This window comes from Colossoma macropomum, unplaced genomic scaffold, assembly GCF_904425465.1.
Source record: "Colossoma macropomum unplaced genomic scaffold, Colossoma_macropomum, whole genome shotgun sequence".
In the NCBI taxonomy this organism is placed as follows: Eukaryota; Metazoa; Chordata; class Actinopteri; order Characiformes; family Serrasalmidae; genus Colossoma; species Colossoma macropomum.
Window position 1 is genome coordinate 266,389 of NW_023495530.1, and position 144,179 is coordinate 410,567.

General features: G+C 39.8%; 1 protein-coding gene across 3 annotated transcripts; it reads right to left on the reverse strand.

Annotated features, from left to right (window-relative positions):
* Nucleotides 1-7,117: 7,117 nt before the first annotated feature.
* On the reverse strand, nucleotides 7,118-106,837 carry nrp2a (neuropilin 2a). 3 transcript variants are annotated; one of them, XM_036562835.1, is made up of 17 exons: nucleotides 106,198-106,837; nucleotides 97,998-98,175; nucleotides 77,410-77,591; nucleotides 63,154-63,384; nucleotides 57,143-57,298; nucleotides 56,534-56,703; nucleotides 54,804-54,959; nucleotides 44,870-45,014; nucleotides 43,354-43,703; nucleotides 42,421-42,565; nucleotides 28,739-28,822; nucleotides 26,718-26,879; nucleotides 22,815-23,074; nucleotides 21,848-21,944; nucleotides 18,927-18,959; nucleotides 10,853-10,912; nucleotides 7,118-8,355 (listed from the first exon to the last, which is right to left on the reverse strand). In XM_036562835.1, the coding sequence occupies exons 1-17, from the start codon at nucleotides 106,268-106,270 to the stop codon at nucleotides 8,051-8,053; spliced, it is 2,787 nt and encodes a 928-aa protein (XP_036418728.1). In that variant the 5' UTR covers nucleotides 106,271-106,837; the 3' UTR covers nucleotides 7,118-8,050. The 3 variants fall into 3 exon arrangements, with proteins under 3 accessions (XP_036418728.1, XP_036418730.1, XP_036418731.1); XM_036562837.1 differs by lacking the exon at nucleotides 18,927-18,959; XM_036562838.1 differs by lacking the exons at nucleotides 7,118-8,355; nucleotides 10,853-10,912 and adding an exon at nucleotides 15,747-16,149.
* Between the last annotated feature and the right edge of the window lie 37,342 nt (nucleotides 106,838-144,179).

Consider the following 144,179-nt stretch of genomic DNA (forward strand, 5'->3'; position numbering starts at 1 on the left):
CCTGTATTTCAGGGATCCTCCCCAGAGGCTCCAGACATTCAGAAGTAATTTTAACTCTACATGCCCATAGGCAGTCTTGCCACCTTGTCTTTGTCATATACAGTAGCTACAGTACTTGCACCTCAGAAAATGTGCACTGCGGCATGGCTGCATTGTGCTTACTGGGACCAGTACAGTTCAGGACATGTGGACATAGTGTGGGCACTTTTCTGTCTTAGGTTAATGAAATTAATTTGCAGGTTTTGCACACAGTTTTTCAAATAAACCTATAGATGTTGCATTATGTTACAAATCTGAGTATACACTCATCTCCATAAGTATTGGCACCTTTGGTATAGATGGGAATAAATGTTATGAGGAAAAGTTTTAGTTGCCCAATCTCATTGAAGTACATGAAGTCTTCATTGAAATTTTATTATTATACATGATTTTTTTCTAAAATAACATTTTAGATCAATGTGCTGCTGGAAGATCCAACCATGACATGACTCACTTTTAGCTTTTTAGCAGAGACCAACAGAATTTCATTTAAAATCTCCTGGTACTTGATGGAGTTCATGATGTCATGTATCCTAACAAGGTTCCCAGCCCTTGGAGTAAAACAGCCCCAAAACAGATCTTCCACCATACTTAACAGTAGCGATGGGGGGCTTTTCTATATAACCTTCCTTCGTTTTGTGCCAAACTCACTGGGAATGTTGCCAAAAAGCTCTATTTTTTTGTTTCATTTGACCATAGAAGCTGGTTCCAGTCAAAGTTCCAGTAGCATCTAATGAACTCCAGGTGTTTATGCTTGTAGTTCGTTAAAAGAAATGGTGATCTTCTGGCATAATATCCAAATACTTTGTTGGCATGGAAGTGCTGTATAAATGTTGTTTTGGAGACTTGGTTACCCCCAAATGCTACCACCTTCTGCAACTTGTCAACTGTCATCTTGGAGACTCCTTGGAAGTTAAAGTTTGCTTCTTACTTGCCATCGTCTTGTACAAATTTTCCATTCCTCATTAAATGGTGCTGAAGATAAAAAAAATCTCAAAAAAGAAGTTGCAAAACTTCAGTCTTGAATGCATAACTAAAATATACTGTGCAAACATCACAGGAAATTTTGTATACAACCAGTTCACTTAAATAAATGCATCCTTTATCAGGAAATACCTTTAGAATATTTTATTATGAATGCACCTCAAATTTCATCTGGAAATTTTCATTAGCCAGCTAATGAGCGGCAAAGCAAACTTATAATCTGCCATTGGACCTGCTAGATTATTGAAATCATCAACAATCTAGAAACCACTTTGGTTAATATGCTTAAATATGCAAAACTTTTGTTCAGAACATTCTAACAAAAACTGTCTTTGCTGGATCAGTTATGACTTTGTTACCTGGTCCCGCTTTAAATTAAGTGTCTCTAATAACCGTGTAGTTACATGTTAACAATACATGCAACAACAATGTAACAACTGGTGATTCACTGTAACAGATGGATTATAGTAGTACATCTTATATAATTACACATATATCAACTCATGTAATGAGACAACTGTTACACTTCCTGTTACAATCAGAAAAGTCTTGCTGGAAAAGCGGTTCACACATGGGTAATTACATAAGAAAAATATGCCATTACAACTATCAAGATACACTTGTGTAACTACATGAATAAAAGCTGAAGTTGATACATATGTATTTACCTAAGCCTGTGTGACTGTATTCCATCTTTAACAGTGACTACATCACCAGTAGTTACATTGTTGTTGAACAAATTATTATTGTGTAACTACACAGTTATTAGAGACTCTTAATATAAAGCAGAACAAAGTTGCCTATCAAAATGGAGGCCATATGAATGCATGACGTTATCAGAGTACTCTGAATAATAAGTCACTGGCAAATCGGTTGGGATTAGAAAAAGAGATTTAAAAATTTAATATGAAAAGGAAGCAAAGAAGTAACTCAAGCCCACTACAGCCAAGCCCAACAGCCCCCATGTCCATAAGGAAACACTTAAGTCATACCAAACAAGCCTTAAAGGGAGATCAAGCGCTACACTCAACGACCCACACAAGGCACAGGAGACCTGGGTTTGTACACTTTCGCATCCCCCGGCTGGTCGCCATCTCTTCTCCATTACTCCATCCCAAAGATGAATTAGTGTGTGTTTTGTGCATTTCCTGGTCTGTCCCTCCTCCAAACACTAGTCACCCTATCAGCTTTCAGAAAGCATGGCCAAGCTTTGATGGTGAGCCCTGCTTACCGAGAGAGAGAGCTAGCTCTCTGATCTTCGGCAGGGTGGGCCCCGGTGGAGAATTAGATTTCAATCTGACAGCGAGGGAAAACAACATTCACGAAACAAAAAAGTTTCAAATAATTTGGATGGAAAAACAGAGCCCGGCGGCCCGGCTCCTCAGAGCAATTTCCTGGTTCTCCATGGTTCAGACGTCGATCAAGGCAACTAGCCCTACTCCTCGGCACTGAGGCTGCGTTCAGGCCTTTTTGAATCCCTAATCTACAGTCCTGTGAAAAGTCTTTTCTCATGGGTTTTTAATGGTGCTTTATTTTTTTAGAAGGCTAGAGTTATCTTTACTGCATTTTTGTTACACTGTTAAAATGTAATTACATACTTGCATAATTAATTACACTGTTAGCAGCAAGTTACATTTCTATTTCTACTCTTTATAGTCAGGTTCACGTTTGCATGTCCGACTTTTGGTTTGTTTTGATATGAGATAAACAGAATAACATGGCAAAAAATAATAAATTAAATAGAAAATTATTTTTTTATTTCTGCAAAACAAGACTATTCACAATAACTTTTAATCAAATTCAAACCATAATAAACCATCCTTTTCTACCTATAGAGCATGATGCAAATTGAAAGTGTAGATTGTACATTTTTTTCTAAATTTTGTTGCTTGATTAATTAAGCTACGAGTGAGAGATTAAATCATATTATAAGGTAATCATAATAAGGTAACAATCACATGACAAATGACAAGCATAAAAGCTTATTTCAATAGCAGTGATCTGCCAAAAAGGCTGTTGTCGGCTCAGATATTGATTTTTTTTCTAATATTGGGATGTTTTATGACACTTTGTGGTGAGACAACATTATAACAACTGACCTGATATGAACTTAAATTCAAACAAAATAAATGACATAAATGCAATATTTGTAGTTTTCTTTATACCATGTGACTCTCAAAATATGTGGAAGTGAACTATAAAAGCTTTTAGTAATTATGTCAGCGGTGTAGTGGTGTTATTGTCCTAGTAGTGATGTTGTTATTCACACACACACACACACACACCCACACACACACACACACACACACACACATCATCTTAAACGCTCATCCTTCTGGGTCGCAGTGGGGTGCTGGAGTCTATCCCAGCTGTCATTGGGCGGAAGGCAGGATACACCCTGGACAGGTCGCCAGTCCATCGCAGGGCATGTTGTTGTTCAATATAACATTAACGTTGTAATGTTTTACATTTGAATTACATATCAATACTCGTACCCTGTTTGCCACTGCAATGGTAGATTGACCTAATACGTTGGTTGGAGCTAGCAGATTTTAACAATTGTCAGTGGTGTTACAGTCAGTGGTGTTACAGTCAGTGGTGTTACAACTTTACTGATGTAATTCAATAAAACATTACATTTTACACTTCAATTGCATATTAACATTCATACCCTGTTTGTCACTGCAGTGGAAGACTGACCATCATACTTGGGGCAGATTTTACAGATAGTAACTTTGTCAGTGATGTTACAGTCAGTGCTGTTAGAAGGACTGTAATTTTTTGGGTAGATTCAGCTTTAAGGCTCAAATTCATGTCTTCTTTGGTATGAAAAGCAGGTTTTGCCTAAATAATAATGACCGTTTTATTTTCTAAACTATTCTTAAAAGCACATATGAATCTCTTGGTAACACTTTACTGTTGATCACGCTCATTCGGCTACATGACACCTATATAAGCTCATCATGACAACTTATATAAACCTAGATAAGCATTAATAAAGGCACCGTCTGTCATAAAGGCTACTTTTGTCAACTTTGAGTCAGTTGACTTAACACCATCGTCAGATTACATTGATGTTTTCTGACACTGGGTTGTCATGAGACTTTTTTTTAAGGAAATGACGTTATAACGACTGACCTTGTACCTTAGTGTATATCATGGTGACATAATTCTGATGATGTGACATAGCTTAAAACTTTTAAATAACAAAATAAAACTTACTTTATCGAAAGGCCACAGAAAACGCTAACTAGTGACCTACATTCATTCATATGTTCAGATACAGTTAGTTCTGTCAACATGATATCAAAGTTGATATTAAGTACCCTGTATTACAGCTATTATTACAACCTATATGTCAAACAATGCCTATAAGAAGAAGTGTGTATAAATGTTTATGTGGGTTTCATTCAGTTGTCGTGAAGGACTTAAGTAGGTGTCATGAACACTGACCTGCAGTGAAGTCAATGAACTACACATTAATGTCTTGATAAATCGCTGAGGACAGCACTGTATTCTTTTATGTGCCTGATTTGCGCTGCATTGTCCTCTGAGACTTCTTTAGATCTCACTCAAGGCCGTGGTGCATTATATCTGTCGGTAAGGTACAAGAGCTATTGATCTTATTAGCATTCGACGAAGAACCTCTGTTCTCCTGAGGAAATGGCTTTGGTGGTTGAAGAAAGTGGCATTTCAGGTTACAGGGGAGGAATGACTGTAGAGAAACAGTTAACAGAGGGAGGCTGGGTGGCTGGGTGAGATGGAGGGATGAAGGAGACTTTGGGGGGTGGAACAGTAAGGCACTTCAAAGCTTTGATGTTGTGAGCTTCTAAATGAAGGCGACTGAAGGTCCTGGCTAATAGGAGCCCATGGGGAGATGAGAGAGTCTACAGCCGACACAGTTGTGTGGGAGCAAGCGTGTGTGTGTGTGTGTGTGTGTGGTTAAACAGTGTGTATTGATCTTTTATGGATTTGTTTTTATAGGTATCTGCCAGTTCTTCTCTTTGTAGCCGGTTGAAACCCACACTTGAGGCAACATTGCTACAAAAACATACTAGCGCAAGTGTGTATGTTAAGAAGCGGTAAATGAAAGTGTGTGTGCAGACAAGCAAAACAAAACATTTAACACCGTCAAAGCATATCAGGCCACACGTTTAACAACCCCACAACCTCCTGCCCTTATAACCCTGAAAACCCTAAAGCTGCTGTAGAAGGTGAACGTAATTGCTGTCACGAGTACTATTTGTATTTGTTTTCTATACAATTCCTTTTACATGGGGAGCTGAGGTATTTTACCAAATTTTAACCAATTTTACCACAGGACATCTGTAATGTAAGTCTCCATGGCAACACATTGTAAACACATACCGTGTTTGGAATGTTTATCAGTGATAAAAGTGGTGCTTCACTCGGTGCCATTCATTTGAATATCTAGTCTTCTCAATGTAATTGATGCTTTTGGCGATTCATGCGTTTTTGGTTGAAAATTGAAAAAAGTGAGCTCATTTTATTATTAATGACTGATACTGAGCTAACTTGACTGCTATGTTAGCTAGGTAGCTAAACATAAACTTTCTGATGTAAGCTCACCTAAGGTAAAAGAAACTGGACACTGGACATTGTTGATATACTAGATCACATCATGAAAGAGAAAGTTTAGTAATTTGGTTGCAATGGTGGTTGTATTGAGGAGCATTTGACGTTTTGCTGGATCTTTGTCTCCTCTGAAAAGCTTGGTTGGATTCATGCGTGTTGTGTTGCTAGTTAATGGTAGTTTCAATGAAAGTGCCATTCAATTTTAAGAGATGCTTTTTATGTGGTGCTGTTTTTTGGAAAATGTCTCTACTGCTTAGTTTACAAACTAATTCAATTATGTTTTTAAACATTTAAGTTTTTTCTGCTCTCCACAGGCATTTTCCTGCTCTTTATAGAAATGGTATCATCTGCATTTGAGAAAAATAAGTATGTTCAAAGGATTGAAGTGTAAGTTTTGTGTATGGGTGAATTCTGGTGTTTAATGATAAGCTCTATGATGAAAATGCTTATGGTGGATAGAAACCTTTTCCTGAGGATTTGATTTGATATTTTTGACAGACTTTTCTATTTGCTTGGGGTTATTTTGTGGGTCATTTTAGAGAAGATAAAAGAATTTTTCCTTATGTGGGAGAATGTGGAGAATGTCATCACATGGCAGATTCCTTCACCATTCACTGAAAAACAAGTTAAGCCAATCCTGTCCAAATATTTATATGGAATGCTCATCAAAGAACTAGTCCCATTCCTGATATTTATCAATCCTTTATTAAATAATCATAACAATAATCATCATCATAAAAAGCACATTTTTTTTCTGTACAAAGCCTCCAGAGATTCACTGGAAGTCCAACCAGTGCTGTGATTCTTGAGTCTTTTTCGAGTGTTTTCAGACAGAAGAAAGCTCCAGAACAGTCTTTTTTTAGCGCCAGAGCACAGGCTGGAGCAAAACTGCTCCAAGGCACTTGGAAAAGTCCCCCGGTCCAGTGGCAGTCTTTTAGAGGAGTGTATTTGTGCAGGGAAGCACAAGGGGTCCATTTCCCCCTGAGCAGTACAAGCCATCACACTAACACTTGCCTATCAGTGCCTCAAGAATGCAGGTTTCCATAATTTCTCTTGGTGAGAGCTCCCATAATCCCACTCAGTGCTCTCCCGTGTCTTGCCGTTGCAGAGGTGATGTATTTCCATGTCAGCAGTGTGTGTTTGAGCATATGCGTATATGTGTTGCCGTGCTTGTCAAAAGATGAGATCCATCTAAGGGGTCTGTGAAAAGATGTACTATGTCTGATTTGGTCTTTTTTTTATTTCAATGAAAACAGAAAGAAGGCTGACATGAGATCCAACCTGATTTATCACTGGGCCTGTCTCCTGTTAACCTTCAGCCTCGCTGCACGATAAAAAGGAAACAAGTTTAAAAGAGGAAAAAATGGAGCGAGACAGGGGAAAGAATAAACAGACGATGTGCGCTTGATCTTAGTCATTCAAAGTCTAAGTGGTTCTCTCTGGTGGTGTTCCTTATGGCTCTATGTTAGGGCCATCATGGATTTAAAAACTAAGCTGATTTTTCTGGTGTACATCTCTGGACATCTGTGGGCCAATTTAGAATGGTCACCATTTCTGTCTCTCGCAACAATAAATGATGAAAAGCCTTTAGTTCATTGCTTCCCATTTACAGCAATCCATAGGTTGCACTGACAAAATTCCCTGTTGTTTTACACAAGAACAATGTGGTCCCCAATTTTCCTAACACACAACCATAGTCACAAGGCCTCAATCTAAACCTACCAAACTCTGCTTGGCTTATCTTAATCAGAACAGGTTTCTTGCCATCCTATTCCATCATTTAAACTCAAAGCGAAACACGAAACAATATCACGGAACTAAACAAGCAAAGGGTTGTGAAGATCCAGTAAGAATAAAATGTAAGATCAATCTAGGCCAATGATGGCCACAAAGAAGAAAAGCATTGACCAGCATTAAGGCATCACATGTCAGGGCCTTTGAAAAAAAAAAAAAATCTCACCAAAGAGTGACCACAAAATCAGCCACATGCCATAAGTTCTGCAATTTTGGAAGATGAGAGCACTTTAAAGTCCAGCCACTCAAATCTACCATAGATCTCCCATTTAAAAATCTAAGCTTTATCTAGATATACATTTTTTGGAAATATGCAGAACACTGATATGTATCGATATCTGTTTTTGAGGCAAAGCTGGGAAGAGTTTCACTAGAGATCCCTCTTAGCAGCCTCTGATATTCAATCTTTGATGCAAACCAACCAGAAAATGGTATCCAGGCGAGCGCTATCTGAGCTGAGCAAGAAACGCCAGTTGGAAAGTAGGGGCTCCAACAGCCGCATCATCAAGCAGCAAGTTGTTCCAATGCCAAAAGGGACATGCATACCAAGAGATGAAGCTTGTTTCTCTGCAAAGAGTCCAACATGGCCATTCCAGGGTCAAATTTGATATGTCCGATGAACATCAACCGGTGGCCTTCAAGCTTCTGTGCAGCAGCGCTGTTGATTGAGCTTGACTTTGTGCTTGATGCCATCGTAGAGCTCAAAGTTGTAGTTCTCCAGGGTGGTGGAGGAGCGCGAGGTCAGGCCTCCATATGAGCAGGTGCAGTACAAAAGCAGGCCAGCACACACGGCCCCCAGGAGGACACCCAGTGAGCTCATCACAATGATGGTCAACAGAATGGGGTCCAGCGTGTAGAGCCAGGAGCTCTCTTTGTCGGGCACCCGTGTCACTGGAGGCTCTGAGGAGGGCTCCACAGTACTCCATTCAGGGTACTGTAAACCTGGAACCAAAGGAAAGCAAAGATTGCATTAAAAGAAGATTCTGTAGGGCAGTGTGACAACTGACAACTACATGTCAACTGGCATAAACCTTTATAAATTCTTATAATCAGGTATGTTGGGGCAGGGAATAGGTGTCTTCAGGACTCTTAACCATTACTTTTCTATGGTGCAAGCAACATCTCAGCCACAAAGCGGCAGACCACTTAAACTTACAGAGCAAACTTACTCACTGCAGAGTTCCAAACTACCTGTGGAAGCAGCGTCAGCACAAGAAGTGTTTTTCAGGAACCTCATGAAGCTCTACACAAGCCAAAGATCACTATGCGCAATGCCAAGCATCGGCTGGAGCGGTTTAAAGCACACTTCCACACAACTCTGGAGCAGTGGAAACATGTTCTCTGGCGTGATGAATCACACTTCTCTATCTGGCAGTCTGACGGACGAATCTGACACTGGCAAAAGCCAGGAGAATGGTATCTACATGCATGCATAGTGCCAACAGTAGTTTGAGGGAGGAGGCTCATATGGGTGTGATGGGTCAAGTGTCCACATACTTTTGGCCATATTATATATATAATTAGGCTGCTTTTTGAGTGAGTTAATGCTTGCCAAAACTCGCTCCACTGATTATCTGTTGTAATTTTTTTTAGCACGCTTGTTTTTACCCACTTAGCGACAACAAATGAGTCTCAGGTGATTGACATCAGGGGGAGGGTGTGAGGACCAGGGACAGACTTAATTATGTTTCATTAGGGTAAGGAAAAAACACAAGAGGGAGGGAGAGATGGGAGACGTCGATAGAGAGAAAAAGGGAAGAGGCGAGAAGGAGATATAGAGGGGGAGGGGACTGACAATATATATAGATGAAGAGATTCTGGGCCGGTAATTAACTTGTCCCTGTCTTTACGTTTTTTTAAAGACGCGAAACAAAGACGTCTTTATGAACAAGATGGATGCCAACTGTGTGATAGGAGGACGGACAGGGAGCGTGAGGCTGATAAGAGAGACATCTGTGTTCTAGTGAAGGCCTACATGGGGGTGAGGACAATGAACACTCACACACAGAGTACACTGCGCATTGTGATTATGCCTCCATGCTTAGACTGTAAAGGTAAAAGCACCGCATTTCTTTGCTGGTGGTCAGCAGAAAAAAGCTTATCAGTCTGCACTGACAAAAGAAATATATTATTATTACGCACATAATTTCCACATGAATATAGTCATAGGTGCCCCTCGACAAATGACGTTTTGTGGATTTCCAAATTAGAGTAAGTCATCATATCCTCTACAGAGAACACACTGAATTTAACATATTGGGCAAAAAATAAATCATAAAATGTGGCCTGTGCAAAAGTATTGTTATTTCTTTTAAAAATCTATTTTTTCCAATATTTTAAACTAACATATACATAAAAATTGTGCAGTAAAACTTGCAGAAAAATGTCACATTTAATCGTGTTCTCTGTAGAGGGTGTGCTAACTTATCTTCAACTAGAAAACCAACAAAACATGTCATTAGACCAGAAGTGTTCAGACATTTGCATGAGACTACCTGTATTGGCTCAATCAATGTTTCAATACGTTAAATCAGGTGTTCTGGTGATGGAACTTAACAAAACAGATGGCTGGGGCAACAATTTACTATACATACACACATACATACATATATGTACATTATACACTGTACATATATATGTATATATACGAAAATGGTAAAAAATGGTAATTTCACAGGAGACTCTTAACTTTGAATGGAAGTTAATAGAACAAGTGGTTTTTTTTATATCATTTTGGAATTTTGGAGCATTTCAATTTGTCCATTCATCGTGAAATTTTAACACATTGCAAAGGGTATCTGGCATTTTCAAATTCTGTAGAAAAATGTAAAACAACATAAATGAAGATCCAAGGTTTGGAGAAGAAGTTTATATAAACTGAACACAGCAGCTGGGTGGCTGTGTGTGAAACATAAATGGACCAATGGAAATGCTCCAAAATGACTTATCTTTGCATTAACTTACAATAAAAGTGAAGAACATATTTGCCTTCACCTGTGTCACCATTTTGGAGATACTTGCGATACACAGTGATGTGTATTAACATATCGGTAAATTGTAAAAAAAGTGGAAAGCTCTAGTTCCCCCTCTACTGTAACAAGAATCCACAAGCTGTATAAACAAAAGTGAAAGCCTATAATCATCACTGTTGTTCTTACTAGATATTGTAGATGAAAACTTGAAACTGTATGGAAATTATGTGACATTCATGTTCAGGTTCATGTGAAGGCAACTCCACTCACACAGTTCCAGTGCAATGCACTGCTTTTTAAATGGAAACAATCTTTCTTTAGGGTCAAATTTGAGCAACCAAGACAAATGCTGTATGAATGATGTAATGTGTTCTATTCATGTGGAAATTATGTATATTCATGAATCAAGTAAATTAAACGCTTCACATTTTTCAATATGTGTTGTACAAAATGAAGAAATAACTTACCTGCATCTATTTGGTCCCTGCTGTTGAGAAGACGACTACCTCTAGGGTCCATTCTTTTAACTGCAGAGGGAGAAATGACTCGTTGAAATAAAGAACTATTATGTGTGCTGAGTTATGATTCTGAAAATAGGAATTGCTATGGAAACCTTAATATCATTAAGGTAATGACTGATTACTCATACTGAGCCTGTGTTCTCTCTCTCACACTCACAAGCAAACACATACACATATAAATGAAGGCTAAATATGAATATCATAATCTGTTATCAGACTTGCATTTAGAAAAATAACATTTTATTATGATGTTTTAAAAGCACATTTCCAGTTCATCAAGCAAAAATATTCTGTTCACATTTGCTTTTTAAACAGCGCTTTAGTTTTTAAGATTGAGGTATAGCGTGGCCACAGTTATTAGGTACATTCATACAAGGAAGGTGCATCCTGATTATTATCATCATCGTCATCAACAACAACAACATCTTTAACATGAGCACAGTCTAAATACATCACCATCGGAGCCACCTTCATCAGTTGTGAGGTGTGATAAAAAGGCCCAAAATGTCAACCATTGGTTTTTGGATTTTAATGCACAATGCTGCCTTTGTTCAGAAAGCGTTTGAACCGGAGCCTGCTGAGTCCAAATCAAATAAGGCAGAGAAATCGATGCGAAAGCCTGTGTACCGCGGGTGTGAAGGTGTAGGCTGACTGGCTCTATTGTGAGTGATCTGTTCTACATGGCCGAGATAAAAACTCGACGCCTCCAAGGAAGCACCCGCTTCGCCTGTTCTACAAGCCCTGAGATGCCTGTGTCCAAAAGAACAACATGACTCATTTTGCACCACGGAAACAACTGCAGGCATTTGATCTAGAGCTTGATCGATATATCGTAGGACCAATGTAACTGGCCAAAGAAGTAATGTCAGTAATTTTGTACCACAGAAAGAACTGCAGGGATCTGATCTGGGGCTCAGCTGATATATCATGAGTATCGATATATCGACTGATATATGAATGAGTCATTTGGCACCACAAAAACCGCAATGATTTGATTTAGGGTGTGATTGATATATTGTTTGACCAATATAATCAGACAAACAAAAAAACATCAGTTATTTTGTACTACAGAAATTGCAGAGATTTGATCTAGGACATATCATTTTGCTGGTATAATCAACTTTGACAACTGGCAGTCAGTCAGTAAAGCACTTTTAGCTAAAACGATTGATGTTTGACAGCTTAAACTTATATCAGTCAAGAATATTTAACTTAAAATTGGTGCCAATTTTCTCATCAGTTATGCCGTAGTAACAATCTGGACTGTTAAAGTAGGGGAGGGTGAAAAAACATGTCCTGACAAGGATATCTGGGTGCAAGAAAACTCCATTTGGCACTGAGCCTCCTTAGGGCTCATTCAGTATATAGGCTGGCCAAAGAAATAACATCATTCTGCACCAAGTACACAGCAGAGATCACTTCATATTAGTCGGTCACTGTCCATCTAAAACAATTGGATTCTAATTTATTTTTGACCAAATTAACTTCACTATTTTACAGCTTAACATCAGAATGGGTGCTAATTTTCACATCAGTTGAAACTTTATTTTATAATACAGCCTTTAGTTAAACTCTTAGCATAAAATCTTCAAAGGGGAAGGGTGAAAAAAGGGGGGAATATTTCCTGGTGAGGGTTTCTGGGGGCAAGAAAAGCCCATTTGCCATTCAGCTTCCTTAGGGCCTATATTGGTATAGGCTGGCCAATTTAATGACTTGATCAATATACGATCAGGCCAATGTAATCATCTTTACTGGCAATCATATCAGGAAAACAATTAGGTTCTGATTTATGTTCGACCGCATAAACTTGAATTGGTCAATATAATTGGCTAATGTCATCACATTCGATACTTGGCAGGTATGTCAGTCAGTAAAGCACTTTTTAATTTCTGATCACATCAGTTATGAGAATTTTTAGCTCTTTAAAATCGAAAATTGTACATCAATATCAGTTGAGCCCTAGTTTGATCATCTAAGGGAAAAAGTGACGCTTTTTGAAACTATTCCCCAGTGAGTTCATCTGGGGAGAATAAAAGATGGCCCGTTTGGCATCGAGCCTCTCTGGGCGATAAGTAGCCACATGTCTCTGGAGAAAGCTTTCGCTCATTAATGTGGTCTCCAGGGATGAGCGAGAGCGAGGGGGTGGGGGAGAACACTTCCAGCAGCTTTAATAAATGCTATCTGGTCCATTAACTAATTAAAAATATTAAGAGCTTGGAAAGAATGTGTGGTGAGAGGAAGGGGTACTGGGGAGAGAGAAAGATTGGTTGGCTGATTTAAAAGCACATTGCAAGCCAGTGCCAAAACATCTCTTACCGCCTCTCTGTCTACTGGAAATGGCACTAAAAAGCCCACAAAGAGCCAAAGGTCTCTCTTTCTCTCTCGCGCTCTCTTTCTTTCCCCCCCCTCCTATGTTGGAAAATTCCTCCATTTTCCCCCTTACGACAACCTGTTTCTATAGCAACACCACACAGGTGATGATTAAAGGTTTAGGCTTGGTTTGGGGTCTAAACTCTCTGATAGTGGATTAGCTATACCCATGTGTCTACATTCTGTCCGCGTAATGTACGGCACCATATGAACTAACACTGGATCAGCTCCGTCTACATAAAGTACAATGAGATTTTCTTCATAATCTTAAAGAAAGCTTATGCTTAAATGCTTGTACTTTGCTCCTAAACACATTGGTGTGGTAGATGCCTCTCAACAGGTAGTTTTCAGCGGTGCTCAAGACTGCGCAAAATCTAATGCTGCATTGGTCTCAGAAGTGGGAAGTCTGAACTCTGAACTTTTGAACTCTGCACATTCAGGCTACAAAGGTGGGGGGAAATGGACACCTTCATGAAAGTAAGCAATCTAACATTTGTGATATGAGTAATAACTTTAACATTCATGATGAATTTACCTTCTCATAACAGTGAATTTGGTCAACGTTATGGATTAAACCAACTACTGTGTTGACTGATCAAAAGCAAACTTAAAGGTAGACAAGTGGTGCTTTATTACTATTGATGGTGTTAGCAGCCATGTTGATTCGACATCATATGTTGAACTTGAGTGGAGACCACTGTACCAATAAATATTTCTGAGAAGAAATGAGCAGTTCTGATTTTTCCTTGTTGGGGGGAAATTTATATTAAATCTATATCTTTTTATAAATATAAATATAAAATAGCTTTATTACTCATCTAAAATGTAGAAAACTAAGTAAAATAAGCTAGGTGTGGCCAAACCTTTGTATTGTATTTATATCCTGTGACCATTATGTCCAAAAACTAGTGGTGGCCATACCTTGATACACATACCAGCAAAAGAAACACAGTACACAGAGTACAGGGCAATGGTTATTGCACATTTTGTCGTATTTTCAAAATCAAGTCATACTAATGCAAATGTAATTTGATAAATTACTTGCAATGTGTCCGAGAATAATCAAGCATATGGAAACGCTGGATGCTATTTGCTGCTCTGGAAGACCTGGAAACCCTACGGCATGGGAAAATGGCTACCAGCTGTCAGGAGCCCACAGACCTTGCTCCTGCGCCGTCGCTCTCCGTCCTCATTAGGACGAGGTGGTTAAGGGAAGCAGCTGTCTTTGTTTATATGGCTTGTTTTCAGGGCCTGAACGCCGACAGCCGTTTGGTAGGAATAACGCACTCCTACGCACTTCTGGCTCGCAGTGGAGCAGGCCTACGCAGTTTTCGGGGGGATTTCTGTGGCAACAAATGTGAAGAATGGGAGGAACAAAGGCAGCACCCTGGTGATATCATGAGAGAAAGCATGCAGGAGATTTTCTCTTCTTGTTTTTTAGGCATAATTTTGAGCCTCCATCTATTTTGTCCAAGTTTGATGGAAACTTTGTTGTGACAAAGAAATATTATTATTTGTTTGGTTTTCTGGGAGGTTGATATTTAATGTACTCTCTTTCTGATCGATTCAAATTCAGCTTTTGCTGGACTCGTGTGGAAATCTAATTTTGAGCTACTTTCTTACATCGAACCTGTTAATGCATGTCCACAGGGCTTGATGAATTTCCATACTTTTCAATTGCACAGCCAACCAAGCCACACCCACCACTCAAAATGTTCTGTCATCTTTTGTTACCTCCTCACACATCAGTGCAGTTTTTACAGTGGTCCGTTTCCTACTTTAGCTGAATAATAAAGAGGGAAATTTTAATTAACATCAGGATCCCTTCAAAGTGCACCCATCAGTTAAATCACACTGGTTGAAAAGATTTATACAGCGCTATTTAGATCAATGACAGTATGAAGACAGTCCTGATCTCTTGATCCTTCTCATCATGCTCTGGGAATCTAGCCCTGATTTGCGACTGGTCAAGGAGGTGACTGTCCTTCCGAAGCACGGCTGAGGATTAGCAAAGCATCGAAGTCAGTTCAGTCCTGGATTGGTGATTAAGGTCATTGGGTTGCGTGTCATCTTCACTGAGCTCCTGGTGGTTCTGCAGCTGAGGAGCTTTCACCATGGCATTCATTACGAGGATGGGCTTATGCCCACAGTGAGAGTAGCCATGCAGGAACTCTTCCAGAGAGCCAGTGAGCATGAGCTGGCACCTGCCACCGCTTCCTGGCTGGACACTCTGCAGTAAACAAGCCGTATACTCCAACCACTTCCTGGCTGGACACCCACAGTGTCTTGCTGCGTCCATCAAGTGATGGAGCACAGAAAAAAAGACAAAAGAAAATCAGCTTAGAGCAGAACATCGAGATGCTGGTTCCATTCTGTTCTTACTTGGGTAGTTCCGTATGCATGACCAGTTGGTAGTGAGAAGGTCTTAAAAAAGGTTTGAACAGTTCTTGCTTAAGCTTTCCTTCCACTAAGCCAACTCTTAAAGTCTTTCCTGCTCTCCAGTCTTGGTGACTGGGCTTGTCAAGAAGTCTGCAACATAGTCTTCTATGTATTTCAGTCACTTTCAGTCCAAGTCCCTTCCCCTCACCAGTAGGAGTTTCCATCACCCTTTTCCACCCAAACAGTTAACTTATGACCAGCCCCTGACCTGGGCGTGGCACCATTTGGATAGTGAGCATTGTGGGGGCTGTAGTAGGCCATGGTGGGTCGGCTCCTCTTGGCTGTCAGGCGGCGGCAGCCAATGGCCATGACAATGGCAATAACCAGGAACAAGATGGCGCCTCCGCCAGCCATGAAGTAATACCAGTTGGGGGAAATAGGTGGCACTGACAGCGTATCTACTGTTGGCTCACTTCTGCCTGGAAGGGCTCCCCCTGGTGGAGAGATATATACAAAATGTGATAACACCCCACATTACTGCTGAGGCTCACTGTGCAAACATACTAGAGAAGAAAGCACTCTGTCACTGTAGTTACTGTATTGAAAATTCTTTTAGCAGTACATAACAGAGGAGGTAGGATTGTTATTCTTTTAGCTGCTTTTCAGCTACGTTATCGCCTTTAACCTTCATTTCAAAGCAGTACATACAGTGAAAGAAAGGATCAGAACATACAGCAGAGTAATGTAAAGTGATATCAAAAAGCTAAAGATCTAGGAAGCCAAGCACATCCTATACCAAGAGTGCCCCGTCATTCTAGTCCTGAGGAGCATGTATGGATGTAATCCAGGGGTGTACAGTTTTATCCACAAAGGGCCGGTGTGACTGCAGGTTTTACTCCAACAAAGCAGGAGATCACCTGATGAAATGTTTGAAGACTAAGACCAACTGATTAAACAAGTGGAGTCAGGTGTGCTCCAGCTTATTTGGAGTGAAAACCTGCAGCCACACCGGCCCTTTGCGGATAAGACTGGATACCCCTGATGTAATCTTTTTATAAATAATCACAATCTAGCTACTTGCAAGGAAGTTCCTCTCAGCTGAATGTAAATGAGGCTATGATGTTGCCCTTGTTGTAATAATGCACTTTGGTTTTGACTGTTTGCAAGTTTTTGTAAGACGCTCAACAGAGCCTATCAAGTAAACGAGAATGATAACCAGACTGACAACTTGGCTGGAAATTATACTTTACTAACAATTAGCTCTCCAGGACTACTCAAAGGGCAGCTTAGCTATATGGTCTATGGGAGGGTTTTAATTCTCATCATTCAGGGGTATTTTAGGGCTGCATTCAAAACAAGGGTCCAGAAAGCCAAGCAGAGGCACATGCATTTGGGTTCTTTTCAGTCAAGCTTGAAATGCTTGCACGATGCAAACAAAAACTGAGGTCATTGGCTCTAATGGCTGAGGTTACCTCTCTGTTAATTGACTGGTAGCACTGTTAGACATTACATTATGTAGCTATTTCAAGTTGCATGTCGCTGACCCCCATTAATAGATACCAAACAGATTAAGCTGAATTAGCCTTCTAGTGTACCAGTGTAGCCAGTACTAGGTGATTTCTCTTTTTCTTGAATCATCTTGGCTATGAAAAAAAGACTGTTGAATCACAGAATCCACCTAATCATTAGGTCAACATAGTCCCAAAGTAGTCAGACACATCACCTTTGCCTGAAACTGAATATTTCCGGTATGTTCAAGAAAGCCTCAATAACTCCTAGTGCATAAAATATCCATCATACAGGAACAGTCAAAGATGTGCTTGTTTTTTTTCCTGTCAGATCTGCCTTGTCTGCTAAAAAAGAGCACTCAGTACAGGGAAGAAATCCAAAAAGGAACATAGAAGGCAAGCGCTGTGTCTCTGACGCAATCCTTCCGAGCAGAACAGTGCACAGGGAGACATCTTGTGATGCTATATTCAGTCACGAAGAATGACTGTCACTCATTAAAGAGATGGTGCCTGCTAGTAGACAGCGGAAACTAGCTGTGCTAGGCTGGAAGCAGTGCTTTGCATGTCTAGGGTGATGCAGAAAGGTTACCGAAAATGTGCCGACTCCTTAAAAAGGAAACATAGACTCGGTAATCCATTTTGCTTGGATAAAAATAACCAGTCTCTGGAAGTCATAGGTCCCAGAGAATGGTTAAGAAGTGGGACAACTGACTGAAGGTTTACCAACTCCATGCAATATACACTGAGTTGCCTGTTTTTAGGTACATCTACCTTGGCCATTTAATCAGAAGGTTGACTGTGGTCCATTTGTCGCTGCAGAACTTATCAGCCCCTCTCTACCCCATGCATCAATGGAAAGGGACCACCATAAGACCACCACTCACCAGATATTTTAGTGGTAGACCACTACCACCACAGCAGTGGCACAGACACTTTATTAGATGAAGACAGACTATAGTCAGTAAGAAATGTGCACCTACAGGACTGTGCAGAAGTCTTGTCAGTCACATCCTTTTAGACTGGATGGGCATCACAACCTGAGGATTTTGTTCAGATCTGAAGCTAAAGTGGAGATTGATTGTCCCCTATCTCTCAAAAATGGAAGTTTTAAGTACTGTTTATCTGGTGATGACACTTTTGGTGGTCTACCAGGTCTTGCCTGGTTTTTAGGAGTCCCATTTCTCTATATCTTTGAACTCCAGTTTTGGAAACTTCTGACTTATATCAGTTCATTCTTATATCTAATCTCTTCAGAAATATCTCCTGAAAAATTATTAACTTGTATAATTAATATAATTAATGGCTGTTTCGACTGAAAATTAAACAAATGAAGGGTGGTCTCCAACAATAGAAAGGTACTGTAGATGGCAGGTGTTTCTGATGAACTGGCCAACAGGTGCTAATATAACGTATGCTTTCCCAAATATCTGTCAACTCAGTGTATATATGAACCAATGTTTAGAAATCAAGGATACTGCTTTCAAGCCATTTGTCAACTGTGCAAGATTCACTCAACATCATCCACTCACACTGGCTTAAGCTAATATTTGCAACTCTACAGCATGTAGTCAGTCCCTCGAAAAGGGAGGGGTTATTTCAAGTAGCAGACCCAGGATCAGGCTTCCTTACCTGAAACAGGGTGTTGCATGACATTAAAACTGATCCTGGATCTGCTTTACAATAACTGGAGTGCAGAAAGCAGGAAGCACAAACATTCAATTGAAAAGCAGGAACTAGGAAAGGTAAGAGCAGGTTAAACTCACCAGTCATATCTGGAGGGAAGGGAGGGAAAGGTTCTGCAAGAGGGAAGAAAAGAGAGAGAGAAAGAAAAAAAAGTATTCATTTCACAGCAAAGATTATGGAACATGTTCTCTGTTCTGCCATGTTCCAGTGATGAAGCAAGTTTTAGCATGCAATTAGCATGAATACAGTATGAGGGGGGATATAAAGGATGAATAATCAATATCAGAGAGCTCGGAAGAAATCAAAGGCGCATCTAAAATTTACAACCGTATGTAAAAATCCATCAGGGTTTTCTGACTAATTGGACCAACCACTTTACCTCAAGCAGCTCAAGGACCTAAGCAATGGTTGCAGTTCACATTGTATAAACCATTTGTTTACTCCAAATTGCATCACTTCCTCCATTTCGTTCTCCAAGACACCGAGTAATTGTGCCTTTGTGAGTGCTTTGATTCTCAAGACTGTTGATGAAGTGGCATGACACATGGCTTTGTAAGTTTGCGAGGTTGCACTGAGGGGAAGGAACAGAGCATTCAGGAGACTAAAGATTTGGATGGCTTGAAACGCAACAATTAGTAAGGAGACAAAGTAGAAAGCATGAATGTTGCTCAGGGAGTTCTTTTTTTGGCAAGCATGGCACTGCTCGGTGTGCGCGTCCAACTGCAGCAGTTGATAAGAGCACTCCCAGCGTGCTTTGGGAGGGAGGTGTGGAAGGATCACAGCAAGAGTACGGTGATGCATGGGCTCAGGAGGTTTCCAACTTTTTGGACGTGAACTTAGTCACCAAGGCCAACCAGCTGCAGCTGCCGCAAGCTAAAATGGTTAATTCAGCTAGGTTTGATGACACTCAAAAGTTTGGAATCACTTGACATTTTCATGTTTTTGTAAATGTATTTAATAATGTTTCTATAATGCAAGTTATCTGCCTTAAGATATGCTCAGCACTTGTAAAATATATGGCACTTTGGATGTTAATTATATAACTTTATTGTCTTTGTTATACATCTATCTACAGCTCTGTTTAATATTCTGGACACTGAGTCAGATGCTATGTAGAGCCTGCATCTTACTTGTTGGTCAGAGTTTATCTTTTTAGTCCAAAGAGGAAGAGCATAGAAAGACTACTGCAGCTATCTAAAGGATACCACACCAATAAACATCAACAAGTTCGAGTTCTTATTACATTCTACACACATAGTTATTTTACATTTATTTTTTAAAATTAAGGACAGATGCAAGTCATAGAATGTACAATTAAAGTTTTCTTTTCTTCAAAGGACAATCCTCCCAACCAAATGCCCACCCCCTACCCCCCTTCCTTGGAAGTCCATAAAGAAAAGGTACAAGCAAAATGACAATAAGTGAGGAAAAGAAATGCTAGCATAAGGGTTGCTAAAAACTTGACAGCCTATATTATGTACAATGTGTTTTAATATATGTTTGATTAAAATACAGTAAAATCTTATATTTCAGTGTCCAAGTGTATGGGGTATCAATCTAAAATTAAGCCTTATCACAGGCAGCTGCTCATTTGTCAAATAGGGGTTGCCATGTTTTCAGGAAGATATTATCTCTATTAAACTTATAGTGAAGTCTCTTCATATGCAGCACACTCCCTAGATTCCTAAGCCACTGCTGGAATAGTGGGCTAGCTTCTGACTTCCACTTCTGTAAGATTTGGCATTTGGCCAACAGTTTACAGAGGGAAATGGCTTGGTCTTTATAGTTATTAATGGAAGAATTTACTATCACTGATCCAAAAATTGCAAGTAATGGATCTGGTGTGATAGCTTTATTAAAGGCCTTTGAATAGTGAGTCAAATATGAGTCTAAAAGGAATTTAGTTCAGGGCAGGACCAGAACTGATGGGTAATTCTGGTTTCTTGTTTACACTTATCACGCAAAAGAGAGATGTTGAGGGATATGACGTGAAGCTTGAACTTCATGATGACATGGTAGAGAGCTGTCATATTAGAATCACTGTGTACATCTGTGTGTGCAACAATATTGTTCTACACCGTAACAAGCCATAGGCCTGCCAAAGTTTTATTACACACTTCTATAACCTAAGAATAGCTCCATTAGTTTGCATTGAAGTCCTTGTAGTTACATAATAATAAGCCTTTGTATGAAATAAGCCTGGAATGTTAAGGGGTTAAACAGTGATTCCAAAGTTTTAAATGACAGCAACCGGCTCAAAATCTGAGCAGCTGTAAGCACACAGGGCTGGGGCTGATCTCTTTAAGGCCCTAACCCACAAAGCCCTGAACCTATACAGAACCACTGGGGCCATCGAGTAAATTTGGTTTCGGAGAACGCTGTTTACAAATACAGAAAGAGAGGCAAGGAGAGAATAATGAAATATAGATTAGCATCTGAGCCCGCAGGGCTTTGTGGCCTAGTTTTTCTATATTTTGTGTTTGATCGCAAGTAATATGTCACTCATTTTTTCTCCCTCCTCCTCTTTTATGCCTTAATTTTATTTTGAGAAGCTCAGGAAGATTGTTGCTGTGACTGGTAAGATGGAAGTACAAAGCATCCCAGGCACAAAACACTGACAAAGAAAGCAAAAGACGCTAGAACTGGAACATCGAGTCAATAGAGAGGGAAGGAGATGTTGAGCATCAGCAGACATGTGGCAGATACACAATAGCAAGGAAATATAAGGACAGATATAAAGAAATACAAGTTATGAGATTTAGAATGCAGTGGCAAACTGAAAGTCAGATTTTTCATTAGTATACTCTGATCCTGGAGGGCCACAACATTGCCTTTGCTACTGTCATCCCACAACAAATCAGTTTCTTCTCAATCATCAAGCTCTTCCTGAGCTTAATCAGATATGCTAAAGAGCATGGGAGGCAGATACGGTGGGAAGATGTGCTCAAGATTAGGTGCAAAAAAGGGAGGAAAGGAACAGTAAAGATGTGCCAGCACTTACGGGTACATTCCTCCAGCGGCGTGCTTGAGCTCATATGGATATTATCAATCCAGATGTGGCCCGTGGTGGCCTTCTCAAAAACGGCTTCAATGACCACCTGCCAGAAAGCGACAAACTCAAGTGAACTTAGAGCATCCAGATATCATGCATTCCAGAAATTCCGTTAGAACCCTTAGAAATCAATAACACAATTATTAGTCCCTTCAAAAACAGCTGTTCTTGACATGATGCTTCAAAGTGAAGGGAATTTTGCTAATAATGACTGAAAGCTAGTAGAGGAAGGATAGCTGATCATGACAAGGGTGCACTGTTAGCCACATTGTCTTTTTTTTGTATTTTCCCCCAATTTTCTCCCCAATTTAGTCGTATCCAATTCCACCCACTAGTTAGGACTCCCCCAGTGACACGATACCACCAGCGCTAGGAGGGCGAAGGCTAGCACAGGCTTCCTCCTGTCCTGTGAAACGGCATCACATCTTTTCAAACTGACACTCACGCAACATCATTGTACAGCCGAACGCGTACGGAGGAAAGCGCCAACCGCCAGATCTGTTATGTCAGCTAACAGACTGAGCTGACTAGCATCGTGCTGAGTGATGGGGGAGACAGAGGGCCATCCTACCCACCCAGAGAGAGCAAGGCTAACTGTGCTCTCTTGGACTCCCGGCCATGAATGGCTGTAGCATCACCAGGGATCAAATTTGCAATCTCCTGATGATAGAGCCAACGCTTTGACGGTTGAGCCCACATCATCTTTGAGTGAGGCATTCCTCTTTACAGCTAAAATTTTATTAGCATCATTAATTGAAGACAATTTTCAGTATCTCTAGGTCAAAAGAACTAAATTTTGTTAATAATGATTGCAAGCTGGTGAGGGAAACAGTCTGGTCCTGTTTACTGGTCCTCATGTGGATACACTTTTACCCACATTAGCATTTCTGAATGAACATTAGCCGGATTAATGTACCTGAAATTCTTTGGGGGATCGAGGTATGATGGTGCGTCCCTCCTTCCAGATGGGTTCCTGATTGCCATGGAGGGCCCAGAGAAGGGTTTCTTCCTGGAGCGGGTTGCGAAGCAGGATGCGCAGTGTTCCCTCGTCCTCAAGTTGATAGGAGAACTTCAGGCACAGAGGCCCAGTGTCAGGGCCTACCTCAGGACTGAAGAGCCTTGCTTTCTTCCCTTGCGTCTTAGGGCTAGCCTCGATGTACAGATAGTTTCCCAAACCTGTGGGCAACAGACATATCAGTACTATGTAAGAAAAAATCAGCACTATGTAAGTAACAAGGCATACACTCAGTAAGGTTTAACACCTACAAGTAAATAACTATAAGAACATGTCAATATCAAATCACATACAAGTTCTTAATCTTATTGTACCAGACAGTACACAAAAATGTACTAGGCAAAAGCTTGTAAATGGCAACCATGAGACTTAAATAAAATTTGGTTTTGGACAGTAGGTGTTTTTACATTTCCTTCATGGTAAAGCCACTAAAAACCCTAAAATCCCTTCCACAAAAGCCTTCCACTCACTAAGCAAGGTTTGTTAAATGTGGCATCTCGTGTGAACAAGGAGGGTAAAACATCCCTGAGTTCAACTACAAAATGTCAGAAGATGCAATGGATAGCTCAGAATTGTCTGAAATTTACTGCAGAACAAGCAACCACTTTATTTACCTCACAACTTCATTTAATTGGCTCTCGAATCTCAATAGTGTAGCATGCAATCCAATGGTAGTACTTCGCTGAAAGCCCAAGGAAGGAACCCCTGCTTTGCAGGTGACATTTTAACTGTCTGCTCCATGTCAGCCTTTGTGCATGCAACATGCATTCAAACCAGCATGAAGGTGATGTGGCCAACTGGGCCTGTGACAGTGTGTCCTCAAGCCTTGTAGCCGTGTATGTACGCAACATGAATCTCCTGCCGGTGCTTTCTGAACAAACCACCATGCTGCGTTTGTTGGAAAAGTCAAGTGTGTCACTGAAGAAAAGCCAAGCTTCTTGTCATTAGTATTAATGCTTTGCATGAGCAGTGGCATCCCACAAGGCTCTGCTCTAGGGCCCCTCAAGTGATTTGAGTGTCTATTTGCTATGCCTAATGCCCCCCTAATGTTTTGTGCTTTGCTAAGCAGACAGCTTGTAACTGTATGATTCCTACATGCATTTGCCATTGCGGTACTAATCTGCTCCTTCAGCATAAAGCAAAAATAAGCAGGAGAAAGCAAGAGATGCTAAAGAGAAGGCAAACTTGTCATCATGAGACATAATCCTCACCCTCTACGGTGACGAAAGAGTGGTGAGACAGGTGTGAATTCTTTCATCTGTCCTTATTTTGATTCTCAGCCCTCCCTGACACATCAATGTCAAGTGGTTCTGAGACAAAGTAAACCACATTTAGATGGAGATTCATGACCTCCAACTTTCTTGGGCCAGATGCTCGCATGCCTCCGCTAACCACTGAGGCTCGTCTGTAATGCCTCCGGCTGTCACCACGGCTAGTTAAATGTTTCAGAGAGCACGGTGGAAATATCTAAACGGATTAATTTTAAACAGGGTTAAGATAACAATCCCCTTAACTTCAGTGTACAAGCAGAAAGGAAAGGAGAAGCAAGACAGGGCAAAAAATACAGAGCAAAAGGAGCAATATCTTTTATTAATACGGCAAAAGTGCTGCTTTTGGATCCTGGGTATGTATAAAGGGAAATGAAGAGTTATTTCTTCAAGGAGGCTTTAAGAACATAGATGTCTACTTAGAGATGCAGCCATGTGCCTGCGAGGTAGTTGAAGGGTTGGAAGGCACAGTCAGGAATTCGGTTTTCCACAGGAATACACCACTTTGAAGTCAATTATAGATCCTGGGCCTTAACCCTTTCTTCCACAGAGCAGGGGAGCAGCTACACTGAGCACATAATATGAGAATGGAGCCTTTTTCTGTACATAGTACAGCATTAGAAATTCACTTTCTATTAAGTATAGAAAGATCTTGCCATTAAGATCTTGCTGCTTTTATTTGTAAGCAATGCAAGACTGAAAGAATCCCAGACAATTTATCCCCTTGTGGTGATGTCCGTGGTCATCAGTGCTCAAACCTTTTAGACGCTGAAACCAAACCTTTGAGCCAAAAGATTTTCAGTAAATGTTTTACAGGAATGTTTTAAAGCAAAGCAAACAACTTTTTATTCCTCCCAAATATAGTCAATCAGGCAATACATGATTGCCATCCAAAGTTTACTGCTTTAGCGCTGGAGCTACAAAGCTAACCTTCCTAACAATCACTAGATGTCAATAGTTACCCAAATATTTTCTCTAAATCCATTCCCAAAACCTCTCTCAACCAGCTTAAACCACATCAAGAGCTTACTGATGTGTTGTAGGACATAGGATGCCCTACTGTGCACTATACAAATGCATACAACCTCACCATGTAGCTAATGTATTGGGCAGCCACTTTAGACAACAGCTGTTGTGCTGAATTCCGACAGAATCCAGCTCCCCTTCACCTGCATGCATGTCATGCAGCAATGTGGATGCTAAATTACAATTACATTCACAATTTCTGCAATTCTTATTTATAAACATATCACTTCAAATATTCAAGATTAACAGTTGTTTGTAAATAGAAACAACAGAAATTAATGTTCCTATGCTTGTGCAACATGTGCATGTGAACGTGGGGTGGGGTGGGGGTCAAAAATTGGCACAATATCTGCTGTCTACAATATCTTCCTGCAGCATTCAGCTACGTCATAAAGTTTTATAAATTTTTTGCGTTCGCAGTTAGTCATATTGTGTATTAAACCACATCGACGACTCTGTGAAACCTTAATGGAGACCTGTAAGCAGCTGAGCAAGCTGAGAGATATTTTGGGGATGTTGTTACAAAAAAAGCTATTATGTATTATCTTATGTAATTATACATGTATAAAGGGTGAACTGTTCTTTTTCCAACAGGACTTTTCTGCTTGTAACAGGAGTGTTATTACCCATATATTATTATACACTACTGTAATCCATCTGTAACTGCAACTACATCACCAGTCGTTACACTGCTTTTGCATGAGTTGTTAATGTGTAACAACATTGTAATTAGAGATACTTACATAAAGTGAGACCATTTTGTCTTATTTAACTGAAAAGTGACCATGAAAATTAAAAATTTCTTGTGGAAAAAAAAAGCAAGGCATGCATAAGCTTTTCACATGCATCGTATTTAAACAAAAAGTGATATATTGCATTATATTCAGCTGTTTGGAGGCAAACTTTTAACTCTCATTGGTTTTTTGATTCCCATCTGCAGGGAGGATCTTTGTTCTTCGCGTACGCTCCTGCTTTGCGACATGTCATGCGGTAGGAAGCGAGAGAACGTGACGGACTGTCAGAGGGGGAAGAGAGAAAGTATGCCAAGCATCTCCCCCCCCCCGCCGCCCCCTTTCCTTTCCCAAATTCCAGAGCAGTCCCCGACATGTGGTGTGCAGACTGTAGGACGTTGGAGTTTGAGTGCAGGTGCAGCACTGCAGATCTGAGATCAGTCAAACTTTCCATTCTGGTTGATACAGTCAAATGTTGAATGGGGCGAAAGCTGATTCCAGGTCTGAATGAGACAATGTAGCTCTTCGGAGTGGGTTACAACAATGCAACACCAGTGCGGTGGAATCGAACGCGTAGCGGAAGGTGCCTCGAGAAACTCGACTCATTAATTTTATATTAGTGAGTGTTTGTGCATGAGATTGTTTTCATAAAACGCGCTTGAGTACATGTGTGTATAAATATGCAAATGCCAGCCCACGGGCGCGCTAATTTATGAGCTTGTTCGTGTGTAGGCGTGTGCGTGGGCATATTTGTGTGTGGTTTTTGTGTGAAAACTCACTGTTGGAGCCTATGGAGAGGTCTTGACTTTGGCCCAGGGCTGTGCTTCTGCTGGAGCTGTGTAGAGCCCAGCTGAGGTCAGCATCCGGGTCATCGGTCCAACCACACAAACCCTGCTCAAAATCACACAGCACCGCTGGAGAGGGGGGAGAGGTGCTGGAGCCTGCAGGGCGAGAGAGATAGGAAAAGGGTGAGCGAGAGAGAGAATCGATGTTCCATATAAAAATCAGTGGGAAAGATCTGGACGACCTCATGTCACTCATATATTACATTCACATCAATATTTATCAGCTGCGTAGGTGAACAGTCAAAAACTAGCTAGCAGCACTGCAAGCTAACAGCAGAGCTAGCCTTCGCTAACCTTTGATTTCATCCTCCGGACTAAGAAGAGGCAGGGTGAAGGCAGAAGAACAAACTCTTCACAACATAACTCAGTTCACTAAGAGTCGAGGTCCAGATCGATTAAAGACTAAAGCATCCATAGCATTTACTTCAAGATAGAGGCTAAGCTATATAATTCATGAGAATCAGTAGGCCTAGAACTTTGATTCACACAGCGTATCAGTTCAGATTTCAGTTTCAGTCCAGATTTTTATTAGATATAGAATAAAAACACTTTAAGTGTTCATAGTCGGTTGTGGGTGGTGGACCTTCGTACAAACATTCAAATATTCTGTTGAGTTTAAGTGCTCATGGAAGGTATAGTTAATTATTCAAAGCCAATTATTTGTCAGCTGTTCTAACTACATTTCATATGCAATAACGAACAGCATTTCCTAACTGCCCAAGTCATCTGCTAAGCATCGTTGTTTGAGTTGGGATGCAGGTTTGGTTCTGGAGTTTAAGGTAGTTGTAGTCCATCGGGTAATTCAAACAGCGGAGAACACACCAAAAGTTTGCAATCATTCAGGAGATGTACAATTTGTTATCGATTATTTTTTAGAAGCATTTTATGCAGATTTTATCTAAGCGATAAATAATCTTAAGTTATGCTCTAATGTACGACTTTTAGGGTACCAGTGCTGCATGCTCAAAAATTTATGTACAGTCCTGATTAGTGATTTAGGCCCTAGAAGTCACAGTTACTATTAGCAATAATAAAAGCATAGAGAAATTTTGGCTTGAGAAAGAATGCAACTTCATTTGAAGGCTTCCTACTTAGGGACTTTGTAACACATATATAAGCATTAAATGAAATATTTTTAAAGAAATAGTAGAGTATTTATTAACAGCTTATGTCACTAATCACAGTGTGGCATTAAGTATGACAAGGGGTTTTAAAATGACAGAGATTTGTTCATTTATAACACTGTTATGAAGCATCATGGAACGTCCAAGAAGCAAGCATGGAACTTATGATGTAGAGGTCTAGTTAAGAACATTATATACTAGTTCTATATATTTTTACTTGAGTTAAAGTACAAGAGTACCAGTTGTTTTAACTGTGACCTTTAGTTTAGATGCCATTTCTGTCCAAAAACATCCGAGTATTGGTTTATAAATCTGTTATTCAATGTTTATGCATGTGTTAGGAAGTCCCTATGTATGCAGTCTTCAAATAAAGTGTTACTATAATTATTTTTTATTGTCATTGTTAGTCTTGTTTTATGAAAAAAAACTACCCTTTATAGCTTTGTCATTTTTATTTTTTTTTGTCATTTCTTGACATTAAAGGTACTGAAAAAGGTCAGATGGGCAGATCCATAAATGCTTCATGAATTATGTTATAAGTATGTAATAAATTATATGTTCATGTAATTACACTTACATAGTATGGCAAAACAGCACTAATAACCCTAGACTTCTAAGGGTTAATTAACACAAGATGATTAGATAGACATTGTGTCTAGGAAATTCAACAGATGCTACTCACTGGTTGCTATAGTTCCAGATGATGCAATAACACAACATCATACTAGGCTCAGAAATATGTCATTTGGCTTGACAAAGAATGCAAATAACTCCCAAGTGATGCTATAAACCAGAAAGTGATTGATTGCTATTAAGTGCTAGACTCCTCACCAGAGCTGAGCTTGTGGGCAGTGCTGCTTTCTCCAAGCGGAGATCGAGTGAACGAGGACGTCTCAGTGGCAAGTGTAGACGTTTCTGTAGAACAAAGGCAGGGATATGCTTTGCATTAGGGAGTCTGCTCCTAACAAAGGCAAGTCACACATGTTAGCAATTACACTCAAAAAATACATCACTGTATGAATTTAATTACACCACCTGTTTACATTCAATTAAACAGAGCAGAGTCAGCACAAACAGACTTTGTTACCTCAACATTAAATGTGATTGCAATTGATGTTGATATATTTTATCTTGGCTCTTATTTTACTGATGAAAATTCATTATAATAATGAACAGTCAAAAGACATTATTCATTTTCTTGGAAAATATAGTTTATATTAGTTGAATGCAAATGAAGATGACTATAGCGCCATAAATGTCTAAACTCTCTACAATAATGCTAATTCCTGCTGGCGACAGTATGGAATTCTAGTGGTATATTAGCACTAAGCTAATGGTGATTAAACATTTTTTGGCTGATCTAGATTAACTAAACAGTCTTGGCATAGATGATAGCTGATGCTGTTTTCAATTTCTAACAACTAACCGTAAGCTGGTTAGAGTACAGCCCATGTTTACATTCAGTGATTTTTCTCCCAGAATTGGTTCTACCCAGTAGTGGGTGGTAAACCAGTTTGAATTCTTCCTCAGTGATGAGCTTTTTCATAACTGTTATACTGGTATGCCACAAATTAGTGCAGAAAACATGATGTACAAGCAGTACAAACCATGCTAACATTACCCTGTGTGGCTAATCGGCTGAGCCAAGAGTGTTTCCATCTCATTTGAAATGAAAATGAATTTCCCATTCCCATTCCCATTCCCATTCCATCTTAAATGGTGCAACAGTGATATTCCAGTGCCTGTACCTGCTACTTCATTAAGGTGGAATGGAAAACTCAAACAAAAAGCTGGTGAATAAGGAGCACATGTATTTTGGTGCCATTTTTGCCAGACACTTTTGTTTTTTACTGTTTCGTAGAATAGAAATATTTCAGATGTACATTGGCTAATAAAAAGAGATGGGACACCATAGAAAATGAGTCGCTGTCACCCTACAAAAAAAGGGTTTACTTAAGCATCTAAAATGGTTGTTTGTGGAAAAAGAAAAACTCATAGATTGAGAAGAGGTGGTACAGTGCCGTGAATGTCTTGTTCGATGTGCGGAAAATGGGTCGCAAGGCAGATGTTAATGATTGGCAAAAAGGAGTAACTGCATTTGGCTGAGTCAAATGCCATAGTGTGAAGGAAGTAACTGAATTTGCAGGTGTATAGAAGTGTATGGTCATTCGAGTCTACCAGCAGTGGCAAAAATCCCAGCCCACAGGAAATTCTCGTCACATACCACAGGAAAAGATTCTGACGGGACAAATTTCTATTGGCCATTTCAAGAATTTAACCTGTTGTTTAAAACTTAACAATGAAATGAAAATAGAAATAAAATGCGTGGTTGCTGCCTTTTTGTTCTGTTGCACTGTTATCGTTATAAGGTCACCCAAACTCCAAAAACGACACAATTCACAAACTGAGGCAAAACATTAATGAATCAAACATGCATCAATAACAACTGAATACACTTCATTCCCTTTGCTTTCTACTATTTGGCCACATGAGCAGTAAAACAACACCATAACAAGAACCGATACAGCACTTTGTGTCATGGTCACCAGTGTGATAGGTACTGTGGCCTCAAGATGGCAAACCAGACTATCTTCGAGATCCTCAAATGAAAAAAACTGAACACACACATACATAAATAGCCAGAGGACCCTCAACACCCCCTGCCATCCCCCAACCACCAAACTGACACAAATCACTTTTACACACTGCAGGAACTCTGGAGCCATAACTCACACAGCGAGAGAGAGGGAGATGGTGGAGGTGAAGTAGGTCTCATTAAATTCTAGGTATGACATTGGTTGCAACCAGGCTACAAAACATTAGGATAACAATCCTATACTCTGCAATCACTACAGGATATAATGCAATAGTACAGAAAACTAATAGCAAAGGACCAAAAAGCTTTGCATTCTGAAAACTAGATTCACATTTCACTATAGTGCACTATATTGGGAGTCCATTTCTAATGGTGTCTGAAAATGCTATAGTGAGTATTTAGGGCACTCTTACAATCCACCAATGCACTGCAATAGGTAGCATACAAATTCCATGTAAACCATGATAGAAAATGCCCATAATGCAATACATAATGTATTTGATGGAATGTGGCTACTCTCAAACTGTGATTAAGTGAGCTAGATAGTAATGAAGAGAGAATGAGGGCCGTTTCTGTTCCCTAAAATAGAGTTCTATATAGTAAGGAATAGTGATTGAGGGCCATTTCTGTTCCCTACAATAGAGTTCTATATAGTAGGGAATAGTGATTGAGGGCCATTTCTGTTCCCTATAATAGAGTTCTATATAGTGGGGAATGGTGATTGAGGGCCATTTCTGTTCCCTATAATAGAGTTCTATATAGTAAGGAATCGTGATTGGGAGTCATTTCTGTTCCCTATAATAGAGTTCTACATAGTAAGGAATAGTGATTGGGAGCCATTTCTGTTCTCTATAATAGAGTTGTACATAGTGGGGAATGGTGATTGAGGGCCATTTCTGTCCCCCTAAATAGAGTTCTATATTGTAGGGAATAGTGATTGGGAGCCATTCCTGTTCCTTATAATAGAGTTGTATATAGTGGGGAATAGTGATTGACGGCCATTTCTGTTCCCTATAATAGAGTTCTATATAGTAGGGAATAGTGATTAAGGGCCATTTCTGTTCCCTAAAATAGAGTTCTATATAGTAGGGAACAGTGATTGGGAGCCATTTCTGTTCCCTATAATAGAGTTCTATATAGTGGGGAATAGTGATTGGGAGCCATTTCTGTTTCCTATAATACAGTTCTATATAGTGGGGAATAGTGATTGAGGGCCATTTCTGTTCCCTAAAATAGAGTTCTAGATAGAAGAGAATAGTGAATGGGAGCCATTTCTGTTCCCTATAATAGAGTTCTATATAATGGGGAATAGTGATTAGGGGACTATTTCAAACAGTGTTGGTCTTGGTTGCTGCATGAAATAATGAACACGTGAGTAAAACCCCTGCCATGGAAATCAATCGCAGCACAAAGTCGGTAGTTCTGACAGTCATGAAAAGCAGTCCACAGCTGGAACTGCTCATCACCACAACACCATGGCCTTTTCGGAGGCAATTAGCCAGCTAATGTCACTTCCTCCACTCTCTAACTACCTCCACTGTCTCTCTGTGTCTTTCTCTTCTTGTTTGTTCTAGTTGGCCTTACAGCTCTTAGTGCTTACCATATCTTTGTAATTGCTTTGTCTATGTTCAATTCTGCTGGGAAAGGAGGCAAAAGTTTAAGTAATAGTTTGGCAAAAAAGAAATCTAATGCTGCACTTAGAAGTGGGAAGTTGCAGCTCAAAATTGCATCATTTTTGTCTGGTTTGAGCTATAAAGTGGGAAAAACATGCCTCCAAGAAAGTGAGTATTGCTAGCAAAAAGCTAGCCAGCTAACGTTAGTGATACAAGTTATAACTTTAATGATGCACTGAGGTATTTGTCACATTTCCAAGTGATGCGCTTTCATCAAACATAGCATTATTTTCACCTTTTTGCATCTTCCACCAAACAAACTTGATCTTAGTTCCTTAAGTTTTGCAGGTTGACCCACAATAGAAGCTAAAAACAAGCAGTTCAGCATGTGTGGTAGTTACTCAACAACCACTAAATAGTAACTAGTACTCTCAAACTCTAATTGGATTATTTTACTTATAACCCCCTGGCAAGAGTGTCATGATTTAGGCAGCATTTTGCACAATGTTAATCAGTGCACATAAGCTTCCATTTCCTGTTAGCTATACTAGTCAAGTAGCTTCTGTGCAAAGCTAAAGAAGCAAATTTTGGGGCAAATCATCATTGGAACAAAACCTCATATCTCCAGTACTGTAATTTTACACAAGAAGGAAAAAAACATCTTAACTTGTAATGGTAACTTGTAACTACATTAACCTGTAAGTTAACAGAACAAGATTTTTTCCAGGTATTTTTGGACCATTTCTGTTGGTCCATTCATCATGAAATTTTAACAGTGCAAAGGGGAATGTACATTTTCAAATGATCTAAAAACATAAAAATGGACAAAAGGACAAAAGGAAACAAAAGTGGAGAAAAAAGAAAAACAGCAACGAAATATTGGGTCTAACTTTATTTGGATAGTCCACTATAGTCCCCTATAGGTCATCTATAGATGTTTAATTATTAACAAACTATCTGGTGAAACTTCATTGATTTTAAACAGTGGTGGGGTTAGGGTTAGGATTTGGACCAGGGTTAGGGTTGGGTATAGGTTTTGGGTTGAGGTTGAGGTTCGGATTAGGTTTTAGAGTTTAGAGTTTAAGAAAATCATGGTTCATTTAGTAGATATTTAGTTGAATGTGCTTGAACTTGAAAGTAAATTAAGTATCTAGAAAGCATCTAAATAAATCCAAATAAAGTGTTACAAAATATTGGCACACAAGTGTAGCAAAGTGCACTAGTAAGTTCAAACACACATACAGGGACACACACATGTGCACTACTGCATTAAGATGCTCTGTCAGTGTGTAAAGGTCAGCTTATCTCCCAGAGTAATGACTTTGACCTTTTTGGGATGTGGCAGCAACGTAAGCACTACAAGACAAGGCAAAGGCCGAGGATGGCGCCACTTTTAACCGGCCCCTCGCGAGTGAACGTGTGTGTGTGTTTTCATCTAATGCACTAGACATTCCCTGCAAAAACACAAGCATTGATTTTAGACTAGAATAGATACTACTATTGCAGCATTAAAGGAATACTGCAGTGTTTTTCAACCTAATCTCTCTGTGATGCATCTGTGATCTGTATGGTACCATCGATTCTCATGGACAGCAAATGTAATGCATTATTCTGTAACAGAAATCCTGTCTACTCAAAACACATTTACAACAGAAGCTAAAGTTTGAACTCTCCCAGTCAAAGGACATTGATTTTCTGAGTGTAAATAAGTTAAAACATCCTCTACAGAGAAAACACTTAAATATGGTATTTTTCTGCAACTTTTAGTACATGATTTCTGTGTATTTGCTGAGTTTAACATATTGGAAAAAGTGAAACATACAACATAAAATGTGCCATAACTTTTGCACAGGCATTGTTTTATGTTTATTTGCTCAATTGTGTTAAATTAAACAATTAAACATTAAATGGACATTTAAATGTGCAGAATTTTGTAAATCAATGAACAAAGACAAGAATAGCAACCACCTGGGTAAGTAGGGGATCCAAACAATATTTATGGTTTCTATCATTAATTAATATACATTCACATTTATTTATAGCAGGCATATAAGCTATAACTCCACAACAAACAAACATAAGAATAGCAACCACCTGGGAAGGTAGGGGTCCAAACACTATTTTGTGGTTTCCATCATTAAAAATACTTATACTCACATTTATTTACAACAGACATATAAGCTACAACTTCACAACCAACAAAGACAAGAATAGCAACCACCTGGGAAAGTAGGAGTAACAAACTACACACTTGAAAACACTGATAATGATAAGGTGGGGTTACATGGGAGGTGTCAGGTGAGTGTGGAGCCAGGAACAGAACCCTGTGACATCACTTAAAGATTAGAGGTTGCAAATATAACTTTATATAAAGTTATTTGTAAATCAAAATCATGTAGTGGTTTATTTGTGTCTTAAAAAGTTATGTTATGGTATTAACCCCTTACCAAGCCCAGCCAAGGGCCTGCCGGCAGGCTCAAAGTTTTATTACACAATTCCATAACCTAAGAATAGCTCCATTAGTTTGCACTGAAGTGCCTGTAGTTACTGAATAATAGGCCTTAGTATGTAATAAGCCTGGGTTAATTCATGATTAATAGCTTTAAATACCTTATTAGTTCATGTGTACTTAATTATGAAGTCATGGCTAATAGATGTTAACCTTTCTGACTGTAACATGTGTGTGAATACCTACTTTATAGGAAAAACAGTTTTTTTGTTTGTTTTTTTGCTGGAAAAACAGTTACACATGTGTAATTACATAAGAGAAAATGTGCTTTTACATCTAGGATGATAGACCTGTGTAATTATATGAGTAAAAATGGGTGGATATATGTGTATTTATCTAAGCTGTACTACTGTAATCTATCTAACAGTGCCTACATCAGCAGTAGTTACATTGTTGTTGCATGCATTGTTAATAATTACACAGTTATTAGAGACACAATATAAAGAGAGACTAATGTAGGCAAGCCACTGACTACAGAAAGACAACGCAATTTCAGATGTCTAGAATTCTACTCATCCAATCAGATTATGCCTATGCCACTGTTATGACTAAACAATGTACAAAACATAAGTGTTTCATATACATGTCTAGCTTCTATAACTGAGCTTTAAGTCAACAGGTTTTCTGTTCTTTTGTAAGTACAACATTATCACTGGTGGTAATCAACCACATGCTATGCATGTGGCAGATAGAGATTAGGTTGAAAAACACTGGAGTACTCCTTCAAAATGTAGTTTTAGTTGGTATCCAACTGCATTCAGTGTAAAAAAGCCAGTGTGGATGTCTACTTGCATGGGCATTAGTGCCACCACAGCTCGATTTAACCTACAAGTCAAGTCCCACTGAACACTGCAGTCTTTTCCTCCATTCTTTCCTCTCTCTCCTCCACTCCCTCGACCCCTCACTCCCTCACTCCCTCGTTCACCTCGCTCCTGTCATCCCTCCATCTGTCTCAGAGACGGCTGCCACATCTTTCTCCTGATCCCCTGACTCAGCAAGAAAAGGCAGCGGAAACCCAGAGCTTCAATTATGGAGAAAGCTTTTCTGCCTGCCAGCCAGTGCCTGGGACTGCCGCAGGGAGCGGCAAGGCATGCTGGGAAAAAACGAAGCCCAGAATGCACCTGGGGATGACATCATTGTTACACAAGTCGTACTTTAAATTTAAACGTGTGACAGTGGCGATGGTGTAGGCAGAGATGAAATGGTCAGATATATGTGCGGACACGCTCCCCATTTATTTGACTGGTGATCAGATAAGGACTCTCGCAGCGAGACGCGTGAAGACAGCGCTCTCGGGAGAGCTGAGCTAACCTGTTTTTTTTCTTAACTAAAAGAAAACGGCAATTACAAGCGCCGATTGCTATCTGCATATGAAACGGAGGATGTTCTTATGCGAAGCTTTTGTGTCCCTGCTTTTCTCTGACATGAAAAGACGTTTTTTTCTACCAGGCACCGTTAAGAAAGATGTAAGAAATAAAAGGAGAAAAGCAGATAATGAATGCACGAATATATGCTCAGGGGTCACTTTACTGGAGCAGCCAAGATGCTGCCAAGCCACTGTAATCTGCACACTTTAGGTGCCATGGTAACAGCAAGAGGAGAGATTAGCTTATTATTAATGACATGGCTTATCATAATTGTGCTGAAATGTTGACCTCTGGGCTCATTTATCCCCAAAAGTCTAGAGTTGTTGTCTTTTTGCTGCACCATTCAAATGTAACTGTGTAATTACACCATTACTGACAGTTAATTACACAAAAAATTACAATCACATTCTGTAAAAGTTTAAGATAAAAAGTTTTTTTTTTCTTTCCATAAAACAAGGCTGTACATACAAGAATAATAAGGAAAAAACAAAGATAATGAATATGGCCACTTGACTGGCAATGCCAACTCAACAGTTGGACCTTTCTAGTCATTGTACGATTGTAAAAATTCTATTTTTACTCCAGGGTAACAGCAAAAGGAGAGATAAAACTAAACTCATGCTCACACTCAAAATGGAATACAGATGGCATAGAAATGAGAAAGTCCACAGAGGGTGCAGTTAAGAGCTTATAAGGCTTGCTTTTGCAATCTCTCCAATTATAATTAACAATTATGTGTTCTTGAGTGGCAGGTAATCTGTGCATTGGGGTCACCAGGTGGGCAGCCTGCTTCTTTGGTTTCAGAACGAAACCTTGTATCTCCAAAATCATAACTTTACAAGAGAAGGAGACACATTTTTAAGTTGTAGTAGAAGTTAATGTAAAACGCCTTTTTTCTGAAGTAACTTTGGACAATTTCTTTTGATAAAAATGTATATTTTATTATGATCATGAATGAAAAGTTATCATTGTAAGTCCAATCTTGTTATTTGGTTAAAAAAAAGTCAAAAGTTCAGAAATCAATATATTAATACAAAATATAACACCTTGTCCTAACAGCAAGCGTCACAAATGAGCAACAATAACAAATGCAACAAAGCTCCCAATACAATCAAATCAGAACGTGATGCAATCAATGCCATTTTCCCCTTTTTGATGCCCATTGAACTGAAGTTCCACCTCAATGAACAAATATACTGTAGCTCGACCCAGCTGGCTTTCGTCAAAACATGCTTAAACAAAAATGGATGAGAGCTAGTCTATGAGTTGGGTAAAAGAGAGTAGTCTGACCCTTCCCCAAATTTTTATAAGAATAGTAACTAAAATTATTGGGAAATTGCTAGAGTGCTGGAAGCTTCAGGTAGTTATTCTTTGTTTCTGTTTTTTGTGCTACAAAAATGTAAACTGTGTAGAAAAAAGTGTATTTTATTGAACATAAGGCCCTCCCAATTGAAGTTTTGAGCAATTGGCTATAGTTTGTTTATATTTTGACTTGATATGCAAACTGGACGTTTTCAATGTAGACATCCTGAACGCTTTGCTATGCAATGCCACAGTAAGCCTGAATGGTGGCTGTTAGAATAAGGTTTAAATTGAATGTAAATGTAAGTCAATATATAACTATGTGATTAATTATGTAATTACATTTAAATAGTACAGCAAAAGAACAGTAATAAATTTAGACTTGTAAGGGTTAAGATAATGAATATCTGTGTGGAAATCTGAGCTTGTTTATGATGCGTAATGAAAACAGTAAAATGCTGACAGACTCGGATCAACCAGATGTAACAAAGTGTATATGTGTGTGTGTGTGTCTGGGAAAGAGTGTGGAGAGGTCTCTGATGACAAACAGAGAGCGAGGGAGAGGCGAGGAGAGAGAGAAGAACAAAAACATTTACACAGCCAAAAGCACTCCCCTCAGAGGGAGAGAGAGAGAGAGAAGAGAAAGAGAGAGAGAGAGAGAGAGAGAGAGAGAGAGAGAGAGAGAGAGAGAGAGAGAGAGAGAGAGAGAGAGAGAGAGAAAGAGATAGAGAGGGAGAATACATCCATGTGTGGGAGTGTGTATTCTTTCAGGGGGGGATCGGAAATATGGAACAGGAGTTCACATGAGAGATCAGCAATTTACACACTCACGCAAACTCAAAAACACACAAACAGTCTTGTTTTGGTGAATTGCGGGGTCATTACATAGACTTCCAAAGACTTGCTCAAACCTTAACCGGAACTACTACCAGCCTAACCCTAACCTTTACCCTTAACCTTAAGCTTAAGCTTAGAATTGATTGATTTACGTTGTGGGCACCAGCTTGTGGTCCCCATAAAGAAGAAAATTCCGCAAAAATGTGAGTGTATGAACAGGTTTTGGTCCCCACAATGTGGCATAAACCTGTTCCACACACACTCATACACACACATACACATACAAATGCTTTCTTTGTTACACTGACAGTTATTTGAATTGCTGTGCTCACAAACTCTTACAAGTCTGGAGATCATTTGGCTACACGATCGCTAAGTAACTGGGGGAGACTTTATTTTGTCAATGTGTCACCTTAGATTCTCCAAAGACACTTACCTTGTCTTTAACTAAAATTGAGCTCAATATCTTTTGAAATGCAACAGAGCATCAAGTTGAAAATAACAGATTCTGTTAAATATAAGCCTAAATCAACCCTAACCCTAATCTTAAACCTGAATATAACCCTAAACCTACACCAAACCTTAACCCTAAGCCTAATCTTCAACTTAAATTTAACCCCAAACCTACACCCAACTTTAACTTTAACCCTAGCCCTAAACTTAAACCTAAATATAACCCTAAGTGTCCACCTAACTCTAACGTCCACCCTTAGACTAATCTTAACTTTAACCCAAAATCTAAATCTAATCCCTAATCCTAAACCGCTACCACTTTATTTGGACAGTGAAAAAGATTAAATTCCAGTGTTCAAATTGTTAAACTGTCTGGTGAAACTCTCAACAGTGGTAAGGTTAGGATTTGGACCAGGGTTAGGTTTGGGGTTGAGGTCAAGTTTAGAGTTCAGTTTAGGGTTAGCCAAAATTAAGGTGAGTTAAGAGCTGAATGCAAAAATATCTAGAAAGCATCTCTCCAAATAACCTTCAAGGCAAAACCTAGACTTTATGCTAAAGTGTTTCAGGAGATTATTTATTAACTAATTTTTAAAAACAACAACAAAAAAAAAATATATGGAATGCTTACAATGAAATGTGACAAAATTATGTAATTATATAATTACTAACATGTAATTACTAATGAATTACACTTATATGTGATTTTTGTTCTGTATTGACAGAACGAAACATGGAAAACATGAATCCACAAAAGAAGATATTATCCAGACACACACATAGATGTGCACAAACACACAAAAGAGTGAAGAATATTCACTTTTCTACAGAATATTTTTGTATATTTGAACACTAATGAACTAACACTACTGGTATTACTCCGCAGGGGGCGCTGACTGGCACGATTCCATTGGCATAGGTACAAAGAGAAGACTCCAGCAATGAACATGGGAGTATAGCGTGCACTTCCACACACACACACACACACACACACACACACACACACACACAAACTCATACACGCACATGCTCAAGCCATTACCTCAGTAATAAATAATAGAACACAGTGGATTATTGGCACACCATCAAGCTCTCTGTTGCTCACCACTCACTGATGTGTGTGTGTGTGTGTGTGTGTAACTCATGAAGCTTATGTGTGTGTGTGTGTCCTTCACTCTATAGTAATGTGGTTCAGCACAAGCAGATGTTCAAATACACATCACTGTAAATTAATAGATTACACAAATATACACTGACAACATGGCACAGGTTATGTAGTGGACACCGGGGAGGCTGTAGCACTTCTTTTCTCAGCCTCTATAACATGGTGGTTGTTTATGATATACCTTTCGCTCTGGGTTGAGCCTGTTGGGTCATTTTGTCAGGTCACTTCCACAATGTTGGGGAGTTTTTGGGCCCAGCTGCCAAATTAGTGACTGTATTACAATAATAACCCAGCCAAAAGGCTTTGTTTTCAAATCATAATCAGCTGAGTAGAACTGGTAAGTAAACCTCCATATAATGTCTTTTTACTACTTACTATTATTATAGATAGCTTTTATTTCAAGATATCTATATCATAAACTGTATATTTCTGGTTGTGTTGCAAGACGGACAGGATTATTTTTGCTATAATGCTTGTTTCCACTCTCTTACTGAAGGGTAACTAATACTTGCAGCCTATTATATGACATTTGTTGACATTTGTATCTGAACAGTAGGTATTTTAGGCAGACTTTAACATTATTTGTATAATCATTTATTATAGTTGGCTAACGATGGCCTACCAGCTGACTACACTGCTAACTTAGCATTAGTTAATAGATAGAAGCATACTACCAAAAGTACACCAAAAGTATACTTGAATTACACAAAGTACCCAAAACATACACAAAGAATCCTTCCTTTTTATGTGATGTAGTTTATGGAAATACATGTAAAGTATACTTTTCCATATTTAACAAAAAAAGTTCATTTTGAAAGCCTTTGAATGGCCCTGCATGCTATAAAAATAACACATTTTAAAATATATTTAATTGAGCTGTAAGGAAACACAGCTGAATACATGTTTTTAAAAATACTTATATATTATTATTTAAAAGTGTATTCGTCATCAAATTAAGTGTACTATTTAGAAGTATTTTCTATAGCAGTGACTTTTAAAGTGTGCTTCTATACATTTTAGTTGCTAGCTAACTAGCAATGAAATAAAGATAATAATACACTCAAAGCATTTACACATTCACACATATCACAGTTAACAATTGATCAACTTAATTGCCTAGTTAGAATTCAAAAGCTCTTGTAAATAGAAGATCTATTACTTAAATACAATTTTCTGATACATGAATTATGTTTAGTTGTTCCTAATAATATGTCTTAGAAAAGTACACTCAAATACATACTTTACTTCTTGAATGCATTTAAGTGTATTTAGTAGTACTGAAATCTAATTGAAAAAGGAATTAAAGTGCATTTTATTTCCAGGAGAACTCAATAAGTAGCACTTAAGCGTACTAGCACATCTGGTAGTATATTTGTATTCTATGTGTAACAGTATTGTAATAATGTCTACAAATTACACACTTAAATCTACTTAAGTGCAGCTTAAGTTGCCCAATAAAGCCCTCTAAAGCACAACTGAATGTGTTTAATATATTTAGTCATAGCTTAATTACAACTGAAATAAGTTGTTCGAAAGTAATACATTTCTTGTATGTGTGCAATAATACTTTAATGATTATACATTGATTTTATTGAGCAAAAGGAAATTATTTATAATATAAAAATTAAAATTAAAAGCAAATCTCACAAAACATATATTCAGGTGACTCTTATGACCTGGTTTGTTGGGTCTAACCTGGTGATTCTGGGTCAGTGTGTTTTGTTCTATAGTGACCCAGAGCTGGGTCATCAACATGAACCACACTGTGTTGCTTTTAACCCAGTATTTTTTCATTAATGTATAAAATACCTATATTTGTCAGTTATAAATAAAGGTAACTGAAGGGCAGCATTGTAAGGTAACATGGCACCAACATAAGCCTTTCATGACCAGTGACGCAAAAACCGACATGAACTTTTAAAAGGGCTTATTCCATCAGGTTTTTGGTCCATTTTGATGTCATTTCTGTACAGCAAGTGTAATGACAACTGGTGGAATAGGTCACTAGAAGCATCTATATAGGTTTGTGTCATTTGTCACGTGACATTGTTTTATAACTTGACATAAGCTGTCATGAAGATGCATGACTTCATATGACATCTGATATGTTTGTGGCATGGTTATGTCAAGGTTATGTAGCAGGGTTTAAGTAAAGTGCTACCCAGAACTCTTTGTATTTGACACACACTTGATTCTGAGTAGCTTTAGCAAAGCTAAAGCACTTTTAAGTTCTTGGTTTACTTGCATGCACATTCTCTGTTCTATTTTTTTCCCCCACAGTAGAAATCCTCCAGTTACCACAGCCAAACTGAAGGAACACTGAGTACTATGACCTTTGCAGTTGTAATGCCAATCCAAGTATTTGGTGAATTGATAGCCATCAACAGATATTAACATCTTAAATTCAAATAGACTTGTTCTCCTAGCTTGTCAAGAAGTTGTCAAGATGAAGCTGAAGATGCTAAATTGTTTGCATGAGCTTCCTCGTACAAAACTAAAGAACCAAACCTCGGACACCAAATATGTCTTGTGTGATCAACTATATTTGGGGTAAGGGGAACATTTTCTGCATGTAAATTTTCACTCTTCCTTTACTGGAATGAAACTGGCAGGAATAGCATGACTTAATGCCAGAGAAACTTCATCTACATTAGTGAATGTGTTTAGGTCCTACCTGGCAAGCTGCAGCCCAGCACCTCCATCCTCATGCCGATGCCGGCGGGGGACCAGCGCTCGGGGTAGATTCTGATGAACTGGGCTGGGATTTCCTCAAAGCGCCTCAGCTCTGGAGTGTCATAGTGCGAGTTCCCCTCAAAGATCTACAACACAGAGAAAAACAGGACAGATTCTACAATTACTTTCCCAGAGGACAGGGAAAAACAACACTGATAATTATAGCATTATTACTGGAGTCTAAGCTGAGCAACATGGCAACAACTATCAACATATTTCAGTTTGGCTTCTTTTCTCTGGCTCACAGGGTAAAAACAATAACCATTTAGTACTGAATAACGACAGAATTGCTGCTTTCTTTGTAATTTTATTCACAATTGAGTTATACTATTGCTATCTTGCTTGTATTTATTGACCAATAGGTCAGTGGCTAGGCTAGCAGTCAGGGTTGGTTCACACCACAGGGATTCTCAAGGGTTTTATGATGTATTTGTGTAGTGCACGCTGGGTATTGTAGTGAGAGAAATTCATGAATGAAAAGGTGAAAATGATAAAAAGTTTTGAATAATAGTGAATTCTGTCAAAGTGATGTTGCTAAGGGATATAAAGCTGTGTTATATAATATTTAGCATGTTTAATGGCATGCATGGCAGCTGTAAAGTCTATTTAAATATTTGGTGAATTGATAGCCATCCACAGACACTGATATCATAAATTAAAACAGACTTCTAGTCAAAACATCCCAAGAAGCTGAGGTCTGCGTTCGATAGTTTTGATTGCAACTCCATTCGTCCATTTATTATAAATCACACTTTACCACATAGTGCCAAACCACACAAGCAAGTCTATTTGAGGTCACTTAATAAGCCCCAGCATTGACTTGTTTGCTACATAAACTAGCAAAGAAACTGAAGAAGCATGGTCAGATACAAACCTTGGGCATACTGGTCTTGCTGTCCATCACAAAGTTCCAGTCTTTTCCGTTGAGGCTGTGGGCCAGGCGGTACTTGCGGACGAAGGCCCGATTGTCCGAGCTGCTTCCCACCTCTCCACTGCGCGCCCCCTGGGTGATGACCCCACGCACCATCTTGATAGTGGCCAAGTCTACCTGGAGCCACTCTTCTCCAGCCAGGGGCTGCGCTGGAGCAGGAAACCAGCCTGATCTGCTGGCCACAAGCCTGGCGGCTCCAGGGGCCCAGTGCAGGTCCCTCACTGAAGAAGCCGTGATCTGAGAATCCGGCAGCAGACCTGAGAGCATTCCCTGGAGCTCTGAACATGGAGCGTCTGAGGAGAATGAAAGAAGGAGATCCCCAAAGGGAGAGTTATTGATCCTCAAAGGTAAATTTAACTGCCATAGCTGTGCTCTGCCCACAAATATGCTCTTTCGTAGTTACGTAGTTTTCATAGTTCTACAGAATGATGACAATTCCATTCCATTTTATTTATTAACTACGTTTAGAACAGTATTCAGAGTTGCTGCAAAATGTAAACTAAATTGCTATGCATTGCCGTCCAGTAGGTGGTTGGTCACTGGTGGACCAAACCAAGCAACGGCAGGCAGCAAGTTAAACTGAAATATCATCCTTGCTCCATTTTTAAAGGAAGAGGAACCAATATACACTAGCAATTAGCCTAGGTAGTGGTGTAAACAAAGTGAGAGTAAGATAGTTTTGTCTCCTGTAGTGAATGAATGTAGCCTACGCAGGCTAAAGTAGGCTATTCTACACATGTTTCGTTATCAATGCATGGACCAAATGTGACCCAATTTAACAGCAAGTGTGCTGGTGATTTAACAACTTCAAGTGTGCCGAAAACTTTCAAGTTCTTGATCCTGCAAAGGAAATTTACCATTTTGCTGTGCCTATTCTATGTATTTTGCTCACTGTGCCTAGTCTGGGAGCAATGCCAACTGGGACAACAGGGAGTTAAGTGCCCTGCCCAAGGGCACAACTAAGTATACCCCAGTCAGTCCTGGGATTTGAACCCAATACCTTCTGATTGCAGGCTCACTTCTCCTACGACTAGGCTACTGTCCATAGTAGCATATATTTGCATTTAGCTCAACTAATTGCCTTGCTGCTTTTATCACCAATGGTGTGCAAATGGGTACAGGGTGTGCACAGGGTAAGAAGATTAGAAACATGGATCAATGGTTCAGAATTTAAGATCCAAGAAATGTACTCGTAGAGAACTAGCAAGGACACTACATGCTGAATAAATCAAAATGATGACATGCTACAGCACTAAACTCTGACTACAGAGCATGAACAAAATCAGATTTCTGTCATATGATGGATGTGTTTCTAGTGGATAAAAAGTAAGGTAACATAATTTCATAGGTCTTGAGTGAAACTACTGGAAGATAAAGGCTTTTAAAAGATTGTGAACCTCTGATAAGATGACATCACTGTGTAATATACGAGGGCAAGAGGAAAGGTCAGTCCACACACCTGTGATCTGACATCCATAAAGCTCGAAACGCAGGGCGATGCCATTCTTCCAGGCCTGGGGTCTAATGCGGACGAAACGGGCCAGAACAGGCTGAGGAACTCGGTTCAGCACCACTTCGGATGGGTCTGTGTTAGCATGGAATATCTGTGAAATAGATAACATGCATAATTAGTTCTGCTAGGTTTACATGTTGGTATTGAAAAACATGTTGTTCCACTAAAGATCTGATTTGCCGTTGTCCATCTATCATCACAAGAAGGATAACTAGTTATTAATTATGAATAGTAAAAGCAATAAAAAAATGTGTCACAATTTTACATCATTTCTCACTAATAATTGAAACAAGCAGATAAATTCAGTGGAAATTACTGGATTTAATTCCAAAACTAAGTTTGTTTTATGATTTGAATTTGTTGAAAAGATGTTATTGTTGTTGCTTTAGTATCATTTAGTACAAACAGTGACCATACTTCACAATTTTAACATGTTTTTGATACAAACACATGAAAAAAGTTCAGAAGTGTATCTGCATATACAGAATTTAAAGCAGATATAAATCTTATCCATTAGTAACTATGTAATAAACAATATAATCATGTAATTACATTGAAATAGTGTAGATAACTAACAGAAATATTCCTAGATGTGTTGAGTTTTAACCGGTCAATCTTATTTAACTATTTAGTAGACCACATGATGAGTAATATTATTGTTTAAGGTCATAACATCTGCTTTGCTTCCTCACAAAAAAAAAAAAACCCTTGTTCAACCAACTGGACACTTTTGGCATCCCCTTCATACCTCAATTTGTGTAAAAGCACTTGAGAGGAATAGTCACCAGCTCTCTTCCTGGAGTTCTATGAGAAGGGTTCAAGTTATGAAGGCAGCTCTTCAAAAGAAGGAAGCCAATGACTGTTGGAAGGATGAGGAACTTCACCCCAGGAAGATCCCACCGCTCATGAAGGTATGAGTAAACGAGGGTGTATTGGACGCATTTCCGGCATCAGCCTTTCTCGATGAACCATATCCTGCTATGATTTAAATATAATTCCACTGCTTCGTCATACATTCTTTTCGTGAAATAGTAAACAGCTTTTCAATGGTAACTGAGCCATCTTTAGCCAAGCAGATTGACTTAACATTTGGTAGGCTGGTTCTGGCCAAAGCCATTGATCTCTGGAACCTACTATTGATTCTAAATGTTTTTGCTTTCAATATGTAAGAAATCAAATACAGAAGAGAACCAGTAGGAGCAGTAGAGGACATGTTTTCCAGTAACTGGGAAAACAGGTAGGACAAACTGTTCTCCAAAAAAGTTTTGTCTGAAAAGCAATTGAGCATCTCCAGGTATGAGAACAAAGACCTAACACCAATTACTCTGCTCCACTTTTGTGTGAAATTACTGTGAAAGTTGTCCACAAAAACCTCATCAAAAAGTAACAGGTTTGTTACATTCTGCTTTCTGCAGTGAAACATCTCTCTATGTTTCTGCAAGCCACAGAAAAACAGACCTCAGGACTCCTCTGTGGAAATGATAAGACCTAGATAAGACTAGTGGGAAACAAGGGCTGATAAGGCAAGAACTCCCCATGCAGAACCCAATGACTGGCAGCTGAACTCAGTACCCACCCAGGGGACTCCATGACTCCCCTGAATGAGGATAACAGAAGGGTGGATGTGAGGGAGCTTGGGTTTTGGGTTACATAATAGCTTTACATGATGCCTTGTCAAGCTATAGGATACACCTGAAAAGTACATTGTTTGAAGATAGAGTTGTGAAACAATAACTTTAAATGGTTTCTACATGACATAGACTGAAAACAACAGCAGCAAAAGTAAGAATAGCTATGTTTGTATAGCACATTTTATAAACAGTGCAGTTCAGAATGGGGTTATGAAAGTAAAAAAAAAACGTATTAAATAATAAAATGAGTAAAACGTATATAAAAAGAATATAAAGAAAAGTAATTCATAATTTTGAAATTAATAGTGAAGTAGTAGAGTCGTACTAACTATTCCAACAAGGCTCCATTGCTGTAGCATCTGCTGAGGCGAAATGACCTCAGAATGGACAAAAGCAGCCTTTATGACAACTGAAGCTTGTTGAAATAAGCCTTTATGAAAGTTTATGTAGGTTTATTATAATTGTCATGAAAGGCTAAAGTAGGTGACATATAGCTTTACAAATATCTTCAGTGAAAAGTTACCGACCTTAGTTACAGTGACCACAGTTGTCACAATGACCTGTTTATTGTTTTTAGAAAGGGAGGTATGAGGAAGCAGTACAATTATATTTATAAGCTATGGCAGGATATGCTTCATTGAGGAAGGCTGATGCAATCCATGGTTGTGTTTGTGGCCAGAGGTTCAGTTCTCACTGGAAAGGAAGGACATCAGGGTGCACCTCCTGATTTTCAATGACGTAAAGGATAAGTCATCCACTGTGTTCATATAAGCTGCCTTTAACCATGCTGAGACTTCCACAATGCCATGTTCACTGGAAAAGTGTTTGTTATTTATCACTGCCCCAAGTTGGAGGCGCTGGAAATTATGCACATAATATGCTTTGGTGGAATCCATGAGGGTTGGATAAACACTCCAACAAAGCCACCATAGATGTGATTCCATTCTTCTGTGGGAGGTTTGTGGAATTCAATAAGATGGAAACTCCACAATTTCACCACGATTCAATCTAATTAGATTATTTTCAGAATGGAATACAGACAATAAAAACATTAGACCAAGCTTTTGTTTCTTTCAATTAAAAAGTAGCCAGAGAATTGTATTTTGGCCAGAAATTAGGCTCATATTCTCCAAATTATTAACATAATTGATTATAATTGATTCTAACATTCAATGCAGTTGAACCACAACCTTAAGAACAACACAACACGATGCACTGAGGTATGTGTACACCATGTACTAGTCATATCAGGTGTTACCAGTAGACCCAGTGAACCTGTGTCACCAGTAGACTGTACGTTAAACATGAGATGTGAACAAAGATATGCTTCACTTGATATGCTGCATGCATTTTTATTTTCGTTCTATTTCCTTGCTCTTCTCTTTCTACCTTTCCTCCATTTCTCCATTTCCATCTTCCGCTGTCCTCTCATTTTTACCTTTCTTTTTTTAAATCCAGTAGCCACTAGCGATGTCCCTTAGAGAGATAAGGTTTAGCTAGTGTTTTATAGGGCAGAAGAATCCATATGGAAGACTGCCCCATCTTACCCCTGCTTGCCCCTTTTCATGTATGCTCAAGGCTACACAATCTTCAGTATGTGTGTGTGCATGTGTGTGCGTGTGTGTGTGTGTGTGTGTGTGTGTGTGTGCGTGTGTGTGTGTGTGTGTGTGTGTGTGTGTGTGTGTGTGTGTGTGCATGCATGCTGTATCCACAGGGACCGATACACTCATAATGGTTCAGCAGGGCAGTGAAAACAGGAATGAGGGAGGGCCGAGCATTTAGACTTGAGGTACTCCCATTAAACGGTGAACACGAATGTGTTGTGGCTGGAAGAACCAGACAGACAGACGAACAAACAAGACAGACTTGCTCCAGATGCCCAGATGGTGACATGCAGTCAAGTGTCAACAATTTGCCCAAACACAAAACCGAGTCATAGAGTCACTGAAAGTCATTGACAATTCTATTGACAAAATAAAAGTTTTTATTTTTAGTAAGAGGAAAGTGTCAAGCAAAGAGTTTTGAGATATGGAAAACTCTTGCATTCATGAGACATTGAGGTAGAAATTCCAGAGGAATCACTGTCAGAGAAAAGGACAGATTTTATGGTCGTTATATTCTGTCATGCCATCAGGGCATAATAAAGAGTAGAATCAGGTCCTGAGTCACCATTAAAAATGAAGGTTTAGGAGCCAAATAAATAGGAAAGGGAATCTGATATATTTGAAGATTCACATTGCTTAAAATCATTGTGTTTAAGATTCAACTAGAAGAATAATCAAATGGCTAAAAGACGTGTCAAATCAAAAATTCAAACCGCTAAAACCTCTTGTGTCTACAATTCAAACTGTAGAAGACATTACCAAATCATTTTTTTAAGATTCAAACAGGAGAAGATTCAAACTCCAGAAAGCCATCATGTTGAGGTTTTCCATGGCTTAAGCTCAAAGATTCCAGCAATAGCTTCACCATGCTCTTTGTCCTGCACCAACAGGCCTAATTACTGAAGTCAAAGGTTAATTAGTCAACAAGGTCTAGGCAACATGGGATTTTGGACAGAGTCATCTTAAGGGCAGGCCTTTAATACTTTTAAGATTGAAATCGACGGAGGAATGAGATGAGTACATATGGCCATATGTGTGTGTTTGGGTGATGGTAAGGATTATACTTAATCCACCAGACTGCATCCATAAATTCCATGATTGCTTTTTGGTTAGACTGTAAACCGTTGAAAATCCAACCAAAATCTTATTTACATTACACTGATTGTCCCGGCAGTTGCCTGAGAAACTGTAATTATGGGAGCATACTTACAGCAACATTGCAGTGTGCCTGCCAAGAAATGGACCAATATGGATACGGACTACACTTTAATTACATGGGGAAAAATGGGCAGCTATCCAACACCATCCCCCAATATTTCCAATATGTGTCGAGATAAGCTGTTTTTGTGTTAAGCTATTACTTTACCTATTAGCTCAGCTTCGTCAACGAGGTCAAAATCTGCCTGACGACGACATGGACGGCGTCATGACGTAGCAAGCTGCCACCCGTCCATTTGAACGGAAAAAGCTGGCTGGAGTAAATTGAATAATTTAGGCAGCTATGTTATGTCTCAACTACTGACGGGTCATGAAATTATAACGACCACATCCTGCGTCCCTCTCGCATGCCCTTGTGAGTGTGCATATGTATGTATGTGTGTGTGTGCGGTGTCTCGAGCTTTGTTTCAGTCAGACGTCCCAGGCAGACTGTTAAGGGACGGGAGGTCTCTAAGTCTTTAACTATTGATGACCTCTGCAAAGGCTTGGGTCAGTCTAGAATGAAAGACGAGCATGAGGAGAAGAGAGGCAGAGAATGAACGAAAGGCTGCGAAAAAGAAAGAAGGTTGACAGACAGGGGTTGTGGTCACCACCCACCGATCCCTTCTGGTAGAGTTCCATGAAATTAATGCTGCTAAAGAGAAATGCAGGACAAACAGGTTTAGTCAAGATCTTTGTTATTGGGACACAGATAGTACTGTCTAAACCTAAACAAAGCCTTGTTGATGTCCAAAATATTCCCACAGTTCTAAACAAACTGTCCAGCTAACCAGATCCAAATCCAAGTTCATTAATCTCCAAAATATTCCCATAGTTCTACATCAACGGTCCCGCTAACCAGACCTAAACACATCTTTATTAATCTCCATAATAATCCCATAGTATTATATCAACTGTCCTGCTGACCAGACCCCATACCACAGCCTTATTACATCCAAAATAATGACATAGTTATGTACCAAACATCCTATTAACCAGATCTAAAAACAGTTTTGTTAATCTTCAAATGAATCCCATAGTACTATACCAGTGGTTCCCAAACTGTGGTGCCCAATGACATTCGGGGTACATAAAAAAATCTGAGATTAATTTACTGTCAATTCATTAGCCAGTCATCCAATTACACAAGTACTTTCCCAACAGGGGCAGCAGCCACAGACTCTCTCTCACACATATGCACCCTCGTACTGACATACCGATGCCTTTGTGATTATAAATTTAAAGTTTACTAAATTAAAGTCTGGAAGTGGGAGGGGTAGAGGACTGCAAAATGTTTGGGGACCACTGTTCTATACCAGCAGAATTAAAAAAAAATCTTTTCAGCCTGCCAAGTAGCACATTATGTATTGCACTGATTAGCAGAAAACTCCCTCAGCACATTCGAATGGCTCTTGTTTGACCAAATTGATTAACAGTGGCAAACTAGAAGGGGAAAGTTCATGAACAAACTAAGTTGGCTTGATAAAGCCATTGAATTCCCAAGTGGTTGCTAAAGTTGCTAAAGTGGGCTGTGGCTATGGCGTCCTAGGTGCTTGCTAGGATGTTGCTAGGCCATGGCTATGGTAGTCCGGGTGGTTGGTAAGGGTGTTGCTAGGCATTTGCTATGGGATCCCAGGTGGTTGCTAGTATTTATGTATACGTGCGCCAGTATGTATGTGAGTCTGCATGTAACGTCTATAAGAGGCAATGTAAGAGATCATTGGTGGCAGTTAGATTTTAATCTTCTCAATATTCCGCCATTCATTTTCTTATGAAAAAAAAAAAAACGTGTTTGAATGAACGCTGTGTGAAAATCATATACGTTAACAGTCTCAAAAGCTCAAGCAAACTATTCTGGTGTAGGCTCCACAATCCTGCCAAGTTTTGTTGTTCTAGCTTGGAAATTGCGAGCCGTGAAAACAACAACAAGCAGGCCGGCGCTTCTGTATTGCGAAAAAACAAACAAACAAATAAATTACGTCCAGCTCAAGACACTGCTTCCAAGATATTGCTTCTTCTCAGCCCCTCTCTCTCCTCCATGTCTTCCACCTCTGCTCAGATGAAGACGTTGACAATAGGAGCTGGTTCCAGCTGGCCGCCCGCCAGCTTCAAGCAGATGAGAAGGCGCACGGAAACTATGTGCATGTGTATGCACTCTCATAAACCGTATATTGAAGCATTTACTTCTGAACAGTGCTTTTTACTATCCCCCATCCCCAAAAGAGCTTTCTGTCAGTGAGTGTAAAAAATGACAAGACCCCTCTCCATTACCCCCCCTTCCACCCGTGCCTCCCCTCCCGTCTCTGGCACAGGGACCAAGGAGAGAAACCAAATTGCTTTGTATGCTGTTTCTTTTTGCAGCCGCCAAGCTTGTGTGACAGATATATTGCTTGCCGTGTGAGATGGATTTATAGGAATTTCAATCATAAACAGGATGTGTAGCAGTTTTTTGGGGGCCTGTGGGATTTCCCACCCTATGTATGCGTGCAAAAATGTTTATGTATATGCTCCGGCTGTTATGGGTTACGTTTGACCCTTTGTGTGTGTCGGCCATAAATGAGGGATGGGAGTGTATGCATGTGTATAGTGTGAGAGAGTGAGAGAGGCTTAAGGTCCAGACAATTAATTGGCTCAAGCAAGTTTCATCAACAACCCTGGCTGTAAACGGAAACCATCCAAAATAGCATCCCTGCACTGTCTGTCTCAGTCTTAACAATTTCCTATTTAGGCCAAACTTGTGCACATACAGAATGGAGGCTACCCCTCCCCCTACTGAAGAGGGTCTTTTCAGCTTCTTTAGACCCCACAAAGTGAATACCAAATGAACCAATTTAAAGGACAAGGCTTGGACAAAGAGTTAAACTGCTTATCCGTCGTTCTAAGGTTATGAACAAAATATATCCTGCTAATAGCAGGGTTCTAGGAAAACCTCTACTGGACCTTTGCATGATGTGAAAGTTCTTCGAACTTTCTAAAAGATTTTTCATACTTTGTACTTATTTACAGAAGTGTCTAAAGAACACTTTTTTGGTTCCATTTAGTACTTTCATTTTTTAAGTGGCACTTAAAAGGCCAAAACAAAACATGTAATCACTGCTACATCTGTTATAAACGTTTACTTGCATCCTACAGTGGTACCACAGGGGACTCTGGTTGAAAGGTTTTTTGATAATATCTTGAAGGTGGGAGGAACTTTTGAAAAACTACAAGCACTTACTTCAGGGTAAGTTGTTTGAAATGTAATATTTTTTTTTCCCTGCTGGTTGGCTAAAAAAGAAAGATGCCAGATAGCTAATGATATCGCTGAAGCTGAACATTGCCATGGCGGGTTCCCAAGGGCTGTACAATGTATTTGTGTAATGCATGCTGGGTATTGTAGTTGTGACTGCTGCTACAATGCTGGATTACAGATTATTACTTAACGTGAACAATAACAGGCAAGTTTTGCTATCAGCAAAGCAAACATATCCCCTAAAAAAAATGACCTTTCGCCCCGGGCATCTGTTGTTCTCCCATTCTCCTTGGCTAAAAGCATTAAAAGGGTTTCCCCCCTAATTAGACACATTTGAAAACCACAGCATGTCCCTCAGAGGACAACAGCAACCCAGAGTGTGCATATTATGATGCATAGGCTTACTTACACTTTAATGGAAACCTCTATGGCACAAATAGATTTGGGCCCAGGACTAAGCCCATTATAAATCCTGGTTCAGCCTGGAGGTCAGGACCAGCAATCTAGCATTAATGCTCAACCCTCTTCCAGACAGCAAGATTAATCTTTTAATCAAAAGCTAACCCACTTAAAAAAGACAAGTGCGAGGTTAATCCCAGCACACTTATTACAGGGTCTACCCCCCAGTGTGAAGAAGGGGTTAAAACACTTAAGCATCTTTTCTGAGGTTATGATTAAACTCTGTCTGGCGCTAATATTGTGGGATTAGCGGTCACGAGACTTGGTGACCCTCAGAGGGGAATGAAAAGCAAATGGAAACTAAAAAGTAAATGAAACAAGATATTCCTGCAAATTTAGCATCTGAAGTCTAAATTTACACTGGGGAGGAGGATAGCAGAGATTAGCAGTTATGCTAATCCTAGCCTAATGGCACAGCTTCTGTCAGTCAGGCACCTGGGGCCTATCTCACGAAGCACATTCCAGACTAAATTTCAGCTTCACAAAACCCAAAACTTGTGGGTGCACCGCATAAGTAGCCATGGTAATCTATCAAGGTATAAAGTGATCTACCATTGTAAGAAAGAAAATCCAGGGTTTGATCGAACTAAGCGTAAAGTTACTGGGCTTAGCAAGAAATCCTGCTTCAGGAGACAGGCCTCTGGTGCCTACATCAGTTGTTTCTGCTCAGTAGCCACAAAATCACTTCCAAAGTTATATGTCTTTCTAAAGTAATGGCTAATTTAAGCAACTAGAAGTCTAAATCTAAGCTGTATGATTAGACTGATGCAGTAGTTTCTGTGGTAATCTGCCAAAAACTAGCCACCAGGGAAGATAAATTAAGCTAAAATACTATCCAAAAACAACTTTTCCTTGAAAAGAAGTATGGGCAATGCAACCATAAGGAAAAATTATCTGTCACACATCCCTTATTTTCAAATGAGATATAGCAATAAATAACTTGACAAGATCACAAAGCTACCATGGATTCCGATAGTACACTTCCGCAGCAAACACAAACACCCAGATTATCCTCTCCCATGGTTAGGGTCTGTACAAGCCCAGGTGTGGGGGTGTGTGACCGGTCATGCAGGTGTGTTTACAGCAGCTAGTGCATAGGCATGACGAATGGCCTTTAGAGATAAGGGCACACAAAGGCCTCTATTGTTCCCAGGTTGCCAGATAACCATCCCTCAAACTGTTCCCATGTCACTTTCTCTGTCCACAGATCAATGAGGGGGTCACCTGGGACCGAGGTCACCACTCCCAACAGTCATTATAACTCCCCCCACCAGTGGCCCATGGCAATTAAGTCCAGTGGCTTTACTTCCTCCAGGGCATTTCTAGCCTCTTATCTCAATTCATTATTGCAGTCTTTGTACGCAAATATGGGTAAATTTCACTGAAAACTATTATGTGTCGGTAATTCAGGGACATTCTGGAAAAACACTGTGTTTCAAAGGAAAACCAAACCAAACACCATCAAAATGAGGCAAATCTCAGCTACAAAAAATCATTATAAAATTGTCCTCACAGTATATTCACAATTCTGTAAACATCTGTCAAGAAAGATTATTTGTTTCATAATGAAACCCCAAAGAATCTTCTCTGCATCATCCTCCGCAATTCTCAGGTTTTGATGAGAGGTTCCTCAAAGCCTGTGGCTTTGATTTTCTTTGGCTTTCATGATTTTTACTGTGATGCTAAGAGGTTCTTCAGGTTCCACAAAGCCATATAGCTCCTGGAAGGAAGACAACCAAGTTCTTTGTTTTCCCTACCTTGTGGTTCTTGCCATGGCGGTAGATCATCCAGTCTTCTCCATTGGTGCTGACCTCCAGCTTGAAAGTGGTGACATAGTAAGACTTCTGCGTCTCTTTTGATATGGCTCCCTGAGTGGCAATACCGGTCAGAACCTTGAGGAAGTGCAGGTCCACCTATGAAAGAGAAGAAAATAAGGGAGTGATAGAAAAAAAACAGTATGATTTCATTTGGGCTGGAGAACAGAGATCAAAATAGGATGTTTCTTAATATAAGGAGCTTGTTGCTCTGAAGGAAGATAAGAAAGTATCAGATAACAAAGTTAATATAAAAAAATTCACTTCAGGGTTCTCTATGTATGCTACCTATCAAAACAAGAAAATTACATAATTCACTTTGTTTGGAGCTATTTTTGTCCACACAGAGAATCTGATCTTCAAGCTCATGCCAGCAAACCCACTACAGCTTTCATTATAAAGTTTCATTGATGATTTATTGTCAGGGTGTCTTGAAGGAGAATAACCTTAGCACAAGGTGATTCAGCCTCTGATCCATCAAAAAACACAAGACAAGTGTTTCCAGGCCTGAACGTAATCGCCATTCTGGAGACGATGGTGAAAGAAAGCACGAGGGTAGCAGGGGATCTAAAATCGATGGCACAGGAGAAGATTGCTAACCATGGATTTCTGAGGAGTGCCCTCATCCATCACGAGGCGGTTACCATCATACTAGGCCCTGCACGCATCATCACTCCCCGCCGAGACAACAAACACAGCGTTCATGGAGCGTGGTGTCTACCAAGGGGCGAGATTGAGTACTCCTACGCGGGTTTATTGTGTGCGCAGGAGAGTATGTGCAATGGTTCTTGGGTCGCAACCCAAAAAAGTGTCAAGAGCAGCTACAGAGAGGGTCATAGGTCTTCTTATTCTCTACCAAAAAGTCAAAGAACTTTTCTTTTCCAAACTGTGCTCTCATTTTGAAAGGCAATGGCTCCATCTTGTTTAAAACTTGTGAATGAGACCTGTCATTGAAAGCCGAATGATAAAAATTGGCATGTAGATCAAAAATTTAAAATTAAGTGAGCTTAACAGAAAAACATCAGGCACGTAAACAGAAAGCAGTCTGTCACAGCAGTCTGGTTGTTTTTGTCAGCAAAACCTTAAAACAAAAATATGATACTAACTACATTGTTTACAACAAAACTGCCAAAGAGGTTTCTTTGTATTTATGCCATAGGGAACAACTTTTGTTCTTCTAAAGAACCTTTCAGTGGAACCTTTTTTGAAACATAATATAATGCAACGTACATCAGTGGAAGTTTTTGCCTACAACCATAATTCCAAGCCGTTTTGCCACATTAACAAATGCTATTCAATTCTAACTAACACATGTAGATTGAATTGATATAAACTGAATTGATAGTTTATCATTTTATTATTATCATCTGCAGCTCCATCATTAAAATGTCTTAATTTGTACAGCTTCCTATAAATTATTTGAAAGCTGTAGACTATTAGCAACATATTAGACTCAATTTATAAGTAACTGCATTATATTCTTCAAAAAAGTGATCCCAAGCTTTTATACAGTGAAACACAGTGTTTTCCATGGTGAAGTATCAGTAAACAAAAGTACGAAGCCTTCTAAGCTTCCATTTAGAAAGAAAGCAATGTTTTGGGCTTAGAATGATAAAGCACCAATGTGGGTCCTGATTCAAGACCTGCTGATAACCACTGGGATAGAACCCTACCTGAATGTACTCTTTGTTGCTGTCTTCTGCGGGCGTCCAGGCATTGTCCTCGTTGTTGAGGCGGGCCAGCCGAGGCTGCCAGCGGCCGTCGTAGAAGGAAGAGGATGCCGTGATCTGCTCATCAGAAATCTTCCCCGACTCCATGCCAAAGGCGGTACTGCAGTGGAATGCTGGGGGAGATGAAGCGAGAGCAAGAGGGTAACGGGAGACTTTTCAAAATACCTTGCTCAATCTGTAACAACAAAAGCAGTGACTAAAGAAACATAGCTTACTCAGAGCTTCCTAACAACTGAATGGAAGGGTGAGGAAGAGATTGAGTTACAATTGAATGATGAGAAACAATGTAAACAGACACACAAGAGAGGGAGGAAGGGGAAAGTTTGCTTGCGGATCCACTGAGTGAAAGATTAGAAAATGGGAACGAGATGTAGATAAAGCAAGACAGACAGATAAAGGCTTATAAATGACGTATAAATGAAGAGATAGAGAGGACAGAGCTACTCAGCCTCTCTCAGATTACATTTAACTTGCCTTGCTGGCAGCTCTAATAAGACAGTCCATTAATAAACAATAAATGACTCTGGAAATGAAAATCTTTATCATGCTTACTGTCGCTAACTTCCTTGCGGGTCATGTTGTAGCGGGCAGAAAAGCCATCTTTGGCCACAGCCATGTCGGTGTGGAAGGACAGAGAGAGGAGCCCAGTTGAGGACACAATCTCTGGAGGGATCTTTGTGCCACAGTATCGTCCAATCAGTGGTGCCACTGTCGGAAAAAGTCAAGCAAAAACACTGAGATCAGAATCATGAGGAACATCAAGCATCTGCTGATATCCTTCTGCTTACAATGGCGATGCTCTAGAGCAGTGGTTCTCAAACTGGCCCTCAGGGGTTCCCAGGTGTTCCATATTTTGCTCCATATGTGTTGGAGCAAAGATGTGGCTGGAGGACCAGTTTGAGAACCCCTAGCCCTAACCTTAAACGCTCAAAATGTTTCAAAACTCTCTATCTTCTTGCTCCTGTGAATTCCAATGAGTCTGCTTTCATGAGTTTCTAGGGGGGCTTGAAAAATCCTCAACTGTTAATCCCTGATTATTGGCCTGTCGAGGGAAGAAAGGAGCAGTTCAGCACTCAGTAATTCATGGCTTTAAATGGAACACTTAAGACTCTACAGTGAACTTGTAAAAGCTACCTTCCACATAAAAGACTGAAAAATCAAAGAGTTAAACACCAGGTTAATACAGTAACAGATGACTTATTGATTTGGACATAAAGTCTGACTGTATTAGTCCGCCTGGTGTTCATAAAGCACTGCACAGCGAGAGCACTGTTTAAAGATCTGCTTAAAATCACCAAACTTACTATGGACTGATTCAGCACTCCATCTCTGAGCCTACATATGAGGCTTAATCAACTTATTCATTCATTTGGTAGAACCAAATAATACACTGTAAGGAAGCAATGTTTTGTAAGCACATTATGGAAGTGAACAGTTGACAAGGTAACAAGACCCGTTAATGCAGTAGCAGCACCAGGACTGGCGTTTTGGCTGAGCAAGTCAAACTAATGGGTGGGCTGAATTTGAATTTTACTCCTGTGGGCAGGGGGATAGGCTAGAGGGAAGTGGTGGGTTCAAACAATCGGGGGTTGGAGGGCACATGTCTAAAATATCTAAAGTCAAGTAATGTAGCATATCAGTGTGATATATCAATGTAACACTAACCACACGAAACTTGATATATCAATGTAACATTATCAATGTGAAATAAAAGAAATTTTATACTAATTTTTATACAAGATATAACATACTGCTTTATTAACTTTGGATATCTTACTGGTTCACATTTCAGAATATGAACATTCAGTACAGCTAGTGCACATGCTGCCCCGAACACTCAAGTGAAAGTGTTAATTTTACATAAGCATCTCTTGAGTCAGTACATGAAGAGCTCCCTGGGCAACCTGGTGTGTAAATCTTAAATATGGATGGAGCTGAAATAACATAAATACACCTCTTAGGTGATATTGCATAACATCCAAATCTGAAAGGGAATGGAAAGGGAGATGGCAGTTCTACAAAGAGGATGATTTTGTCTTTTTTTCAGCCTCAAATCGAGCCCTGAGTATCTTTGTAACTGAGACGGTTGCTAAGGGTCGTTAAACACTGTAGCAGGGAAAAACCGCAGTAGGGGACAACCGCTTACCACTCCTGATTTAAATACAGGAGCAATAATGACCAACATGACTTTTATATGCTGGTAATTTATGGCATGTATGTCTTTGTGTTGATAAACTGTTTGCAGATTGTATCATGTTCAGATTTAGATCTCTGTGATGGGCTTGGCTACTTGTGCTTATTAATATGCTTCCTATTCACCTAACAGTCCTCCCCATGCTTATCTAGCATCACTGCTAATGCAGAACTTGACAAACTTACTATCATAAATTCACAAGCGCATAAGAAATGCATAGATTCAGCACTGAAAGCTGGGTGTCTTAGAGAGTGTTGTTGGTTCAGGATGGAGCAAAGCTTAGCAAGCCCTCACAGTTATGGCTATTGGTTGAATTGGGATTTTGTCAAAAATGAAATATTGAAAATGTCTATGATTTTTAGGCAGTGATTTTTGCTTCAGTTTATTTGTTCACATGTTTTTTTTTAATGAAATGAAATCTGAGCAGAGCAGTGATTTTAAGAGAACTGAGGCCTACTAGACCCTAGTTATAGCACTGCCACTGTCTTAACATGTTTGCCTCACTGTTTATGCAAATTTGATTTAAAATCATTGCCCCCTACTAGTTTGGCTAGCAAGAGCAGTCCTTTTGATAGCCACAAGGCATAGAAGAGCTATAGTGTGTGCTAGCCCCCACCACTTCCATTCCAAGGTTTTCTGGTCCCACATCTTCTGTGCCGACGCTACAGTACAGTGTCCTTGACAGCCTTGAGGCTGAAGCTTTAGCATGAGCTATTTTACATGAGCTATTACAATAACTTGTTAATGATAAAATGAGCACTACAGGCTCATTAAAAAATGCTCAACTGAAAATGTCTGGCTAATACTGATGGTAGACACATTCAAAATGCAATGTCAAATCACACTAATAAATGATAGGTTATCAAAGACAACATGAGTTAATGATGCCCAGCAGACAAGGACAAGGTTGATGTTGATTTGCCCACTGTAAAAATATCATGGCTAAGAAGCTTCTGCTGACTCCAGAACAGATTGAAAGCCGTTAGTCACGACAGAGACTGGATATTCCCCACTCTTGAGAACGGCTGACGAGACATAGTGTGATCCTCTGTCCTCAATCCAACCCAGCATCCTGGATTAGGGGGGATCTTCTGTGATTTCTTTCACAAGTTCTGACTGCTAGAGCTTTTGATTTCTAGCTCCTATACCTCACAGGCTTATCGTTTGTGTGTTTGTTTGTTTGCTATTTTGAGGAGGTCAGGTAAAGGGTCCTACAATAAGGAAAACTGTGCCTATTTTGCCCAATTTGAGCCACTGAGTAAATGAAGTTTAAGTTTTGAGATGAAGAAAACCTAGGTAGTGCATGTAGACTCCTAAAAATAATGGGTTCTTGGGAGTGAAGCCATATCAGAACCACTTTTGATTACCTATAAAACCAATTCTTTAATAGTTCTTTAAAGCAGTGGTTCTCAAATTAGTCCTCAGGACCCCTCACACAGTCCACATTTTTGCTCAATCACTTTGTCGGGAGGTGGGTAGAGCAAAAATATGGGCTGCCTGAAAAAAAACCTTAGGACTAGTTTGAAAATCACTGCTTTAAAGAACTATTTTGTAAATGAGATGTATGGGTGTGAAGAACCATTTTAAAGCTTTAAAAATCACTACACTACACTAATTAAAAGTTTTCAGACTAAACCAAGTACCATGTCGAAACCTTTTTAAACGATTATTATTCTAAATGATTTACACATAGATGTTTAAGGTTGCTATACTATTTAAATGTAATCAAGTAATTGCATACTTTACTTACAAATCAGTATAGTTGGTCAGATTCAAGCCTGTGCTTCCAATTGTTTTCCATTTCCATTGATTTTATGTTACATTTTGCAACATTTTGTCATATCTTGCTATCAAAACAAGAAGTCAGAAATGCAGACTGTAGGATGTAAATATAATGCAATTATACTTTATTGTGAAACCATGTCACTTATGAAATTACATGATTCTACTAAAATTAGGTCTGTCAAATGTGTCAATGTGTTACATTATAATATAAAAAATTGTCAATACATTCATAGTAGTGCAGGCTATAGCCCAGCTGTAGCAGGCTGTATTTTGTTAGAATAGAATCTGTGATTGTAACTCTCTTGTCTAAAAAGGATGTTAATATCTCCAATTTCCCTCCATGCAACAATAAATTATGAGCTGTATGAACCAGAGCAAGAGGCTACAGTCATGGAGCAGCTGGCAGGTAGAGTTCTCCAAGCATCATAAGCTGTCCAATGACATTGATTTGAAAAGATTCTTCACATGTCTTAGAGGAAGCACAAGCTAACCTTCATCTTCCCAACTTGGTAGAACTGACTCATAGGTGGGGGACCTAGCAAGTGGGTGGAAACCGGTCACAACTTCACTGAGGGAAAAAACTGGGGGATGCTTTTGTCATCATTGACAATCACTGTGACTTCTAAAGTCAAGTTCGCCTCACACAAGCATTTCGGCAAACTGTTTGTCAGTTAGAATGACTCACTCATCAATGTTGATATAAAATGCAACCGTTCCTGTGATCTCCATCTTTATACATCTATGACATCCCATAAATAAAACCAACACCTGCAAAAGGCCCAAATGTTCTAACTGCTGGAACGCCCACATGCTTGCCTCAGCTGACACTAATTTCAGCACAAACATCTTCCCCTCCTTATCTTCTGCCTTCCACAGGAGAGATAAAACAATCACTCCTCATCTCTTCTCAAAAAGGAAGGAAGAGACTTCTCAGATAAGGATGGTCTGAAGAGGGAGCGAGAAAGGGCTTGAAAGGGGATCGCGACAGACGATGAGGTGGAGAAAACAGGAAATAAGTCATGGCGGAAGCCTCCGGCCTCTTCGAAGGTGTCAACACGTACTCTTGAGAAGGAGGAAGAGCTCAATAGCAGGCTGGCATGCTCAAGACCTTGAGTTAAAAGGAGCACTTCACACCCACTCAGAAGACTGCTGATGATGCACTACATATGAGAGCGAGATAAAATTCAGTTGGAAAAACAGCTTCATATTTCAAGCAAAAAAAAATATGTTACCATTTCTCAGCTTTTGGCAACTGTACAGAAATCAGCTTAATAGTGGGAGAAGTTTCTTAATCCTTACAAAGCTTAGACTGACAAATCGCATGCTGTAATTTGATAGCGTTTCTACACGTGGCTCAAATGGAGAGAGTTGAAAGTGTGCATTTGAAATTACATTCACAGGTAGAATAAGGGACATTTTTGATGGAAAGTTAGTGTTGTGCATACAGTCTTGTTTTTTTTATGTTTTGTTTTGTATTTTGTAATTTCTTGCTATGGAAACAAATTAGAAAAAAGAAAAGTCAGATATGTAGACCTGAATCTGTTGATACAGAATGTAAAACTAATATGAATATAATTTATTATGGAACTGTATTTATGAAACTGTGTACTTGTACTTAAATTAGGGCTCCCAAATTGTCAATTGGACTGTGTTAAATTATTAACACCACAAATCGTTCAAGCATTTTCCTAGTTTGACCATCCTTGGTAGTGCAGGCCGAAGCCCAGCTGCAGTGCACTGTATGTTGTTATGATAGAATTCATGCTGCTCTCTTGTTCAATACAGGTTTTAAGTGGATTTTAGAACAATATCTTCACACCTTCAAATGAATGTAATACTTCTTAACCCCTTAAAATCCCAGACTTATTACATGCAAAGGGCTATTTTTAAATAACTGCACTTTTAAAAATGACGGTTCTTTAAGGGTTTTTTAGTAAAGAAAAAATTCTATATAGAACAATAAACACTTAAAGAACCCTTTGCATTATTGAAGGATTCTCTGTATCGCTAAATGGTTCTTCAGGTTGATGGCGAATGTGCTGTGAATGTTCTATATGGAACCTTTTTGAAAAGCACCAAAAAGCATTGTTCCATTGTTATAACACTTTTAGCCTGAAAGAATAGAAGAACTCTTTTTGTTGCTATATAGAATCTTTTTTTAAAAAGGTTCTATATGGAACCATATAAAACACTATAAATTTCCCCATCAATCTGAAGAGCGCTTTCACGATGCAAAGAACCTTTTTATCATGCAAAGGGTTCCTTGAGTGTTCATGGTTCTATATATATAGAACCACGTTCTTTACTAAATAACCCTTAAAGAACCATAATTTTTAAGTGTGTACAGGAAGTTCAGTGCAAATTGGTTGAGCTATTCTTAGGTTATAGAAGTGTATAATAAAACTTTGGGCCTGCCGGTGGGCCCAGACTGGTGGGCTCTGGCTGGTGGGCTCTGGCCATATCTCTTCAAACCAACTAGGAACACCTTTCCCCCCTTTGAACCAAAGTAACCACATGTTCAGCACCATCTGCCCCACCTAATCCATCATCACTTATACAGCGCTAGTTATCTAGAAGCACTCACCCTGGGGCAGGCCGTCCCACACTTCCAGCCAATCGTATTTGCAATCACCCTCGGCCATCAGCAAGGGGTCATTCTCCAGGTCGAAGGTTTTGAAGGTGAGGGTGACCTCAGTCTGAGGAGGGGTGATGATGATGTAGGAGCATTCCAGGTTGTGAGGGTACTTGTCAGGGAAGTCGGGCGACTCGATCACGCCGGTCGGAGCGGTGAAGTTCCGGAAACAGTGCTCCGAACCTGCAGTGCACAAAATAAAGACAAAAAGATGAGAAAATATGAATAAAATTATGAAAATGCTAATGTTGCAAACCTTTGGAGAGCACATGCAAGTAAAATGAAATGATCTTTCATGTTTTTTTCACAGTTCATTTAAAAGAACATACATTACAGACAAAAGGTTGGAAGCAACATCATGAGTTAAAAGTGAAAATGTTACTTTTTCTAGAGATAATGAACAGTAATATGACTAAACATGGATTCAAAAGTGTGTTGCTGAGGTGAGTAAATGGTATGCTTGCAAGGGAAAACTTAAGGAAATGAAGTCAAAAAAAAAATATATATATATATAATATTTCTCATTAAGAGATGTTGTAAGAATACTGTAACATTTTTAACCTATTTCTAGATGTTCTTTTCTAGTTTTATGTAATTTTATGTAATTAATGTGTCTCATTCCACTGAAACAACCACGCAACCACACCAACAGAGTAAGACAATTTCACTAAATAAAATGACTTAAAACAATTGAAAAAATGTCTAAAAATAAGTAATATTAATATTAAGTAAGTAACATAATATTAAATTTGTAATATCTCAAAATGAGAAATATTACATATTTAGACTGGAACAGATACACTAATATTTCTCACTTCACATGAGTGAAGTATAAAATCCATAGAGACCCAGTCAAATCCAACATTCCCACTTTCTATACCATTTTAAACTATATAAAATCATAGTTTACCAAAAGGTGACGATCATGTTAGTGTGATAGTTGCAGAGCAGCTCCTGAGCTATACTAAAGCCATGTAAAGGCAACTCTTCTCAGACATAGCAGCAAAAACTGCTGTATCTGTTTCTGCTGTCAATTTTTACACCCACTATCTGTTTAATTAAAAAGATATTCCCTCCGAAGCAGGTATGTGATGGAGGCAGTTTAAAATGGATGAACGGTCACTTTACTTAGACTAAGCTTATGTGATGGTAATGTTTCACTTTTTAATGTGAATTTAGGGTAACTGCAGAAATATTGTCCATCGAATTGATTCCTAAATGTTCTCCCATTCAGATGGTTTCATCAGCTGATTCAGGTGTTACATTACCAGTGTGTCAAGAACCAAAAACTGCTCAATGTATGGAACTGTTATCAACAAAGAAAGTGAAGATGTTCCCATTTAACATACTACAGTAAGCCGTCTTCATTGCAATGAAAAATTTCTTTAGGTTGAATTGGATGTCAATAAATATGCTGGACTGGTTTCTGGTAAACTTATTTAAATGTAGTCTATTTTATGATTATGATTATATACTGTTGTATGCAACAATTTAAATACTTCTGGTCAAATTCCATGTTTTATAGGTTTGTGAAAATAAGTTAACATCCTTTACAGGGAACACAGCTAAATATGGTATTTCTCAGCAAAATGTTCTGGAATTCTATGTATATGCTGAATGTAACATATTGGGAAAAAATAGAAGATAAAATATAAAATGTGCCATAACGTTTGTACAGGCCTCCCTGTATGCACATGCTACATTTTAAAGTTACTTTCTATGCAGTAAAAAATTGCAGTGTGTTCTCTGAAGATAAGCACTTTGAAAATCAACAAAACATAGAGCAGGGGCACCCAAACATTTGCAAACGACTTCAAAAAGCCACTCCTTACTTCCATACTTCAGTCTGTTGCACATTTCTTTATACCAAAATGTGAAACATGTGCTAGACAGAATGTCTTCTGAACCTTTCAGCCATATGTTGAATATTTAAAAGCTTTACAATACTCTGTAGCCTAAACAAGCTCTCACAACTCTTCATAAACATTTCAACAACTTTTTTCGGCAAACATCTGGGGTGTATTTTTCGATACGGTTTACTATTCTTTGCATGTGTTTCACAGGTGCTCTGGGGGGAACAGGAAAAGTCATGCAAGAGGAGCAGCCTGAGAAAGCCTGCGAGTGCTTGGACCCGTATTGCCACCAGATAGCTTTACTGTGGCATGCCTGCCGAATGCAGAATGAAACGGGGAGAGAGGGAAAACAACTGAACTTAATGGGCGAGAGAGAGAGGCGGGAGCGAGAGGAGGAAACAGGCGAGCTTAATGAGAGAGAACGAGAGATCAAGAGGGAGAGATAAACAACAAAACAAACAAGTCTAAGTGGGAGGCGGCGGGAGCCCGTGGCTCATCTGCTATGCAGATTTATGCTTGCCGAGTTGCTCACCTTGAGCTCTGGCAGCTGCACGGGCCGCCGAAAACTTCCCATCGTGCTTTGCTCTCACCTGGAGACGTGGCATAGGTCCTGAGTCATTGTGGAGACATTTATGGACGTGCACATCAATGAGTGAGCGGCATGGCGCTCCATGACCAAGCAGAGTCAGCTCTCTCTCTCTCTCTCTCTCTCTCTCTATCTGTTGCTCTTTCTTTCCTTTTTTTGATTTAAATTGTCACACAAGAACATTTTCCTATTTATTTGAACTTTTTTGCCCATGTTACTGATGCCCACGCATGCATAAGAATCACTCACGCCTATTAAACAGTTGCATAAATGTAGCCTGCAAAGCTTTTATGGACCATTCTGCCCATTTTATGGACCAAATTAGTTTCCACCACACAGGAAAAACAAACAAACGAAAATGATTTACAAAAGACAATTAAGTATTCAGACCTTAGATATTTACAAGGATTGTCATAATCTAACTACTAACAGAGACATTACCAAATAGAAATATACAAAATCATCATTTATAGAGAACTTTCTATAATTGCATTTTGTTTTTTTTTTAATATCTTTTTGATTTCATTTGAAGTGAAGTTGAAATGTTTCATCATGAGGTTAATTTTCAAATAAAAATATTGTAAAAGTGCTGTCTCACGTTTACGTCCCCTGCAATTTAGAGCAGGAAGTGAGGCTGCATCCCTGTCCCTCATGACCACATGGTGAGCAGTTAGATCCCATTGTTTTAAAGTAAAAGTCCCAAAGTCTGAAAATCATTGCGGAACGTTAAGAATTGTCAATACCGAAACATGTTTTGCATTTTAATAAAACATGTTATGATTGTATGTGTGTACAGCTGTTCAAAGCTGTGTTTGCTAGTCATGTACTGACTAGCGATTTTGAGTTCTGCTCAAAATGAGCTAAAATTGTCACTGTAGAAACAGTCACTACTGCAACTTTGGTAAAGTTTTGAAAGTGTTATGATTGTTTCATAATGACAAAATTGAATGTTCAATCATTTGTTTTAATACCAAAACATTGTAACTCAGGTGTCACTCAAAGCTTAAAGATTTTAGTCTAAAGTCTAAGATCAGTGAAAAGTGTTTTGACATCCATATCAGACCAATTCACATTAATTTTGCACTGGAGCTGTGATGTTAATGTAGCTAACAAGTAATGGAAGCTTATAGAGTATCAATTAGCATCATGCAAACATGTCTTACACAATGTCTGACACTATATGACCTACTGTTACCTTGGAAAGAGGCAATTTTTAAAAAAAAACAACAAAAAGGTGTCATAAAGGGTTCTCTGAAGAACCATAGAAGAACCCCTTTTGGTTCCCTATAGAACAATATACATTTACCTTTTAAGGGTTGGAAGACATTTAAAGACATATATAAACATTCTTTACCAATTCAAGGGTTCTTCCTAGAATCTTTACAATGTGTGGTTGTCCTCTGAACTTTACAAAGGTTCTTCTCTCAGACCTCACATTTACAAAATGGTTCTCTAAAGAACCATTCACTGAAATGTTCTATAGGAAATCATGGTTCAATGGATGGATCTTTAGAGAACGACTTTTGTAAATGAGATGTAAGAAACTTTCTAATGTTTAAAGAACCTCCATGTAATGTAAAGGTTCTTTACCAATTTGACGGTTCTTCCTAAAAGCTGTACACTATGTAGTGGTCTCTTTAAACTGTAAAAAGGTTCTTCACACTCACAAATCTCATTTACTCTCTAAAGAACCAAGCATTGAAAGGTTCTTTAGGTTCTTCCCTCCTATCCTGTATGACTAAATTTGTGATGTTTCTAAGTGCCAGCACTGGTGGTCTAGGTCTCCCTACATAGCATTTTTCATTTTTTCTCTGAAGGAGAGTGAGTAGAACGAATGAGTACGGCATTCTGGTTCTTTCCGAAAGCTATCCACGCACAGAGGTCACTTTCTATATGCTTTTAGCAGTGACCAGGTCACATATACCCGACCTACATACCATACTGATGGTAAAGAACCACTCAAAGCTTCCACACTGCACATATGCAGGAATAAGAGCACTAGATTCATCTCTAAAAAGGACGTTAGCAGAGCTGCACTATCCATACCCCACTCACCCACACATACTTATCTACACACAGAACCATGAGCCCACTCTCTCCTTATTTAACATTATTCTCCATGTTCTCTTTCTGCACCCACAAACAGTGATATTAATAGCACAGCACAAGCGTGTGTGGAGGCAGGTATCAGCAGCAGCTCTACGGCACGATCCGTGCTGGAGGAATGCATAACAATCTTCCAGCTGCTAAACATCAGCAAGAAACCCTCCACATGACTCACGCAGCACAGTGTGAGGGCATCGCTGTTTTCCCTTAGCATGTATACAGTAACTATGAGACAGAGGGCTTAAAGCAGCGTGAGTAAGAGTGTGCATGTCTGCACATATTCTTGTTTTTGTACATTTTCAGGAGAAAAAAATTCTTGACCTTGTAGGAAAATGAGAGAAACAAAGAATGAGCATACAATGTCAGGATCAACAAAAAGATAAATATACATATACACTGATCAGGCATAACATTATGACCACCTCCTTGTTTCTACGCTCATTGTCCATTTTATCAGCTCCACTTACTATATAGGTGCACTTTGTAGTTCTACAGTTACAGACTGTAGTCCATCTGTTTCTCTGCATACTTTGTTAGCCCCCTTTTACCCTGTTCTTCAGTGGTCAGGACCCCCATGGACCCTCACAGAGCAGGTACTATTTGGGTGGTGGATCATTCTCAGCACTGCAGTAACACTGACGTGTTGGTGGTGTGTTAGTGTGTGTTGCGCTGGTCTGAGTGGATCACACACAGCAGTGCTGCTGGAGTTTTTAAACACCTCAGTGTCACTGCTGGACTGAGAATAGTGGTTATTCAAGGGTTATTTAGTAAAAAATATGGTTCTATATAAGAACCCTTTGCATGATGACATGGTTCTTTGCATAATGAAAATACGTTACTTATGGTTCTATATATAACCTTTCTGGAAATGGTTCTGTATAGCACCAAAAAGGGTTCTTCATTGATGTTGAAGGTTCTATTGTTACGATGTCAAGCTTGTAACAATTACCTTTTTGGTGCTCCTCAAAAAGGTTCTGTATAGAATCATTTACAGCACATTCTACAATAACAATGACAATAACATCACCACCAAAACCAAAGACTAAGAACCATCTTTTTCAAGTGTGTATATTATACAAATGGGACATTATTACATTATTATTACATATATGTACTGGGACATATATTGTTACATATCTGTATATATTACATCCTGACATTGTAACTGTGTGTATGTGTGGATGCATGACTGTCACCGGGACTTCTCCCTTATTTCTTTATTTTTTACTGGGTCAGACCCGTATGCCTGACCGTGATCCCCTCCAGAAGTGGGCCGTCCTGTCAGAGCCTTCTTCCATTACCCCATTTCCCCCTTCGCCTCCCACTCTTTGACCTTGCCATGCGTGCCGCCGCCGTGAGACAGACACACACACACGGCAGGGGGGCCCTATGCATGAGTGCCTCGTAACCGCTTATTAGTTCGCGTTTGTGAACACACTAAAAACAGTTTCCTTTCCCTCCTTGGGCTTCCCTTCCTTTCCCCGTCACCACGAGCGACAGTTCGGCACACGGGGGGCGTGGCGATGGAAGGGTTTGTTACTGGGTAGAAACGTGTTATGCGGCCTTGTGTAAGCGAGTGCTGTATGTCAACCTCTTCTTTAACGGTGCAGGAAATCAATAAAAGCCACTTGCATCGTTCTAGACACTAACAGTTTAGACCACAATAGAGTACAGTCTTTAAAAAAGGTGCCAGAATGGGTTCTTTGAGCAGTGTCGTAGAAGAACCACTTATGGGTTCCTAAAGAACAATGGGCCTCATTCACCAATCGTTCTTAAAAAGCAATTTCTTCTTAAAACCCAGTTACACAGTTTTCATTAAGACTCTGACATTTGCCAGTGTTTTCTTATTTGGGATTTGTTCTTAGGTAAGAACAGAATCTACACACACTCAAGAGCACAACGGTGAGAACAATTCTGTGGTTTAAGAACAAGGTCATTAATCTGACGTAGACTTTTTCTTAGGATGTTTCTCAAGAACAAATTTAAGAAAAAAAACAGGAAGATATTGGTTAATAAGGCCTTAGAGATTTGTGAGTGTGAAGAACCTTTTAGGGGTTCAGAGAACCTATATATAATGCAAAAGTTCTTTACCAATTTAAAGGTTCTTCCTAGCGCCTGTGTATATTGTGGATGTTCTTTGAACTTTACGAAGGTTCTTCAAGCAAAGAAACCTTATTTCACTTTTACGAGAGTATCTAATGCATCTCAGTAACCCTCAATGTCAACACTTTTTTCATAATCTACACCTTCGTTGACTAACTGTTACATCCCTAGTGTAGCATATCCCCCCAGCCTTGTTTCCTCTCCTCTATTACCTTTGCTTTGTCTTTCAGTGGGACAGAAAAAGTCTGCTGAGTTTTTCACCTCTAGTTTCTAGACTGCCCTGCCGCCTTGGCCAGGACTTTTCCACAGCTGTTGGGCCTCAACGACAATAACAACACCACCACCAAAGACAAAGAACAACACTTCAATCCCTCCAAATAATATGGACTTTGTTGTAGTGCAGCATGCTTAATAAATTAATGTAGAGAACACTGTTTCACTCTGCAGGAACTGGGAAGTTTTCAGCCTAGCGACTGCTTTAGCTCAAGCGTATGATGGATGGCACAATGACCCATCCCTAAATTAATCGACACAATGACGAGAGCTACTTATTTGATTCTAATATCAAGGTCTGCAAGGTTAATTGAATGTCATTAAAACAGTTAGCAGTGTGTACATCTTAATTTAGTAGAGACTAAGTAATAAAAGTTCTGAGACCCACTCACAACTTCTGCCAAGTGAATAGCTGGAAAGCACACGCTCCCAGTATGGGTGCCTGACCCAGAAGAGTGCGTGACACATATAGCAGAGTAGAACATGGCACACTTCTGACATCCCTAGAGTATGTGATCATGCCTGCAAGTGAGCAACAAGATCTTGTGGAGGAAAGGCTGCTGATGCAAACTTAAACTGTGATAGTTCAAATTGTCAGATGTCAGATTTTCCCATTATTTCAAATACAGTCAATCAGCCAAACATGTTTGTTGTCTGTCATTTGTTTCTTTAGTTTCACAAACCACATACGCAAGTCTAGGTGAGATTACTTAAAGGAATTTAGAGTAGTCGATCAGCTGGAGCTACGAAAACTTCTCTCAACTTGCTCAAACAATGTTGATGTGTTGTGGGACACAGTATAGCTTACTATGAACCATAAATGGACAAAATAACACCGTGTAACTGAACTTAAGGCACCAGGTGTGGTGTGGAATTGCGATTCCTCTTCATGTATATCCAGGCACATGGACGAAACAGATTACGTTCACATTTTCCATTGTTTCTATAAAATTTCCACTGTTATTTTTTAATAAAAATCAATGTTGAATATTTGAACTGATAAAATATGTTTAAAAATACAAACAACAGAAGCTTGAGTGATGTGCATGCACATGAAGTTGAGTCGGAATTCCTGTTTAGCTAAAGCGAACCACATCAACAAGTCTGTGCAATCATAATGAAGAGAAGTTTTTTAGGACATACACAGAAAGGAATAGGTTCACTACTGACTTGTTACTAGAGCAATGTTAGCCTTTACTCTGAATTAAAGAAGTAAAATTTGGACACCAAACATGTCCTGGCTGCACACCTTCGGTAAATGGAAATGATGTAAATTATGTAACTGTTGGTGTTGATTTTTCATGAAACGTGAACACAGTCTGAGGCAAGTGTGTGAAAATGTAGTTATGATGCTAAGCTTTCATCACTTTTTAGCTACATCTGCCTCGTAGCTCACGTGAAAAACTAAAGAGCAAACTTCGGATGCCGAACAAGTCTTGGCTGATTACATTTAGGGTACGGGGACCGTTGTGTAGATTTGATCTCCCAAACTCTCACTTCAACATGGTCTGTTTTGGGAGGGAGAGAAAGGGAATTTCCAAAGTCAAACTTCCTCCAGTGTGAAGAGAGGTGGGCAGGTAGTTAAAGCTGTAGGCCTTAATAACAGTTGTTTGCTGGGTGGGAGGAGAGACAGCAAGAGAGTGAGAGAGAGAGAGAGACAAAGAGAGAGTAAGAGAGAGACTCAAGGTTGTTGTTAAAGTGGCAGTAAATTCCACTGGGCGACCAGGATAGCCTCCAGACTGCTCCACCACAGGTGGTGGGCGGGGCCGATGCCGCCCAGGGCGACGGAGACCTCTGGCCCTAATTGGCCCTTCCTGTTTCTTCCTGAGAGTGCGCTAAGAAGGCAGCAGAGCCGAAGGCACCATAGCGGGAAGTCTTCCTGCGCTAACCGTGGCAACAGCATCACAGCCACGTGACCGGAGTGTGTGTGGTAGGGGGTTAAAATCTGGCGTGACTGAACTGGGGCAGAAAAAGGGGGGCAATAGGGGAGGGCACGATTCTTTGCTGATTCTCAGTGGAGAGGAACTGGGGGGACACTGGGAGGCATGGGAGGAGGGGTTTCGGTCCGCTCCCCAGTGGAAGACAGAAGGTTTTGAAGGAGAGGGATGGATAATGGGGGTCACAAACAAACAAGATTAGGAAGGCTAATGGGTCACAGGTTAAATCCTTTAAAGCTTTTAATTATTGGCTTCCATTGCCCAGTCACTTAGGAGACATCCTGACCTTTGAAAAGTCAATATGAGGAAATTGACCTTCCTTTAACTTTTTATTCAGTTTTCCCCAGCCTTCAAAATTCGATGTCTTTCTGTTATATACCCTGTTTCACGTGTACTCTGTTATTGTGCACATCTAGTTTTTGACAATGCTCTTTGTGCACAGCCAGCATCCTGTCTTCTGTAGGTGTTAAACACAGCTTTATAAAAGAGCACATACTCTGACGGTTCTCAGAACATCTCATCGCTTCTTTTTTGGTATCTTCTGGCAACCTTCAGTAAAATTAAAGCTGCACTATAGAGCGAAAAAGGAGCAAAAAAACAGGCTAAAGCATCGCTGTTGTGAGTCACCCTGTAAAACCTGAAATAGTCATTTAAAAGTCAGAGATATCGGATCAGCTTTCACAGGGGTGCAATTTTCAAATCGCAAGAGCTGCAATTTTAATTAGAGCCATTTCTTATTAACAATGTTTTCTTAACTGGGGAACATTAACCTAATATCAGAGCTTGTAAACTGCCTGTAGATGAGTTAGACCAATTCGAAGCAACCAAATAACTATATGCTGTGACATCACAAACACAACTAACTCGCAGTCTGGCATGTTCAGTGTTCAAGTCTCAAGCCTGAAAAAGTGGATGTTCTTGTCTTCTTGGCCAGAATAACAGGCCTGGACTTGCAATCTAAGTCGCAGTTGCACCATCGATCAGAAAAAATCGCAATTAGATATTTTTCCCGAATCCTTCAGCCCTAGCAGATATGATGACAACAACAGAACATTCACATCAAGGAAAAACCCTTACCAAAGTTTTGATACAGTTCCCTTGGAATACTCTTGGATCATTGGATTCAACCCCGCTCAGGGGTCCAAAGCACAACCCATGTTCCAAAATGTTCTAACACACATTGTGTTTCCACCAGAGAGGTTTAAAATGTGTGTAGTGTGGCTTTAAGCTCTTAGTTCACTGTCATTGTGTATCTAGCCCTTTTAAACAATTACAACCCAAAATCATTGGACTTGTGCAATAGGCTTGGGTTAGGAGGCTTGCATCCAAACAGTTTGCTTTGTGATCTCAAAACCCCTAGCAACAAGAAAGAATAAAGTGACTGATGGTGATCAGAAGTTTAGAGCACGGTTGCAGGGGATCTAACTGAGAATAAACTCCTTTCCTGCCTGTACAGAGTTCTCAGTTCCTTGATTCCTTCAGCATCCAATCTAAAGATTAATGGGACAAAAGATTGCAGCAGTCACACCCAATTCTGTGCATGTAACAGATGCCCACCTTTGCCTATCATTGGTATGTATTGCCATAAAGAAAAGAGAGAACATAGGCTACATTTACACAGCAGGTAAAAGTGGCCCAAATCTGATTTTCTCATCAAATCCGATATTTTTGTTTGGCTGTTCACATTATCTTTTAAATGTGAACTGTATGCGACATCAGTCTGAACAGATCAGCTCCTAAACTGACCCGCATGCACAAAAGAATAATGCTTCACAGTGTTTCACATATCTCATCCAGAGGTAAACAATTATGACTATGAACAAACAGTTTCAGTTTCATCTTCACCAGCATCACAGTAGCGACCATGAAATTCTGATTGCTGACAGCTGGGCTCATTGCCCAAAATGTGTTCAAGCTCGCTTAAAAAAAAAAAAAAAGCATGCTTTCAGACTTTTAACTGTTCCTTGACGCTGCAGCCTCATTTTCCTACGGCTGCGTTCGGTCATTTCTCTCTAAACCTCTTTGAACACAGAAGTCTCTTCTAATTTTATAGTACAGAAACATCAGCCTAAATGTTTATGAGGTCTCAGCAGCGCGAAATGATGACGAATGTCGAGCTGGTTGACGTAAAAGTCGCTTGAATTCCGATCTGGCTGTTCAGACTGAGCCACGGTGCTGCAGACCGGTTAGGTATCAGATTTCAGTACCACTTATGAAAGCGTCTCAAATCAGAATTGTCAGATTCGGTGTGTTTTTTGCTGTTCACACTGACACACAGATACACAAAAGATCAGATTTGGGCCACTTTTACCTGCTGTGTACACGTAGCCATAGTCTACCGACATCGCTGGTAGGGTTATCTACTAAGAACTTCCATGCAAATGAACACATGTGCAACTTCAGAATCAAAATATCATCCCAATATGGTTCACATTCTATTTATATGACAACCAGAAGCTAAAAGGCCATTGCACCTATATGGTAAATCACAACACTGACTTTTTAACACCAAAACAGGGTCTGCAATGGCACAAAATGTTCGTAAATCTGCTCTGAAGCTAACCTTCCGATGGCAAGAGAGAAGGGCCGATTGTGCTCCTGTAGATGGTGGTGGCATTGCTGGGAAACTTGGTCTTTGCCAACTGTCCCACTCATGGACTGTGATTGTTTATGTTCACTGAAGTCTAGAGGGACTGTACAAGCTAGAATATTTAACATTAAACTACATGGTCCAGCTGTGTTCGGAGTGTCTTCAAGCTAGTGCTGACCACCGAGTCTAATGCTTATGATTTACACTGAAGATCAGGCGTCCAAAAACTGTGGAGGATTAAACATCCGTAATGGCGATCATCATTTCCTTATATAACATCCTACTCTTGCAATGTCGTCCAACAAGAATGAAAAAAGAGCAAACAAGATTATTCATTCTCCCAGGGGTCAGCGGGTGTGCTGGTCCAGCTGGGGTACTGCGCAGAGTGTTGATTTCCTGCCGGTCAGTGAGATCTTGTGAGGATTTGGTGCTCTCGCTCCTAGGGAAGTACAGAAGAGGCACACCTCTCAGCGGAGTGTTTACAAAAGATCCCAATCTCCATCAAAGACGCCTCCCCTCGTAAACAGACGCATTTGCGCAGACGCGCTCACGCACTCGCAAGTTCTGACTATACTGTATTCTAAACAAACAACAACTCTCTCTCTCTCTGAGGGGGGCTGTTTTTTTCCCTCGTTTCTGTTTCCTTCTGCCTGGCAGCCTCCGAAGTTTTCCTCACAGCCTGTAAACTGCGGCTTTTGCAGAACTATTTGGCCCCGAAACCTGACATGCGAAAGCAAACAGCCGTCTTTCTCCAGAGCTCTGAAAAGCGGGAACAGCCGCTCGCTGCCTGAGAGCGAACGAGGCGTTCGCGACATATGCCAACCATACACACTAACACAAACACGCTGCACACCCACACGTGGTTCACTTTAGCGCTAACCCAGAAGCAAAGAGAGGCATTCATCTTTGTCAGTCACTCTTTGTGGAAACAGGAACGTACCGCATTATGTGACTGATATCACCAGAGTAATGTTTGGAAACAGAGCAAATGAAATGCCACTGGGGACAGTCTGTGCAGCAATGACATCACTTTTCCTGAGAAACACTGATGATTCATTACTGTAATGTACTGTAATTTCAGATTGTGCATATCATGAACTAATGGCAATGACTGTCATGTTTACTTCAGAGGTTTACCGCATCACAATTCAAAAACTGTTTGTTCATGCTGAAGGGAATAGATCTGCTAAGTTACTGTATCTCAATCCAATCTAATTTACACAATTGCCCTTCCCCCATATGCACTGAGGCTAACGCTGCTAACAAACAACTGTTTATAAATAAAAAGAACAATAATCATGAATGTAATCTAGCGTACGCCTGACATGCGAGTATATGAAGTCGGATTCTGCAGGGTTTGAGTGGTTTGAGTAGATCTAGAGAGAGGTTTCTGAGATGTTTTTATGGAAAAGTTTTGGGTGACTATTGACATCCAGTGTTTGTCAGCAATGTTACTCTTAAAGTGTCAGGACTAAACTAAAAAAGCAAAATTTGGACACCAAACACATCTTGGCTGGAGCAAGTGGAAAATTGTATACATTGTATACAAGTGTGGAATAGAGGTTTAGATTGGCCATTAAAGGGGCTAATCCAGCTAAACAGCAATGGAAGCTTATATACCACCAATTAACACAAACAGTATGCCTAAATCATCACACACGACAACATTAAAAACAGCTACAAAGTCTGATTTTTGTTTCTGCTGTACTCCACTACCACTTCAACTGGATGTTCCAGTGAATAACACTGCAACTATCCTCCCATGATTGTATGTATGGTGCCCTGCTCTGAAAAACAAATTCAGCCCAGTCACTAAACTCATGGTCCACTGCCACCTCTCTGATCTTTTGCATCAGCAGGCTACAGGCAGAATGCTACGAGGCAATGTAGACTTCACAATGAGTAGCCACTACAGAAAAGTCCCAACAGAAAACCCCAAGCAACCAAGGCTAGCAGGGCGATCTTGTCTGCTCCTCCAGTTGCCACATCCCCACAGGATCAGAGTCCAATTAAGCGGGCATTCCTGGCATGCTTGCAGAGGGATGAAAAGAGTTAAGCATTTAGCCGCCGCCCCTCTCCCTTCACTGCCCTCCTCCCTTTTCCCTTTAAGTTAGTTTACTTTTTTCACCCTCTCCCTTGATGTTTAATTGGTCTCTGAGTGTGGGGATAATTTCGAGGGGACGTTTAAGGAGCATGTCTGACGACTGTGCCATGGGCTCGACATCTCATGACCTTCTGGAACAGCAAGGAAAAGGTTGCATAGGGTCACTGCACTAATGAGATTCTTTGCGTAACGTGGGGTCCCTAGGAAATTGCAGACTCTTGACCCTCAAAAGTCCTTCTCCAATCAATGCCCAATCAGACACAGCAGTACTTGACACACTAGTGGGAAGCCAAAAGAAAACAACTAAACAGAATGTTGATCAGAATTCTCCAGGAGGAGGGAAACAGGGCCCAAGATTGCCTAAACATACCCCTATAAAAACAACACAACAGATGGCTATATTATCCTGTAGACACTCTTAGTGTAACCCAGCATCTTGATTCTGCAGGTAATGTACATGTAAAAAGGTGAATCACTGGTTGACCTAGTTCGATATAAGGAAGCAAACAGATGCAAATCATTAACATACGATCGGCACATCCACCGGTGTAAACAAGCCGCGAATCCTCCCAGATTAAAGTGCTCCACAAGACTCCTAAACTTCAACTGCAGATCCACTCTGCGGAGCCCTAAACAGGAGAGCGGAGTTCACTCACCGGTCTTGTGGATCTCGTAGCGCAGCGAGAAGCCAGCACCCTGGTGAGCGTAATCAGACACGAACTTGATGTGGAGGACAGGGCCAGAAGAGATGATGGCAGGGGGAGCGATGTTGCTGCAGTGCTTCCCCAGCAGGTCGGCTGAGTCTGAGTTGCCATCTCTTATCTCTATAAAGTCATACCTGGAAAGACAATGAAGACACTGGTTACTGTTACTGCTGATTCATTTTACATTCAGGCCTGTCACTTAACTCATGGTCCAGTGGTACTCACAGTTCACATCACCAGACTGACAGCAGAATGACTTTAGCTAGCTTATACTTCATTCAGAATGTGGCTAATACGTCCTATATAAAAGTGAGTGGAGCAACAAAACCAGCCGTGAAGCGGTTGACAGTCAAATCGAGCATTAACAAAACAAAGCTTTTCAGAAAAAAAAACTAGACAATGCAAGGCACAGCCTTTTCAAATAATAGATGGAAAACACAGATGATGCTTGAACAAAACCAGAACAAACAAGCATTTTGTTTACAAAGAACGTCTAGAGCCGACACTTATGTGACAAGCTTAAAGAGTCAGCAGGGAAAACAAAAGAACACAACCTCAGACTGTATGAAACGTGCCACAAATTGATTTGAATTCAAGAGAATTTAGGAGAAGTTTATTTGAAACTGACCCGAGGTCACCTTTGACCCTCCGTAACCTGTTGCCTTCCCACAACAAACACACATTCTTGCTTGTCACTTCAGAAGCTGAAGACAAAACCCAGCTGTCTCACCAATCTCATTCTGTCTGCTGCCATGCTGTCCCAAAATATCCATTCTGGTATATAACTGACAACCTAAAAATGCTCAGAAATCTATTTATGCTAAAGAGGCACAAATGCAAGATTGCACTGCCTTGTCGTAAATCTTGGTTGAAGTAAACTAATTTAAAGAATGCTTTTGGACACAACAGCAGTTCTTGAACCAGTTAACCTCCAAACTCCAAAATCCAACCCAGCAAACAGTCACCGTGCCTCTACATCCAATTAGCCACGTTTCAAAACTAGACTGTCTCCCAGTCTTGAATGATGAGGGATCCATAAAACCTTTCTCCTGTTAGTCAATAGTATATATCCATTGATCGTTCAAGATAACATCTTTCAAAGCCTCAGGGCCCAAGAATGAAGTCAATTTACATAATTAGCTCAGGTCTGAGGACATTTCTCTCCAAAGTTTGCCAGAAATCGAGGGCAGACAAAACCTGTCATTATGTATAATGTAATGGCCTGTTTATTGCTAACTGCAGAGACCAGCTTACAAATGTTTAAGGGGTTATAGGCACCTTTGTCTGGGCTAGTTTAGTTTGCTTTTTCATTCTGATGTCCCTGACTGTAGCTTTCAACCAAAGGTGTTCTTTGTCCACTCCCTACTAATTAGCCAAATGTTTGAAACCAGACTGCATCCGAAAGTATTGAAAAAGCCCAGTTAAGGAATCATCAATCATTTTCTCTGTTAATTTATTGTAATGTCCATTTGTTCTTTAAAGTAACAACTTTCAGGAGCTTCACGTCCCAAACCCAGCTATAGTTTTCAATCATTAACTTCAATAAGAAGAGTTCAAAGCTTTTTAACAGTAATACCTAGATGGCACCATCTGAACATTTTATTATGCTTTAGTGTCATTGACTGTTTAGTGGTAACTGTAGAATGGTAACTATGAATTTTTAAAGCAGGGCTACTAAAAGGAAGGCCCTTGAGCCAAAGCTGGACTGGAAGGACGTTTGACTTGGCCCACCATAAGGATGCCTCCACCATCCCTCAATGAATTAGACAACAAATATTTTTACATTTCTTTACATTTTCTTCATTTTAAACGAGATTTGACAACAGAAGGTTTAAAGATGATTTAAAGACGAATCTTCATGTGTAATGAAACCACATTATTTAAAGTAGTTAAAAAAAAACACTAGATTGGTCAATATTGCAAAAGCACACAAACTTTCCAAATTTGTCCATGCATACTGATGATGTGGGCTAATTTGAAAAAGCTGTTTTACCTTTTGGCCCTTGTCCCACCAAAACCATTACACTTTGCCCCCATTAGATGAAAAGACTGTGCACCCCTCTTTTATAGGGACACATTCTTTTTCAAACCAATGAGGTTCTCAGAAGATATCAGTAATTTAGTGGATCTGCTTTATCATGTACTGCAGTAACTGAGGATCTGTGCCGATTGAGATCCTTCTTCCATGTCGTTTTGCAGCAGGCCAGTGCGCTCACAGGCCTGTGGTCAGTGCTCTGACGAGGCCAAAACAGGATAAAGTCATAATGAGGCACCTTTCTAACCTTCTTCCCCCCTGTTGGTACACAGTCATCTGTTGGCCGGGTGCATAACTGCCGGCTCCACGTCAGCCCGGGAATGTGTGTGCATGTGTGTGTGTGGGTAAACCTGACACTGCATTAGGCCTCTTCGTCTGACATAGAGGCACAGGTGTGGTGGTGGTTTGCCCACTCTGGATCCCTCCAGCCGTCCGCATGCTTAGAGACCTCAGGTAGGCTGGAGCAAATTTAGACCTGGGACTAATCAACTTTCAAGATGTTCTGCCTCAAAGTGGATAGGATACTGACACACATATGCGCACATATTCTACAGTTACGGATCTTGCTTCTAGCCCTGGGGCCCCCAGCAGTGCTGCTTCAAATTCTCCCTTCTGAAACTGCTTTGAAAGTGCATTGCAAAAGTCAGAGACCACCCTTCATTTATTTAATGTCCTGTCAAAATTGCCATCAAGTTATTCATTTTAAGGCGATACTTCTGTGGTAATCCACTAGCACAAGAAAGGGGAGCCTCAAAAGAAAATAAGTGAACAAAACAGGAGTTTCCAAAACTGGAGTTTGATTAAATTATTAAAAGATGTAGAGAAAACCTGCTGTGAGACCATCTTTGAGAGATAGGAGAAAATCGAGCTCTGCTCTTGCTTCAGATCTGAAAAAATCCACAGGTGTTCCTGTCCATTCTTCTACTGTGAGAAGATAACACCTCTGGACTGAAAGAGTAAGTAGCTCTCAAAAAGCCCTCACTAAAAAAAAAGGAAATAGACAAAAAGAAGGAAATTAGCAAATCCAACAAAGAAGTTGCTGGTGTTGAATACAATGGACTGACCACCCCAGAGTCCAGACCTCAACATCACTGAATGTGGGATTACTTGGAACATGAGATGCACAAGGTGCAACTAACTTCTAAGACTTCTAACTTGGAGGTGTGTAAAATATTTTGCACCATATTGTGATTACATACCTGCAGATTGCTGTTGTAATCTTAAGTTAAAGGTGGTTATTTGTAGTTATACCATAGAAGAACCACTTTTGGCTCCTTTGACTAAGACTTATGACCAAGATGGAGATAAATAGACGTCCGGGCTGCCTGTCTAGTGCTGATGGAAGCTAACTGGTGGGGAATGTTGTTAAGAAACTGGATCTTTCTGTGAGTCATGCGTGTACAATTGTGTCAGTATCTATATGAGGGGTCCAATAAAGGTGTTAGGAGGCCCAGTCACCGGGAACCCCTCTGCTCCGTCAGTAGTTACATCCCTGAATCTATATGAATTTTCCTATAACAGTACAACCATACAAAGAGCCATTTGGCATTTTACTTATAAGAATTTATATACAAAACTGCATTATTTTGACCAAAATAATGCACAGTGTGGACTTTATCCACAAAAACACTCATACAATCTCATCTGAAACATCAGATTAATTAGAATGCTCAAAGTAATCTGGCAGTCGTTCACTGGCAATACTGGAGAGGGTAATCAGGAGAGTCAGGAGAATACCTGGTGGGCTGGTAACATTTTGGACTAATATATATAAACTCATGAATATAAACACAAGAATGCACAGACAAACCGAGGATGTTACAACCACGTCTATACTAGTAATAATTTAGGGGTTAATCAGAGGCCCTCTCCTCAAGTGGTTTGCTGATTCCAATTGGTAAGCTAATGAGTCTCATAGTATGGGCAGCAATAGTGTTCAAATTTGGTGGAGCTGAAAAGTTTTAAACCTCTGCACTACGAAAGAAATGTCAAGCCAACTTTACTTATTTAATGTAAAGTTTATTTTAGCTTCATTAGACAGAAGTCTGGCTTTATTATCTTAAAAAAATTCCAAATCATTGCTTTGTTAAAATAAGTAAAGTTGTCTTGAAATTTCTTGTTCCATAGTGGAGAGTTTCTAAACTTTCCAAAGCTAGCTGATTATATATTCTCAAATGTAAAAAAAAAACCCACACAATTTTAAGCAATAAGGTGTTGAATTAAGACTGTCTAAGTTTCTCTAGTATTGATTATGAAGGTTGTTCATTTTCTCATTTTAAGAAATCTTGTACCAAATAAGGTTTCAAGAAAATGTTTAAAACAAGATTGATGCTAGTTTTTGCTAATGTTGGATTACAACACTAGATCAAAATAGTGTTAATTAAATTTACAATGCTTTGAATCAATGAAATATTTACTGAATTTTGGATTATTAGATAATTTACAGATCTTTTTTCTTAATTTAGGCACTACCCAAGTCAAATTTTCTCATCAAAACTGCAGATATTCTTGTTTGATTCAGGGAATCTTTTCATTATTTTTTCTTGATGTTTTGCAGTGCCTGGATCATATGAAGATGCAAAACAGTGAAAAAAAAACCCACACCATGGAACCAAGAAGGCGAGAATCAACACAGTGCTTGAGGAGGATGCTCTGAACTGATCTAACATACAGGCTATATCTGAGCAAGTGGGCAGAGGGAAATGCTGACAGGAGCTTATATCATTATTTTGTAGCATACTGACTGTCAGGATTATGTCAAATTTTAGATTCAAGCATTGTGGGTATCACTTTATTTGAAGGCTACCCACATAGGGACTTTATTACACATACATAAGCACTGAATAACACATTTATAAAGCAATACTAAAGTATTTGTAACCAGATTTTGTGATCACAACTTTATGCCATATGATGTTTCATAAAGTAAATGACTGTATATTGACAAAAGGGGCCATAAACTAAATTGACAAACATTTATTCTGTTTATAACAGTGTTATGAAGCATCGTTCTCAAATAATGTCTTTTATAAGGTGGATGCCAGTTAAAAACACTAAAGTAGTTGTATATATTTCTACTTAAGTTAAAGTGCATACGTACAATTTCTACCAGGTCTCCTTATAAACTGCTCATCAAAGTAATATAACCTAATAACTGCAGTTCTTTTACTGGGTAATGATGCATTATAACAGTGTTACAAATAGAACAAATGTCTCTCATATTAGTTCAAGGCCCTTTATGTTATTACAACACCATTTACTTCATGAAACATCTTATGGCATCTTCCGATTAATGATATTCAACTCCTGGTCTCAAAACGAGTCCCACCCCGGCCCTGCTTATTTGCATATTCTTTGCTAAATCAGCATTGCAAAGGCCAATATCCTGATAACGGCTAACAACCAACATATCGTTCAACCCTAATGCTTGCTCACATACAGACACTCACTCTCGCGCGCCCAGACAGCCAAGATAAAAGCCTGTAAACCGTGTGCAAGTGTAATTAGGTTGTAATTGATTTTGCCTAGGCTTTCGGCTGTCGTGGATTAGCCATGATGAGTGAGTGTGTCAAACGTGGATATTGACCGGCTCGGCCCGACTCCTGTGGGCTTTGACGGATACAGAGAGAAGCCCTTCACAGCGGAAAAAAGACAGGAAGCTTACCGATCATCAAAAAGGCCACAGTCACGTCTTTATATTCACTTTATTGAAGAATGAAGTGTCTTCAATTTCACACTATGCTAGTCATGGAAAACGTTTTGCTCACAGACCTTCTTGGTGATGATCATTAACTGCTCATTGGTTTTTCGCTCACAGTTGGAATTCACAGTTATTGCCAGTGAAAGTGCAGATTCGACACATTCAATCTGTCCCATATTGGTGTTTGTAAGTAGAAGAGGAAATGTTTCATTATGATTTGAATTTAATGGAAGTTTACTGTTTTTGCATTGTTAAATACAGCAGCCTAAATCAAGTAAATGTATGGATACTTGGCTCTCAAATTATATCAAGTGACTCTAATAACTGTGTAGTTACATGTTAACAATACATGTAGAACAATGTAATTACTAGTGATGTGTTCACTGTTGCAGATGAGTTATAGTAATACTGCTTATGTAAAAACACAAGTGCATAATGATGTAGATAATTGTACACTTTCTGTTATAATCAGACAGGTCCTGCTGGAGAACAGTTCACCCTGTTATACATGCGTAATTACAGAAGAAAATATACACTGTTACATATAACTTATAGGAGAAGCAAAAAAAAACGGTTTATTTTTAATGTAATGCAATGTTTGGAGACACATGATTAAAAACAATATACATGCATTTACATAAGCTGTAATCCATCTGCCACAGTGAATATATCACCAGTAGTTGTGGCAAGCATTATTATTGTGTAACTGCATGGTTATTAGTTACACAAAATGAAGTGTGAGCTAATGAGCCAAGTATCTTCCCAAAAACAACTTGAGTAAAAATACAAAAGTACTTACAGAACTGCAGGGGAACTTAGTAAATCCAGCAGATATCAGTATAGGAACCTAAGTCTGTACAGCTCTATTATTCTCATTGGGGACTTTTACCTAAACCTGTTTAGTTTAATCAAGGTAATGATAAAATGTGATCACTTATAGACCCATGCAACAACAGCATTGATACCTCACGTGACTGAGGTGAGAAGAGCAGATTAAATGGCAGAAATAACGTTTTTGTGTTGGCCTTAATGAGTTTACTTAGAAAGAAATGGAAAAATGTGCTATTACTTTTGAAAAGGCCACATTTCACATTCATCTTTTTTTTCAACTAAATTAAATTGTATTATTAAATACTATTAAATGTATTACACTACATTAAATGTGCATTAAAATACGCAAAAGTGTGCTCTCTGTAGAGGACTTGTGCTTATTTTCGTTTCAACAACCAGGGGCACCAATACTTATGCACACTACTGCAAGCACAAGCCGTTTCAATGGTTTTAGTATCTGTGGCTTCCCTGCCACACGGAGGGCAAAGGCCCAGTGTCTCGTGTTCAGACATGTCTCTCTCTCTCTCTCTCTCTCTCTCTCTCTCTCTCTCTCTCTCCCACCTCCCCTTCACTCACTCGCCTCCCTCTTCGTTGTCAACTGCTAATTGCCTTTCACACCTACTGTGTTTTTCAGACATATTTTCCAGCCTGGCACGTTCCCTTGAGGCACCACTAGCTGCCCCGAAGGCCAGATCGTCTGGAGGGAGAGGGAAGGGAGGAAGGGAGGGAGGGAGATAGAGAGAGCTTTTTTTGTCTTATTATGTAGTTCCTGTGGTGTTAGTTGGGGTCTATTCTTATCTGTGTACCTACAAGTGTGCAAATGTGAGAGAAGTATTGACCTTACGCTGCGCGGTCAATACAGTCTTTCACCCGCTTCACAGCCAGCTTCATACCACCTCACAGTCCATATTACCAAACAGGACTGCACAATATGGATGAAATTCTAGTATTGTGATTACAAGACTATGTATTGTGATACACTGTACAACATATTAAAAATACGTTGGTGATAATAATGTGATTTGCTTAAAGATTGGCCTGTAAATCAGTACTAATTTGTCAGTGTGCAGCATCACTTAGTGAAGCAGCTAGCCTTTCATTTGCAACACTGAATGATTACTATCTATCTACAATACAAAGCTTCCACATATATAAATCCTGTCCTTTTTATTTTTGTGTTTTAATACTGGCATATGAAGAATTGGTGATCATGAGAATATTTAACTCCTTGTACTTTTTAATCTGCAACTCTTATGTGATGTTAGTATCAATGGGCGTCAGCAGCAGGTCGATATCAGCGGAAAAAGTTGTTCAATCGGTTGCAATATTGGCACTGGAAAAAGAAAAAGAGGTATCGTGTCATCTCCAGGTGCTAGCAATTGTACAGCCTCTTGACACTGGTCCCCCACACTTTGGTCAAGCCAAACTACCCAACTGTAGGGGTGATATGAACCAAGGATCAACAAAAATATAGCCATTTAATTTACTTTTCTTTATTTACAAACTTACAAATGTCACCAATGCTTTATATGTAATATTACTGATGGTAAAATAGTGAACAGACAAAAGTATTTGATGCTGTTTTGCTTAATAAAGCCCTCCAGTACCTCTCCACCATAAATGGATGATGTCTGGTTCCTATCACTACCACAATTCTGACTCTCTAGAACATAGCATTTCACATCAAATCACTCTGTAAGGCATCTTCATGACTAAATTATGCATTTTGAAAATGTTCTCCAGTATCTGTATTACAAAAGCCAATATCACAACAACTAAAAAATGATAAATCGTGCATCCCTACTATACCCCAGGCCAGTGTGCATCCCACCTGTCTTATAACTACTGCTGACCACAGTAATGTTCAGTTACAATCACCACAAATGGATAATCCAGGCACTGCCAAGCCTATCTGAAATCTCATTCAACAACTAATCAATGGCAATCTCTCTGCTGAATGCAAATTCAAAGCTTGTTCCACAGATTCATCACCTTACAGGACAGATTCATCATCCAAATCTTAAGTGGCTCCAAGCAAGAACTGCAATTTAGCATTTCCCATTTTAGACGACATAATGTCCTCTCATTTCTATTCCGCGCTGCTTTTAGCGTAGTGGCTTCAGGACCCGTTCCAGGTCCTCCCTTCGCCCGGCCAAGATGCTAAAATTGAAATTAAATAAAGCTAAGAGTCTGCAGAGAAAGCCGCACACCCGTCCCCCTGGGGGGGGAGGGGGTGGAGGGGGTCGGCTAATAAGCTATAAGTGCCTCTGAAATATTAAGTAGATGCCGGGGAGCATTCCTAAGGGAAGGGAAAAGCTGCCATCTTCAATCCGGCTGGGAAGCAAACAGCATCTCTGTCCGACGTGGAGCTGACACTTACAGATGAGCGAGGAAGACCACCGAGACAAAAGCCCGAGGCTTCTGCAAGCGCCATCGATCCCCGAGACTGAGCCCACCAATTTTTCAAAAAGCCATCGGTTTTCTTTTACGTACATACATATGCATGGAACTCTGTCAGATGCTAATGTAATGTTGCAGCCTGAGCTTTCTTGAAGTCTATGATTTGTACTTCCCAAAGGTTCCAGCCATCTTAGCATCTCCCCCCACTAAGAAGCATTTACTCATTACTCTTGTTCAAACAGCAAGAGTCTAGCAAAATCTTTAAAAATTCACACAGACGTTGCATTTCCAATTCCAATTGTTGATTATTTTATGCCTGCCAAAACTAATTATGCATTTTTGCTAGCAATTTCTTACTACATTCCCAGATTGATGATGCATTTCCGACGCTCTAAAAACATCACTGACATCCTAATGTCCTAAAAGAATTCCTGACCTATTTGGATATCAAGCATTTCTGCTTTACAAAGCCCTTTCCTAACTTGATACACCTCATACAATTCATTTAGTGTGGAATATAATTCCACAGTTTAATTGACAGTTGAATATGTTTTTAACTTTTTTGTATATATAATGATGTCATACAATATCAGAATCTACACGAGCAAGTCTATTTGAGATTGTTGTTGTTAATCTTATATCGACATGCTTATGTGTTTTTGACAGTGTTGATACAGTAATGACAGAATTGGGAACATTCAAGTGGGAAGAATTTATTTGAACAGGTCTCCAAATTGTAATTCCCACTCAGAAAGTCTGAGTTTCTCAGGACATAATGTGATAATAAGAGTTGTGTATGGGGAAAAATATATTAATGAGTCAATTTCCATTACACTGGCACAATGGCCACTAGGGGGCCTGCGCAAAGAGACCTTTTCAAAGGGCTCAGCAGCCGAACAAGCGCTAGTTTACTGGGAGTATACATTTTTGGACTTTAGTTGAGTTTGCATGAACACATTGAGGTGGGACACAGGAAGCTCCAAGTTGAACAAGTGCATTTTCCTAGTTGTTGTGAATGCAACGTTATCTATATAAATTGTTAGCTGAAAACAGTAGTAGCCTTCTCAAAGTCTAAATTGCATCCATTGCATTAATACTGAACTGCATTAACAACGATGTTGATCACAGTACTGACTGTAAGTTTGGTCTAATGAGACTTATTGAGATTATGACCCTCTAGCCTCTAGCCTAGGGACGAGTGACCTCGCTGGCCATGACCTCACTGGTGTGACTGCTCGTGGGTGATTGATTCCTCATTAAGGGCAGAGAACGTGCATCGATCCCACGTTCTTCCTCCCAAAGGAAGAGAAGTGAGTGGGTGATATCACACTACGCTTACAGATTACTGACACACTTGTGCGAGTCAATAGCTTAGCGTCTCTGCCTGCACATGGAAGATGTGTTTAACGCATCAGTCTACAAATGAGAACTGCACTAGGGGGACATTGTTTTCCCTGTGTGGAAGTCTGTTCCGGTTGGAAACTGTGATTGCCTGCTGAGATTTAATAACATTTCACACCAGTGGAGGAACTCGTCACAGTCTAAAAGGTTTCACAGGCTCACCTATGAATGGGAAAAAGCTAACCGAGCTTATAGCCTTAACATTGTTGCTGAAAAATCATACCCCCAACTCCAAAAGTACTCAATCAGCCAAGACATGCTTGCTTCTTTAGTTTTGCACTGGAGCTACAAGTCTAATGTAGCTAATAGTAATCTCGTAATCATCACATATTTGCATCAAACCATGCTGAGATGTTAGTGTAATTTTAAAAAATTGACAAAAATATATTGTGTAGCTATAAACAGTTGCAGCCATCCTCAAGGAAATTTGTCTGCACTTTTGCATCTAGTTTTCTCCCCAGTTTAGTCATGCCCAGTTCCCACCTGCAGCTAGGTCATCTACTATGACATGATGTTGATGTAACTGGGAGTCATGTGAAGTGCTACAAACTGCTGCTAACTCAACACTGTTGGATGGTCTCAACATGCTTGGAGGAAAACACTAACTGTCTGCACTGGCTGGCATCATGCTGAGTGATGTAGGGAGGGTCAAGGTCCTTCTATCTACCCAGAGAGAGAACAACAAGAAAAGACTGCCTGATACGGAAGCTGTGGCACCACCGGGAATAGTAGTTCAGTTCAGTTTATTATTTGCCATATGTAAGTAAAGGATGAGCTACATTGGAATTTAGTATGTGGCAAGCTCTTAATAAACCTATATTTTGAAGCCTTTATGTGCCAAAAATGTCCCCCTAACTGTAGAGGGAATAAACAATTAATTTGCTGAATGACTAGGATTCAATATAGTGCCCAGATCATCACATGAAAGTATTCTAGAAAAGTATATCTTCCCTATGGCTCCAACAATGCTACACCACAGCTACATGGCTGCCTGGACCGGTGGTGTTCGGCTGCATGAGCTACACTCCACTACACCTAGGAAGCTGCTTGGGCTGGCCACTTGAGCAACACCCCCCCCAGCCACCTGTGTGACACCATACTACATTTGTGAGGCCCCCTGGGCAGAGAAGGACCTTCCCCAGGCCTTCTAGGCCACCTAAGTGACTCTATACCAGGGAGTTTTCCCCCTGCCAGTTGGGGAGCTGTATGTGTTTGTGTGTTGTGGGCTGTTTTATTTACTGTGTGTTTTACTTTTGTTAAACATTATTGGGCTTTATAAATTGAATTTATTCTTATTGTTATGAACAAAATGCAGTAAACTCATTCAAACCTCTGGATTCAATCTCATTTCTATTCAATGCTTCACCATTTGCAGTAACAAGACCAGTTGTATCATCTAAATTGGAAGTCATGTACAAAGCAGTACAGTCATATATGCATAGAAAATATAGGCAAACCTGGCCCCGATGATCTACCACCCTGGACAGTTCAGATCCAACACACCTGGGTCTACTGTTCAGATGCTCCTGAAGGCCTTCATTACCTGTGTCAGGTGTGCTAGATTAGGGGTGGAGCTAAACTCTGCAGATCTCCAGAACCAGAACCATTGGGCACACCTGTCATACAGTATCAGAAAGAGTCCATTTGGCCTTACCTAACAACTCACCTGAGTTTGGGCAAAGCATGCAACTAGCATGATGCCAATTTGGTGGGGTACAAGATATGTTTTAGCTACATTAGCCTCGTAGCTCCAGTGCAAAACTAACAAACGGACACCAAACGTGGCTCGGCCAAGCGACAGCATTTGTGGTCGGGGCCATGATGCACAACTCTGGGAACTGCGAGCCAAAAGAATTCAACTTAATGTTCTTCAGCCCTCGCACAAGCAAAGTTTAACGTCTATTGCCAGCATGAATAGTGTTCATACAGAAGCATGAACAAAGGCTGGAATAACACCTATATGGTATTATGGATGTTCGCCTGCGCCGTCAAATGTACAATATTAATGCGAATGATATCCGAATAAAACACCGTGAGTGAGTGAGCGAGAGAGAGAGAGAGAGAGAGAGAGAGAGGAGGACTGTGTTGGAGGTGTCAGCGCAGGCTTTGTTTCATGTAGATCAGTGCGGGGGCGTGAAGAGAATACACCCGCACTGCTTTAATCCCCCGCTGAGAGAAATAAATACCTCAAACACATCCGTCACAGAGCGAGAGAGAGAGAGAGAGAGAGTGAGAGAGAGAGAGAGAGAGAGAGAGAGAGAGATTGATGACATAAGAGAGGTGGAGAGAGGGTGGTTGATTAAGAGCGGTGTGCAATTGTGCAGAGGAAGAATGAGGAGGAAAAGTGTGAGAGACAGAGAGAGAGAGAGAGGGGGAGAGAGAGAGAGAGAGAAAGAGAAAGAGAGCAAGGTGAAGAATAATGAATAGACAGTTAAAATAAAGAAGAAGAGAGAAATCTGTAGATAAAACAAATAGAATAGAAAGAAAAAGGCCCACGTGATGGAGGGGGGAGGACAATGAGAGGTGAAAAAATAGAATGGGAAATAAGAGAGTGAGAGAAAACAGTGAAATGCAGAGAAAATAGAGAGAGGAAAGAGAGACAGAGAAAGAGAACAAGTGTAATGGAGAGAGAAAAGAAGTAGAATGGAGAGAAAGAGAGAAAAAAAAAGTAGGGAGTGTTACAGAGAGAGAACAAGTATAATGGAGAGAGAGGGAAAACAGAATGGAGAGAAAAAGACAATGACAGAGAGAGGTAGAGAGAGAGGTAGAGGAATAAAAGACAGAAAATAAATAAAAAGAGGAGAAGGGAGAGAGAGAGTAGAGTGGGGAGATTAGATTTCTAAACATTAGAATTGAGAAAAAAGAGAAAAAGAGACAGAGAAGAGAAAGAGAGGTACAGAGACAGAGAGAACAAGTAGAATGGAGAGAGTGAAAGAACACTGTAATGGAGAGAGAGACAGAGAGACAGAGAGAGAGAGGGAGAGACAACTAGAATGGAGAGAAAAAGAGAGAGAGCATTAGAATGGAGAGAGAACATTAGAATATATATATATATATATATATATATATATATATAAGAGAGAGAATGTTAGAATGGAGAAAGAACATTAGAATAGAGAGAGAGAGAGAGTGAGAGAGTGACAAAGAGCATTAGAATGGGGATAGAACATTAGAAAGGAGAGAGAGAGAGAGAGAGAGAGAGAGAGAGAGAACATTAGAATGGAGAGAGAGCGAGAGAGAGAGAGAACATTAGAATAGAGAGAGGGAGAACATTAGAATAGAGAGAGAGAGAGAATTAGAATGGAGAGAGAACATTAGAACAGTGAAGGAGAGAGAGCAAACACTAGAATGGAGGGAGAAAGAATATTAGAACAGCGAGAGAGAGAGAGAGAGACAGAGCACTAGAATGGAGAGAGAACATTAGAACAGAGAGAGAGAGGGAGAGAGAGAACATTAGAATGGAGGGAGAGAGCAAGAGAACCTTAAAATGGAGAGAGACAGAGAAAGAGAACATTAGAACAGAGAGAGAGCGAGAGAGAGAGAGAATGAGAGAGAGAGAGAAATCAAGTAGAATGGAGTAAAACAGTGTGTGAGAGAGATAGAGAACAGGAGAATGGAGAGAAATAAATAAAAAGAGTGTGGTGTAGAGAGAGAAAGAGAAAACTGCACAATGGATAGAGAGAGAGAGAGAGAGAGAGAGAGAGAGGGAGAGAGAGAGAGAAAGCAGTGCTCGTAGCTGAAGCCCCCCTCAGTTTCCCTCTGGCGGAGGAGAATAAGAAAGCAGGAGATCACATTAAAGATATAGCCTGATATTTCATCTACCTTTTTTTATTGCATTTATTTCACATCAATCTGCTTACAGCCCCTGAGGTAAAAGCCATTTGGCAGGCGGCCGGAATCTTCCGGGATGAAACCGCCGATTGAAGTGGCCCCTCGCACTCGCCGGCAAAAGGGCTGCAGAGGCTTCTGAAAAGTGATTGCTACCAAAAGCTCAGGCACCTTCAGTGTGCGGGCTTAGCTGGATGGATGCGCTGGGTATAAATTAGGTTACAGTGCTTGAAGGATCGGGCTGGTTTGACCTTGAGTTGGGCCAGAGTGGACTGAGCTTCGGAAGAGCCAGTACTGCGGGCCTTTGGCGTCTTAGAGCCTTGGAACGGTGCCGCGGTACAGAGCGGATGTAAATGGGATTGCGTTTGCGTGCTGCTTCTTGAAGTGGCAAGCCAGACCTTTCAATCACGCCTCGTTCCAATGCGCTGACGATGACTCATTGTACAGTAGATGAAGAAAAACAGACGGGTATAGAGAGGAGAAGAGAGAGAGAGAAGTTCGCTTGTTTACTTCCACTTTTCTCCTTCTCTCTTTGCAGTAATTGATTCTGAAACTATGAAAACACTTTTACTTTACTTGATGTTTTATTCATTTTACAGAGGCACTGCACTCTCAATATCATTGCTTTCTGATGTAAATGTCCTCAATTTAATTTTCATCTACGGTCATTGATGCCTCTGATCTGACACTAGGTATCAGTATCGGGCATAAAATCCTGGATCAGATATGGAAAAGGAAAAAAGAGTGAAGCTGTTTCAACTTCCAGGAACCAAACATCGCAATTCGTATCGGAAGTCTTGACATAATATGATGTTATATTTTTGCCACAAAGCCCACCTCTAGTTGGTGGTGTCTTCTGAGTAGAAACAAAAATAGTTCATTTTAATGCTTAGTAGTTTTTAATAAAGATGCGACTGATCCGATTTTATATCAGTATTGGGACCAATATTGACATCATTCACTCATTGGATATCAGACAGACAGGGCCGATCCACTTACCAATCCATATTCCAGTCCGCCGTTTGTGAAGGACCATAAACCCACCGTACTGTAACATAACATGAAACGTCACCAATCCAGATTCCATTCCTGAGTGTACATTAGCTGTTGGTTTGACTAAAATGTTGTTTATTTGGCGATATTTTAGTTTGGTGGAAGTATGGCTGCGTTTTACAGCACAACCAGTTTAATCAAGCACCTGCAGAGGTTTCACACGAAAGAGTAGAAGGAACTCATGCTAGCTAACAGACAGGAAGACACCTCCTGTCACAAAGGGGGTCACACACCATCAGGTCAGTTGCAGCATTACAGATGTGCTTAGTGATTCGACGATTAAACACTTTAAACACAATTCCAACAATAATGATGATAATATAAAAAAGAGCTCTTGTATCGGAATCTGTATCAGTATCCGCGGTTGTGTATGGGAATTGGATCGGAAATGAAAAATGTGGATCGTGGATAGTTTTGAAGAAGAAATGTACTGGTATGGCCTGACGGGGCATATTTGGAGGAATATGAAAGACATTTGTTTGGTGGAGAGGTTTTCTTTTTTAGAGAGAACAAGGTAGATAAAGTCTACACTAAAAGTAGACTACTGAGACCTGCTGCTTTGGCACTGGATGGGCGAGTGATACCGATTTAAAGAAGATTCCGTAAACGAGAGAGAACATGTGACGTTACCTATGAAGAAAATAAAAAAAGTGGATGGATGGATGGATGGATGGATGGATGGATGGATGGATGGATGGATGGATGGACAGATGAATGGACTGATGGATGGGTGGATGGATGGACGGATGGACGGATGGATGGATGGATGGATGGATAAATGGATGATCCAGTCATTCAGAGGCCTGAAGACCCAAACAGAAGACAGGATATTCTGGAGAAACACTAACCATATGGTTGCCAGGAGTCAGCAATGACTTGATGACGCTGCTAATGTTTTCCTTACTATGACAACGTCCGTGTGAACACGGCCCTGTATGAAACCAACCAACAGTAAATCACACAGTGGATGCTGAGTGGGATGTGTTGGCTTGGTGAAAAGGTCACAGCAGATATTTTCTCCTGATTGCTAAGCTTGGCCGAAATGTGTTAGTCATTCCTACAGTAGCAGCAGTAGCGTGAGGAACTCAGAGGGTTGCTGCAGTTGTCAGATACGATCAGCAATTCCACAAAAATATACTGATAATAAATATAGTATGGAATACTAGTTTATCCCAGCCTGACATTTTCTGTCACTCAACTCAAGCACTCAATAACAAAGCAAAGTACTATCATCTATCTCTGTTAGAGCCTAAGAGCGAGTTCAGATCAGATTCGGGTACCAGTAGGGCCGGACTGGACCAGGTCTCAAAGTCACTGGTAAGCGAGAAAAAGAGAGAGGGAGGCCGTGTGTAGTGTATTGGCTTACACGTACTGTGTGTGGTCCGCTTGCATGCAACAGCAACCATAACACTAACAGCTCAATTTCAGACGCAGCACAAATGAGTCAGCCACTTACTGCAGCAAACATCAACACTGTCCAACCTCTGACATTTCCAATCAATCCAAGTTCATTCATATGCTATTCTAAAAGACTAAAAGAGATCATGGGGATACAGGTTTTTATTCAGCAAGCTTGTATGAGCATAATATCACTTAAATATTAGATCACATTTATGGCTAGCGCTTTCAGGGACAGAGGAACGTTATAACATATGCATAAGCATTGGATAACATGTTTATAAAGCCATATTTGAACACTTGATTAGTGGCTTGTGCCACTAACTGCAACATGACATAAGACATTTTTGAAATTGTATTGACATAAAAGATCTTAAACTGAAGTAATAAGCTTTTGTTCCATTTATAACATTCTTATAACACTCTTCTAAAGCATTATTGCTAGGCCATAGAACTTAAAAGGCACAATTACGATTTCTATTAGGGAGACCTGAGTCACTGTATATGTTAACAACTAACTGTTGTTCATGTATGTTTATGTACCTATAATAACTCAAAAGTACTTTTCCTTTAGACACTCTCATTTTGCTTTAGATACTTGAATACTGTAATTTTTGATACTTTGTACTTTTGTTTTCCTTTAGATACTTAAGTACTCTGATTTTTGGTACTTTGTACTTTTTGTACTTTTGTTTTCCTTTAGATATTTAAGTAATTTTTTGATACTTTATACCTTTTGTACTCAAGTAGAAATATAGATATGAGACTTCTTCTTTTACTGGAATACTGCTTTACCAACAGTATTTCTGTCAAGCTGTTTTATAAATATTCAAGTACTGCTTTATAAGTATGTTATTCAATGCTATGCATTTTTCTGAGTTATTGTTATTGAGTCCATATGCAGGTAGCCTTCAAACAGCATTAGTAAATTGTGTGCAACTGAAAGTATATACACATTACACTCTATGTACTCATATTTTCCATTCCCACTGCAATACAATATGTAAATGTCATTACATAATAATGACATAACTATTACATAGTAATGAATTACATTTAAACCTATTTAAATTCTGACAGGTTTCAATCTGCACTTGTGACTTTGTTCCAATGTCAAATGATATGCCAAACAATAAGGGAAGTTTTTCTTTCCACAAGACTGTGGACCAACTTTTCATCAAATTAAAATCATAAAGCAATACTTTCTGTTGTACCTACAAACACAAGTGCTGTGTCTATAGAAAATTCACTAAATATCCCAGTGTGACTCCCCACAATATCAAAACCTCACACTCATCCACCATACCTTCAACACTCCTTTACCACATATCAGCACAAGACCTCAGACACACCTCAAATCCAACCCTGACCTAGAAACCTCTGCATCTGACCAATCCCAGTGCGTGAGGTTTTGGTTAACCCAGCGCCAGAGCAGGCTGCTTTCTGGCTCCTGTTGGGAATGTCCTTCACGGAGTAAGCTCTCTTTAACTCCAAACACCCGCTCTCATGAGGGAAAAAGGGAGGGGGTCTCAAATCTCAACAACAAACAGCGCTGGAATGGAGCTGTCCAAGCAGATGAAGCCAACCATGCACACTCCACATCTGCACCACTCTACCGCAAGCAAAACAAAAGGGAAGAGGGTACAACAGATGAAAGGACGGGCACCCAGCCTTCATTTTTGGTCATCTTGTTTTGTTTCTCTCCCTGTCCTCTACTCTGACCATCTTTGGCCTGGAGATAAAACCCTCCACCAGAAACACTGGGAAAAGTCTGGAAGCATTAATGCAGCCAAAGTCCCATTTGTTCCATTCTATAAATAAATGAACATGGGGGGGTTTTGAGTGTGTCATGTTCAAAAGGCAGGGAAGCATCTTTAATGTCCGATTTTTCGCCTTTTTATAGCAAGAATGTTAGTAGTTAGAGGCTAATGTCCCCCCACTCTGACCCCAGTGATGGTTCTGAGGGGGGGTCAGGGGGCTTAGAATATGTAAAGTGTTTTTAAAAAGCACTAAAACACAATAAAATAGCAGAGAAAGAGGGAAACAAGGGTGCAGTCTCAGCTGCCAGCTGGGTCATCTTTATGGAAATGCATTTAAAAGCATGTACTGTTATCTGTCATTCTAGGAAACCTATAAATTATCAATAAAATCACTGAATTCTGAAAGATTTTGAACCCACTTTCCAGCCTGTATCCTTATAAATGAACAACTAATTTATAATACTGTCTACTGTCCCATGTTCTGCCTAATAAATAACTGTAAAAAAAACAATCATTCGCTTATTATATTTACAATATTGGCCTTCACAATACTGATATTGCAGTAGATTTGTATGCAAATCAGCATCTAAATATGCAAATGAGACTTTGTGTTAAGTTCATCTTGATCAATCAGGGGCGATCCTGAAGTTTGTTTAGGTGTTTGCTTCAAGCCATTAAGGACACTGATACACAACACCTACAAAAGCTTTCAAGACTGATATAAAGATACATAGACATTTCTAAAGGTTTATTCCAACAAGTGTTAATTGTCATAACAAAACTGACAAAAGCCACATTGACACTTGTTGCAGTAAGCGTTTATGAACGTCTATGCAGGTTCATGTCAATGGTCAGGAAAGGCTTATGTAACTATCATGTAGCCTCACTAATCATAAGTAAAGTACTGCAGGAAAATCGCAATGTATAACTGCAATATTGTTTGCCTGTATCACACAGCCCTGAACTGTAATACCCACATCTAGAATACGGAACCCCCTAGCACAGAATCTTACTCATTTTAAACGTAATAATTTGCTTCGGCTAGATTAGTCACCTGCTTAGCCTCGTGAGCGGAGAACTTTGGGAAGAATCTAATTAATTTTGTACAGCTTGAGGGGGAGAAATGGGACTCCAAGCCTCCAAGACAACCTTCTCTCCTGCTGACAGCTGCACCGCATCCTTCCGTAAGCCCTTTAGCTTTGCTCCAAACCCTATTATATGTCTCGTAACCCTCCTCCATCTCAGCTTCCTTCCAGCCCTGCCGTTACCTAGCTCCCTCCTTCCCCCCCTTTCCTCTCTGACTTTATCATCCCCTCCTCCTCAACTCCTGCTTCTTCCATCTGCTCACCAAGCTTCTTCTGCATCTATCGTCTATGATGCCTATACTACCATTCTGGTGTTAATGTATAGACATTTATAAATCTCTTTTCCTCTGATGCCTGCTTTACAGAATTAACATTAAAACCATACACTCTAACGGAAGAAGGAGCCAAAAGAGTTCTTTGAAGTGATGCCATCGAGGAACCACCTTCGATTCCCTAAAGAACCTTGGAATGTATGGCTCAGTCCACTGGCTTGTATTATAAGTGTGTTTTGAGACAACAGCTGTTTGTCCATGGTAATCGACCGTATACTGCAGATGTGGAAGATTGAGATTAGACTAGGAAATGCTTAAAGTAATCACCTACTTAGCCTATGAAAAGTTCCTTCCAAAGAACTATTTTGGTATATTTACTCACTACAGCCTGAGCGATATATCACTTGGCCAACAAAACCTGCCAATATCAAGGTAGATATACTGGTATTAGCTGAAAGCTAAACACACCACTGGGTGCTTAGTCGGAAGCCAACCGTCTCATCAATGAGAAAATAATGTTATGTTTAGCTGTTTCCACAATACAGTAAAATTCTGCTCAATTTTTGAAAATATAAAATCATTTTGGCCAATATCATTGGTTATCAGAATTTATAGCACCTTAAAGTATTGGTATCAGTGACAAAGGTTTCATATTGGTCAGACTCTAAAACTTACATATCTAAATTCTGTCACTGTATGGACCCATTTTTACTTTGCCTTTCACCATCCTGACCTTCATTTGTCCCACAGTTCCATTCTCCAGCTGTGGCTGCCTACCTGCAGTTGAGCCTCTCCAGCTCGAAGTGGGGGTTGAAGTTCAGCACGATGCGCTGGGTGGGCTCTGGGGCTGTAATAACCCACTCACAGTTCTGGTGCGGCGGGTACTCCAAAGGGTAACCAGGTGATGTGATATAACCCGCATCACTGGCGTCCAGGTGGCCACCACATTTTTCACCTGAGAGAGAGGGGGTGGGAACGAGAGAGATGATGTCATTTTCATGCCCTTCACATGTATTCACTTTTCTGGACAAACAAAGAACATATACTGTACCCCTGGGATGGCAATGAATACCAAACAGTTACCTTCGCAAATGTACCATAAAGAAAGCTAACAAAGATGATTAGGCACCACCAAACAGATAGTTAGCTATTGTTTAGCTTAGATAATATAATTATAGCCCTATAATTGAAACAGCTAACAAAACCCTACAATTTAATCACAACACCTACAAAAACAGCCCAAAAGCCCATAAGTATCATTCTAAGCATTCCTTCCAACGTAATTGTTAGAGTCTGCAAACATTTAGTCGTTCTCTGATCATATCGCTCCCTCTCTCAGGAACAATAGCCTGCCAATAGCAAGCCTGCGAAGCTAAGACAGGAAGTGACAGGCAGACTCCCTGTCTGGGGGTTCAAGGGTCACCCCCAAAGCTGTAATGAGATCCAGCATAACAAAGCCTCTTTTCTAGGACCCCACCTTGAACAAACACTAGCGATTTCTTCTCCCTCTCCTCGTTATCTCCCACAAACACGCCTAGCGCTCCCTAACATTAATGCTAGCACAAATAATAACCCTTGAGCTCACAGCCCCCACACATAGCGGGTATCATTCTGGTGATTATTATTCTAAATGGAGCTCGGATTAGGAGCCAGACACTTTTACAAAGGCATTTCTCCATGACAACCATGTGTAGACATTTTTTTACCTCTTTTTTGTGCTAGACTGACTGCTAGCATACCCATTTAGGGCATATTAGCTGCACACGTCGTCTCTTGAGAGAACTCCGTGATGATTTTACATGTAATCACTGCTATTCATTTCAGCAGATGAGAAGGATTTTTTCAGCAGATGGGTTTTTTTTTATCTGTACGTTAAGATAAAGGGTTTGGGATAGCAAAAATTACCGGGAGAAGAAAAGGAAGCAAAGATGCACACATACACAAACACATCACGGTGCACACCTCGGCAGGGGGTCGCGGGGATGCCGGGCTCAGACTATGGGGGAGATTTGATTGACGGTTCTGGGTCTGAAGCAGGTTTCTGCAAATATGTAGGTGCACACCGCTGTCAAGCTAGCGCTGCAAAATGCCTCCTTTCAACAGAGCCAAACAAACCTCACAAACATCTCACTGCTGTTAGAGCAGTTTTGGGGATCAGCTCAGGATGGTGCTATTTGGCGCTGGGGAGCAAATCCGAGATCAATGCCTCTGCAGATCTCTCTCAATTTCACCCTCACGTTCTGTTCCCGAGAATCTCTATTTTCCAACATAACGGAAAATGAGGGGAACTCGAACAAAATTAAAAGGAAAAGGGAAGAATCTTTCGCTTGCAAAGGCATCCTCACAGACGCAGACTTAGAGCTTGTCATGACAACAAAGCCTCCGCCACTGGAAATGCGCCTCCTTTGCTAGCACGCATATCTTCGCAATGAAAGAACACTGGGGTGAAATGTTACAAAAATGGAAATAAAGAAATTTCCCTTTAAAAGGAGCTCTCTCGAGCACCCTGGAACCAAATCAGAGGGTACGTTCAGCAAGTAGGCCTACCGAGTGAGCAAAAAGGTGCGAGACAAGAAGTGCACTATTGCCTGGAGCAATGCTTCTCAAAGGTGCTGATGTGACAGTCACCACGGGCAAAAGCAGGATCAGGGTGTTAGGGACTGATGGTCTTTCAAGTGTTGACATTTCCACGGCTATTATGTCTTTTAAGGAAGGCGCTCTTAGGACTAGGTGGCATTTAATGTAACGACCGCATCCCACCAAAGGCTTTCAGCTGGTGAACGAAAGCCTCTTAACACACACACAAACCTCCCTTCAACACATGTCTACACACTTTCCTTTGCTGTGTCCATCTCTATCCACTGCTACTTGCCTTTCATCCCCAGGAACTAAAACTGTATTAAGGCAATACAAAAGGATAGACGTATCTCTCCATCTTTCCATTCAGTGCTACTGCTGAGGCACTGTCTGCCTCCTTCTGTCTGTTGTCTGCTTCCTGGGCAATGGGAATATCAGAGGAAAAGCCTGAGGATGAAGCCACGAGGGGGAATTTTGCAAGCTGGACACTTTTTTGACTGAGCTACCCTTTCTTGTTCAGAGACAGCGGGGGGGTTGGGGGGGGAGGTCAAGGCAGCCGGAGAACAGCTTTAAGATTCGGACCATTTGCCAGGATGGAGAGAGAATGCAAATGAATGCGGTGTGCTTGTTTTTGTACATTTTCAGGGTAAAAATGTCCTGCCTTTGTCAGAAAAACAGAGGGAACCTGTCTTGTCTGAGTCAAAAAAATTGTTCTGAAAGGCAGAGCTTCAATGTTTCATTTGTGTTTGTGTGCTTTCATACATTTTTAGAACAATAATATCCTAGTTTTGCAGCAAAAACATGGAAAGACATAAGGAAGCAGAGAAAAACGATAGTAAGGTACCAAAAAGGACCAGAGCCTTGTTGTTTTATGAAAGCTCAATGTTTCATTTTTTAAAACTGACCAAGCAAAAGGACTTGTTTCTGATTACTGAGATTAAGGTTCTATCTATCTAGATCTATCTTTCTAGTGTCAGTGGGGCAGTACCCCTCTTGTCACTGGGATGGTTCCCTCCTGGGTACATCTAGGTACCTTTAGGGAACATAACTGTCCTATAATCTATAGAAATTTTATTTTCTAAGCTGTACTGACTCCACACACCCCGTCTCGTTTCCAGGCTTTTTTATTTTATTGTTCTGTTTTAAAACATTCGTTTATAAAAAGGTACAAAGACGTACTTTTCACCTGGGAAAGACTTATTTAAGGTACCCAGTTGGACCTTAAAACAAAGGCTGTACCCTTGAGGGTACATTGTTTGTACCTTGACAAACGAAAAATGTACCTGCCCAGTATAAATATATTTATAAATCTCAAATTGAAAACCCATTTGTTTGTGTTTCTGTGTGCATTGTTGCTTTTGCTAATTTCTATTAACAGAATTATTTTTGCTGAGGCAACAGCATGGTGATAAGTTGCAGCCCTGTAGAGAGGCCATGATAAATCTCCATCATCTACTCTCTCTCTCCCTCTCTTTCTTTCTCTCTCACTCACTCTCTCCCTCTCTCCCCCTACTCTTCCCTCATTCGCACCTTAATTAAAAAGTGCTATCACCCGCGGTGAGGAAATCAGCGCTGATCCATTCATCCTCGCCGAGCTGCGGAGGAGCCCTTCCTGCTCTCTTTCCCTCTCTCCCTCACTCTCTCTCCCCCTGTCTCTCTCTCTCTCTCTCTCACTCTTTCTGGCTTGCTCACTTGCTTGCTTTCATTGCAATTCAAGCACTTGGCACAGAAATGAACAGGAGGACCAGAAAGCTCCAGCTGTTGGAATATGGATGGGGTATTTGGGGCTTCAACAAATGATTAGCTCTCTTTTCCAATTTAATAGTCTAACTGCGATGCCTTCACTTCCTCTCACTTTGAGTTCTTTTTGCTTCTATGGTGCAACAAAATAAAAGAAACAAAGTGATTTCTTTGTTTATGGTGTACCAAAACAGAGGAGGCGATATCGCCCCCTATGCCTCATGTGACGTACTGCAATCTGTCAGACTGACATTATAATATGAATATTATACAGCTTTATAGAGCCCCTAGTTTATAAACCATATCAGCTTTTGGGGTGCAATGAGAAAAGAAACAAAGAGATTTCTTTCTTTTATGGTGTTTATGGTGTATCGCCCCCAATGCCTCATGTGGTGTACTGCAAGCGGTCAGAATTATACGAATATTATAGATCATTACAGAGCTCTTAATTTTTTCAGTAAAACAAGTAAAAGTAAACTGATTGTGTTGACCAATCATTGCAGTCAATTATATTTTGAGAGTGCAGTTCACCTCTCTTCATATTCCCATATTGCAATTGCCCTGCAATACCTCTTAAAACCCATTGGTGAAAACTTGATGTAGCAGGTTTCCAGATTGGCCTGCATTATTTTGGCCATTGTTGGATCATCTGAATGCTTCAATTCATTACAACACCCACAGAAACTCATCTGGACTTATGATTGGTCAGAATGCTTCCAGATGGCTCATTTGCATTTTCCACACTGCATATTCTGCGATATCAATTTCGCAAATACCAAATCCACAACAATAATGAACAAATGCAGCCCTACACCATTTCATCTTTTTCCCGAGACACATGAAAAACAATGAACCCAAGAGCTTCAGTCCAAGGAGCTGGCACAGAATCGTCTGTTTAAAGATCCGAAAACAGTGTCACAGTGCGATTTAATGGTCCTTTTCATCCCTTTCCCTACAGATACCCACATTTCATCTCTCTCTGACAGTGCCTCTGACTTACGCACCACTTTTTCATAAAGACCTTTAAATGATGCGGGGTAGGAGGGGACGTTTGCATTATTTATGGTGCTCTTATTTTTAATCCGGTCCCGATCACAGAGTTCGGGGGGGAATTCGCGGCGCCTGCCACCTCGCCAGGGATCCAGCTGGGTGTTGTTTCGTGGCCCCAAATGCAAATGCCTGACCTTGTTTTCACAGATCTTTTGGCATGGTAGCACTCGACGCTCACAAGAAGGCGCTCGGAAGAGAAGGATCAAAGAGCATATCCGACTATTTCGGTTCCCATTTTGGTGGTAGTGGGGGGCATGAAACGTGTGTGCCTCCATTGGTCTAGAGAGTGCCTTTACAAGTAATCATGTGGACTGTGTTGGAAAGACAACCAATTAAAAAAGGTTTGCACAAATGTGGACTAGGTTTTACTTCTTGCACCTTTTCTGTGCTCCTCCAAAGTTCTTGCCTTCTCCTCTCTCCACTACCTTGGCCAAAAAAAGGGCACTGTGGCTGCCATTGCCATCTGCATCTGTGGCTAATCCCACTATTACTGTAGGTCTAGCACTTTCCCCGGAGTCAGCACCACACCGTGCCTGCCAAGTCATAACCAAATGAGCTTATCACCAAAACATATCAAACAACCAAACAGAGCTGATCTGAAATCTGAGTAACAGGGATGTTGACTGTTCAACAGTGTTTGCACAGACCAACTGAAGCTGTAAACTATGTTTAAAATCCCTGTAGGGAATAAAAGATCAAGGGTCTACAGAGTTGCCAGCTTGGCCACAGTTCTAATGAACATAAGGACTAAAACTGTTGACCGTTAGGGTAAGAGACAGGTGGACGGCAAGACAGATGAGCAGAGGAGACCGGACAACTATGAGGTTAAATTAGAAAAGACTCCAGACACTCCGTCTGGTGCTGTTAACAAGCCATGACAGCTTGATAAGGCGTTTAGGTCATTTTTGTCACATCGGTCATGACCAAAAATGACACTACGGCCTGAAGGCTGGAGTCGCGAGTAAGCACATTTCAGCTGACTGAAGATGTCTGGCGAGTAGTCCGAGGAACGGAAATATCTAATAGTCCACTATAAGCTAGCAAGCAGTCTACTACTCACCCTCTTTCTCTTTCTTTGAACAGATTTAAGACCTAACAGGCCTCAAAAGTCAAACTTTTCCAAGCTTGGACAATAATAATGTCTGAGAAGTTCATTATCAGCTCTAGAAGCTTTCATTCAAGCTAATCAACTGCCTCGCTATATTGGCTGAAGCTCACACTGTCAACATGAGTCACCATTTCAGACACAAAACACACAAAGATATCAGCTCTAAAAGTCCATTTGAGTGTCTGGAATGAGCCGTTTTTCAACTATTCCATATAAAAGAAGAAAAGACAGCTTGATATGAGAGCTTCAGGTGTTAATGTGCACAGTAAGAAGTATTTTTTTTTTTACCTCAGACGCCTGCTGCTAATACATAACCACTTCTAAGAGTATAAATTACACCTACCCTCTTAAAAAAGATGGTTCTTCAAGTTCTTTCGTAAGGATAATTGTTCTATTTAGAGCTATGATGCTTAAATAGTTCTTTGCATGGTGAAATGTTTCTTCAGAACGATAGAGAATGTGTTATTTATGGTTCTATATACAGCCTTTTTAAAATGCTTCTATACAGCACCAAAAAAGGTGCCTTCAAAATGGTTTCATTTCTATAGAACTCATGGATATAAATAGAACCACTGCATTTACTAAAGAACCCTTGAAGAACCACCTTTTTTAAGAGTGTATCTACAAGTCTTTATTTCAGTTTCTGAAGCTCTTTTGCACTATAAAATTAACACTCAACATTTCAGAGTTTCATTACTACATTGCCTGAGGTGATTAATAACAATGTCGTTAATCATGTTATTATGCTAATACTGTTTATTGCCTTTTGAGCAGCTGTTGCCTGCTTTATGGTGCTGCTGAAAATTTTGTGCTGTATTTTTGTCTTGATTTATATGTAGAACCGGGTCTACAATATACTTCGCTGTGCAGTCCTGATGATACTTAATAGTGATTTACTGATGTAAACCTGGTCTGGGAATCCTGAAGCCTTTTCAAACTGCTGTTACATTGCGGTCGCCTAAGCAAAGAGTGGGAGACAAAAGTGAAGTCTCTCTCTCTCTCTCTCTCTCTCTCTCTCACTCGCTCTCTCTCTATCTCTCGCTCTTTCTTTCTCCCTCATTTTCCTATCGAAAGCCTCTTTATTAAAATCAATACTAGCGGAGGACAAGCTGCAGTTTGAGGAAGGTCAATGAATACGTTTTATTATTCAAGCATTTGCTTGAGTGCTTTCCATGAGTGATTACCGCCCTGGCTTTTAGGGCTGAGGGAGTTTTCAACATTTCATTCAACGACGACGTAGACGATGATGATATTAGTGATGAGGATCATCATCATCATTATTATTATTATTATTATTAACCTATACACTTAAAAAAGATGGTTCTTCAATGCTTCTTTAGCAAAGGCAATGGTTCTGTTTAGAACCTTAAGTTTATATATAATACATAACCACTTCTAAGAGTAAATTACACCTACACCTTCTTCAAGCGTTCCTTAGTAAAGATAATGGTTCTATTTAGAACTATGAATCATTTCACACTGAAATGGTTCTTTGCATGGTGAAATTGTTCTTCAGATTGATGGAGAATGTGTTGTATATGGTTCTGTACAGTACCTTTTGAAAATGGTTGTGTCTAGCCCCAAAAAAGTTTTGCTATTGCGAGGATGTCAAGCATATAGCAGTAGCAGAACCATTTTTGGTGCTATACAGAATCTGAAGAACCATTTCACCATGCAAAGAACCATTAGAGCATATAATATTTCTATATAGAACTCGAACCATTGCCTTTACTACAGAATCCTTCTTTTTTAAGCGAGTAAATTAAATCTCAGGTATTTTGATGGCTGCCATTACAAATAGGTATCAATGACTGACGCTACGTTTTCAGTGTAGCCTCTTTAACAAGGGATCTACCACCTTCATGAAAATGAAGATGGATTTTGATGGACACACATTTGAATGGACTTCAACAGGCTGTTTGAGAAAAATGACCAAAAATCTACTTCTGAAAGTCTTCAAACCTGTGTACACTTTATCACTAAACACAAAATAGGAACGCTGAGGATGTTTCTCCAGTATTTTCACCTCAGCTTCACTCCTGAGAAGAAACACAACCAAAACTTTTATTTTCCCACTGCCTCGTGTTGAACGAGAACCTCTATCTGAGGCATTTCTCTCAGAAACATTTTGATTTAGCCAATGAACGAATGTTGTACATGGTTTTAGACCGTTACTCGCTTCAGAGATGAACTTCACGTTGCGCGAGGAGACGCGCTCGCTGGACTACGAAGATTTTGAAGCTTCTCAGGTACAAAACCTTAACAAAAAGATCGTTTTCTGGTAAAAAGTCTCAAAAGATACCGATATTTGGACAAACGGGTCCACGCGCTGTATAAAACGTCAATGTTCGACGCCTCGACGCGACAGCTTGTAGTAATTTTACCTCAGCCAAACATTCCCAACACGCTGAGGTAAATTTTCCAGAGGATGAACGGCTGACAGGAAAGCTGGAGTTTAGAAAGACTGAACTTAAAAGAGAGAGTGAAGAAACCCAGTCTTACCTTCTTGTCCGCTCGCTTTCAGGACGAAACATAAGACGAGAGCGATTTGGTGGAGTGACAGTAACACATCCATGTTTCCACGCCGTCGCCTCAGCGGTGGCTGGTGAGCTGAAACCGGCGTCTTTCTCCAGTGAGGAGAAGGAGAGATGGGGGTTTGTTATCGCACCTTGGCTCTGTCGAGCCTGGCGAAGTGTTCGTGAAGTCAGAAGTTGAGTGTGTCGGTGACCGAAGCCCGTTTATAACGCGCTCAGGCGGCGCCACATGGTTGTTGTCACTCGCGTAGAAACTGAACTAAAGCGTCCTCGGCGTGACCAGCGCTGGTGGCATATCCGTCAACGGTGAAGTGGCAGTCTGAAGTAGTAGGGCTTGAAATCCCCTCAGCTCCGGCTCCTCAACGCAGTTAGGGGGTCCCGAGGTGGTCTCCACACATGCATACACACCCTCTCTGGAGGCTCCTCGTGGAGGTCCAGTGAGTTAAAACACTCCGACTCGTCCTGTTTCCACCAGCATCGCTCTGTTCGTGTGTGTGTGTAAGTGAGTGTGTGTGTGTGTATGTGTGTGTCGCCCGCGTGCGTACGCCGTATCGTCCTCGAGCTGCTGCTTGGGGAGTGCGTGCGCGTGTGTGTGTGCGCGCGAGCGAGTGAGAGAGTTTCGGAGGTGCACGGCTATCGCGTTACACTGAAGCTCTCTCGGCCCGCCTCCTGCTCCTCACGCGCTGATTAGAGAGAGAGAGACAGAGAGAGAGAGAGAGAGAGAGAGAGAGCGCTCATGCACACACTCTCTCTCATGAACTTGGGCACGCGCGTGCGGACCTCGCGCACACACACACATATACACACACACACACACAAACAAAAGTGGGAACACACTTGCACACATAAAACGAGCACGAGCGCACATACACAAGACTCATAGTCGCGCGCGCATCATGCACACGCTCATATAGAGCCGCACGCGCACGCAGACGTATACGAGGGTAATCATTTTGCATGAACTCAACAATAGCACGAGCAATTCTTAGACGTCATATAGTGAAACCTTCCAAACCAAAACAACCGGATGAAACGTGATGAGCGGGCCGTTTAGCCTCGTGCCGAGTGTTTCCTCTGGACAGCGGTTGGGAGCGGTTGTTCCTCTGTTTAACCCGCAGGGGGAACAGAGGGAACAGCAGCGCGCGCAGCGAGGCTGCGGGGAACATCTGCTGAAGTCTGCAAAAGCTATCAGATGTTCAGGGTTGCCCTGTTGTCCTGGAACGCGCTCCAGCCCCACGCGCATCCGCGGACCTGCTCAGGCGGACAAACACAAGACTCTCTTACCGTGTTCGGCTGGAAGCTGCAGGTGTTAATGCTGAACACAGTAAGCGTTATTTCAGTATGGTAGATGTCAACACTGTAGGTGTTCATTCAACCCTGCAGGTGTTCAGGCAATATTTCAGGCAATATTACACTGTGTTACATGGTTACCGTACAGCATTCGTTCAAACACTTTTTTCCATAGAAAATGAATAGCAGAAACTTGGGAAAATTCAAGTTTAGCTGTCACAAAAAGGACATCTCTCACACGGACTCTCCTAGACATTACATACTTTCATATATATATATATATATATATATATATATATATATATATATATATATATATGTACACATATTAGCAACCACCTGGGATACCATAGCCTAGCCAATGGCCTAGCAACACCTTAATAAGCCCCTCAATACCATAGCAAAGGCCTAGCAACATCTTAGGTGGTTCACCTGTTGTAACATAGCAAAACCTTAGCAACCACCTGGAATTTCATATAGCAAACCAGATACTACATGTTAATTCAACACTGTAGATGTTCAGTTGGCTATGAAATATTGTATGTGTTCACTTAACCCAAATTAAGTTGCCATAAAGCAGTGGTCAGCCATCCTGGTCCTGGAGATCTACCATCCTGCAGAGTCTAGTACCATCCACAATCTACCGAATCTAATCCAAGCAATGAACTTCTTCAGAAGCCCTTGAATGGCTGGATCAGATGCATTAGTGTTGGGTTAGAAGGGCCAACACATTACATGCAAGTTGAAACTAAACTCTGCAGTAGATCTCCAGGAGGAGAGTTGGTAGCCACTGCCATAAATGGTTCTTTGGAGCAATGTCATAGAAGAATCACTTTTGGTTCCCTCATGAACTTTTCAGCACAAGCGTGAAGAACCTCCTTAAAGTTTTCTCATAATGTAAATTATTGGTATTAAATATACCAATTAAAAGTGTGTGTTATAACTTTAAACACAAGGCTAGAACCATTTAGATACCTTTACTTATAAAAGAATAAAGGTTATTTAACACAGCGTAAAGTATTCTTGCGGCTGTTCATTTCTAGCAAATACCCACAGTTTTAAAACGAAAGAGATTTAAATTCCCAAGTGAGGGCAAAAGCAAAGAAAGTCCAAGGTAGATTTCTCAAGTCAGTTCACCAGCCACATAAAAAGCCAGAGTCAGGCCAGAAATGTCCTATGTTCCAGAGGCCAGACCACAGAAGAGAACCCACCCAAGCCCAGCCCAGAAGCTGCTCTTCAATATACTGCACTAAACACAGGCACAGATGGCTTTTTTAATAACACAGTGGCACTGTGGCGCACTGAAAATACTTCGCTGAGGACTGTTTTGGGGCAAGCCTCACATGAGAGGGCTTTACAGTAGGCAAAAGGCAACTTTTCATTACACGCTTACAGAAATCCAGGCTCGTTCTCAACATTCAGCTCATGCCTGTGGATCTGAACAGTTAGTTTCACTGAAAATTCCACATTTTCAGTAGATCTAGAGTATTATGCCTCAGCATCTGATGATTATGCTGAAGATACAGTCCTAGTCAAAAGTTCGGATGCACCTAAATGAACGAGTGTTGTTATAATCTTAGCAGACGTGGCAAAAAGTCACTAAGTTGTCCCAAGTCCAAACAGTCAAGACCCGATACGAGTTCCAAGTCAAGACAGGCAAGTCCTAAACTTTGAGTCCTGAAGTCAATTTGCATTCTTCAGCAAATTTAATGATATTTCAACAGTGAAAACCAAAAATGATGGTAACCTTTTCATGACAGCATGTTAGTCATGTATGGTTGGTGTAGCTTTGGAGTTTTATGTTTTTATTACCCTTCCAAGTAAATTACAAAAGCCTTTTTGGGAGCACTGTGAACATGGGGATGAAATAAGAACTGTGCACTAAAATTAGCTCAGCAAATTAAAAATATGTATCTTTGGGTCATTTGATTTTCATTTCAAAATCAGTATTGAAATATTTGAAAATGGGATGGAATCCCACCATTTAGTGGGCGGCTTCTTGTTTGCCAGATCAGCTGCTGATGCACTTACTTCAAGTTTAGAAGTATTTTGTTGTGTTGTGTAGAATTCCAACCCTCCCTGTAAAAAGGTCCAAACCAGGAGGCATTTCATGCTGGGCTATGCTGGTTTATGCTGGTCTGATTCTGGTTTAGCTAGTCACCATATACAAACATACGCTGGTTTTGCTTTTGAGCATATCAGCTTCTATTGCTGCTGACCAGCATACCAGCATCCAAGAGACAACATATGCCGCTGATAATGAGCCATGCTGGTTTTTCTAGCAGGGGACTCCCCTTTGCATGCACACACATCATGCAGGCATATGGACACTACAGATTACACTAGCAATTTTGGTTGTTTCTGTGTGTAAATAACGGCTAATCCTTACTCTTCCTTCACAGCAAACAACACAACAGAACCTAAAGCCAAACACAGTAGTCTCATAGCAATGCTTAGTTTAACACCAGAACTGGACCTAAAGTAGCACTTGGGGGATTGAATGCCTTTCATAATAATCAGTATTGTAGCATCTTGTAGAAGGAGACCCAAGAGAGGCCATGATTCTGCTACAAGAAGTGCTCTTTTTGTTTACACAAGCAGAAAAGGCACATACAGAGCAGCCCATTAGCAAGCAAGGTCACTTCAACCTGCAACTCTACTCCATGGATGACCCACACTAACTTAACCCACAGCTCACAGGTTTACTTCTCAAGTTTGGAGCAATAACACACTTGCTACAACCAGGTTCACCTCTGACGATGTAACATTGCAGTGTTCATTTTTTCCCTCATTACTGGGCAAAATGACTGTCATTTCTCTTTTATTTTGCTCCCAAAATATCAGAACTAGGCCTATCTTCTCAATACTCATGGCCAATCTCTCCTGTGTTTATAATTTTTAACCATGACTGCCTGATTTCTGAGCCTCTGCAAGCAGAGGTACACTCAACTCTATGTGACGCTTTCCATTGTTGTTAGTTTGTCATCTGATTTTAGGTTTAATTTGTGAAACTGGAAAACAAAGCTATTTCTTGACTTTTCCACTGACAATAACAGATCCAAAAATGAGAATCTACCCATTTTCCTGTTTTCAATACCGTTTTTGAAATGAAAATTGACCAAATCATTGTCTGGATGCGTGGACCGAAAAACAACTGCTAATTTGATTTTGTTGCATCGAGTCTCATCATCGAATTCGTGACTCAAGTCTGACTTGAGTCATAGGTTTATGTTTAAATGTATATTTCGTAGTTTTGATGTCTTCAATGTTATTCAACAAGGACACTGTGTCATTGATGTGAAGCACCAAAAGCTATTTTAGTGCTAACAGCACCCCCTTGTGGAGAACCTTAAGCGTACTAACTGTGAGTGAGTGAGTTACAAGCCAGGTCCATGAGGTGCTTTACATCTAAGAATGTGGAAAATAATGAAATAAGGAGAATACTTCTATGGGACAAATTTTGAAATAGACTGAAGTAAACAAGATGAGAATTTGGTGAATTTGTATGATAAGACTTTCTTTTACAGTCCCCTAAGTTCTAGATATTAACCAAGTAAATGTAAGTTACAAACTCCAAAGTACTAGATCATTATTTTGGGTAAGTTGGTGGTCCAATGACACTAACTTACTTAAGCCAAACAGGTTCTAGATAATAACTGATTACTTGTGGGGTACAATCTCTAAAGTGTTGTGTAATTACTTTGCTAAAATGATGATGGTTACCAAGACTAACTAAATTACACTGAAATTACTTAACAGGTTCTGACTATTAAGCTGAGAAATGAAAAAATATCTCAAATATTTACAAGGTGGTATATCGACAAGGTAGTAAGTACAAACATACACTAAATTTCTATGTAATGTTACACATTTAAGCAGGAAAGTATATCAGAAACATCCTCACATGCTGGGTAAGTTGGTGTAAAATGATGATTTTGATTGTAAAAGTATTGTAGTTTATTCAAGTACAATTTTTATGTCATATTACCGGTCAGCACTTTTTACAGTATTGTAGATTTCGTCCCATATACTTAACCAGTGAATATCTAGAAACCCTAATGGCCATTTCAGTGTAATTTAGCCAGACTGCCTTGAAACTTACCATCATGCAACCCAAAGTAATTACCTAGAATTTTGGAGTTACCCACACTTACCTGGTTAATTTCTAGAACTTAAGGGACTATAAAAGAAAGTGCCATTAAACCATGAAAATGCACCTAATTCACATTCTGTTTGTAACTACAGGACTGTCAGTTAAACAAAGGTTTATATAAATTCAGTCAACTCAAATAATTCCAATCAGGCAAATATTAATATGTAAGAAATGTGAAAACAGACTTTGATGAAATAGATACTTAAGTAATGTACCTATGATTTTGAGTCTAGTTTTACAGAAATATTACATTTTTTATTAGGGAATTCATTCATGATGTCCTTCGGGGTCACTGGCAGTGTCATACGGTCAAACCATGCCCTCAGGCTCTTGCGTGTCACAACGTTGGTGTCACTCCCACATGACCAGCTGGCCTTTGAGGAAGAGGCTGTCACATCACCTGCCTGTCCGTCATCACATCTTCAGCCAATAGCCTCAGGAGATTTAGGACACAGGGAAGTGTGACTGGTTGAGGGGCTCACTGGTCTTGCCCTGAGGCTTGTGTCTGGGGTTGTTTGTCTATCTCTGCCTGGTCATCCATCTGGAGTGTGTATCTGTGCTTCCATGTGTGTATGTGCAAACTCATCTTTACCACCATGTCTGGAGATTTTCCTCCTCATCACAAATGTACACATTTTCACTGGCTTTGTAGACCACTGTTGTTTAACATACTGTTATCTATATGAAAGGACAGAAGAATGTTGCGCATTTGTTGTATTTTAAAAACAGTAGTGCTAGCCATCTTGTCTATACTCAGTGCCTTGCTGCCCATGCTTCCTCATAAGTGAGTGCCTTTGAAGACAGTGTTGTGATGAAGGTAACTGTAATTTTTGAGACATTTGAGACGGACTTCAAAGGCAGCAAGACAGCTCAGTTCTTGCTGTTAGTGTTTACCTGTGTTAGTGTTGGCCATTACCTATCCAGCGGTCATTGGGCGAAAGGCATGAAATACCCCAGACAGGTCTATATATATATATATATATATATATATATATATATATATATATACTTTACTTTTAATGTAAGTCAGTGGAACCAGACTTTTTTCCAAGTCATTCTGGGCTGTTTCTTTTGGTTCATTCATTATGAAATTTACACACATTGTAAAGAGCAACAGCTGAGCTTGGGCACATGTTAAACATGAATTTTGATTGGTTACCCCACATTCATTGTCAATACTGAGTGGCTGATGTGACGATTTTGACAAAATTCTAAGCCCATGCTATTTCAAGCTCTAATTCAGACACAGCCACAATGGATACTTCACAGGTAGCTATAAAGTCTCAATGCTTGTTAACTATTAGCCTCATATCTCCAGTGCGAAACAGCAAACTTCAGACACCAAATATATTGTTGCTGAATGACTACATTTAGGCTATAAAAGTACTGTGTACATTTGAACTTTGGATGTACATTCATCAACCTACCACTCAGTAATGGAGGTCCACTTTCAGAAGCTCCACTATCCAAGTGAGATCACTTCCTACCACTCATAGTCATGTCAAACAAGGACCTCTGTTGCTCCCATCCCTAGAAGAGAGGAAGCGAAAGCTGGCTTTCTTTTCTTTGTTTCTTTGTGTTTTTTTTCTGCGCAGGTATTACTTCTCTTTTATAAGTCAATGCAATGGCTTGTAGTTCCATTTATGTACATGACGATAATATTACCCTCTGTCTTGTACACTTATACGTCTGTATTTAATTTAATTTGGGTGGCAAAGAACTTAAAGGTATCCATGCACTTATACAGACCAATGAGTCACTGCCATGCTAAAAGAGGGTGAACAATAAAGGCACCACCCACTCTGCCAAAGAGCCAGAAGAAAGTGATAAATCAAAGCATGGCTGCATTCCAGTTTAAGATAATTATACCATTTTGCGCTGCCTTTCCTTTTCAGTGTTGGCAAATAATCACTTACTAACCAGAGTACGTTTACTGTAGTTACACTTAACTGTCTTTATCATGCAATGAAAAGTTCATGACCTTTGACTAAGCTTCTTATTGGACATAAATACAGTGCTGTGAAAAAGTATTTACCCCTCACCCAATTTCTTCTATTTTTGCTAATTTGTTACATTCAAAGGTTTCCAACAAATCCAACAAATTTTAATATAAGACAAATAAACACAAAATGCAGCTTTTTTGATCATTCCTTTTATTGAAGATAAAGATTTATTCAAAACATACATCACCTCTGTGAAAAAGTAATCACCCCCTTACCCCAATAACTTGTTGTGCCACTCTTGGCAGTGACAACTGTGATCAAATTTGCAATAACTTGCAGTGAGTCTTCTACATTACTGTTGAGGAATTTTGTCTCTCTCTTCTTTTCAGACTTGTTTTAATCATTGGAGGGTTTTCAAGCATGAACCGATCGTTTGAGATCTTGCCACAACATTTCAATGGGATTCAATTCAGGACTTTCACTCATTCACTCCAAAACCTTGATTTTGTTTCTTCTAAGCCATTCAGAGGAGGACTTGCTTGTGTGCTTCAGATCATTGTCCTGCTCCATATCTCAATTGCACTTGAGGTTTAGGCCGCAAATTAACGGGCGGACATTCCCCTTCAGAATTTCCTGATAGAGAACAGAAATCATGGTTCCAACAATTATGACATGTCGCCCAGGTCCTGCAGAAGCAAAGTAGCCCCAGACCATCACACTACCACCACTTTTTATTGTTTGGTCAGCAGCGGTTTGCACCTTGCAACTCTCACATGTATGCCATTTTTGCCCAGTGTCTTTCTTATTGTGGAATTGTGGACATTGACTGAACTGAGGCAAGTGAGGCCTGCAGTTCTTTAGATGTTTCTTTTGGGTTCTTTTGTGACCACCTGGAAGAGTCATCGATGGTGGGCTGGCCACTCTTAGTGAGGTTCACCACTCTTACAAGTTTTCACCATTTGTGGATAATGGCTCTCACTTTGGTTTGCTGGAGTGCCAGAACCCTGATCTTTAGTGTGTGGCATAATGTGCTGCTTTTTGAGAGCCTCTAGCCTGCTTCACATTACCAGACAGGATCTATTTAAGTGATGTTTAGATTCAACAGGACTGGCAGTAATCATGCCTGGGTCAATAGTCAATTGAATTTGGTTAACAGGTTGATTTAGTAGCTGAGGGGGCAGTTACCATTTCACATTGGGCCAAGTAGGGCTGAACCACATTTTAGCTTCAATAAATGAACTCATCATTGTGCATTTTGTGTTTACTTTGGCTATCTTTGTCTAATACTGAATGTAGTTGATCTGAAACATTCAGGTGTGATGAATATGCAAAAATAGAAGAAATTGGGAAGGGGGGAAAAATGTTTTAAAGCACTGCACCAGAATAAAACCTTGTACCCTCAAAATGGTAAATGGGACAAATCTTTTCAAAACTAAAATCTTCTCAAAACGATCACAAAACAGTGTTTCAGACATCAGACGGTGTATTCGTAAGCATTTCACGTAATAACTTTCTGTGAGGGAGTTTTAGTGGCAGATGTTTGGCTCTCCACCACTATGAACAACTCTGACTTGATAAGTTTCCCTAGAATGGAGCATTCCCGTCAACCACTCTGAACAGCTTTGTTTACATCTTAATTATGTAATTATGCAGACATTATTGGAATTCCCCCCTTCACAAGACTTTATTTCAAATCATTTTAGACCATTTCTATTGGTCCATTCATCATGAATTGGCCATGCAATGTGAAAAGCAGCTGGGCTTTCAAATAACATCAAAAAATGAGAAATGAAAGCAACGACTGTCCTGAGAGCAACAATATACATATATATTCAATTTTATCCAAAAGCGGTGTCAGGTCAGGATAAAGCTGTAGTGTCACTGATTCAGTTTTACGAGACAGATGGAAGTGTACTTTAACCAAAACAGGCCAAATAAAAGTGCTGTCTCTGGGCTAGTAGCTAGTTTGAAGTGAGTTAATGGCATCTGATGAAAAACAGATCTGTAGTAGATTGGCTTTGGAGACAGAGCTGCCACATTAGGAATACAAATGAAAAAGATCGTTGTCTGAGCAGAAAACAAGACTCTCCCCCATCCCTCTCTGTCTCTCTCTCTCTCTTTCTCTCTCTCTCTCTCACTCTCTCTCTGTTTCATTAAACTACAGTCTTGAAAGCCTCTGCTATGGGGATTAGGAATAGATAAACTTTAGAGAGCATTAACATGGGTGCCCTTCTAAACTTGCCAAGGTGGTCCTGTTCCTTTAGAGATAACATGAAGCACCACACTTGATGCTTTAAAACAGGCACACACACTCATATATGTTTCCATTCAAAAGTTTGGAAACACTTCCAAATTTTCCAGTCATATTACACGTTATTCAGTTATATAAAAACATTTTACAATAAAAAATATAAATATTAGAAACCAAGAAAGGGTATGTTTTCCTCAATGAATATTTTAAGAACAAGAAGTTATTACATGATAAATATGCTGTAATTCATGCTGTAATTATATTTTTGCTCAATATTTTTGAAAAATGAGATATCAATGCTTCTGAAGCACTATGGAGTCATCGACAGCTCTGTCCATCCTTCTGGACACAATAGACTTCTAAAAATGCAAGGGTTATTCTATTCTAAGGCTTATTACTCAGTAACTACAAAGATGACAATGCAAACAGACTATGTTATTCATAGGTTATAGAAGTTTATAAGAGAATCCTGTTGAAATTTCTTAATTTTTCAAATGAGAACCATTTTCTAACAGAAATAGTTTAATGCTATTGAAAACAGATTCCAGATATATATACTGTATGGACATAAAGTGTACATCTACTGTACAACAGTTACTTGAACCCAAATTCTTAAAACTTTCCATTAGCAATCGTGAAGTAAACAACGTGAATGTTCATAACATGTTTTTCTTCCTATCAGTATGAGGCAGACTGATACGCCTGGGAATGTCAAACAGTGATACATTTTAATGACATAACTTGTTAGTCATAACAAGAATTTGTCACATAGTCTCTTAAACTAGTTTCCAAACAGATCACCAGTGCATATTTATTGACCACTACACTGTCACTCATTAAGTAAACAAAGCTTTCACTATGTTCATAAATATTTTGAACACATACTGTATGTCCAAACGTTTGTAGACACCCGTTCATCCAGTGTTTCCTCTGAAATCAAGGGTATTAATAGAGGGTTTGCTGCAGTAACAGTGTCTACTCTTCTTACTCTTGAGGATTTGACTGAATTCGGCCACAAGAGAATTAGTGTGGTCAGGTACAGATGTTGATTAGTTCTGGATCACTCCAACTCATCCCAAAGGTTTTGGATGGGGCTCCATCACTCAAAAGAATGCAGTTCCACTACTGCATAGCCCAGGGCTTGGCAGTGGGCATGGTGACCTTAACCACTTAAAATCGCAGGCTTGGGTCCCCCAGGTGGTGCAACCATCTAAGCATTGGCCCTATTGCGAGTTCGATCCCTGACAATGCTACAGCCATCCAAGGCCAGGAGTCCAAGAGAGTACAGCTGCGCAGGCGTCTGTTAGCGTCTGTGTCCTAACTAGTGGGTGGAATTGGAGATGACCAAATTGGGAAGAAAATTGGACCAAAAAAAAGTAAGGCAACTCATTGCAAACTGGCTGAGTTATTCTTAGGTTATATAATTGTATATTAAACGTTTGAGTCCTGGCCAGATTATGTGCGGCTGCTCCAGAGCATCCAATTCTATTGGCCAGAGTCTTTCTATGAAGATTATACAAGCTGTGCATGTGCAACTGAACACCCGTGTCAGTAATGGGTGTACCTTAAAGTAATTGACTTCTTAGAAGGGGTATCTTTATATTGGACATATAGTACTATAGAAAGATTATTCCACAACAGTATTCATTCTGTTTACTATACATTTGGACACAAAGTGTTAGACCCAGACTATTAACGACTGTTTTGCTTTCTAAAAGTAGCCATGGTGTTTAACTGGAATTTCAGCCCACCCACTGCTCTCCCAATTCACTGTAATTTATGTGTGTATCCTCTAATCTAATGTCTCAACTGGTGATCCACCCTCACACGCCCACCCACCCACATACACAGATATGAAAATGTGGGGAGTTCTTGCACACACCCCGTTTATATATACACTGAGAAAGGACTGTAATAAGTGTAAGCAATTTTATTAACTTTCTCAAAAAATGAAAAGAACATAATGGCCAAGCAGTCCACCAAAAATGAGCTTTGTATGTAGTCTAGCCTAGCACCCCTAGTGGCTCCAAGAGGAATAGGACCAGAAGACTGAACGTCATATGGAAAGAAAAATTGGCCACTTTATTAGAAACTCCTATCTTGCTGGTGTATAGTTAAGGTGTTTTTCCACCAGGTAATTTGGCATGGCATAGTGTGGTTAGTAATAAGAAACGAGAACTATCCATACCCTGTTTGAGAACACGTGCCCATTTCCCTTTGTACAACTGTGAAGGTAGGCAGCATTCTGTACGACCAAGAGTAGCAAAATGAAGGACCTTTAGGCTCTGATTACCTTTGACTCAGAATTGAGGCTCACAGTCACAGACAGCGATTCTGGTTCTGGTTCGTCATTCATTTCTGTGACGACTGCATTCAACCAATCAATGGTCTGCACTGTTTCTAGCTCTACTCATATGTCCTGGTTGGAACGCTTGGTTTTAGTGGTTGCATAAACTAGTCAACTGTGCCTGAAAAATAAACTGAGTGAATAGGCAATCAGTTTTTCTGCTAAACACAAAGAACAAAGTACTTTATTAGCATGGAAATACTACATAGGATGAAAGCAAGTCTACAGAAACAGAGCATCAGAAGGTGATGGGTTCAAATCCCAGGACTGTCTCTCCTTCTGGACACAATACACTTCTAAAAAAGCCAAGTTTATTCCATTCTAAGGCTTATTACAAAATAATTACAAAGACTACAATGCAAGCAGACTGTGTTATTCATTAGTTACAGAAGTATGTAATAGAATACATGTTGAAATGTCTCAATTTTTCAAGGTATTTCCAATTTCTATTTTTGAAGAGTATTAGTATCCATTAGAACCATCTCTACATCTGAACAACAGAAATAGGGTTAGGGTAATAAAATGTTATGTTACTGAAAACATATAATGTATGGACATAAAATATACATCTACTGTATAACAGTTACTTGAAACCCAAAATCATAAAATTTCCCATTACCAATCATGGACTGTAGCAACGTGAATGTTCATAAAATGTTTTTCTTCCTATCAGTATGAGGCAGACTGATACACCTGGCAATGCCAAATGTTGATAACATTTTGATGACATAACTTATTAGTCAAAACAAGAATTTGTCACGTAGTCTCTTACACTAGTTTCTAAACAGATCACCAATGCATATTTACTGACCCCTGCACTTTTGGTCATTAACTAAACAAAGCTTTCACTGTGTTCATAACATCACCTGCAAATATCTTGAACACACATTGCATATCCAAAGGTTTGTAGACACCTGTTCATCTGGTGTTTCTTATGGATGAAAGCAAGTCTACAGAAATAGAGCATCAGAAGGTGATGGGTTCAAATCGCAGGACTGGCTGGGGTTTACCTGCTTCTGTCCATAGAGAAGGGACTTCATCCACTCTGCCATACTGACTTGCAAAATAACCAATCGCAAACCATTTATCACAACAGATGTGCAACAAAAACAAACTTGTGTTAAATAAAGTGGAGTACCATTTGGCAAATGCACAATATTTTATTTTCTTGATACCAAAGGTTTCAAATAAAATCAGGTATAACCCTATAAAAGGGATACAGTAAATGTTTTCTGGTTCAGTAACTATATCAAGCTCTGATAGGGTATTAGTGTACAGAAAAGACAACTGATTGCTATTAGCATTTAGCAGTGGTGGACGAAGTACACAAACCATGTACTTGAGTTAAAGTAGAGATATACAAGATATATTAGAAGTCCTCCCTTTAGACCTCCACTTAAGTAAAAGTAAAAGTACAAAAGTATTTGCCTTTAAAAGTTTAAGTTTAATAAAAACTTGCTTTAAACTCAGGTTCACAAATGAATTTTCCTTTACTATATTGCATCTGTAGGTTTCTGTTCATAAACATAAACTAGCCATTAGTTCATCATTTATGTTGAATAGACTCTCCCAAAATTTTACGCTGCTGCACTGACGTTTAACCATAGGCTTGCACTGGGTTGGTATGTCCAACAGGTCAAAACAAGCTCAAAACAAAGTGCGCTGTACCCTGATTGGTGTCCTTCTTCATGCTTCTTTGGTTTTCATTTTTATACACACATAAGCCAAAAGGAGTGACAGATTTTACATAATGTAGTGGAGTAAAAAGTAAGATATTTGACTTTAAAATGTAGTTGAGTGAAAGTAAAAAGTCACCCAAAATGGAAATACTTCAGTAAAGTACAGATACATGAAAAAACTACTTAAGTACAGTAATGAATTGCATTTACTTTGTTACTGTCCACCACTAGCATTTAGCTTGATAAACAATCATTTGCTTCCCATGTGACTGAGCCAGCACCAGTTTAAATTCTCCAGCAGAGGTGAGATTCTGAAAGCTGTGGTGATTTTAGTGTGCAGTTTGCATCAGACAGTCTGTGTAACTCTGTACAATTACCAGTAATTGTAACATGACACCTGTTATCTTACTGAACATAAATTGTCCAGCCCCAGCCCATATATATATATATATATATGTATATATATATATATATATATATATATATATATATATATATATGTATATGGTAATGACAACTAAAATGAATAGTCATGCAACCCCTACTTGGTACCCCTTCAGGATGGGTAGCCAAATTCAACATGCATGCGCAGGCATATTATGGCTCACTTGGCAATGTAAATTATCACACAATGTATGATCTCAGATCATGACTGTAACTTACCGTACCACACTGCCTGGTGGAAAACGTCATTAGAGACTGTCACCCATCTGTTACTGCCATTTATGAAAGTCTGCTATGAAACCATATTGACGTTTCCATCCCTTATACAAACCGTAAGGATGAAGATGATTCTGTGGCAATGAGCTCCACTGACTCAGCAAAGCCTATTTTTTTCACTGGACGAATGTGTAATATTCCCTCTTTTGTGAAGGAGGGAGAGCAGGGAGCGAGGTCAAGGAAAAACGGAGGAAGTCCTTGGAATATAAAGAGGAACATCCATCCTTTTGAGCTGAAACAGCATTACTCTGTCTTCTTAGATAGAGTAGATGCTCTCAAGCTTCTGACCTTTTCATTTGCTTCTATGTATATATTGATGTGATACATTGCTTGAGCAGAATTTCTAATTAAAATCTTATAGTGTGAATACATGTTCAATTGTATGAAAGCTTATTATGGAAATTGTGTATTACCAAAAAAATACTGGTTTACAATAGATCATATACATCATTTAAAAAGACAGTTTGGAGAAAATTTGACATTTTGGTTTCTACATCTGTAAACCTTTTTATTTGCATCTATTTGCAGTGCAACAGTTGTCGCTAGAGCTGGGGTTCCTGCTAAAGAACAAGAAACTAGGAACTTTTGAGGTAAAAGGAACTTTTCAAAAATTAAAAACGGTTGGTGTAGTGTAGTGGGTAACACCTCTGCCTTCTATGCTGTAGATTGGGGTTCAATCGCCGCCTGGGGAAAGCACCCTACACTATACCAATAAGACTCCTTGGGCAAGACTCCTAACACAACTTTTGCCTACCTATGTAAAAATGATCAAATTGTAAGTCTCTCTGGATAAGACCGTCTGCTAAATACCATTAATGTAATGTAAAAATTCTTTATCCTCTGTATCACAGGCTATACTAGGAGTCAAGATGTTCTCAGTGGTTGTGTTACATACTTGTGTAATGCATGCTGGGTATTATCTTGAGAAAACATTTTTGAATGAAAAGACAAAAGGATACAAAATCGGCGATTCTGACAAAAGGACAAGCTGAGTGAGCAAAATATATAATATAGAATACAGAACAGTATATGGATCTACTGAACTGGTTCAAAGTCAAAGCTGAAAACACATTTGGCCAGTACATGACTGGCCAACACAAATTTGGACAGTTGTACACACATAAAATCAGATTTTTCATTAAAACACAAAAAAGTAGACTTAATTGCAAAAAAATATGTTTTGGTAGTGAAAATTCTTGATGTTACAAACGAAATTTACAATAACACAATGAGATCTAACTGCTCACCATGTGGGCATGATTTTTACTGATATTTGTACTGTGGGATCACACAGTTTGAAGTGTTAAAATAACCCTGCTATGCAACATAACAGCAACTTTTGTTTTAACAGCATTATTTAAATGTTTAAATTCAATGTTTTCCCATAACATTTATTTATTTTTTTCTTTTGCCTGGTGGAAACTTGGGTTTAGACCAAATATTTAAACCCCAGCCTGCAAAAACAATGGATTGGAGAGATTCTGTCCAGACAAGTTCAGCTTGTTTAAATGCAGACCAGCTTGAACTGTTGAACTATGGATGCTACATTTATTCTAAGCAAAGAAAATTTGAAGTAGACAATTTAAGTGAAAGTGAAAACAATCAGAGTTGAGCCAAAGTGATTTAAAGCCTTTAAACAAAATCACAAACATTGCCACAATAACCAATTCATGACCACTTTGCTTTTGTTTTAAAATACTTGTCCAGTTTAGAAGCGGTGGTTGCACACCAAATCAGACAAGACTAAACACTGCAAAAACATTACAATTTAACCTTGCACCACACCCAGTGAAAAACAAAGCATGGGTGTGAAAATGACTGATTCTAGCTCATGATAACCCACACAGGGAAAGGACACAAAAACATCCTTCAACTTTCTAAATGAAGAGCCCTCGAAAAAGACCTTGTGGGAACTCTTGCCAGTCAATTGTAGTTTGTACAGACATGAATACTCATCAACCGTACAGTAAGCATTGTTGTTTGCCTCCTGGCTGGAGGATTCCCTGATCAATTTTCCCATCATTTACAAGTAGATAAGTAGGACAACAAAACACACACAAATGCACAATTAACATTGTAGAAATCTATTATTGCTTATTGATGATACGATTACTGTCAAAAAGTTTGGAATCAATGTTTTCAATAATATAGCATTGAATTGCTGCAGATACATGAATAAAGTGACGCTAATATGATGTTAGTATGGTAAAACAGGCTTCAAATCATATGTAGGAATCTTGAAAAAAATATGACAATAGTAAGAACTACTGCTGATTGTTTTGATAAATTATCTTGATAATACCTGCTCTGTGGTGGTCTTTGGGGGTCCTGACCATTGAAGAACAGGATGAAAGTGGGTTAGAAAGTGAGCGTGCAGAGAAACAGTTGGACTACAATGTATCAAAATCAACTACTCAAACTTATAAAACAGACAAAGTAGATATAAGGTAGGTGTACTTAATGAAGTGGCCAGTTGGTGTATATATTTGCATTTGTAAACATTTCTGTACTACTGTAGTTTAAAGAAAAAAACACAGCAAAAAACACTGGGCAGTTCACACCAGACAAAGGCAAACTGAAACATTAGAGCTAAAGACAAGAATAGCAACCACCTGGGAAAGTAGGGGTAACAATTTACACATTAACGATAAGGCTATATAGAAAGAGACAGGAGAGGGTGGAGCCAGGAACAGGACACTGTGACATCACTTTAGACCCCGGGCTACAAAAATAACTTGTCACTTGTAAACCACAACTAATTAATATGTTATATGTGTCTTACCAAGTGATGCTAGTATATTAATTAAAGATGAATAACTCTAAATACTTCACTAGTCAATGAATAGTCAATAATGAAGTAAGCTACTGAATGTCTTATAACCTATTGTTATTATGTGTATATAATAACAGCGTTAGTAGTCGAGCAATTCCAACAAATGCGATTAATCATTTAAAGTTTCGTCATTTGACAGCACTATTTTTTTTCCATCAAGTTATTATTTATGAGAAAAGAAGTAATGGGTGTTTTTTTTTTGTACCTGATTCAGAAATTGAGGAGCTGTTTGTTATTCATGCTGAGAAATTCACCCCCTGTTTATTGGATTTCATTCCATGTATGAATTTGGGGATACAGGCCAAATAGTCTTCAAAGTAAACTTTTTTTGTCATCAACAACGACATATAAATATTCAAAAGACATTTAGATTCATTGCTGGTTTTGGATAAGAAATGGAATGACTTTGAATGGCTTTGTTTACATCTAAACTATTCAATTATTAAAAACGTGCATCTACATGGAAGGTGTTTCTGTTAAAATGGCCAATGGGTGTAGCTATAAGGTAGGTGTCTCTAATAATTTCAATGCACAGTGTGTGCACAGTGTGTGGAGGGGGCGGGGGACGCTAGAAGAAGACAGCAAGGTTGTGAGTGTGTGTAGCGTCTTGGCCAGCAGCCAGGTGGATAATTGCAGATGTATACTCTGCCAAACTGGCTATTAGGAGGCTGCTACGGTGTGTATGTGTGCGTGCAGTGTGTGTGTATGTGACTCTGCACTGCTGCACCGAGGTTCTATGGCTGATAACGCCACTGTGCAGAAGGCAGCTAACTGATAGAGACACAGTACTTCAGCCTAGTTCAGCTTTGCTTACAACATCTAACTCAGCTGATGTATGTATATGTGGTTTTTCCCCTTTTTACATAGCGTAGTGGAGTCAGTAGGCATCCAATATGAAAGCAACGTGAGCAATAGTGCTATCCATGATTGGCCCACAATAGGTTCTTCCATATCTACTGTTGTGATGTTGGACAAGCTTTGCAGAATGTCAGTTGCCGCTAATACATCATTTGTGATTTGTTATTGTAATGTTTCGCAATACGGAGACTCTGGAGGGATGCTATATGCAAATTAGCTCAATGTTTTTACTGTGTGCTCTGCGTATCCTGACCAATCACAGTTACAGGTGGGTATTATGATGAATCAAAGGCATTCATGTAATCCAATAAAAGTCAATTATTTTGAAGGCCAGTCATTAGCAATGTCATATTATAAATTCATCAATGAATTTTTGATATATTGCAAGATTTATCACAATCACAATATGAAGCAAAAGACTTGTAGTATTGTATCCATATTTTGCAGCCATACTCATTAAGGATAGAAAAAATACCCAATAGAAGTCTACCCAGAAGTCTTTGAAGTTGATTTATAAATACTGCTCTAGATGCACAGTCCTTGACATCATAAAAAGATCTGAAATAAATACATTGTAACAGCTAAAAAACTGAGGCAAAGGTGACATGGCAGATAACTCAAGCTATACTCTATCAGTGAAACATGGTGGAGGTAGTGTCATGTCTAAGGAATACAGAAGAAACTGTAGGTTTATCTGGGGTTTCTACATAACATGGACTTTCCTCTTTTAGATGCTACGTCACCAAGCTGGACAATGTTGCTGTAGCTAAACAACACTATGCAGGACAACAAATTTAGCCACCATATTAACATTAGGTCAAAAAAACATGAAAAATGGTTTAGAAAAGCATATAAAAGAGTCATTAGATTACACTATTAACATTTGGTAAATGAGAATATAAACATAAATTTAAAATTTAAGACCTTGTGGGAACTCTTGCCAGTCAATTGTAGTTTGTACAGACATGAATACTCATCAACCGTACAGTAAGCATTGTTGTTTGCCTCCTGGCTGGAGGATTCCCTGATCAATTTTCCCATCATTTACAAGTAGATAAGTAGGACCAGATACACAAATAACATTGTAGAAATCTATTATTGCTTATTGATGATAAGATAACCGTTAAAAAGTTTGGAATCCATGTTTTCAATAATATAGCATTGAATTGTTGCAGATACATGAATAAAGTGACGCTAATATGATGTTAGTATGGTAAAACAGGCTTCAAATCATATGTAGGAATCTTGAAAAAAATATGTCCAGAAATAATTAACAACGTGGAACAATCCATAGATGGAAAGGGACCACCACAGGACCACCACTGACCAGATATTATTTGCCTGGTGGACAAATGGTATTTTGGAAACTCCCCAACTACCCAAAAATGTCCAGCCTAAAGTGGTCGATTAGGCTAGAGCATGACTAACACAAAAGCAATGCAGCAGAACATTTGTGTTTTTACTAGCAGTGTCAGAGTTAACCCCTTAACAAGCCACTGAAGTCCCTGCAGTTGCTGAATAATAAGCTTTTGAATAAAAAAACAGAATTGGTAAGGGGTTAACTCATTATTGTAATTTTAAACATTAATTAATGTAGCTTAAAAAGTTCCTAGACTGACCCCTTTGATGCATCTGTGGTTCCACACTGAAGCTCAGTTTAGGTTCTGCAACTGTAATCTTCTCAAACAATTATGACTTTTAAATAGTAAGAACTACTGCTGATTGTTTTGATAAATTATCTTGATAATACCTGCTCTGTGGTGGTCTTTGGGGGTCCTGACCATTGAAGAACAGGATGAAAGTGGGTTAACAGAGCACGCAGAGAAACAGATGGACTACAATGTATCAAAATCAATTACTCAACCGTATAAAACAGACAAAGTAGATATAAGGTAGGTGTACTTACTGAAGTGGCCAGTTGGTGTATATATTTGCATTTGTAAACATTTCTGTACTATTGTAGTTTAAAGAAAAAAACACAGCAAAAAACACTGGGCAGTTCACACCAGACAAACTGAAACATGAGAATATAAACATTAATTTAAAATTTAAAATTTAAAATCAGCCCAGAATTGAGAGTCCAAAAGAGCAATCAGTGCTCTCCTTTGGGTTGAACAAGCTTTACAGAATGTTGACAAATCCAATTCAACCCTAAGATAAACTATAGTGCAGAGTTTTTGTAAAAAAGTCCTACATTATTAATTACAAATGATGTTTACTTTGCATGGTTATACTTTTAGGATAGATCAGGTTAATTTTTTTTTGTGCTAACTTTAGCATGTTGGCAAATTCGTCATCATTGACAACTTGTTTAGGTACAACAACATTGTGCAATTAGCTAGCATCGCGCTTTAAACTGGAAACTCAACTTTATGTTGCACACCTAAATTTCAATGCAAATTTACAAGGTTGAATGAGATTTTTGCCAATGTTCTGTAAAATTTTGTCCAATCTTGCAACAGTTCACTATGACAGTAAAAAATATGTATAGGTCGATTGCTCAAAAACAACAACAGCAACAGAAAAATCATGCCTAAATAATAATATTAATAATAATAGTAATAATAATAATAACACACATAATAATAATAATAATAATAATAATAAAATTCTCTTATCTCCATCTTGCCTAATTTGATCATATATGAAAAATGAAAATTTAGACTTTTGGCATCAGTGTTTCAGTATTTTTGGTATACAGTCTTCAAAGATTGCATTGTACTATATTAAATTGTATTTCGGTAACATAATAATGTGAGGGAGGTTGGATAAAAATAACTACAAAGTGTGTATAAATATTTCTGCTGATATGGCTTTCATGAGAGGGAAGGAGAGAGAGAGAGAGAGAGAGAGAGAGAGAGAGAGAGAGAGACAGAGAGAGAGAGAGAGCATGCTGAGAAATACCTGCTTGCTTGAGGTTGTCTGTCATTTGCTGTTGATGTTTGTTGAACAGGTGAGCTATGCCAAAGCAGAGAGAGAGCGCGTGAGAGAAAGAGAGAGAGAGAGAGAGAGAGAGAGAGAAAGAGAGAGAGAGTGAGTGAGAGAGAGAGCGAGACAGACTCTCTCTCATGTTCAAATGTCACACCAGCATGGGCAGCGAGACAGGGGCTTAGCTGGGGCCAACTGCATCAATATGCCCTCCACACCAGACACAACCACGAGCATCTGGACTACAGTACACACACACAGACACACTTCGGCATGGCAAAGCAAACATTTAGAATAAACACAAATACCAAAATCAAATATAGACACTAGTTTGTAAATAAAACCCGCAAATAGGCCTCCCTTCCTCACCACACACACACACACACACACACACACCTCATCTACATACGCACATACCTACGCACCATACATTCACCTTCCTGTATTATAAGGACGCAATGCAATTACTTCTCACTATGTGTTACGCATTGTTTAATGGTAAAACAATACACACAGCAGGACTTGGTAACACTAATGTACATCTCAAAATTGTCCTACTGAAGGTCTCAAACAGCTTTTACTGCTTTTATAAAATGATGGCAAACATAATGCACCAATCGTCAGTAAACAGCTGAATGTATGGTGTAAACTTTGTGAACTAAGTGGAAAGTTTGTGAGGAAAAATAAGTTAAAAATGCGTAAAAAGATAAAGCAGTTGAAGAAAGCTGTTTGTTTTTGAAATCATAATTGGATTTATATGATGGTTGTTATTGTGGTTGCTAGGTTTTTGCTATGCCATTGCTCTAGTTTCCCAAGTGGCTGCTAAGGTGTTGCTAGGCCATTGCTATAGTATCCCAGCAGGTTACTAGGTGCTGCTAAGCTGTCGGTACATTATCCCAAGTGGTTGCCAGCATGTTGCTATGCTATTGCTATGTTACCCCAATAGGTTGCTAAGGTGTTGCTATGCTATTGCTATGGCATCCCAGGTGGTTGCTAAGGTTGTTGCTATGCTATTGCTATAGTATCCCAGGTGGTTGCTAAGGTATTGCTGTGCTATTGCTTTAGCATTCCAGGTGGTTGTTAAAGTGTTGCAAGGCAATTGCTATGCAATCAGATGACTGACTGGCAAAATTGTTTGACTGACTACTGGAGAAAATTATTTCAGTATAATAATAATAATAAGAAGAAGAAGAAGAAGAAGAAGAAGAAGAAGAAGAAGAACGGACAGTGAGATTTTTTGCTTGGTTACAAAAATGCCTCAATTGTTAATTAAACTCTATAAAGTGCATCACTACACTAGTTGATTTTGTCATTTACAGGTTTTTGTAATATTCTGTTAATAATTGTTAGTTTGCTGCACTTTTTCCAAAATAATAATAATAAAAAATATGCACAATGATGAATGCGATGATGGGCCCCAGAGGCCTAACTGAACTAAATATGGACATACTGTACATGATTAAATCTGAAACCTTTTAAAAGTCTTTAATGCATATTTACTTCAAATTTTGCAATTTATACTCACATACAAATACTGATGATAATACAATGTAAAAATAATCAGGTACAGTTTCAGGTGGCCTGTAAAGCCTAGATTTCGTCTTACATCTGATTCAACAAGACAAATACAATCCAAGTCCAGCTCTTCTGGAAAAGTGGCTTACTTCCTGTCTTTGTCTTCATTTCTGTCAAATATGAAATCTTTAAAGTAGTTACAATAAAAGATATGTTAAAACTCTAAGATAAACTTAAAGTTGAGTTAAAATTTTAACTCTTACAGTTAGCAATTCCAATTGTCAGAACTGCTAACAATAACTCAATGCAGCAGAAAGTGTCTGTAGTGCAATACTGGCCGTCATCATGCATAGTGAAGAAACAGGTTAGAGCAATGAATGACGTACAAACCTAAAATCATCCTTTTTTTAGGCTGCTAATACTTTAAGGCCATTTAAAACATACTTAGTGAGTTTGTTTGCACAAATTTGCCAAAGATGAAATTTCTGTATGCTCGTTTCATAATTAGAATTGACCTCGTGTTGTGTTGTTGCTCAAAATGGTGGAGAGGGTGCATTAATGGTTGAAACACAAAGCTTACAATTAGAGAGTTATAGCCGATCAGCACCTACAGAAATGTGGAAAAAAAATTCCAAATCAACTTAAAGATGTCAAACTAATGCACAAGACAGCGTCGTTCAGATGAAGGGTGGTCCCATTCTCGGCTTGCCTCACGATGTTGTCATCTAGATGCACTGCGCTGCTATGAACTCCATTTTTAGGATGGAGAGAGTCTACCCCAAAACACGTTAACGTCTAATCAATTTTTGTTCAAGTGACTGATTCCAAGTCCTGCAGCTTGAAAACAACAAACTCAATTATAGCTCTTCTCATAGCCTTTCTGACAGGACTGAGGTAGACTTGTTGTGCTGATACTTCTATCAGTTTGGGATTCGGAGTAAGGTACAAACATGATGTCACTGCTATATAATAACTCCATATCTCCATGTTTGTAGGTTTCATTTCTTTTCATACTATTGGAAACAGGGATGCCAACATCTCTAAAAATGGTGGAAAAGTCTTGCCCACATCAGTATAAAGAGCTAATCGGCTTTTTGCTAAATGGACATTTTGATTGGTTTTGCTGCAGAGTTTGGATGTCCATTCATGCCCATAGGTCAGTAGTTCATGCAGTTTAGGGAGAACTCAATCAAAAATTGGTGGGGCATCACCTCAGTTCTTTCAAAAGTGGTGGTTCAAATGCTCGCTCATGGTTCTGGCGTAAATTATTGGAAATGCCAACTTGCCTTCACATTTTGTGAACATTTGCTGACATATGGAGGAAGCGGTGCAAAATTAACTTGCTATAGTTTGTTACATTTCATCACAATTGGAACAAAACCTCTCCAAAATCTTAATTTTGAATGGAGGAACTGGGCTGTTAACGGAGGAACTGGGTTGTTAAAAAATAATTTGGGCCATTTGTTGGCCCATTCATTATGAAATGTTCACACAATTTAAAGACTAGCTGGTATTTCCATATTATTTAAAAATATATATATATATATATAAATTGCAATAAAAATTGAGATACAATTATTTTGTTCTGACAGCAACGATTTGTTTTATTAACAATGTTAAAAGTTTGTTACAGTAACCTTAGTTACATAATGTAATGCCTGTTACACATAGTATAGCTAATGTAGCATCAACAATAACACAACTATGATGTCCTTAGATATGAAAAAATTCTTGTAGCTCACTGAAGCAAGTTGTTAAAAGGCTGTGCCCCAAACTTCCAATCAACACCATATTTGGGAGTCTTGTTTTAGGGAAAGAAAAAACAGTAAAACATTGCATTTTATGTAAATTTTTGCCACGTTTTGGTCTTTTCTTGGCATTAAAACAAAAGTTGGTATTGCAGACTCAGACTGGTTCATACCGAATGTAAATTCAATGTAAATGTAATTCATTGTTACCACATCATAAATTATGTTATTATATTATTGCATAGCATTTTGTTGTTTTCACAACAAAACCTTGTATCTCCATTTTTGTCACCCTTTTTCCTTGCATTAGTTGAAACGCCAAGTAAGTTTTACATCATATTCAAATTTTTCGATGAATGAGCCAATAAAAATGGTCCAAAAAGACCAAAAAGAACAATAGCTTAGTAAAATGACAGACTTCTAAGAACATTAAGAACATTTTTTCCTCCTTCTGTAAAGTTTGAGGCTGAGGAGATAAGATTAAGCTATGCCACAACTGGGATTGGACTCAAGCTTCATGCTCCTGAATTAATTAGATTCAGCTCAGGAGAGGTCTGATAATGAGCTGATGAGTTGAACCAGGTGGGCTGAAGTAAAGGAAATGATGTTTAGCACTGCTGTGGCCTTCTAGCTCTGTTCCACAGGCATTAAGCGCTGAGCTTCAGCTAGCTGAATTCATCCAGCCTTAAAATAATGAATAAACAAGCAAAGTCAACAGTTCAAGAAAACCAGTGGGTTTACTGTGGCCTTTGTGTTGGTGTTGGGTGAAGGTCCGGGTTTCTGCAAAAGAGATTTACGCTCTTGATTTATGTTCCGAGCCGAGGTTCAGCGCGAGCACCTTTAACCTCATCCTCCTCCACACAATCCCTCACTCATGCCTCCCCTCTCTCGCCCTCCCTCCCGCTCAAACGCATAGTCAGACCCTTCAGCTTCAACAAAAATCAATGCTTTAGCAAACCGCGCACTAACCATGGAAAATTAGTCCGCGTTTATGTGCGTTTGTACCAGAGCACGAGGGTGAAGGTCAACGCCGAAGAAAGTGTAAATCATCCTGCAGCTTGTTTCCCCGTCATCACGCACTACTGTCAATGAGGCTTGACCTGCAAAACACACGGCCTCCACAACGCTTCATTTGGCCTGACCCCAGCAAAGCCAGCAGGTTAGACTCTTAACAGCCCATCAGTTGTTTTCATACATTTTCAAAGCAACGTTTGTAGGACTAGAGGAAAAAAAACAGTAAAACTATTTGTTTTGTTTACAGAGGTTAATATTAGGGTTAAGTTATGAGTTAAACTTGCTCTGGGAGATTCTTATGAATTCTTATAAATTCTTGGAAAGGTTAAAATACATCACTGTCATGTTTGAACCTCATAAAATCTTAATATGAAAATGTGTGTTAAAATGAATAAGCCTTTTCCTTTCTTCTGCAAAGTTGACCTTTAAAGATACAATGTTTGGTACTTGTAAATGATGACTTGTAAACATTTGGGCTACATTATTATTACATATAGCCACTTACACATGGGCTATATTATTACATGTAGGTACTTACTGTGTATATATATATATATATATATATATATATATATATATATATATATAAAAGTCTGGACTCTGGGGTGGTCAGTCCATTGTTCTGAGAACACCAGCAGCTTCGCTTCTTTATTTGACTGACACATGTGGATGTTTTCAGATCTGAAGCAGCTTGATTTTCTCCTCTTTCTCAATGATGAAAGCTTTTAGTGCTGTTTATCTGATGGGGGCAGTGTAGGTGGTCTACCAGGTGTTGCATGGTTGTTAAGAGTGCCATTCTCTCCAGCTTTTAATCACCTTTATGGTTTTCTTCTTTGTAATGAAATTTCCAAAACTTCAGAAAAAGGAATAACTTGGAAATGAAATAATTGACAATACTGTATAAAACATATGGAACATTATTATTACATGAGTACTTACACACACACACACACACACACACACACACACACATATATTGACATAGTACAAATTAGTAAATGTTGCATTATATATATAACTATGCGTGAAAATATGTGAAAACAAATCTGTATATCTGCCAATTCATTTTCCCAACTCAGCGCAGGAACTTGGCCTTTCTGCACATCTGATTGTAACCAGTTACGTCAGTTGAACCCTCAGACCAATCGATTTGGCTGGACGTTGACCCATGTGCACGGTTTTCAACTGAAGCGATCGCTTCCCACGGTTATAGCAGCATGGAAGTGAAAGAAAAGTAATGTATGGTGTCACTAACGATGGAACGGGGAATACTGCATGCTATGTGAAGTGATAGGGCAGATGATCAGCGAGGTGGGGGGGGGTTGGTTAGCGAAGCTGCTAGCGAGGTAACTCTAGCTGCCAGAGCGAAGGAGTGATGGAAAGTTTATGCAGAAAGAGAGAAGAGGGGGTGAGTGAGAAGGGCAAGCAGTTGGTGGTCACGGGGCCTGTGGGTGACTGGGGTTGGGTGTGTGTGTGTGTGAAAGAGAGAGCTAGAAGGTTGGGTGTTGGTGGATAGATGAAAGTATCTTTGGCTGGTTGTTTTGTCTACAAGCTTGGCCATTTTACACCGAGGGTCTGTGGAATGTGGGCACAAATGAAAGGCCGGCATTCTTCTGGGCCATCAAAAGTTTGGGGACACCTAGGTTTTCTATATGTGATTAGTACTTGAGTGTGCTGCTTTGTCAGTTTGCAATAAGTTACAAATCTGTTTAGAGCTGCTCATTTGTTTTCTCAAACATTGCTGGAACAACTGAGAAAAGTCCTACTTTGGGAATATCGATGCATTTTATCCTCTAATAGTGATGTCAGCACTCAAACGTTATAGGCGTTTAAACCACCTTTGGCCGAAAGAGTTTCAATATGTGCTTTTAAAAATAGTTCGGAAAAGAAAACTGTCTAATTAATATCAAGGAAGTATCAGTAAATAGCTATTTCAGCTTTTTCTTACCTAAAGTCCACCTAAAATACTGAAAAACTACAACATTGTATTTTCACACAATATGTGATAAACACAATATTAAGAGCTGCAACAATAGAACAGATCAAATTACCTCACATGCATAGCACTAGATTGCCAGAACAAGTGTTAGAAGACCAACATGTGCTTCCCTGCATTAAGCTTGAACCCTGCAAGTAACTTAACCATTCAGCTAAACAGCCAATAGCAAAACACACTCATGCACGGCTCAAAACTACTCTATCCTGAGCTACAAGCCTATAAAAATAAGCTTGTAGAATTAAAAATACTTCCAGGAAGTTGACTATTCTTAGTCCTAAAGTAGTGTTAAATGCATGAAACAGTAATGGGTACTGCTACAACAAATGTGCATCACTATAAGAAGCATTTAAAGGAATGAAATATATAAATATTTTTAAAATATACTTTTTTTGGTTTTGTAGCCTTTATAGATGATGTACAGCATACATTAGCTGGGGGAAGCTGATGATTTGCAGGTCTTTGAGGGCATAAACAGAGTAGTATGCAACTAAAATATGGCTATATAAAGTCACTGTAAGGTACTCACCATCATTCTCCAGCCTTTCATCTCAGCTCCACCATATATTTCCAATAATCTCTGCATTTTTATAGTTAGCATGTTGCTTGTTGCATAAGCTTTTGGGCTCTGCTACAAGCAAGATGGGTTCTGCCACCACCTGGATGCATATTTATTTGGGCTGTAAGCATAACAATGGAGCTCTGATTGGTCAGCCTGGTTTTTAAGACATCTGTATGTCTTTAAATCGAGCAGCATAACAGTCCATCACTTCTGGACTCGATGTGAAATATGACATTAATATACTGTAGCTTCGGCATAGAGTAAGGCACAGGGGAGTCCATGAGTTCCACAACGAGAAACATAATTAGCATGGAACTTGCTGTGGAGGTCACCACTAACCACAGGCTACCAGTGACCCCCCTCACACATAGAACACATTAACAGCCCACATTACCTGACACGTAATAGCACAATACCTTAAACGAATGAACAATGACATTAACAAGGACAATAAGTACCTTTTCCACGGGGCGCACACCTGGCATGGCCATCAGCATGGCCCTGCCTCACGAGCTACTAGAGGCCAACACCAGCCTGTAGCGAGTCGCCACAATATGTGTGTTTGATTTGCGTTACTTTTCATCCATACAGTCTTGGGCCCAATCCCACTTCTTATTTTCACCCCAACACCTTGTTTTCAAGTGTCACTTTGCCCCTCAGAACCGAGTTACAAGGGGTAGTGGTTGAAATCCTCCCTATGAAATGGGACCCTCAAATAAAAAAGAACATTACTTCATTAACAGCTACCAGCGCTGCTCTGTAGGCGACCCTGCCAGTCTGCAGTGATAGCAGAGGAGGGTAAAGTTCAGCTCCTCACTGCTGGGCTTCAGTTACATTTAGGGCATCATATGCCTTCAAATACGGGGGGGGCAATTATTTATTATCGCCCACCACTAATTCTTCACACCCTGTTTGGAGTGTGTCTCTGAAAAACCTCTGTTTGAAGGGCCACGTAGTCCCAAACACTTCACCCTACCCCTCTATCTCAACAAGAATCGGGACACCCTACCCCAGGCATGAACACGCAGAATGGAGGGGTAGGGCTAAGTGGTAGGGGCCTGTGAACAGGCCTTAAAGGTGCACAAAAATATGCTTGCAGTTTTGACGCAAGAAGCTGTTAATATTTTATTGTTTTTTGCATGATAGCGAATAGCGCTTTTAGTCTGATGTCTCATCCAATCAAAGGCACATCATATTAGTCATAAATTATCACTTCTATACCGAACATTGCCTTTTACGTCCACATCATGTAGCGCTATACAATACAATCAATGACAACATTCTTATTTTTCTGCAATCTTTCATCAAAGTGTGGTAAATATTAATATACAGTCATGTGCAAAAGTTTGGGCACCCCAGTCAAATTACTAGGGAAATGAGTGAACACACAGAGAACACACTTCTGCACATTTTAATGCAAGATTACTGTTTATTTGCTGAATTAAACATATTGTACAGAAAATCAAACATAAAATGTAGTTTATGCAAAACATTTAATATATTTTACATTTTTCTTGCATGTTTCATTAAGCAAATAAATAGAAACTCTGCTTTTAAAATTGCAAAAATGCTATATCTAGCTTTGTTTACTGTGGAGGATTTCAACAAAATCGGGGTGTCCAAGCTTTTGCATGACTTGGAGACCTTCCCTGATTCTGTGTGTCACAATATGGGAGGAAAACAGGCCACAATTTCCCATTCACTTTGACTTTAATTGGAAAGTAACACTGAAAACAAACACTACTTGGAAGATTTCAAAAGAATGTAAGGCGTCCCCAGATTTGGACAGTCAGTGTGAGCTTAGAAGCATGAACACAAACACAGAATGATTAATGTTTCGTGATTAGGATGAAATACATGACCAAACTGTGCTGTCCTGAAACATTTTGTTGATGTAGTTGGAGATATCCAAGTTTGGCCAAAGTGGAGCTTAGGAGATGTTTTGGGAGACTCCAGGAATTGTTGAACTTGGTAGCTGGAATGTTTTCTGAACTCTGAGTCCAACTTTCGTTGACGGAATGATTGCGCAAATGAGGCCTGAAGTATCCTCGCGTTGTGGCGCCAGCTGGAGAGCGGAGTGGGCGTAAAATGCGAAATCAAACCGGCGGAATTGGTCAAGATCTAGATCCGTCTGAGGGGAAATTGGAGCAGCAAGCGTGACCCTGGAGTTTATTTACGCCTTGGCAGTCTCAATTAGCCACTAATTGCCTGTCTTAACGAGGGGGAGAAATTTCTCAGCCCTTAATGAAGCCCCTCTTCGCCTGCTGGAGCTGACGTGGGGGTGGGTGCGCAAGTGCTTCGTGCGAGAGTTCGGAAGCCATCCTCGTGCACCTGGTTTGGAATCCTCCGTCTGGAAGCTTTCAGCAGATTGGTCTGTTGGTTTCTGCAGTAACCGTACACCGGGCAACGGAGAATTCCGGAATGCGAAAACACGGAGAGGCAACAGGCTCCAACGGAGTGATTTATGAAGGTTTGTGGAAGGCCCGTCCGAGAAGAATGATTTAATCTAATGCATATGTATGACCAAAGCATGTCTGGTTAGCTTCGTTCTCATAAAAAGCTCATAATTGCTGGTAATGATATGATGTCTACACGAATATGTACACATTTATGTGGAACGTCTTAAAACGTTCATCCTATAACGCTTTCAAGTCCCATCAAGTACACTGGCTGGATACTGGCTTTTCACGTAAACAAACACAACGGCTTACTTCAAAAGCTCCTGTAAACATTTCTAAATCTTGGATTCCTCAAAACAGCTCTTTGTCGTAATGATAGCTTTAGACACATTCTGGGAAATTCCAGCCATATGTTTCACAATTATGTAGATGTAAGCAGGGGTTGGATGTAAAATGCTCCATTCTGTTCACAGTGTTAATGATAGGAATCAGACGTCTGAAGAGTTTGATGCCTCTAAAAATCTTCTCTCAGAAAGCTGTTACATGAAGTAGTTATGAAATAGTCTGAGACGTTTTGACCTAAAATGTATTTTTAACACATTATTATTTCAAGTTTACCACTATTTTACCATCATCATTACATATGAAACATATACATATTAATTGGATAGTAAATAAAATGGCTATATTTGTGTTGTAGACATGGTGACCCCTGGTTCCTATCACTACTAGAATGAGTCACTGATTTGATTCCCTTTAAAAAGTTTCACATTACATCCTTCTGATGTTTAACCTGAGTTTTAGACTAAATTGCCCTAATCCTAACCCTAATCTTAACCTTAACCCAAAACCTAATCCTAACCCTCACCCTGGCCCTAATCCCAACACTGATTTAACCTCAAACCAAAACCTAATCCTGACCCTCATATGTTTTTGACATGTTACTGAGAGTCTGTTGAGTGTTTGCTTCGTCTAAAAGGACCACTCAAAATAAAGTGTCACCAAAAATGGTCTTGACAAACAAGTATATGCAAGAGCTTGAACACCCAAATTACATGTGCACATCCTCTACATGGAGCACCTAAATATGGCATTTTTCTGCAAACTTAAGTGCACAATTTCTATTTATTTGATGAATTTAACAAAATAGAAAAAAAACGGACAATTTAAAATGTGCCATGACTTTTGCACAGGCCACATTGTGCTTGATTTTTTTCCCCAGTAAGGTAAATTCAGCAAATAAACAGTGGCTGTGCTTTAAAATGTGCAGAAGTGTGTTCTCTGTAGAGGACGTGTTCACTTATTCACATTTGGAAAATCAACAAAACATGCCATTGGATCAAGGGCGCCCAAACTTTTGCATACGACTGTATGTTCTTGTAACTTAAAAGAAAGGTTTGCTTTTCAAAGTCTATCAGTTTGTTCATCATGAAATGCTTGCGCAAACTTTTATTATGACAGCTGTCACTGTTATATACATGGATGTGCATAAGTTTACGCACCCAAAAAATATTTGCAACTACTTATCTTGGCAGTAAGTGTGTCCTTGAAAACACTAGATAACATGAGAATAAATACAAATAAACATAAATACAGTATAAAACTAAAGTGTTTTTTTGTTTGTAAAGCAGTTAGTGACATCTTGGTTAGTGGAATACAGTTAGAAGAAGACCGGGTTGGTGCTTGACTTGCACTCCAGCCATCGCATTTGTTCAGTTCCATGATTTAAGTTAATAAAGGACTGATTAGATGGACTAGATATCAGAGAGTATCTGTAAATATGGGTCTTGTTTTGGAAATGGTTACACTAACACTGAAACTGACAGACATAAAATACCAATATATTGTTAATTTACTTGTATTTATTCTATTGTGTTGGAACAAATTAGTGTTTACTGCCCAAATAGGTTGCTTTACATGTGGCTTCAGACTTTTGCACAGTACTATACATATGCAGGAATTATGGGGCAAAACAAGATCTCATAAAACTCAGTTTGACATTATGCTAATGTTTTCTAATATTTCTTAGCGTGTCTCATGGGTTCATGGTTGGGTTATTTTCCTAGCCTAACATGAAATACCCATGAAATATATCACCTGCGGTATGTCATAGCCGTCCAACTGGTAGCGATTTGGTCCTGTGGTCTCGTGTGACCACTCATTCATCCCCCGTCATCAATCTTGTTCATAACTTCTGCAGTATGAGTCATGATCCGTGCCACACGCCGTTTCCTGCCACAGCTCAATTCCAAACACCAATTTGGAATGTTAGGAGGCAAAGAAAACATCCAGCAAAGTGTTGTTTAGTTTAATTCCCTGTATGTGTTTTTCTATCAAATTCCACCAAGTCATTAGTAACAATAAAGCAAGTTTGGAGAGACATCAAATGATCAGACATAACATTCTGACCACCTCCTTGTTTCTACGCTCATTGTCCATTTTATCAGCTCCACTTACTATATAGGTGCACTTTGTAGTTCTACAGTTACAGACTGTAGTCCATCTGTTTCTCTGCATACTTTGTTAGCCCCCTTTTACCCTGTTCTTCAGTGGTCAGGACCCCCATGGACCCTCACAGAGCAGGTACTATTTGGGTGGCGGGTCATTCTCAGCACTGCAGTAACACTGACGTAGTGGTGGTGGGTTAGTGTGTGTTGTGCTGGTACGAGTGGATCAGACACAGCAGCGCTGCTGGAGTTTTAAACACTGTGTCCACTCACTGTCCACTCTATTAGACACTGCTACTTTGTCAGTCCAACTTGTAGATGTAAAGTCAGAGACGATAGCTCATCTGCTGCTGCACAGTTTGTGTCGGTCATCCTCTAGTCCTTCATCAGTGGTCACAGGACGCTGCCCACAGGACGCTGCTGGCTGGATATTTTTGGTTGGTGGACTATTCTCAGTCCAGCAGTGACACTGAGGTGTTTAAAAACTCCAGCAGCACTGCTGTGTCTGATCCACTCAGACCAGCGCAACACACACTAACACACCACCACCACGTCAGTGTTACTACAGTGTGAATGATCCACCACCAAAAGTAGTAGACATTTTTTTTGCTCCTTTATTTCTGCACTGGAGCTATGAGGCTAACGTAGCTAACAAGCAACATTGTCGCTGACCCATTAGCCTCAAACTGTGTCAAGTTGCAAAGGGAATAGTTCGGCCCAACTTTCCACTTACCCCAGATGTAGTCGACCTGCCAAGACATGTCTGGAGTCCACATTTCGCCTCTTTAGTTTAGAACTGGAGCTACCAGGGTAACATTGCTAACACACACTGGAACTCAATAGTCACCCAAATAGCCCAAATTGTTTCTGTTAAAAATGCATTGCCAAAACTTCTCTCAACCTGCACAAACTGCATCCAGGTTTTCACCACTATGAGCAGTCATGTCAGACTACACCAAGGCTGGAAAGCGGGACTGGTCTTGGATCAGATTCCTCCACATTGTCACAAATACTGATTCTAGATCAGCACTCGTACTATTCTGTTCATGTTTATAGCTCCCAGTAAGTCATACTGTGTTCTAAACCACATCAACAAGTCTGTGCAACCTTACTGAAGACCTGGGTGTGGTTTGAAATGCTTAAGAGAAGCTTTGCAGATGCAGTTTTACAGAAACCATTTGGGCTATTTGGGTGACTATTGGGTTCTAGTGTTTGTTAGCAATGTTAGGTCAAGTTCTAATGGTGGTTTTCATGCTGGAAGTTGGCTGCTATGACTGTTTTGGCTATAAAACATACTCGTGTCCATTTGTAAAGATAACAGTATGTCATACAGTGTCAGACCAAACATGTGTTGGCTAATTGACATCTGGGGTAAGAAAAAAATAAATAAATAAATTTTATAAAACAAATTTCACACCAAACTCTGGCTTTAAACAGAATCATGAAGGTCTACTAAAACCTAAGCCTCACTCCCTCTTCCTGCTAAGGGCACACAAGCCTCAGCCTTAGTTATGCATCTCTTGGCTTGGTGCCCCGGGTCTTAGCGCAAAGCTAATAGGAACGTTCCTTTTATCACGATGGAGGAACCTGATACGGGGGTTGATATGTGGGCCACGAGCAGCCCTCCCTCCCTCCTCTGCCAACCCAAACACCTGGCATCACCCTGGAACTGGCACGGCTCTCCGCTCCCCACGTTCCGGTCGGCTCAATAAGGTCATTCGGCGTGAACGCATGTGTTTGAGTATGAGGCGCTCCGTCAGGCAGCCCTAAATAAAGGACAATGCCTCTCGAATGTATGCTAATCCAGACTGTTGTGTGAAGTCTTGCATTGACTTATCATTGCACATAAAAAGCCAGCTACAAACTAGAGATGGACAAATGACCACAGCAGTGATAAACACGAGAAGTATTACATTTTCAGTGGAGGAAGCTTAGCTCACATGGACACATGCGCCCACTGTATTCACACATGGGAAGTGCTGAAAGGGAGATGGATACGTTACTAAAGTCGAGATCAGGGCCATCATTCACAAAGCATCTCAAAATAGCAGTGCTGATCTGGGATCAGCTTTCTTGCGCTCTTTAGAAGCCTCGGCCACAATGAGGCGACAAGCAAAGCTGATCCAGAAACAGAACTGTCACTCTGAGGTATGTCGTCCATGAACAACTACACCCTCCTAATTTTTTTTTTTAAAGTGCCACAATGGGTTCTTTGCAGCTCCCATAGAGGAATGGTTCCAAAAACAACCGTGTCTGAAAAAGAGATTTGTGTCTGTGAAGAAATGTTCTTCACCAATTTAAAGGTTCTTCGTTAAACATTCTTCTTTCAGCTTTAAAGAGGTTCCTGACACTCACACATTCTAAAGAACCATACCATCACACTTACTCACTCATCTTCTAAGCTGCTTATCCTCCTGGGTGGCAGGGGGTGCTGGAGTCTATCCCAATGCTAAGAACCATCCGAAGAAAGTTAAACCACAAGTGCCCAGTGGAATGGAAATCGGCTTAGATATTTTTGGTTTACGTAATCAAATAAAATATTTTTTCCCATAATTCTTTTATCAGATTAACTAAGACTTTGCTGGCTCTCAGTGAGCTGCTAGGGAGCAACGACAGTGGGGAGGGTGGGGTGAAAACCTTCTGTTGTAAAACGTCATTGCAGCTCAGTTTTCATTCAAATCACATGACTGACTTGAGATAGGTTTGAGGCAGGAATTTGATGACTCCAGGCTTTTTTGGAGGGGATGCCGCTCACGCAACGTCATTGGACAGCTTGGAGGAAAGAACCAACCGCCAGACCTGTTATGTCAGCTAACAGACGCCTGCACTGACTAGCATTGCGTTAAGTGATGGGGGGAGAGGCAGGGCCATCCTACCCACCCAGAGAGCGAGGCCACTTGTGCTCTCTTGGACTCCCAGCAATGGATGGCTGTAGCATCACCAGGGATCGAACTCGTGATCTCCTGATGATAGGGCCAACGCTTAGACGGTTGCACTACATGATTCCATGACTTTAAATTTAATACAAGTGAAAGGGACTTGGATTCAAGATCCTCTACAAACCCAAAGCAGAAGAAACTTGGAAAGTTCACACCAGACCATTGTTGTACAAGGCTTATTTCAGTGTCACAAAACTCCACTGACTCATTACCACAATGAAAGGGTGGAAACTGAGTGTTTGACTTTCTAAAGGATTCTAATCCCTCTCAAATTTCTATCATGATTTGTAATGAGCTTCAAGACTGCCAACCCCTGCGTGAACTCCGAAACTGGGCCTGAAAGTTGTAATCCTGTTTTACACTCATACTGAACTTCCCCACCATGTTCTCATACAGTATCAGACATCCTGTATATGTCCAACATAATCAGTAGTTCAGACAGACTTAACATCACTTTAATATCATTGTCTTATCTCATGGATCTTTCCTTTGCATCATCTGAGTGCCTCTGTTTAATCTCCATGTAAACTTGTATACTTGTGCACTCGTGTGGCTCAGAGGAGTTCCCCTTTTTGACTCTTGGTTTGTTGTTCATGCTCTTAGGGAGAATTTCTGAAAGTTTTGTTTCCTCTAAGTGGTTTTTACACATGCTTTTCGCAAGTTTTTCCTTTTGGGTCTCAGTGTTGCTTCCCCATAGTTTTTCTCAGCTTGGTTGACATTTCTGCACATGCAACTTTGGAACAATGTTGGTAGAACACAGTGCATGGGAAAATAAAAAAAGGAAGCAAATCTGACCACTTGGCCAACATGACCCTGTGCAGTTCCAGTAGATGATTCAGAAAGAGACTGTAGAAGCTGAAGAAACCAGAAACCATTTCCTACAAAAACACGGATAAGAGGGCAAAAGTTGTGTTTGAGTGCGAGACTCCAGCCAAACAGCTTAACTTCAGTCACAACGTCTGAGGATAAGTGATGTTTTTGAAGCGCATTTATATTATTACTAGGTACGTCTTGCTTTTCCGGAATGTAGTACAAGCGAAGTACTATTTACACATGAAGATATGTTTGTTTGTTTCCAAGCAGGTGTGTGTTTAGTACTTGGATGACAAGATCATGCCAGAAACTTGCTCAAGTCTCCCCGCTGTAGGTGAAGGGTAGGTCAGTGCGTCCCGCAGCAGAGAAAATTTCCATCCAGAACATTCCAGGGTTGACTGATAATGTCTTGATGAGCTAGGGAGCCCTGAGATAGGAGTCTGTTACCTCATAATGGGGGCGTAATGAAATGAGCAAATCCACTCAACGGGCTCAGATACCAGGCCTCGTACATGAAAAGAGGGGGAGGTAATTGAAATAAACGAGGGGTTATGGTGAAGGACGAGGAGACGGAGGCCTCAAAAGTGCTTGAGTGGCCGTTTCGTTTTCATCAAGAGTGCTTGGCTGCACAAGATCCATTCAAATTCTTCTTGAAGGATTCAAAGGTGCTTCGTCCTCTTACATCACTGGGAGGCCGTTTAGGTGGCGGAGCACTCAGCCATTCATGGAAAGGCTTGACCGGCAGACAAATCTGAGATATGAATGCAATTCTGAAGATACCACTGTGGCTCATAAAGGACAATGCAGAGCCAGTATTTAAGCACAACCTTGCCATTTTCCCAAACCTTCTTCAGTGTAAACCTTGCAAACATTTCTTTCAGCAGATCTTTTCCTAAAGCTGTATCCCTGCTAGGTTCCTTATGTATATGTCTTCAAATGCCTCTTCTTACATTAGATTTACTGAAATAAGCAAAGGAATTCTGGCAAATTCTAAAGTTTTAACCCATATTAAGTTTATGTTCATAAGTAGACGATGAGATATTTTAGCACTTTTTTCGTGTAAAGACAATCCTTTACATTTTGCCATGGTTTGTAGTCATTTCTTAACATTAAATCATACAGAAAGATGTCACATATGCAGACACAGAACGCAAATCAAATATATAGTACATAATTGTGTAATTATTATGTAATTACCTAATAATAATAATGTAATGACAACAAATGGAGCGCAAAAGAACAGTAATAACACTAGACGGCTTCCCCTCCACCCTGCTTCCAACCCCATCCTCTTCTCTTTAATTAAGCACCTAATTTTCCAATCCAAGAGGAACATGAACCTTTCAAGCCTAATTTTCTAATCAGTCTGATTCCCCAAATACTCCAATTAGTCCTTAATTAGTTGAATCTTCAAATCTTAATTATAATATGATTCAGCAATCATCGGCAATGTCAATTATCGGTTTTGTCAGATAAGTGTGTTTGGTGGGGGTATAAGTTATTGCAATAGAGCCA

What these genes read in the sequence shown, in the direction of transcription:
- nrp2a (XM_036562835.1), bottom strand. Translation starts at nt 106,270, where the DNA reads ATGGATGTGTTACTGTCACTCCACCAAATCGCTCTCGTCTTATGTTTC. An exon ending in GCCATGGCAAGAACCACAAG is followed by an intron (nt 45,015 to 54,803) that starts GTAGGGAAAACA and finishes TCTATTTCACAG; the next exon opens with ATATTCCATGCTAACACAGA. An exon ending in GCTGGGCTGCAGCTTGCCAG is followed by an intron (nt 28,823 to 42,420) that starts GTAGGACCTAAA and finishes TTTGTTCTACAG; the next exon opens with AAACGTCTACACTTGCCACT.